The sequence below is a fragment of the Lissotriton vulgaris genome, chromosome 5 (assembly GCF_964263255.1).
Source record: "Lissotriton vulgaris chromosome 5, aLisVul1.2, whole genome shotgun sequence".
Lineage (NCBI taxonomy): Eukaryota > Metazoa > Chordata > Amphibia > Caudata > Salamandridae > Lissotriton > Lissotriton vulgaris.
This window is the reverse complement of record NC_141693.1, coordinates 687,380,265-687,524,443: the sequence shown is the minus strand read 5'-3', so window position 1 is coordinate 687,524,443 and position 144,179 is coordinate 687,380,265. Positions and strand designations below refer to the sequence as shown.

Here is a 144,179-nt window from a genome sequence, read left to right as displayed (position 1 = left end):
CACAGGGTAATTTGGTGACTGTTGTGTTTATCGCTGACAGGGATTGAGGCTTTAGCTTGAGAAGGGATCATGTCCTTCTCAATCAAAAACTCAATTTCTCACAGTTATATTTTTAAGATTGGATGTGATTGTCGGTCTTACATTCAGCATGGTGAATAATCCTATTATAGTCCTCAGTGTCAGGTGGCTCTAATACTCACATTGGGTACCACACTACACCGACACACAATGTCCCCAACCTCTGCATCATCCTGGACAGCAAATTCCCTATGAAACTCCAGATCAATGCAGTTTCCTCTGCCTGCTTCCACTCCCTCTGCATGCTCTGAAAGATCTTCAGATGGCTCCCCTTCAACACCAAGAAAGCGTTTTTTCAAACCCTAGTCACCAGCCAGCTGGACTACTGCATCACGTTCTACGCAGGACACCACCCAACTCCTGAAGAGACTCCAGATGATACAGAACTCAGCAGTCGGACTCATCCTTGAACTCGCCAAATGGACCCACATCGTACCCCCTCCTCCGGAACCTCCACTAGCTCCCCATACTGAAATGATGCCAGTTCAAGATGTTGGTACATGCCTACATGGCACTTCACAACCAAGGACCTGCATACGCCAAACACCGCCTGAACTTCCATCATCCTTTCAGACAGTTGCACTCTGCCTCGTTTGCCCTCGCTCACACTCCGTTTATCCGCAGAAGCAACAGTGGTGGATGCTCCTTCACCATCATTACTGTCAAGTGCTAGAGCAGCCTCTCCCTGCATCTCCGAACAGCATCCTCTATCTCTAAATTCAGAAAAGGACTCAAGATCCGTTCCTTCGACTGATCACCACGAGAACTCAGCACCTGGATACCCTCATGGATGATTAGTTGTACTCTACAAATCCCAGCTGATTAATTGATTGATTGGTATTAGTTACTAAAGTCAGGGTTGGGATCCATCTAATCATAGTCCTCAGTGTCAGGTGGATATAATATTCCTATAGGGTTTGATAATAGATATTTCAGTCAGGTTGGTTATCAATCTTATTATATTTGTTAGTTTCATGTGGTTATAATCTTAAGATTGGGTATGATTATAGGTACTACAGTCGACAAAATGATTGATCTTATTGTAGTCTCCCATGTCACATGGTTATAATACTTACCTTGGGTTTGGTTATAGGTCTTACAGTCATGGTGGTGATTGATTCTATTACATTTCTTAATGTCAGGTGGGTATAATCTTAAGATTGAGTGTGAATATAGGTCACATGTTATAAAACTCACATATAGGATATTAAGTCTTACAGTCAGGGTAGTGATTGATCCTATTATAGTTCTCATTGTCACGTGGTTATAATACTCACATTGGGTTTGATTATAGTTCTTATAGTCAGGGTGGTGATTTATCATATTAAATTTCTTAGTGTCGGGTGGTTATATTCTTAAAACAGGGTCTGATTATAGGTCTTACAGTCAGGGTCGTGATTGATCTTATTATAATCCTCAGTGTCACATACTTAAAGCACTCACATTGGGTTTGGTTATAGGTCTTACAGTCACAGGGGTGATTGATTCTATTACATTTCTTAATGTCAGGTGGGTATAATTTTAAAATTGAGTGTGATTATAGGTCACGTGGTTATAATCCTCACATTGGGTCTGGTTATAGGATTATAGGTCTTACAGTCATGCTGGTGATTGATATTATTATATTTCTTAAGAACAGGTGGGTATAATCTTAAAATTGAGTGTGATTATAGGTGCGTTGGTTATAATACTCACATTGGGTCTGTTTATTGGATTATATGCCTTACAGTCAGGGTGGTGACTGATGTTATTTAGTCCTCAATGTCATATTGTTATAATGCTCACATTGGGTCTGGTTATAGGTCTTATAGGCATAGTGGTGATTGATTCTATTATATTTCTTAATGTCAGGTGGGAATAATCTTAAAATTGAGTGTGAATATAGAACACATGGTTATAATACTAACACTGGGTTTGATTCAAGTTCTTACAGTCAGGGTGGTGATTGATCATATTAGGTGGATATATGCTTAAGACTGGGCCTGATGATGGGTCTTACAGTCAGGGTGGTGATTGATCGTATTATATTTCTTAGTGTCAGGTGGTTAGATTCTTAATATCGTGTCTGATAATAGGTCTCACAGTCAATGTGGGGAGTGATCTTATTACAGCCATCAGTATCAGGTGGTTATAATATTCAAATTGGGTTTGAGTATAGTTCTTGCAGTCAGTGTAGTGATTTATCTTATTGGAGTCCTTAGTGTGAGGGGGTATAAGGGTGCGTTAGGTTCTAGTTTTTATAGCCAGGTGTTTATTGGCCCTACAGCCAAGATGTGCTCACATCTCTTTATTAGCGGTAGTTATTGGTCTTTATATGGCAGCCTTACAGATAACAAATTGGGTTCTTTATTAATTGTATGTTTGGGTAGGTCTAAATCTTGTAATTGATGAGGTTAGGAGAAATAATCAAGGGTCAAATTAGGAAGATGACTCAGTGGCGTAGCTAGGCACTTTGCCACCCGTTGCGGTCCCTGCCTTTGCCGCCTACGGCCGCGCTGAAGCGGGGGGCTGCTGGCAATGCATCCTGGGTTTGCCGCCCTGTGGCAAACTAATGTAAGAGCGGGGTGAAACAACGCCGCCCCTCAAATTTGTGCCGCCCCCTCTTGCTACGCGGCTGAGGTGACTGGAGCCAGTTTTGCAGGGAATGCTGTCTTGTGCAGTCAACCATCCTGCCATTCATGCATGCCCCTTTTCAGGGATGGCTTGCTGTCCTAGAAAGGACTATTGTCACATGAGGGTTGTAGAGTTGCCGTCCCTTTTCTTACCCAATCACTCAAGCGCATAGAAGAGGAACAGATAGCAGTTAGATCACCTGATGACCTTGTGAATACTTAAGCAAGACTAACTCATGAGGCCTGGCACGAGTAACTATAACTGAACAGTGTCAGAATGATGTCCCACACTCCTTTATGTCAGACTATTGTTTACAAAAATATTGTTCCATTGGGTGTAGATTTTCTCGTATTAAGGAGTTTTTTTCAAACAATATGTAGAGTTACCAATTTGTAAAAAAAAAAAGTAATGTGGCTCAATGTTCTGCTCAGAAGTGCATAGCTGATATTATTAATATAAGGAGTGCTGAATACCAAGGCTGTGTAGCCTCGATTCCATCTCATCCACCATTATAAACTCTTGGCTTTTTTAACTTCACTCTTGCAGTTCTTTTTCAATCCTGCTTTCTCCCTTTGTCACTGTTTCCCATCTTTCTCTTCTTCCCTATTTTGTTTTTTTTTGTTCTAACTCTTGCTGAATATATGATCAGAAGTAATTAGTGCCAGTCCCCAAAAATAAGCACTGTTGGGCTCCAATTGCAACCACCGGCTCCAATGAAGCACTGTCTGTCAGACAATATTTTGGTTTTGACATTCTGGTACACACCCCAACTTTAAGCGTGCAGTGCCCCAGGGCTGAGACTTACGTCATTGGCACAAATTAACACAGAAACCAGATTTTCCAAGTAAATTCATTTTAATGGTGGTACACAGTTAGGGGTTCTAAATGGTCTTCACAGACAGAACCTCATTTTCCATGGTGTGCATTTGTGGTAATCATTCTTTTCAACACAAAAAGATGGTAGACAGAATGCTGAACATTGTCAAACATGCACCCTGGCTGATGAGGGGTGATACCCTGACCCGGGTCCAGGATGCTTGTTTACAGTCGAGACAGGACCTAGACAGACAGTTTGCGCTGGACTGTTCCCATGGGGAGCAGGGTCAAGACTGATTTGCATTTGGCTTGGCCTAACTAGACTGGCATGGAGAGCAAAAAACTACAGCTTCAACTCAGATCTGTGACTGTAGGTGAATGTTTAATTAATTCAGCATTCTGTCCATCATATTTTCTCATTTCAGCCAATGAGAGCATCCATTTTATCTTAATTCATGTTCACTGTCTGAATGCATCGCAGACATACAGAGAGTATTACATTCTCTGCATTATAGTTATAGATTTACATAGCGCTGAATCACCCATGAGGGTATCTCGGTGCTTAGGGTGTGGAACCCTTCCTGGCTCTCCCTGTGAGGAGTGGAGCCAGGCATCCCAGCGCTGGTGGGGCCGTTGTGGAGATTAAGCAAGCTATTGTGCAGAGTTGCAGCGTGGGGCCCATGATTAGAGAAGGCACCGAAGCGAGAATTATCGTGTCTGCAGACATTGAACCTAGACCCTGCCGCGTCGGGAATTGAACCCTGGTCCCGGGCCTGATCTCTGCTTCAGGGTCTGCCGCCTCTAACCAGTGAGCCACACTTCTCCACATAAATATCAATGATAAATATGTAGCACAGTCTACTGAATACCAGAGTGTCACCGGTTTTCCCGTCATTGGATTTTTAATGGAGTTCCCTGTAATTATGTTATTGCAATGTATGCAATTGTAGCATTTCATTGGGCCCATTGCAGGAATTCTTTTTCCGTTTTGGGATTGGTTAACATTTCTTTGATGTTCTGAATTCTTGTGTATGCAAATGAAGGCTTTTCAACAAGTAGATTTTTGAAGTCTAGTTCATGCAGTGGGAGTTCCCAATGTCTGTTGAAGATCTTTTTTATTGCAACTGATTTGGTTGAATATTTAGATACAAAGACCATGCAAAGTTTTAACTTTGGTCAACATCAAGTCGTATCTTGCGATTGAAGATGTTCTATCTTCAGCTTTGTCTAATATGTGCTGAGGATACCCCCTATGTTTGAAATAAAAAAAAATATTCTACAAGTGCTGTCGTAAAGACATCCTGTGTAGATGACATTCTTGTAATTCTTAACATTTGTGAGAAAGGTACATTTTGAAAAGATTAGGTGGATGAAAGCTATTGAACAGTAATACATTGTTCCGATCAGTTCTTTTCTTGTTAACCATAGTTTCCAAACTTGAATTTGTTTTTGTGACTTTTACATCCAAAAAAAGTATGCGCTTAGTACTGATGCCATTGGTGAATTGAATTCTTGCATTTTTTTTCCACTCAACTCATCGATTTTAGTCTTCTGAATGCTTTTAAATGGAAGAAAAATGAAATAGAGTGGTATTATTTACACACACAGATTAAATGTCATAGGTTCTCAGTCACCAATACGAATATATCGCCTTCATTTGCACGCTTGTTCATACATCCCCTAAGAGCACGCTCTCACTGAAACACATGGCAGCCCTTTCATAGTGACCGTAGTCTACGTAATTAGCTCAAACCCAACCAATGTAGCTGGGCGTGGGGGTGTCTGGTTCTAATTCACAAGTTGTTTAGCCTTCAGAATTTCACAATGATTTTCCCAGAGGAGAAGTATCTTGTGATTGAAGCAGTAAACATGTGTTACATCAATACAGACGTACAAATTTACCACCAAATCAGTGGGATTAATCACTGTATTTTACATCAGTGTAGCTGCAAGGGGCATCAGTGCATTTGCAAATGAAATAGAATATAGAGGACACCCCTGTCGGGTTCCCCTGTGCACCTGAAAAGGCGCCAAGAACTGTTGTGTCAAATACAATCAGGCAATTGGGTTGGTAAAAGCATTTGAACTGGTCTCACTAAGTAGTGTGGAACACCCATCCAATGTAGCATAGACTTTAAACTCTCCCCTCTGGATCTGCTCCTGTGTGCACCGGCTAAAATGGTGTGTCCTGTTTAATAAGAATGATTTAGAAAAGGGGGTGGTGATGAACAGAGTGTCTGAATTGAGCAGACCACTCTTACCCAGTCCAAAGATCAGGGCTTGATCCATCACCGTTATTTATCTCACTGCCCCATCCCAGCTCAGAATCTGGCTATATGCAAATCAGTCTGTCCCTGGCCCAGTGCATCATGGGAACAGGGCAGACTAAACTACCAAGCCAATTCTTCACCAGAAAGGAGACAAGCTACCGGGGACCGGTTTCTGGCATTTCAGCCTTCTTCGGCCCGGCTTGCTTGAATCCTGATGGAGCAGTGAGAAAGGGACTCATGTCTGAGTATACCCTGCCACACCTATAGTGGCCAAAAACGATTTAGAAAAGGGGGTGGTGATGAACAGAGTGTCTGAATTGAGCAGACCACTCTTACCCAGTCCAAAGATCAGGGCTTGATCCATCACCGTTATTTATCTCACTGCCCCATCCCAGCTCAGAACCTGGCTATATGCAAATCAGTCTGTCCCTGGCCCAGTGCATCATGGGAACAGGGCAGACTAAACTACCAAGCCAATTCTTCACCAGAAAGGAGACAAGCTACCGGGGACCGGTTTCTGGCATTTCAGCCTTCTTCGGCCCGGCTTGCTTGAATCCTGATGGAGCAGTGAGAAAGGGACTCATTTCTGAGTATACCCTGCCACACCTATAGTGGCCAAAAACGATTTAGAAAAGGGGGTGGTGATGAACAGAGTGTCTGAATTGAGCAGACCACTCTTACCCAGTCCAAAGATCAGGGCTTGATCCATCACCGGTATTTATCTCACTGCCCCATCCCAGCTCAGAACCTGGCTATATGAAAATCAGTCTGTCCCTGGCCCAGTGCATCATGGGAACAGGGCAGACTAAACTACCAAGCCAATTCTTCACCAGAAAGGAGACAAGCTACCGGGGACCGGTTTCTGGCATTTCAGCTTTCTTCGGCCCGGATTGCTTGAATCCTGATGGAGCAGTGAGAAAGGGACTCATGTCTGAGTATACCCTGCCACACCTATAGTGGCCAAGGACTGGGTCACTGGGACAGGAACAGACTAATTTGCATGCAGCCAGGTTCTGAAACTGGGATGGTGCAGTGAGCTAAAAAACGGTGTTGGATCTAGCCCTGATCTCCTGACTGGGTGAGAGCTTTCTGCTTAATTCAGAGACTCTGTCCCTCACCACCCCTTGTTGTAAATATTTTTGTCCACCCTAAGCGTGGAAGGGTATTCTCAGATGTGAGACCCTTGCTCATTGCACTATCAGGATTCAAGCAAACCGGGCCGAAGACGGCTGTAATGCCAGAAACCGGTCCCCGGGAGCTTGTTTCCTTCCCAGTGTAAGAATTGGCTTTTGTAGTTTGGTTTGCCCTGTTCCCATCATGCACTGGGACAGGAACAGACTAATTTGCATACAGCCAGGTTCTGAAACTGGGATGGTGCAGTGAGCTAAAAAACGGTGTTGGATCTAGCCCTGATCTCTTGACTGGGTGAGAGCTTTCTGCTTAATTCAGAGACTCTGTCCCTCACCACCCCTTGTTGTAAATATCTGTTTAATAAGAATAGCACCCTTTCTGGCATGTGAGTAGTAGGTTGTGGTATAGATCCAGGCTGCCCAATTAGGAAGTAAACTAGGATTCTGGCCGGGTTCCAGTGTGTTTCCTGTAAGAAAACTTTATCAATATCATGTCTCTGTAAAAAGGAAGCAATTTGTCTTAACTTTTTATGATTACTGAGACCATGCACGATCCAACTAAGAAGTGAGTAACTTTGCCCTCGCTGATTAATATTTGCTGGGTGAGTCATCAGGTAGGAAAATAGTATGTTGGGCTACCACTAGTAGGGCATCATGTATAGAACTCAAGCCCCCCCCGTCTGCCCTCGCTAATTTAATAGAGCAAATTTAAACATTGACACACTGATTCCCCAAGAATACCCTCCTCCCACCCACTTCCGCCTCAAAACATTGCTGACTAATTGCACCCCTTCTCAAATTAACCAACAAATAGAACCAATTGATCTGATAACACCTTGATACAGAAATCCAACAGATCAATGGGATAGGATTTCCCACACTGTAGTTTACCATTGGAGTGTGCCAAATTCTGATGTCTCCACCATGATGACCTCTGCATCATAAATGTCATAACATTATCATTCAATAGCTAGTTAAAGTAGTCTTGAGTTAGTCCCTTATCTGACCAGGGAGGCAGTTACACGTTGTGCAGTGCCCAGCACCATTCCATCATATGGGAGTAAATGGGACCCCTAAATCCTCATGAGGACTAGGACCACATGTTCATTTCAGAAGCTGCCAGAGAGCGATTGGTCACCCATTGACACCTGGCACTGGACATGTGGAGACTCTTAATGTGGGAAGGCGCCTGCTCTGGTTCAGTGAGGAGCTTGGTAGTTCCTTGGTGAGAAATGCACAGCCTCGCTGGGTATAACGTAGCGTACTGTAAGTGGAGGTCTAAGAGTTTCCTCTTGACTGGCAGAAACACACAACACTTATCTTCGCACGGTATCTATGTTCCCAACCCTTCTTGTTCGTGTCCTGTCTCTTCCACCCTCTCTTCCTCTATTTCTCCTACGTCTTCTGTTACTGACACTACTTCCGGTTCTCCTGCTGTCTCGGCTATCCTTCTAAATACTCGTTCTGCTGTTAAAAATCAATTAGCCCTCTTCAACCTCTTGGAAACTGATTCCCCGGACTTCCTTTTCCTCACCGAAACTTGGTTCTCCTCTGACTCACTCCCGGATCTTCTTGCTATCCTCCCTAGCTCCTACTATGCTCTTCGCGCTGACCGCCCGACGGTAAAACTGGCGGCGGTGTGGCGATGATAGTTCGCTCTTCTATGAAATTCCAGCTTCTTCCGCACCCCCGCATACCCAGTGTTGATTTTTTGGTAGCTCGCTCTCTCGATCTCCCGGTTCCTCTTACGGTGGTACTCATGTACCGCCCTCCTCAAAGTATGCCATCATTTGTATCTACCCTGCAGGACCTCCTGGCCACTCTGGCTGTAAACAATTCCTCGCTGCTTCTGCTCGGGGACTTTAACTTCTGGCCGGGTGATCCGAGGGAGGACTCTTCCTCCAAAGATTTCTCTGCCACACTTCGGTCCCTCAATTTTTCTCCTCACGTCTTGGCCCCTACTCACACCCACGGTCACATCCTGGACCAAATCTGGTCCTTACGTTGTAATCTCTCGGCCACCTCTATTCTTCCCTGTGTCTGGTCGGATCACTTCATGATCTCCTTCCCCATTCACTTGGCCCAAGCCGAGAAAGCCTCCTTGCCTAAAAACATCTTGGCTCGGAGCTGGAATAAGACTGATCTTAATGATCTCTCCTCCCTATTGTCGTCATCTGCTCCTACCCTGACTGACCTGTCTTTGGAAAGTCAGGCGGATGCTATCACCGCTTGGCTCTCTTCCGCTTGTGACCAGGCCGCTCCTCTAAAAAAGATTAAATCTGCTCGCCGCCATGACGCTCACATGTGGTTCTCCAGCGACCTCAAAACCCTGAAATTAGAACTCAGGCGTTCGGAGCGTCACTGGCGACGCAACTACTGCCCTACCCTCCGCCTCAAATACAAAGCCCTCCTCAATAACTACAAAAAAGCTATCTTAGAGGCCAAATCCAAATATTTCACTGAGCGAGTGGCCCTTTCGGCCAACAAATCTCGCGAGATCTTTTCTCTAGTGCACAGTCTTGCCACCTCTGATCGCGCCTCTCTCTCTCCTGCCCCCTCTCAATCTCTTTGCCACTCATTGAATGACTACTTTATTAATAAAATCATCACCATTAAGGCCAACATCCCTATTGTGCCTCGGCCTGACTCATCTGATCATTTTCACCCGCCTTCCTCTGCTCTGGATCACTTTGACCCAATCTCAGCTGAGCTCTTCCTTGACCTGCTTGTCAAGGTTAAGTCTGGCTCCCCTGCGGACTGTGCTCCTGCACGGATCCTCAGAACCCTTTACACCAGCTGTCCCGTTCCCCCCCTTACCTTTCTCAATTCTTCCTTGGCTCTGGGTTGTGTCCCCTCTTCCTTCAAATCTGCCATTGTTCTTCCTATCTTGAAGAAAGCTGGCCTGGACCCCTCCCTTCCATCTAATTTTAGGCCGATCTCCCTTCTCCCCTACCTAGGGAAGATCCTCGAAAGCTATGTGACTTCTTGCCTCTCTGCCTACATTGAGGACAACCATCTCCTGGCCTCCCACTAGGCGGGTTTTCGACCCGGCCACTCCACTGAGAGTGTGGTCCTCGCGGTCCTGGATGAACTCAAGGGGAAGGCCGACAGTAACCTCCCCCAGGCCCTGGTCCTTTTGGACTTGTCCGCTGCGTTTGACACGGTCGATCATGCCATCCTTCACGACCGTGTCAGAGCAGCGGGCATCCAGGGCACGGCCCTCTCCTGGATCGCGTCCTTTCTTCAGGGCAGATCACAGGCAGTTCACCCCTCTGATTTCTCTGCTCCTCCCCTTCCGGTCACTTCTGGGGTCCCACAGGGTTCTTCTCTTTCCCCCCTTCTTTTCAACCTCTACATCCGCCCTCTTGTTTCCTCCCTTCTCGAGCTGGGGGTCTCGGTGTACAATTACGCAGACGACCTCCAGCTCGTCTTCGATCTCTCATCCCCTGCTGACTCTCTCCCTAAATTCTGCTCCACTCTTGTCTTTATTTCTCAGTGGATGAGCTTCAATCATTTGAAGCTCAATCCCGATAAGACAGAGCTCGTCCTTACTGGTGGCTCGTCTAATCCTTGGTCCTCCGTTCACTGGCCCCTTTCTTTTGGCCCCCCTCCCTCCCCTGTTCCCTCTGTCCGGACTTTGGGCATCAAGATCAGCAATGACCTATCCATGCATGCCCAAATTAGCTCCGTTGTGTCCTCTTGTTTTTCTTCCCTTCGCCTTAGCCGTAAGATCTCCCGGTTCTTTTCAGTTGACGCCCTCAAAACCATCATCACGGCCTTGATTACATCCCGCCTGGATTATGGAAACGGCTTGTACGTAGGCATTCCTGCCTACGAGACTCGCCGTCTCCAAGCCATCCAAAACCAGGCGGCCCGCCTCATCCTTCGTCTTCCTAAATCTGCCCACATCTCCCCGGCCCTTAAGACCCTCCATTGGCTTCCGGTTCACCTTAGGTCCCAGTTCAAACTTGCCTGTTTGGCCTTTCGGGCGCACTCTCGCTCTGCCCCGCTTTTCATTAATTCTTTAATCTCTTCCCATGCCCCCAGCCGCTCTCTTCGCTCTTCTTCCCTTTCCCTTCTTCACGTCCCACGCTTTCGCAAATCCCGCACCGGGGGCACTCGTTTCTCCGTGCGGGCCCCTCAGATCTGGAACAATCTCCCTCTTTTTATTCGTTCTATCCCTATTTTTTCCCACTTTCGTAAAGCCCTCAAAACTTTTCTTTTCCTTCAGGCCTTCCCCGGTTAAATTCTCTGGGATCCTCTGTTTATACTGATTTGCCCCTAGCGCCAGGAAGCCGCTTGGCCGCAGTGCGCTTTATAAATATTTTTTTCATTTCATGTCATTTCATGCCTCCTGAACTGTCCAGGGAGAAATTGGGGTATAAGATTAGCCGGTCACCTTGATGTTGCAGATCACCATGGTCTCTTGCCAGCATGAGTGCAGTGTATCTATCACGGAAACAGTATCGGTATAATGGGATAAGCAGGTAGTCAAGGAGAAGGTCAGGCAGCTAATGATCTATTCGCTCACTTGACAATAAAACACCTTGGAGATAGCGTCCACTCCGAATAGAGTTGTAAGTATGGTCTCCACAAAGGCCTCCATCTTCTGTGTATTGGTTGATTCATCTATTCTCAGAATGCGCAGGTTATTGCATCTGGATATGGCCTCTAGGTCCTCATTTTGTTGCTTTAATCACTTTCAGGACTTTAGCTGTTTAGTGTAGCAGCTCTTTATGCATCTACATGTGAATTCTCCAGAGTAGAGATGCAAAGATCCTTTTTCATGAGAAAACCTTCCTGCTTCTCCAACTTTGCTGCAACGGTGTTGATCGTGAAATTACACTTGCCTATTTTTTTTATCAATTGCAATGAGTCTTGACTGCATATTTTGTGGTAATCGTTTGACCTCCAGGAAGTCTGATTCAGAGGTTATCTCCGAGGAGGGGTCTTCAGTCTCCACCTGCGAACTGCAGTTGGAGTTAGAGGTCTTCCCCATGGCTCGCAAAGCTTCAAAGGCAATGCTCCGTAGTAAAGTGTATGATACAAACACAGCAACTGTTCCTTACTCCTGGGCTCCCAACGACCATATGTCACTGCCATCATCCACACCCTCAGGTACCAAGGACCCGAACCGCTAAACATTCCTCAGAATCCCAGGACACTGCGCTGTAGCTGACTGTCCCACAAACGTAATCAGCAGATCATACCAAGAATATAGATGAGGTCTCCACTCTTCCAACACAGGATCACATCTAGGGCACCCATATAACTACAAGGCCCAGACAGGTGACACAAGTTGCTTCTTACAGCATCAAGTAACCTTTATCACCGGTGACCCTCTGGACACTTGTGGCTCCAAGCAGCCCCCTTCCATTCCAGTGTCGCTGATTTAGATCCTTGGCTGGGCAAGAGCCTTAGCACATATGCCAAAGCTGCTGCTGAGAGGCCACTTCAGCCTTTGCACTGTGCCAGCTGTTTTGTAAGGGCAGCCACAGTTTTGTTTTACCAACTCCTCAGAGTATGTTCAAGCCTCACCCAGGCCCTGCTCCAGCACCCAAAGGGATATAGGCAGTCACAGTACCTGAGGGCTGTGAGCCACGACATCCATAAGTCAGTGGCAATTAAACCACAGCTACCGTTTTGACAACACAGCCACTGGTTCAATGCACATCACCATCTGACTCCGCTGATGAGTGGCAGACACTTTATGGCCCCAGATTAGTAAACAGTAAGAACAGATCTGTTTGGAGGCTCCAGGAAGATTGTTTCTGACTAGGCAGCTTGACCTTATGCCATCAGAAATGAGCAGTGGAGCCCCAGATGGCCAGAGCACTAGGATGATGCAGCCAATTTGACTCCAGGCAGGCCACCCCCCACATACGCTGTTGTTAGTAGATACTTTTTAATACTCTGTGGTGTATTTCTGATGAGACTTTTACTGTTTGCAAACAGTGTGTTACAGAGTAAATTCTTTCTATAGAGTAAACACTGTTTACAATACACACTTTTCTACTCATATCCACTACATTTTTCACTGTAGTTTGGGTTACTGTGAACGGTTTGAAACAGGTAAAGGCTGCCTATAGTAGTGCATTAATTATGTAACAGAAATTGAGTATCTGGAGGAACTTTGTTTTCTCTGAACTATGGTACACAGATGAAACACCATGTGCAGTAGGGGTTTCCCATCTATCTGTGGTTAAATGTTAACATGAACTCAGCTACTGATGAAGTGTATGGCATAGCTCTAACACCACACTCTTTTATAGATTAATGCATACAAAAGCAGCTTGGATATTTCATCAATGATGCCATCCGTGATGTTAGTAATAATGTCATAGAACATACGATGAGGAATGTAGTATGTGAGGTTGTAAGTAGTGTATGGCAAGTGCGCAAGTTATAATTAGCTCTGCTAACTATAACTGATAAATTTCTGTCATTTGTTTTTCAAGGCATTATGATGGCACTGACATATTCAACTAACTGTAACATCACTTTAACCTTTGTTTTAATCAATGAATTTCAAAGGTTTTTTTCCAAACAATATCAGATCATTTTTATCAAACGATATTGTCACTTTAACCTTTATTTTTTCAGTAAAATCATCACCTACTGGCGGTCACCAGTAGATACTATTAGATAGGATGTCGTTTCCATAGGAAGACATTTTTTGTTTTGACAATACCCTTAGTAGCATTTGACAAATCCTCACAAAATGTTCAAAACTAGTATGACGCTCACTTCAGCTGCTGTCTTGAACATTTCGGGGTGATTCGTTAATTGAGGATGAGATCCAGGGAGCATCCCCCAAAACACGTTATCCTAGTGCCATTTTCTATAGGGATATAAGACACTACTACATCCCGAGCTGCTGAACGGAATTACACCAAGTTTGGCAGAAATGTAGCTGTTGCTCCAACACAACCTTCTTGTAAATTGATGTGAAAGTTTAGTTTCTGTATTTATTGGCTGCAAAGGCTCCGTGGTCCCTCTTTACCTTGTGCTGAGATCTGATTGGCTGCAAACACCTAGGAAGTGATTGCAGCCATCTCGGGAGACTATTTCAAACAAGTCCCACAATAAAAGAAAAGGGGGCAGGGTAGTAACACCCTGACTCCCTAGACCTCTTGGAGGGGTCCTACAGGTACCCAGAGAGAAACTAAATATATTCTGGGGGGATTTTTCCTGTGGAAGTCGCACCAGATACGTGGGTCCCACTAAATTTTTTTTAAAGTGAGGCACTGGCTCCAGCGCTTCTGTAATATTTATACTCAGTGTGCCATGTCCCAGGGGCATGTAAAAGAAAAGGAGTGCACAGGGCCCCCTCTTTGGGCTTATAAAAGTCCCTGGGCCTCAAACTTCCTGGGGCACGGACTGACCAACTAGAACAGTATTGCTGATTTCAGCTTTTGGGCATTACTTAGCCCTGTGAATTCCCTCGTGTATCCAGCATACTACATTGGAACACTCACTCTGGACCACATCGACTTCTGGTTATTATATATATCTTTGTATCGCTTGACTTAAGCCCTGATGAAGTTCTCAGTGAGAGAACAAAATACGTTAGCTGAACCTAATGTGTCATTAACTATTGGAAAATACTAATTGAAAACAAAGACTTTACTAACTACAAGGATATCTTGGACTTCTTTGCCTGGCGCACACCCACTTGTAGCTACATTTTCGGGATCTGTGACACAGTGGCGTCAAGTAACGGCCTGTTGCCAGGGTTTTAGTGCACAGGACCTTTGCACTTGAGGAAGTGCTGTGAGGTGCAGAACCCCTAGTCCACAGTTAAAGCTTTCTCTTGTATAGCATTTAAAACTCCCTTCTAAAACATACAAGTCATCCGCGAAGTAAGCTGTAGGTAGGCCATAGGGCTATTAGCTTAGAAGGTAAGACATGTGTTTTGAAGTTTCAGTGAGTCACATGTACAATGCCAGACCCATGTGCCCAGTTAAACATCCAGTGTCCCATTCACACTGCAACTCATAAAGCTAATTTCCAAAGCCTAAAGGCACTCACACTCACAGCCACAGAGAGAGGCACTTACACATCCACCCAGTCACATATAGAGCAGATATTTATCCATCACTAAGAGAGGCAGTTTTCACACACTAAGAGTCAACTAGTATAGCCAGTGATGAATCGAAACAGCTACTAACATACACATGTAGAGACTATAGAGTTTGTAAGAGAGCCAGTCATATAGCAATATAGTAACTTACATATGTAGTGAGACATGCAAAGAGAACTTGATACACTCCTTTGGATATGTATTTGAATCCTGGCTAAACCAAGTGAGCCATCCAGACAAGATGCCCTTTAAACATGTCTCAGGCCTGCTACTGCAAAGCCTGTGTGTGCAGTTTTACTACTAGGTTGAGTTGGCATTTAAAACTCCTTGTCAAGCTTTAAATGTCCATTCTACTTCACATAAGTCATCTGTAAGGAAGACTGTAGGTAGGCCATAGGGCAGAGTGCTATGCGCTTAGAAGGAAAAACATATGGCTGTAAGTTTCTTTGAGTCACATGTGCACTTCCAGACCCATATCTTCAGTTAAACATTCAGTCTCCCACCTATACTGCAACACATAAACCTATTTATGAAAGCATAGAGCTACTCCTACACCCAGTCAGACAGTGGCACCTAGACATTCACTCACACAGCACTTATATATGCAGCAGTTACAGATCCAGTTACACACAAAGTTACACACCCTAACACTAACAGAACCAGTAAGCTACCCATATAGCCACTTGCATACAGATTTAAACACCAATTGTGTCACTAAGAGAGCCACTCATGTACCAATAAAGTTACTTACACATACAGTCACACACCTAAAGAGAAACATAAACACTCACTCAGATATGTAGTCAGGTACTGATGATTATCATAGTCACCCATCAACACAAGTAGTCCTTTAAAAATGTGTTGAGCCTGCTACTTTAGAGCCTGTGGGCCCGATTCACAGAACTAACTTAAGACAAAATCCTAAACTTACTACCATTTTGGTATTCACAGAAGGCACTTACTCATTTTGGTATTCACAGAAGGCACTTTCTCATTTTGGTATTCACAGAGTTAGGAGTCCTAACTTTAGGACTCCTAAATGCCTTCTGTGAATACCGAAAGTCTGAAAGTTAGGATTCTTCTCAGTTTAAGAGTAGTAAAGTTAGTACTCCTAACTTTAGGACTCCCAAATGCCTTCTGTGAATACCTAAAGTCTTAAAGTTAGGATTTTTCTCAGTTTAAGAGTAGTAAAGTTAGGAATCCTAACTTTAGGACTAATAAACTGAGAAACATCCTAACTCTAAGACTTTCTGTATTCAGAGAAGGCATTTAGGAGTCCTAAAGATAGGACTCCTAACTTCTGTGAATACCGAAATGAGTAAGTGCTTTCTGTGAATACCAAAATGAATAAGTGCCTTCTGGGAATATCAAAATGGTGGTAAGTTTAGGATTTTGACTTAACTTAGTTTTGTGAATCGGGCCCTGTGTGTGTACTTTTACTGGCAGGTCAACTTCCAATTTAAAACCCCTTTTCAAGCCTTAATTGTCTTTTCTACTACATATAACTCACCCCTAAAGTACGCTGTGGGTAGTTCATAGGGCAGGGTGGTATGTGTTTACAAGACAAGACATATACTTTGTCAGGGAGTAGAAGTGTTAAATTTTATAGCTTTGGGACTGTATGAAAAACGAATATCATTAATTATGTAGGTATTTTGCTGCTTGAAGTATGGAACATGAAGTATATACTGTATTTGTTTTCAGAACTCTACTTGTGTTCAAAGAAGAAATTAAGGTTCTAAAAAGGGAACAGAGGAGAAATGCTCAAAACAAACAGTACTAGGTGCAAAAAAGGAGATAATGGACAGAATGTACTTGGAAAACCATTTGCTGGTCAGAGAACTAAGGACTTTCTTAAAACAGTCTTAAGAACAATGAAAAACATGGAAAATTATGTGACTAAAAAGAAGTTTTACGAAGAACTCAGAAACAGAAAGCAGTAACATGTTCAAAGTGGAAAAAGTTCTTAAAAAACAACTCATCTGAAAGGAAGGCAGAAATACTACAAAGACCTAAGAAGAAAAATGTTGAAAGGTAGGGTAATATAAAATTTGTAAAGTGGTATATAAGAGAATAACAGCGGCTTACATGCAAAAAGATCACATAGAAAGTGTAGTTGATAAAACATTTGTCTTGAAGCATAAACTAGTTATCTTATTAGTAGAGAGAATGAGAACACTGGATAAAACAATGGTCAGTATGAAGAGGAAAAGCTGGAAAAAAATTGTTAATAAAGCTACTTTTTGAAAAATCTTCAGAGGAGATTGGAATCGTACATTTCATACTGAGCCTCTTTAATGAAGAAAGCTACATTCAAAAGAACACATAAGTACAGAGAGTTGAAACAACTCCCATTGCAAAAGAGGAGATTGTTCATAGGAATGCTAAAGAAATGATCACTGAAGATGTACAGGGAAGGCATAGACAGGCTCCTGTATAGAAATGGGATTGTAGCAGTATTTGCAGTGTTTGGCAGGAATCATTTGATATATTGTGAGCGTTTCAATGTAAGGTTCCATGCAGAAGTCTGAAACTGAAAATTGGGATTTTGATGAGATCAAAGTCATGCAAAGTAGTGAAGTATACTAATTTACAGGGACATTCACTAGCATGTCAATCAAAGAAAGTGTGCCAAAGCACACTTTCATCACTAAAGAATGTTTGGCGTTCATCATTCTTAAATGTGGAAGTCGGTTAGGAGTCTTTACTATGATTAAGGTGCTGCCCTATGAATGGGAGAAATGAATACAGTTCTTGTGTATAGTACAGTAGCAGCCCTATAAAAGGTTTGCAAAGATGTTCAGTTTTGTTTCTTTGGTCCTGAACAGGAGTCAATTGAAAATGAGGAGTTGGTGTGCACAGGTGTAGAGGAACAAAACACAGGTATTACTCTTGAAAACGTTTCACAAGAGATTTCAAAGTTTAACACAGTTTCTACTGAGAAACCAAATTGTGTTTGTATTTGTTGTCGATGCACTCATGGCAAAAGCCAAACCTGCAATGTGCTTGTATTCTCAAAAACTGAACAGGAAAACAGAGATAAGTGGCAAGAATTTGGTGCATATTTACTTGTTGAGGAATGCTTCGATTTGTCACCACAGAAAATTATAGGTAAGGATTGCTATAATAAGTTAGAGGATAATAAAATGCTAACAAGAGCAATACATAGCAATTGATATCAATTCCAGAAGAACTTTGAGACTGAAATGTTTATGAATAAATTCTCATACAAAATATATACCCATTTCAGGCTATCGTCCGTCTGGACCGAAAACAGGGAAGTTTCCACCAACTGAGCTTGAGAAAGGCCTAAAAACGGAGTATTGAAACTGTTGGTGTAGACTGAGATGTTTGAGAACCACTTATTATTCTTGTAAATGGTGCCCCTACTAAGAGCTAAAAAATCTGGCAAGAGTTAATGGATGTTATGAAACAAAGAAAAAACAACATTATACCTGGTACAAAATAATATGAGCAGGTGGCTCAGGTGGCAGGTGGTTGCTGTCAATTACCGAGCTGTCCGGTGTTGCTGCCAAATCTCGAGCTGACCAATAGCTGTAAACCCCTCACCTCGCCAGGCACCTGGGACACACACCACACGCCGAGATACCTCCGCCGCCGCGCCTGGAGACACCAGCGGCAGCAGAGCGGACTCGGTACCCCAGGGGGCCCTGCTCTCGCGCACGCTGTGCGCGTCATCATCTTGCGCCAGGAGGCGCCTGAAAAGCCGGGTCCTCCCGACCTGTGTGTGTTGCTGTCAATTACCGAGCTGTCCGGTGTTGCTGCCAAATCTCGAGCTGACCAATAGCTGTAAACCCCTCACCTCGCCAGGCACCTGGGACACACGCCACACGCCGAGATACCGCCGCGCCTGGAGACACCAGCGGCAGCAGAGCGGACTCGGTACCCCAGGGGGCCCTGCTCTCGCGCACGCTGTGCGCGTCATCATCTTGCGCCAGGAGGCGCCTGAAAAGCCGGGTCCTCCCGACCTGTGTGTGTTGCTGTCAATTACCGAGCTGTCCGGTGTTGCTGCCAAATCTCAAGCTGACCAATAGCTGTAAACCCCTCACCTCGCCAGGCACCTGGGACACACGCCACACGCCGAGATACCGCCGCCGCCATGCCTGGAGACACCAGCGGCAGCAGAGTGGACTCGGTACCCCAGGGGGCCCTGCTCTCGCGCACGCTGTGCGCGTCATCATCTTGCGCCAGGAGGCGCCTGAAAAGCCGGGTCCTCCCGACCTGTGTGTGTTGCTGTCAATTACCGAGCTGTCCGGTGTTGCTGCCAAATCTCGAGCTGACCAATAGCTGTAAACCCCTCACCTCGCCAGGCACCTGGGACACACGCCACACGCCGAGATACCGCCGCCGCCGCGCCTGGAGACACCAGCGGCAGCAGAGCGGACTCGGTACCCCAGGGGGCCCTGCTCTCGCGCACGCTGTGCGCATCATCATCTTGCGCCAGGAGGCGCCTGAAAAGCCGGGTCCTCCCGACCTATGTGTGTTGCTGTCAATTACCGAGCTGTCCGGTGTTGCTGCCAAATCTCTAGCTGACCAATAGCTGTAAACCCCTCACCTCGCCAGGCACCTGGGACACACGCCACACGCCGAGATACCGCCGCCGCCACGCCTGGAGACACCAGCGGCAGCAGAGTGGACTCGGTACCCCAGGGGGCCCTGCTCTCGCGCCCGCTGTGCGCGTCATCATCTTGCGCCAAGAGGCGCCTGAAAAGCCGGGTCCTCCCGACCTGTGTGTGTTGCTGTCAATTACCGAGCTGTCCGGTGTTGCTGCCAAATCTCGAGCTGACCAATAGCTGTAAACCCCTCACCTCGCCAGGCACCTGGGACACACGCCGAGATACCGCCGCTGCTGTGCCTGGAGACACCAGCGGCAGCAGAGCGGACTCGGTACCCCAGGGGGCCCTGCTCTCGCGCACGCTGTGCACGTCATCATCTTGCGCCAGGAGGCGCCTGAAAAGCCAGGTCCTCCCGACCTGTGTGTGTTGCTGTCAATTACCGAGCTGTCCGGTGTTGCTGCCAAATCTCGAGCTGACCAATAGCTGTAAACCCCTCACCTCGCCAGGCACCTGGGACACACGCCACACGCCGAGATACCGCCGCCTCCGCGCCTGGAGACACCAGCGGCAGCAGAGCGGACTCGGTACCCCAGGGGGCCCTGCTCTCGCGCACGCTGTGCGCGTCATCATCTTGCGCCAGGAGGCGCCTGAAAAGCCGGGTCCTCCCGCAACGCGGGACGCCCGGAGCGAAGCCCGGGCAAAGGGCGGGCCCTCTGTGGCCCTCAGTGGCTGAGGTAGGCTGGGCTGGGCCCGGTTATTTACATTGACTTTGTTGTTATGTATATTCTTATACGCCTGACTGTCTCAGGAAGAACAATTTACTAAAATTGACGTGTTGCTTCCTCGTATTCTACTGCCGGTCAGTCATTGCTGCATCTCCAGGACTATATTTATTATTTTATGAATATCGTATTCCTTGTTGTAATCACTCTTCTGGAGGTCAACCACTTATACAACATAATTTCGTGGAATACGTCTACAGAAGATGTCTAAAAAATTACGTTCAGGAAGGGTAGTGGGAGGAAAACCTGGTGCAAAAATAGACATTACCCGCACAAGAAACAAATCTGTGAATAATCCCCCATTGAAGGGTCAATGCCATCTCTTTGAGTTATGGGATCTGCCTTCTCCTAAGAAATCTAATCTTGTTGCTAAGGAAGTTCCCTGTGCCACGGTCCAAGAGGTTCATACTCAAGGTATCACAGATCCTCCACCTCCTCCTTTGCAGCCCGTGCTACCACAATCAGTGGTAGCGGTGTCTTCTTCCCCTGGTCACCCTGAAGGGAAGGGGGAGAGTAATCTCGGAGTGCCGGTACTTGAAAGTGAACTTGCGAATCATCCATCTATGCCTCAAACCCTTCTGAACGATAGGTTGGGTGGGGACTTGTCATCACTATCCATTGATCTTGAACTCTGTGGCCGCTATGTAAATACAGCTAAATTGGAGACTCAGGACCCTATTAAGCCCTCGGGGGGTGCTACCCCATCTGGGTTAATGTTGTACAGTAGTACCCCTTTGTTAAACGGTCAGGACATGTCCGATCTGTCAAATGTTTCTAGGAGTCCGGATCTCAATTTATCTGGTATCTGCCGTCCAGTGGAAGCGTGTGAAAAACCGATCTCTGAATCCATGATTGCTCTGGAACAATTACTAGCCTCCATCTTATTTCTCCTGGGGAAATTTGTAGGCAGCTCGGATTGTATCTTGGATTCAGTCACCCAAATACTGAAGACATTGTTACAAAAGTCGCCAGATTTGAGGAGTGCCTCCCCCCCCCCCCATGGCCGAACCCAGCTTCCCAAAGGTGAAAATAAATGTGCCTATAGTGGATCCAGGCATGAAGGCTGCAACAGCAGTTTTGGAATCACACCCTGTAGTAATGCCCTTAACCGCCGTGCCTAATTGTATTAAGAACTCAGTTCTAGAGATCGAGGACGAAAACAAATCTTCTTCCGGCCCTAAAGTGGTTCAAGATCTATTTCCTATCTTCATGTCTGAAAACAAAAAAGAACCTTCTGACGATAAACATGAGGTAAAGGTAAAAAACGGTAAACATAGAAATAATAAAGGGAATAAAAGGAAACCAATTCGAAAATACAGGAAGAAAAGGCAGCGTCGAATAATCTTCCAAAATTCTCTGGTCGCACTGGAAAACGAAGAAATAGATTTGGGCCCCACCTCCACATCCCTAAAGGCGGAAATTGAACTGAACTCATCCACTTCTACATCTTTAAAGGTGGAAAGTGAACTGTGCCCACCAACGTCTTTGGAAGTTATGCCACAAATGGGGGGGCCTCCCCCAAGTCTTTCTCCACTGACTGTGACAGGAGCTCCAATCCTATATCCACTTGGGGCCCTTAACCCCCTGGCCCCTCCTTTCCCTGCTGCCCCAGAGTTTGGAGACCGCTCCCTTCCTGCATGTCATTCTACAACTTCAAAGGCTCCTGTGGATACTCTTGTGTTAGACTTTTTACCTTTATTCGATGCTGACCTACCCCTAAACAGAGCATGGCTTCTTAAGCGCTTTAGCGAGATTCAAAGTATCCACCATATTCAATCTAGGGACATTGAGTTAGTCTCCTTGTTTGGTGGAGTCAGGGTAGTGAGTATAAGGGTTAAATTCTATTCTCCTATCATTGTAAATCTGATATTACAACAAGCTGAGAATTTTCAACGTACAGGGATTGATATTCTCCCGATTTCTAACCTTGGTAACACAAATCCTTCCCTTGGGAAGGTATTTAGGGGTGATGAACAAAATGGGGTGGCCTCTCCCCTTAGAGACCTGAAGATTTGGGTCTCTAAGGGAAAGCGCTCGGTCTCGCAGGTGAAGCCACTCCCGCTAACACACAATTCCTCTTTTACAGAGGATAATAATCGGTGGAACTGGCTGCACAGTGCCTTATCGACAAAAACCAAAGACAATCCCAAATTGTTTCATCATCTTTAACATCCCACTAAAAATTATTTCTTGGAATGCGGCAGGGATTCACAGTAGCCCAGAGAAATTTGATTTCTTATTTTCTCTAGGAGCTAACGTTATATGTATTCAGGAAACTTGGTGTATTAATATGCTGGATGCTTCAAAGGATTTCTATGCCTTGGAAGTCCCTGCTGCTCCTTCCAAGAAAGGTCACGCTAGGGGGGGAATCGCTTGTTTACTATCAAATAAATTGCAATGGAGATTCTCCCATTATATCGACCCAAGTAAACTTTTCCACGCAATAACCATTGAAAATCTGTTTAATAACTGTAAAAAGTTACCTATTGTAATCCTCAATGTGTATATCCCTCCAGAAGAGTGTTTTAATTCTATATTGAAGAAGGTATTCCGATATATTGATCAAATCAAAAATGTTCCATCCCCGCCGGAAATTATCCTTGTAGGAAACCTGAACTGCAAAATCTCCAATGTTAGTCTGAAACTTTTTAGAAACAAATCTAAAGAAGAGGCGCATTTTGTTCCACAATCACTCTTCCCTGATAAGTTAGTGACTAATAAAAGAGGGAAGATTTTGCTACAAGAACTAGCGGCCGTTGACGGACTTATACTAAACGGGAGATTCCCGTCTGACGTGCCTGCTAAATTTACTCACAAATCTCCTTTTGGGTCTTCTATCTTGGACTATGCAATCGCAGACTATGGTTTGTTTCCTTATATTCAGGACCTTAAGATTATCCCTACCTCCCTGAGCGACCATAGTATACTGTTTATAACTATTTCTTTAAATCCCATGACCACTGTGCCTTGGTCTCTTAACGGCAGCGATGCTGCCTTCCACGCTTCCTCGGGAAGGTGTTTCTGGAATCCTTCCGCCATTAATGGGGTACAGGATTTCTTATCTGAAACCTTAATAGTATTAAATGAGTGGCGTGGGCATGAAATAGCTTATTTTGAAGAATTTATGCGAAACATTATTTTATTTGCAAAAAAAACTTCTCGCCCTAGAAAAGGGGCAGTGGTCCCTAGTATACTGCGTATCCTGAATAAGGAAATAAATAAACTAGTCCGTGATCAATATCTAGATAGAGTCATGGAACATGGAAAAGAAATTTCCAGGCTAAAAAGAAAGAGATGTAGACTCAAGCTAAAAATGAAAAAGGAAAGGGAGGACAATGTCTGGATCAATTTGAGGGAATCTGTTGTCCATGGTAGGATCAGAGAATTTTGGGCAATAATCGGGAAGGGGTGCGGTACTAGACTAAGTCCCGCTCCCATACCGATAGCGGAAGAGGTATGGATTTCTTATATTCGCGACCTTTATGCAGGGAACGGGATTACAGGTGTTGACATTGCCCTAGATGCTACACCCGAAGGTCTCATTAATTACCCCTCAGAAAAAGAAATTGAGATGGCTGTAAAAAACATGCGTGTCTCTGGGGCAATGGGCCCTGACGAACTCCCCATGACGGTCCTGAAACAAGATCCTTCAAGGTGGAGTAAAATCCTGTATCCACTGTTTAAAGCCTGCTTTTTGTCTAAAACGGTACCTCCCTCCAGGAGGGGAAGTATCTTGGTCCCTATTTTTAAGAAGGGAACTAGGGATAGCCCTAGCAATTACCGTCTGATTGCCCTCCTCGACTCCATCGGAAAGGTCTTTGCGAAATGTCTCTTAAATTCCCTCTCCGATTGGGTCGAGGAGAACAATATCTTGCCGTTTGAACAGACCGGCTTCCGCAGGGACCACAGTACGTTAGACAACCTCACCGCTCTTCATGTGGTTACCGATAAATATGTCCAGGTGAGAGGAGGGGTGGTGTATGCCGCTTTTATTGATTTCTCCACAGCGTTCGATAAAGTAGACCGCAGAACGCTGTGGAGAAAATTGGCAGCTCTTGGTGTTCCAACCTATCTGCTGGAGTTGGTTCAGTCTCTCCATACAGAGACCTGGTGTAGGGTCTTGTTAGGGGGCAAAAGGGGGCTATCTAATCAAATTCCATCTTTGAACGGCCTTAAACAAGGCTGTTTATTGGCTCCCCTTTTGTTCTCCTTATACACGGCAGACCTACCCGCCGCCTTGTCTGCCAGAGAGGGCATCGCCCCGGTGGTGGGGGGACCCCTATATCCTGCCTGATGTACGCCGACGATGTCCTTATTCTTGATTTGACCCCTAAAGGACTTGCAAATCGGCTATATGCTCTTCATGCCTTTGCTGCAGCCCACTGCATGAAGATCAATATAACCAAAAGTAAAGTAATGTGCATAGCCGGTAAGAAGAAGTGCCGATCTGTAGATTTTGGTTGGTTTATCGGGGGCCAAAAACTGGAGGTTGTAAACTCCTATACTTTCCTGGGAAAAATCATCACGGCTAACTTGAGTGAGAGGCTCCATATAGAGCATAGTTTCCGCAAAGCCCTCGCCCATGGCAAAGGTTTAAATTCCCTATACCAGGCAACGGGGAAAAGGCACTTCTTGAGCTTATTGGAGGTGTATAGATCCAAAATCCCCGCAACAATACTGTATGGTATTGAATTTATAGAGGTGAAAAATTGGGACTTTTGCCATAAGATTGAGGGGAAACTACTAAGATCTCTATCTTCCCTAAATACTGCGTGCTCTTTGGCCGCCTGCAGGCTCGAATTCGGTCTTAGGAGCAGCTGGGTACAGGGTTTATGTGCCCTAGTAAGATGGGTGGCCTGCCTGGCTAGAGCGGAAGTAGGGACAATGCGAGCTCTCCTCAGAAGTGAATTATTGGGCAATTTTAAAGAGTTTTCTCAACTTGTAAGGAATTTTAGAAAAGCTGTAACCTTTTTAAAATTAGATGAACACGTTTTGTTTTCGTATTCTCCCTTACAGTTAAAACTCGTTTTAAAAGAAGCCTCGTGGGATCTATGCTTTCAGTCTGATAAAAAGTTAATCTGCGAAAAAAGGAATGTAGACCTCCTCCTTAATTCTTATGTGATGAAGTTGCCTCAATCCTATGTCACATGGAACCTACCGCACGGCATTCGTAGATTTTGGTTTCTTTTACGTTACGACTTAGTACCTTTAAATCTACTGTTATCCAAATGGTATGGCTCCTCTGCTTTGTGCAATTTATGTAAATTGAGTAACCAGGATTGTATGCATGTTTTACTGATTTGCCCCGCGCTCCGTAAATTGCGCTCCAGATGGTTAAAATTTATTTGTCTCCGCCTGGGCATCGTCACTTTGAACGGATTTCTTTATGCACTTTTTTGCCCTCCTAATGAAATGTTCTGTTTCCATATTTTTAACTTTTTTAAAGGTTTTTTAGCTATTTATTAATATGTCTTGGAGATACTTTGACTTTCCGACTTCCTGTAGATTTGTTTTTGTATGTCAATCTTGCACCTAAATTTGTCTCTCAAATGTCATAATTTTGAAATGTATGTGTCTTGTTTTTTATCTTGTATATTTTATGTGGCCCTCTTCTGAGAGCCAAAACATAATAAATAAAATTGAATTGAATTGAGCAGGTGGCCACGATGATGACCGCAACGTACATATACCAGCAGCTGAATACCAGTCAGCCAGATTATATTCAGAGGATCCATGATTTCACCAGTGCATTACATACATTTTACATCTTCTGTTTGAGAGTGACATATCTGGACTTTCATATGCTGTAAACCACATACTAAAGACAGGATTTAACCTTTAAAATCACGGAAAGGATGAAAACTTAGACTAAAACTTGATTAAATTGATGACGTGGCAAATTGGCAGAAAGGTATATTGGTATTGTTGTCATGGAGAACTGAAATGTATGTTGAGAAACCTAGATGTATCTACTTTGTTTCTGACACTCACTTGTTCTGATTACATGTGGGATGACCTGCTTGAATTTTTGAGAGAAGCAAACTCAAAGATTAAGGACATTATTGTGAAGACAGCAGGAAATCTTTTCTCATTGGAGCTTGCTAATATTTTTAGATATTTTAACCACAGATTTTAAGCCATGCTGTCTTTCATCTGCAATTAAAGAAATACTCCTCTGGGCAAAGTAACTGATTTCTTTTGGCGTAAAGGGTACCAAACAAAGGGGCTTATTGGGATTGTGGTTTTTCCGCATCCTCTGGGCTGGCGGAAGCCACCGCCGGCCCGGAGGATGCGGAAAAACTGCTGCGGACCCACCAAAGACCCACCGCCACATTAGGATAGCTGGTGGGTCCTGGTTTCAGTCCGCTGCTTTTCCGCCGCGGTTGGCTTACAACCGCGGCGGAAAAGCTCTAATATGGAGGCGGTGTCTCTCAGACACCGCCTGCCATATTAGGATGGAGAAGAAAACATGCTTTTCCGCGGCGGCTTTTCCGCCGTGGAAAAGCATGTGGTACTTCACTGCAGGGGCCCGTTGCGGGCCCCTGGGTGAAGGGGGGGGTGGGGGGTACACATGGGGTGTACCTAAGGTACCCCCCATTATTTGTGTGCAGAAATCGGCAGGCACCGCACGGTGCCTGCCGCTTTCTGCACACAAATGCAATGTGTGCATTTTTAACATTGCGGCGGGTGCAGCTTGAAGCTGCAGCCACCGCAATGGTAAAAATAGAGGATGTGACCGCCAGGGTGGCGGTCACATCCTAATTGCACAGGAGGGACCTCCGCAGGCCATGTGGAGGTTCCCTCCTACTCTGGGGTCGCGGACGGACGCAAGTCCGTCCGCGATCCTAATGGGCCCCAAAATGTGCACCTCATATTAACATGCTGTTATGGATAAAAGATGCACCAAAATTTGCAACAGACAGCAATGAGTCTGCACTATTTTTCATAAAACAGTATGTGACATGCGCCATCCCGACAGGCAGTTTTAAAAAAAACCTGAGACCACAAATTCTGCTCTTTCAAACACATAGATGTGGGAAGTACTGCCGTACTGCCATTAAAATTACAGATGCAAAGGAGATTTTACACAAGATGTCAATTTGGATTCACACAACGTGTCATTTCTCAAAGGAGAATTACATTTTTTTTGTCTGCAGTCAGACATACATTGACACAGAATCACCGAAAAACACAAAGCACTTGAGAAGAAGAGAGGCCTCCAAGTATATTAATGACTATAACCCTGTTATTCTCAAAATGCAGAATGCAAATATGGATATACAATTTGTTGTAGAAAACTCTATTGGTGTTACTTGGTATGTCACTTCATACATTACAAAATCAGAGAAAACGGAGATGCAATGAGGGAGAAGATTTCTGCAAACAAAACTGCAACCACGCAATTATACAGCTTCAGCTTGAAAATGCTTTCCCATAGAGAGATCGGGTCCTATGAGTGCTGTGTCCATCTGAGCTCAACCAATTTGTTCTTGAAGTCAAGGGGAATCATTTGGATAAGTCTTGGCCTAGCAAGTATGCAAAAAATAGTGTTAAAGTATTTTTCAGAAATTCACCATCTAGTAGAGTTCGAACCGGAAAGTACAGGCATTGTGAAACCGAATATGCTGGACACATACTTTCCAAGAACGAATCCACATCAAGAAAACATGTGCCTTTATGAAGTACTTGAAAACTGCAAACACAAAAGCAATGTAACAGAAAACATAGAAGAAGGGGAATATGCAATGCTTGGATGTAATGATTGTTTGGTGGGACAAGCAAAAGGAAATCTAATTAAGCATAGAAAATGTAGTTGCCAAACCATAGACTGAAAAGAGTTTTTCCATTTGGCTCTTCTACATCTCTTCAAGCCTTGTCGTGCTGAATTGAAATTACAAATAAGTCTTCCAAAACTATTTGAAAATGTTAATTGATTAAATTGAGCAGGACCAAACGGTTCCTGCTGAGGTAGCTAAAGAGAGTTCATCAAGCAGCCAAAGTTCAGGACCACTAAGTCAAGATCCCCTTGTTAAACCAATTATTGAAAACAAAGCTGAAATAGCAATGAATGAGGTGGTAACTTTAATGGAACAAGCAAGACAGGAAATTGTTGATTTTGAGCAATTAGTTGAACAACTGAATGACGAACAGAAAACAATTTATTTGGAAGTAAAAGAGAAAAAAGGGCATGATTCCTCCATGAGAAGAAATAATCGAAATGCTTATCATTGAAGCCTAAACTATTTACATCAGTGGTCAAGCTGGCACTGGAAAAATCTTTTTAAAGTTCTCACCACTTACCTACAGAGGACTACAGAATAAAATGTACTGTGTGTAATAACAGCACCAACTGAGCTAGCTGCACAAAACAACATTAAAGGGATTACTTTCCATCAACAGTTTATGCTACCGGATGAACATGGCAATAAACTTGAATAACAGAAGTTATCTAGTGAAGCTTGTCATGAATTCCCAAGAGTACTGAAGAAAATTAAGCCTTTAATAATTGATGAGGTGAGCATGGTCTCAAACATAATGCTTGCTTGCCTTTGTTAACTTAAGAATGCAACAGATTTTAAAAACAGAGTACAATGTGCTGTTTGAAGAAAAGCATTCAATTATCTTCGAAGACCTACTGCAACTTAACCCCATCAAAGGACAGCCTGTTTTCAATATGCTTCTCCATGATTAAACTCTAAGGGCGAGATGTACGACCCTTTTTTGCGGACGCAAATGGAGGATACTCCCGTTTGTGACCCTGAAAAAGGGTAACAGCATGTACAAATGCTATTTTGCGAGTCACTGACTCGCAAAATAGCATTTGCGACTCTCACAATTAGTAAGGGGCACCCTTCCTATTTGCAAGTCAACACGCTATGTACTAATGTTTTGCATCCGCATTTGCAGCGCAAAACACTTGCAGGTTACCACCTACTTCAAGTCGATGGGAAACCACTTGCAATTGTGAGTATCTGGGAAAATACTTTTAAGAGCAGGTAGTTGTCCTAGAGACAACTGCCTGCCCTTAAAAAAATGAAACTGAAAAGTTTCATTTTTCTTTTTTTAATGCATCCAGTTTTCCTCTACGGAAAATGGGCTGCATCAGAAAAAGAAAAATGCTTTATTAAAAAAAGCAGTCCCAGACATGGTGGTCTGCTGAGCCCAGCAGGCCACCTTCCCTGGGAGGGCTGGCATTCCCAATAGGCTGAGAAATTGCAAGAGGCTCTTTAATAATATTGAGCCTCGCATTTTGCAACTATACGAAGGTGGAATCTGACTGCATGGTTACCCCCACTTTTTTCCTGGTGTTTTGCAGTTTTTCAACAAGTTTAACTTAGATCCTGCTCATCAGGACCCCAGTTTATCTGCTTTCTCCCTAAATTGATTGCATGTACTTTAGGTACACTCCAGATTGGATTATGGGGTACCCTTATAAGTCCCTAGTATATGGTATACTATGTACCTAGGGCATAGGAACACCAGAGGCCTCCCAGGGACTGCAGCATGTATTATGCCACCCCTGAGAGGCCACTCAAATTGACACCACAAGTCTGCTACTCCAACATGTGTAAGGTGGTGCATGCACCCCTTACTTAGATATAGGTTAAATATATATACATTATCACTGCACATATACACCTATCAGTCGCCCCAATGCAGGCCTCATCAATCCTGAAGGCAGGGTGCTGGGTTTTGTGTGAGAGGGTGCCCATGCATGAGCAGAGCCCCTCTGCATCCTTTGGAATCAATTTTCCGGGGTTGTTCTGTGATGCAGCCAACCATATACTCTTAAGAGCATTATAACCTCACGGTAAATGCTAACTTTAAAACGGCTGCAAGGAAACATGTTTTGTTTGGTGTCAAACACCTTGGAATCATACCTCCCCACCAGTAACTGGCGGGGGAGGTTTGATTACACCATCCTGGAGTGAGTAATATGACAACACGGGTGCACCCGGTACCAGGTTTCTCGACCCTGGCATCACAAGATGGATGCTACTAGACATAGACACGAGTCTGCCCTCCTGCTGCTGGACAAAAGTCCAGCAGGGGAAGGCTTGACAATAGGTTTCCTGTCACAGGGAGGTGTAATCACCTCCCAAACAGGCTTTAGTTTACTGGGGCTAAGTGGGTGCACTCTCAGAGTGATTTCATGTCTGCACTGGGGGCACATTTGGTGTCTCTGTGCATAGTCCAGCTCAAACCGGTTGCTGGAGCCATTTGCTCCTGCTCTGGTGTGAAACTGAACAAAGGAAATGGGAGTAGCCACCGTTCTGTCCTGACACTCCCATAGGTGGGTCCCCTGAGTTTGTCCCACCCCTTCCTCAGGTATAAAGTAGGAACCCCTGACAACAGGACTTTATATTTTACCTGGACTACACTATGATACAGAAATCAAGTACTTCGACGTTCTGCACAATGCTGGACAACTGAAGAATCTCCCTTGGAGTAAATGAGTTACTTCCTTGCTAAGCAGGCACCAGGATGCATCTGACCGTTTTGTATCTATGAAGCTCCAGAAGACTCTGAAGATCTCTGCAACACAGTAGGTGGGTTCCCATGGTCTCAGAGGTTGATCTGGACTCCCAGGTATTCTGAAGCCCGTATCTCTCGTGGGGATATTGCACCTCGAACCCCTGTGCACTGTGTACATTTGCAGCCGAATATGCTTTCCAACGACCCATGAGGCTGTGCTTTGGGATACTTGTAGTCCTGACCCAGAGCAGTGTTTTTACTGAAGATTTCTAGCCTACACTCTACAAGTGTTTCCTTGGGCTGGTATTTTTTGATTCCTCTTGAGGTCCCTTCACGATCCCTAGTCCGTTGGCCCGTGGGTCCCGGTGAAGGTAACTTTGACTTTCCGTGGGCTTTCCTGATTGCGCCAGAAATGCTCTGACTCTCCATTGCTTGGAGAGTTCCCAGGACCTTGCTGGTCCTCATCAAAACTGATTTCCTCTGACCGCGTGGGTTGCGGTTGCCAAGGTTTCTTGGTGTTCCATCTGGACACTGTCCCCCCAGCAATCGACAAACTTTGTGGGACAGCTCACCTCACATCCTCGACATCTCCTGGTCCCCATTGCTGCAGAGTCAAGCATTGCGTCAACTCACCTGAAGCACCCGACATTGGTGGGCATTCGTCTACCGAGCCCCTGGTTACCCTGAAGTGACCCAGACTCTGTCCCCTCAGCTTTCATGTTCTTCTCTTCTCCGATCTAGGCTTGGATCACACCGGACACTTTTCATCTTCATGGCAGCAGCACTTTTCAGCATCACAGCATTGAAAACGACGAAGATTCCCCACATCACTTGACACCTATGCACCCGGCTTCCCTGGGTTAGGGTAACACGGGTACTCCGGTACTCATAAGGGTGCTGACCTTAGAACCTTCTATGTTTGAAAGGGTTTGCTGAAAGTCCTCTCCGAAGTGTCCTTAATCTTTAAAATCACAACCACAACTTTCTCATAGAGTTGTACGTAGCTCGTGCCTGTGTTCTCACACTGCACACATCCTCCATGGGTCCCCCGTGTCACTACTTTGGGGTTTTTTTGGGGGTCCCAGAGATTCTACATGCTCTAGACACTGTATCTAATCAAGTCGGAGTTGTTATTCCACTTTCTTAAATAGTATATGGTTTGGTCTCCCCCTGAAGCATTCTGTGTATTTACTGTCACTCTAGTGATGTATTATTGTGTGCTTTGTTCTCTAATCTCATAAAGAGGTTAGTTGAGAGTGTTTATTAATAAATACATATATTTTATATATTCCTTGTGTGGTTCTCCTTTCATTTGGTCATTCAGGATGTTATTATCTGGTAAACCAAGTAGCTTTACATTCCTTTGAGTCTTAGCCTGAAGGCTGCTCTCCATAGCTACCTCTAGGATAGCTTTCAATAAAGGTTGTCTTTAACATAATCATCAATAAGGGTTGCTTGCACTGGTACAAGGTGCCCACTATAATTAGTGATCAGCATATACCAGGCCAACGTCTCAGAGGGACCCCATTAGGAATCACAAAACAGTGTAAATAACAATGTTGTAAATTTCATTTAGCGCCTTGCAATTTGTGACCCGCAATGAGTCGCAAATTGTGAGTTGCTAAATGAAAGGGTTGTACATCTGGCCGTAATTTCTTCCGGAAGAATAGGCAATGTCAAGATTTGGCTAAATTTCCAATACAAGTAACTACTTAAGAATATGCGCTCAGCATCTGAAGTGGAATAAGGAAATATTCTGAAGGATATTCGAATAGGAGTTCTGACAAAGGAGGAAAAACGTACCTTAGAACGCCGACTTATCAAGAAACTATTTTCCCCTAACAACACAGCAGCAAAGCTAAAGTTCAATTTCATTGAAGAGGGGAAATCCATAGCCTCTTTAATGCCTATTCAGGAGTGGTCCACTTTTAACAAATAGTTACTAAACCTGGAGAAAGAATTCATTGTGGAAATTACATCCGTCAACAAAATAGAACAGGACGGAGTGACAATACTGCTACGTGGAAAACTACAGGCAAAATAGGATTCAGTAGAGAAATCTGTATCCAGGACTGCAGTATTAGAAAAGTCCTTATGAGTGTGCACAATCTGTAGAGTAATTTTGCAACATAATTTAAAATGTTGAAGAAGGATTTGTAAATGGTGTGATAGGTAAAGTTATTGATTTCATTCACTTTCTAAATAGGGAAGAAGTTGACTATGTAGCTATAAAATGTGAGCAGATTGATGGTGTGAAGCAGATTGGCCGATGTGTTGTTGTGAAAGACTTATATGCACAGATCCCACTCTCGCTAGAGTGTGCTGTAACGATCCATAAATCACATTGTTTAAGTGTAGATGTATCTGTTAATATGACTGGAAGTACTGTGTTTAAATCAGGTATGTCATACGTAGCATTGTTTTAAGTTGTAACATTGTTCGGTTTGCTTTTGGTTGATTTTGATGATAAAAAATTCAGTGCTGATGCATGTTGTGTCAGAGAGTACAATCGGTTCAGAATTGTATCCATTCTTCATTACGAACTTATCCTATTTATGGGAAACAGACCATTTGTCCTAAGCGGAAGAACCTTTTTTATTTATTTTAACTTTTTTATTTTTTTATTATTTTCTCTAAAAATGTTTTTTTTGTTTATTCAAAGAAATATCTAAAACAGAGTGCTTGTGAGCAAAAAGCACAAAATCTGCTGTAATGGTAGAAAAAATCTAACATTTGTGTCTGTTGATGATCTGAGCTAGAACAGGGTTTGATTGTTCTCCTATGCTCAACCTTTTTTTGGTACTTCAAGCAAAATTGACGCACATATGCAAATTCAGGAATTGTTCTTAGAATATCCCTAATGTCTTGATCAAGTTATGAGGGGACATATTATCTAGGTTGGCGATAGGCAATTTTCACCGCTTTAGCGGCCGTTTTTGGCTGCTAAGCGGTGATAATATTATCGCCCTATTAGCAAGATGTCGCTAACAGCAGTTAGCGACAGCTTGTAGGCGATAGGGAGCGGTTTGGGGCCCGCTTTGCATGTCAGCGATATTTATTGCTAATGACATGCAAAGTGAACATACCCAACCTGTTAGCGACTGAAAGCAGTCACTAACATCGCTATCGCCTGTTAGCAACACAGGCGTAGCGATGGAAACATTCATGCTAAGCGCATATATCTCCAAAAACTAACGCCTTCTCAGACCAGTTCTTAGCCATTATATCCAATGGGAGGTGGATATAATGGCTAAGACCCTTTTAGCGATAATGCTTGAATATCGCTGTATTCTCAGCGATATTCACGGATTTTGCCACTATCGCCGGGAATGTTATCGCTTTTGAGATAAAGTTGCTAATAGCACGTTATCTCGGCGACAAAATCCCTTGATGCGCGGCGATAAAAAAATTGCTGCTAACCCTACTTAGCGATAAATATCGCTATTTGTTGATAATATGCCCCCAGGTGCCTGGTTGTGCTTAAGCACCAGCAGATGTTGCTTGCTGTCTCTGCTCTGGTTCTCTCTCTGCTTGTGCCAGATGATTGGAATTGGCCTTACAGCTTGGGCGTTCGACCTCAAATCTGGGGAACTGGGGGGCATATTATCAACAAATAGCGATATTTATCGGTAAGTAGGGTTAGCAGCAATTTTTTTATCGCCTCGCATCATGGGATTTTATCACTGAGATAACGTGCTATTAGCAACGTTTATTTCAAAAGCGATAAACGGCCGCTAAAGCGGCGAAAATTGCCTATCGCCCCCTTGATAATATGCCCCAGGGTTCGAGTCTCGGCAATAACGCTGAACATCTTGTGATTCTGGGCAAATCACGTAATCTCCCCTTGCCTAACAAAAAAATGAATGTATCCTCATGTAACGCAATTGGTGCTATGTAAAGTGCTCTGATAGCCGATACCGTCGGGTCAAAATTGCCCTATATAAAACTCTGAAAAATAAAAAAATGGTCTTGAGGTGCCGGGAGTGCTTCTTATCTTTTCTTCTCGCTGGTACTCATAAGAATTGCCATACAATACTTCCTTTCTAGGATTTAACTTGCTCCTTCTCCAGTGAAGAGTTATTATGTTCCTCTGGGTAGTCTTGAGGAGCATATTTCATCTTTGTCTAAAAAAACCCGAAGTAAAACTACAAAGTGAAACAAAATTATCAGGGGAGATAGATAGTGTGAAAAATCACAGCCATTCATAAAATATGGAAAAAGGGGTTTAAGCTCTCGATATTAATAATTGAAAGACGTTTCTACCTATTAAATCCATTTGTTCCTCTGGGCATAGAATTTGCGATGCCGTCACGATACCTTGAAACTGTCTATATTTGTGTTTAAGTGCTATCAAGAAAATACACTGGAACTGAGTTTTTGGCGGCACCAGATATATATGCCAGAAAGGGTCCCCATAGAATTGCGACTCCCCCCAAATTATTATTTTTTAAATAAAACTTTGAAACACACCAGGGGAGGTGCCTAGTGGGACAGGCTTGTCTCCAAAATTGAATTCACAATGGAAAGCATCACAGGCCACGGCCCCAGACAGTGTGGGTGTGAGAACCGGCAGCAGCTTCTCAGGAAATGACTCTTCTTTTCCACTTCTGCGAGGTATCCCGAGTCACCTGAAAGCCTGGAGCCTGACCAGAGCAGCCAATGGAATATGGGTGTTAGGAAGATATTCATCAAATTCATGATACTTACAATGAACTGTCCTGCACCAATGATCCTAGACTGCCACCTCTGTCAAGGGCCTCTGCACCATTCTTGAGGCAACTCCACTATATTTAAGTGCAGAACCTGGAATTCAATCTGAAAATGAACTCTGATCATCCACGACAACACAAACCTTTTCAATGTGACTGAACTGTGCAAGAGTCTCATATCAAAATGATCACAAAGGTAGACTTAATGTACACACATGTACCAGTTAACGTGTCTTTTCTATAAAAATCACATAAATTGAAGAATACAGACACTGTAAGACAAACTACCATATTACCAGACAGGTCAAAAGTATCATGTAGCACTAGGTTTATCATCATGTCACTGACTAAAGTGTTGCCATATGAATAATTTCACTTCACAGATAGACCCTGCCACTGACAGTTATAGTGCCAATGAAAGCTGTAGTGTAATGAAGACAAAGCTTTAGTGCATGCAAAATTACTCATACACCCAAACAGACACTAACAAACCCAGCAACAGACACAAAACCTCCAATATTTCCAATAACAGAGCCATACAGTCATTTACACGCTCAGTCAAAGACCCATACAGCAAATTACCAGTCTTACACCCATACAGGCAAATACATAGTGAGTGACACATGCAATAAATCACTCACACATGCACTCACAGACCTATACAGCCACTTACACACCCACTCTCAAATGTCTAAAGTTATACTCTGGAGAAAAAAAACACTTTCAAAATTCTCCCAAAAAACCAATGATTACGGGGACGATTTAGTTACAAATCAACCTTAACAAAGCCTTCGAAATTCACTGAAAAAACCTAAGGTTACAGGGAAGTTATAGTTATGAAATTTTATTATAGGTGCATAGACTGGGTTTCTAGATGGTCTTCCCAGGCATACCTTCTTTATCCATGCATTTATGGAGTTCTTTCATTTAAGCCAATGAGACCACCCAGCTTACCTTAATTCACATACACTCAGAATGTCTGAATGCCTCACAAATATACAGAGTATAAATTAGCTTTCTGCATTATAAATATCAATAATAAATAAGTTGCACTGTAGGTCAGTACATAAGACGCCTTTTAAGCTTTACAGGAGCCGCATCGCTGTAGTCCACTAGCAATGGCTGCATGCTGGGTATCTGACATCTTCTTCTCCAGTCTGTCCCTAGCGCCGGGAAACCCACTGTGGGTAGCTGTGCGCGGTAAAAGTTTAAATAAATAAATAAAATAAATAAATGGCTACTCATAGTCCTAGGGTTCCTCTGAGTATGACTGAAAAACTCTCCGCGTGGCCCACTTCTAGCATGCAGGAGTGTGTCAATGGGTGCCCCTCTCTGTTAGGTGGAAGGAACGAGTGTAGACTCCACATCATCTTCTCCACTAAGAAGTGTTAGGGCTGGATCACTGGAGCACCAGCTTGACAAGGAGGGTGTTCCTAGAAAGTTGCATTTTCTTTAGGAAACTGGGAACCTGAGAAATGTGGACAGGTTTGCTTAAAAGAAGGGCAGTTGGACTCACATTTTGTGTGCTGTAGGCCTTTGATCTTGTAAGTGTTTGTTCATGGCGGATGGCTAGAGATTAGGATGCAATCATCAGAGGGAGTCATAAGGGCAGTGTTATTTTGAACAGACAGTAAAACATTTCCACACTGAGAACCAGCTTTTCCTGCAGTCATAGAGATGCACACATGCACTCAGTGAGACTCCAGAGTGGTAGTTCATGGTAGAGTCTTCCTGGCTGTTTTCCTCAAGGGTAAAACCGATATGTTCTGCTGTCATGTTCCCTGTTATAATCAGTTCTCTCTTGGCGGTGATTATCCTGGTTATTGGCTTGAGCCCTGTGTTCCTGGTGGTGCTCCAGGGTGTGGTGGTGGGATGGGTCCCATTGACCCTGAATCTGAGGACCACTTTGTTGATAGTGAGTGTTGTATCTTGGAATGCTTGATGTCAATTCTGTCATGTTGTTTGCAGCGCTGGCAGCTGTTGGCGAATAGGAGCCTCCAAAGAACCCGGACAATCCTCCTGAGAAAACCTGAAAGAGAAGGAAGGAGGAATGTGTAAATAGCAGCACAAAACCATCAGAGATGTATTCAACACACTACGACTTGTGCACAAAGTAAAGACATTCACTGAAAGAGATTCCTCAACACCAAAGGTAGGCAACCCCAGAAGACTGTTCTCATTACTAGAAATCCTGAAACAGTTGCTACTGTGGGGAGAGCTTCACACCAAAGGGACGCTCTGGTGAACAACAACTTCCACAAGGGGCAGAAGTAGGTGAGTGAGATGCTCCTTTCAGGGATGTGTTCTCATCAGACATTATCTCCCCACCAGAGGGTGCGCTCAAGCTGTGCAGAGATGTTTACTTACAACATTCTTATATTATAGTAAGAACCCCCATACAGAAGAACATACTGGAGCTGTGGAGAGATGTTTCTAACAGGGGCATGGCTTATCAGAAAAAATGAATCTTTATGAAATGTTCATTTTACATGAATTATTGCCTACATTCTGGAGCTGTGAAAACACAATACTTTAAGGAGATATCACATACAGGCGCGATCATGCACCAGTTGTACAACACTGGGGTATGTTCTAGGTTGATTGCGGCCACTAGACATAAGGGCCCAGCACATGCCTTTTTAAAACAATTGTTATCAGCACTGGTACATGTTCAGGATGACAGAGTGCCCACAGATAGATAATGTTGTGCTTCCAGGGCATCAACAGTTCTGCATTGCTGAAGGCCTTTGGCATAATGTATCGCAGGAGACTGGGGAAGAGGAGACAATGATTGGTCTGTTAGTCCATCCAAAACACATTTGAAATTACCCCCAATAATCTAGGGTGTAAGCACTCAGTCAACAAGGCAGGATGATGTATGGTGCCAATATTCAGCTTGGTAATACTTGTGGCAGAGATATCACGAGGTTTGAGCGGCTTCCCATCTTGCCTATCTTTATGTAGTACATGTATACATTCAACATCTAAGGGAAAGCCAGACCTAATCCGAAATAAAGTTCCCCTCACATACGCCAAGTACCTTGAACGTTATAGCTGGACTTACCATTGGAACATGCTAGAACAAGCCTCTTGCCAAAAAAAGAACCTAAGTATTCCACCATAGTGAACTTTGTAACATTTCTACATAAAATGTATTACCCTACTATTCCACGTAATTAGTTTATATGGGATGGTGAATTGTGAGGCATAATGTGCAATAAAGAATTACCGACCAAAGATCTAATTGTGGAACGAGCACCTTCGCAGACCAAGCATCTCATTGCAAGATAAGGACATTTACGCACATGAATAGTTACCACCCAAAGAAGAAACCCCTGAACTTGTTAGTCTTACATAGAAACTTAAACATAAAAATTATTATCAATTACTATGCCAACACCAGGACAAGGAACTAAAGGTGGGGCGTGTACAGCAGACCCGTAGAGACACTTTGAACTACTGATATGCATGAATAGTGGAATACGTTCTCTGCCATTCAAACTAAGCTCAAATGTAAGTACGAGCAGCAACAAGCATAATGTTATCATGGCCGACCTGAAAATAACAGGTATAAGAAGGATCACAGATCAGAGACTTATGTGCAGTACTACAAAGAGGTCATAGGGGATGTAAATAGATGACATATTTCATATTAGAGTATTATTTTTAAAAAAAGATGTAGTTTCAGGTAAGTTCATCAGCAGTTTGTGGAATAACCAATGGTGTGGGAGTGGTGTCCAGTTCCTCTGTGTCCATCTGGGGGTCATCACCACATTTTCTTGATTCAGTGGATATAAATGTTGCGGTTTTTGATGGATAATACAAAGCCGAAGCCAGTGCGACCACTTTGTGCTGTTCTCGCCATATCTGGGATGAAGAGAGGCCTCATCGGCTGTGTCCGTGCAATTAGTTTCTCCGTGCCACCACACAGCTTTGTCCAGGTATTGTGGTGGCTGAGGATTGTCTAGGGAGTTAGTCATGTTCTCCTTTGTCCTAGTACTCAGCCCAGTTCCAGGCTACTTCTGGTTCTGTATAAGATGTGTATGATGACCATCTGATATTGAAAGCTTCTCTGGGAAATGATAGTGTATGTTTCAGACAACACTTTTGTAGCTTCTTTTTAACTTGCATAAACAAACAGCTCTTATTTGTACATCAATAGTATAATCAGGGAAAATCATTAACCTTGCCTTTTCAACTTTGATTAATCATTTTTATCTGGCAGCCATTAGGACAGCATCTCTGTCTTGATGATTTAAGATTCTGGCTAAAATTGACCTTGATGGTGATCCTGGAGGTCGGTGTCTCACGGCGTCTCTGTGAGCATGTTCCACTACGAACTGAGGAAATAGTAATGCAGAAGCTATTTCAATTTTTAGCAGAGCTTAATATAAAGAGTAGCACCAATGTCTACAAGGCCTTCAGGCAGGCCTATAAATGTGGATAATATTTTGCTGGGAGCAGCACTCCACATCTTCAAGTCCGTCTTCTGTCTTCTGTAAGCCACACACACTTAGCAAGATCGTGCACCTGCTGAGCTAAATCCTCGGTGCAAAGTGTAATTCTGTGAGGGCAGAAGCATTGTTAGGAAATTTGCTGCAAGTTTACATGTATTTTCATGTAGTAAACAAAAATCAAAGCTGTGCGGGTCTCTGCTATTGTCAAAAAATTCAGGTCCAGATTATCACGTGATTTTTCAGAGCCCTGAAAGGTGCCCGAAACAGCCAAAGCATCTGACATGTCTGTGCTTGCACCCGAGGCAGTCTGTTGTGTATCGCTATTCGAAACTGGTTTACGTGAACTATGTAATCTGCCCATTCACAACTAGAAGTGTTAGTATTATCAATGAGGATCTATATATAAAAGGTTAAACAAATGCATGTTATGAAAGTTGCAGGTAAGTATTGTGTAGAGGCCAATAAAGAGACTGTGATTTTTTGGCTGTGGTTAAGTGAACCGAAAGTAGGTCTGACATGGCCAGAGCTGCATAGTGATGACAAACAGGGATGGTGGTAGCGGACTTGGGGGAATGTGTAGCCCTTCCATGCACCAGATGATAGATAAGATGTTCAATTAGTGACAAGATGCAGAATTACCGAGTAGAAGGCGGCGCCCTACGTTCTCACTTAGGGATGCACAAAGAAAGGTAATCACTGATTAGGATGCAAAGTGTGTAATCCATCCAAAATGTTCCTTTATGATCACATAAATAAGTCTCAGGTTGCTGAGTATATGAGAGCGCATGCAGCACCAGACAGCGCGTATAACACGCAGAAGTCTGAGCGCTCAGGGTCCTGGATGGCCGTGCACTGGTAATGACTGGGACGGAACTCTGCACTCACCACTCAGGATTCTAAACTGCAGGACCAGGACCACAAAAAAAGTCCTGAACTCTGAGGTCCTACCCTCTCATCTTCAGCTTTCTAATCACTGGCTCAGAGGGCCTTGCCAGGTGCTAACCATAGCTCCAGAAAGGCGGCATCCAGGTAGTCCCACTAGTATGTCCGAATCGCATGGAGTCCGGGCACCAAAAATTAGCTACTATTGTCTCTGTTATCCACTCGTTCCCACTCTCACAAATCACCAGTGGCATTTGTTGGAAATGCATTCCTGTTGAATGCATTGCCGGTTTTCCTTCGCGCAGAACCAGAAATCGATCGTTTCCTTTTCTAAAGTACTTTGGAGATCCTTCCAACCTTTTCTTCAACTACTACTGAAACTCAACTAAGGATAACTATAAACACTAAATAACTATATATATACATTTTTCTCCTTTTACTGTATTGCATTATTTTGCTCACTATTTATTCGTATTTTACACTTATTTATGAATTACAATGCATTTGTTTTTCTTAAGTGCTCATACATAGTTTGATAACAGTTATAAGAGCATTCATAGTGTATAAATATTTAAGGTAACATGTCTGGTATTGTACCCCCTCCCTCATTTTTGTCAGCACCTGGAGAGCCACCCATGGCTTGGGAGATTTGGGAACCTGTCTTTTTGGCTTATGTTGACGTATTAGAAGAAGGGGAGTGTGAACCAGAAAGGAAATTGTCCTTGTTAAAACATTGTTTAGGCGGCATTGCTCTGAAGGAATTTAAAACTTTACCTGTTTTAGTGAACCCTGGAGAAATAGATGTTTATGAATATGCTTCACAACAGTTATGTTTGAGATATGGGAAAAAGAAGAACGTGGTCATGGAGAGGTTTATATTTTATTCTCGGAAACAACGTTCTGATGAACCTGTTGAGGATTTTGTTTCAGCCTTAAGATCATTGGCTGTGACATGTGATTTCGAACATATCTCTTATGAGCAAGTTTTAAGGGACCAGATTTTAATGAGAACTAATAACAAAAAAGTGCAAGAGCGTCTTTGGACAACCTCTGATATGTCTCTCAACAATGCCATAGACATTGCTAAGTCCATAGAACATTCAGAAAAGTTTGTTAAAGAAATCAGAGGTAATGACAAGAGTGATGTTTTCAGTGTATCTAAAGACAGGGATAAGTTTAAGAAGAGTTTTTCGCAGAGAAATGAGTTGTCCGCTAGGACAGATAACAAATATAGGAATCAGAAATATGACAAAAGAACCACTAAACTATTGTGTTTTAGGTGTGGAAGTGATGGTCATTTAGCAGATAATAAGAATTGTCCAGCACTAGGGAAAACTTGTTCAAAGTGCTATAAAAAAGGCCATTTTACCAAGTATTGTAAATCCACACCAGGGAAGACGAATTGTGTACATGAATGCTGTGAAGAGTCTCAATCTGATGATGAAGGAACGTTTCAAGTTAACACCGTTATCAATGTTTGTGAGGATGGTGATTGCAAAAAATTTCCATCTTGTTTTATAACCATTGATAATGTGAGTTTAGAAATTTTTGTAGACTCATGTGCTTGGTACACTTTAATTTCCCTAAACGTCTTTAAAGATAAATTTCCGAATAAGAATCTAATTGATTCTGATGTTTCCCCTGGTGGTTATACGGGTCACAGAATTGATTTAATTGGATATTTTATAGCAGATATACAATTTTCTGGGAACCACATTTCAGGGAAGATCTATGTGTCAAGATCTGGTTTGTCACTTTTGAGTTGGCCACACCAATACCAATTGGGAATGAAAATTGTTCCAAGGGCTGATCCTCCCGTGTATGTTGTGCAACCTGTGAGTGTATCTAGTGTCTCTGCGGACAGTTCCTTACTTGTTGAGGAGTTACGCCAATCTTTTCCTACAGTGTTCAGTGGTACCTTGGGTCGGTACAAGGGCTTTGAACATGTCATCAAATTGAATGAGAATTCTATCCCTGTAAGACACAGAGTAAGAAATGTTCCTTTATCCTATAGAGTCAAACTTAAGGATATGTTAAAGGATTTGTGCGAGAAGAAGATCATTGAACCTATTGAGTCGTCACCTTGGGTTTCTCCAATCGTTATCTCGATTAAATCCAATGGTGAACTTAGGCTATGCATTGATCTTCGCAGTGTCAATAACGCCATTTGGGTTGATTCGCATCCTTTACCAAACCTCCATGAGATGGTGTCAACATTGGCTGGTGCACAAGTTTTTTCATGTGTTGACCTAGCCAGTGCTTACCACCAAGTTGTACTTGCTGAAGAGTCCAAAAATATTACTGCCTTTATCACACCTGAAGGGTTATACAGATTTTGTCGTATGCCCTTTGGATTGGCTAGTGCTGCCTCTGTGTTCCAGAGATTAATGAGAGATACCCTAGAAGGTTTGAATGGTGCCATAGCATTCCAAGACGACATTTTAGTGCATGGGAAGGATGACTATGAGCATGACAATAATCTAAGGTGTGTGATTGCTGCTTTAGCACAGAAGGGTCTTACACTTCGTCTTGATAAGTGCAAATTTAGGCAAAAGGAGGTAGAATATCTTGGACACACCATTAGTGGAATGGGAATCAAACCGAAGAAGAATCATGTTAAGAGCATTGTGGATGCTCCCGTGCCTACGTCAAAAGAGCAACTTGTGGCTTTTTTAGGCCTTATTGAATTTTACGCCAAGTTCATCCCAAACTTTTCAGTGAAAGTTGATCCGTTCAGATGTCTTTTAAAAAAAAACGCAAAGTTTGTGTGGACTGATGTAATGACACAAGCCTTTGAATCTTTAAAATTGTTTATTGTGAATGCTCCTTGTTTAAAACCTTTTATCATTGGCGTGAAATGCATCATCATGGTAGACGCCAGCTCCTCTGGTTTAGGTGGAGTCCTTTTGCAGAAAGACTGTGAGAAAGAATGGGTTGTGGCCTATGCATCTAGGGCTTTACGTGATGCTGAAAAGAATTACTCCGTTATAGAAAGGGAGTTACTGGCATGTGTTTGGGGTGCTGAACATTTCAGACCTTTTTTGTGGGGGACTAAATTTTTGATAAAAACCGATCACAAGCCTTTGGTGTACCTCATGGCTCCGGGTGGAGGAAGAACTATGTCAGCACGCCTTGCTAGATTAGCTTCTAGGTTGCAATCCTTTCAATATTCAATCGAATATGTTCAAGGTAAGGCGAATGTTCATGCGGATTGCATGTCCAGATTAATTTCTGAATCTGATGTCTCAGAAGTTGTGCATGAAGAAGAGTGTGAGGTTGCTTTCAATTTTAAAGATGTCAATTCTGTGTCCAGCGAACGTTTTTCTTTACAAGAGGATGTTTGGATGGAAGAGATGGACAAAGATTTGGAGTTAAGCTGTGTAAAGAAGTACCTCATACAGGGTTTTCCTGAACAGAGGAAGTTATCTGGTAACATGGTGGGTTTTTTTAAGGTCCAGGAGGAACTTGCTGTCGAGAATGGTTTGATTCTTCGTGGCGACAAGATTGTTCCACCCTTTCAACTTAGGAATTCTCTACTTGAAATTGCGCATGAAGGACATCTGGGGATTTCTTTTACCAGGAGGCGTCTGAAGGAGTCTTTTTGGTGGCCAGGTATTGACTCGTGTGTTGAACATTTTGTGCGGAAGTGTACCCAATGTTCTAACAGTGATAAATCTGCAGTTGCTTTACGCCCTGAGCCATGTCCCATTGATTTACCCTTAGGGCCCTGGCGGAAATTGGGGTTAGACATCATTGGGCCTTTCAGCTGTTTACCAAAGCAAGAGGCTTTCGGCATTGTACTCATAGACTATTTTTCTAAATGGCCTGAGGTCAAAATGGTTAGGGAAGTTACTTCGAATCAAGTCATAGAATTCTTAGATGAGACTTTTTGTAGGGAAGGGATTCCCCAGGAAATTGTGACTGACAATGGCCCACAGTTTGTGAGTAAGGAGATAGAGCTTTTCTTTGCTAAATGTGGTATTGTCCATAGGAAGATTGCAGTTTTCCATCCTGAGGCGAATGGTCAGGTTGAACGCTTCAACCGTGTGGTCAAAGAAGCCATACAGCTTTCTATCAAAGGTAATCTAAACTGGAGGAATGCTTTGCAATCCATGTTATTGGCTTATAGAACTTCTCCCAATTCTGTGACTTTGGTCACACCTTTTGAGCTTTTGAGAGGGCGGAAGCCCAGCACCAAGCTAGTCCCTTGGTGGCTAAAAAAAATTTTAGCTGGTTTCGAAAATTGTTCTAAAGTTGATTTTGAAGCTGTCCTACACAGGGTTCAGTCATATAAGGAAAAGATGAAACGCGATATGGCCAAAAGAATTGGTTCCACGTCTAGTCGTTCTATCAAGGTGGGCGACCTTGTTCGCATTAAAAAGAAAGAGGGTGTGAGTAAAGGTTTTCCTGTTTGGTCAAATCCCAAGAAGGTTGTTGAAGTCTTTAGAAATGCAGTCAGACTTGATGGTGGTTCTGTCTGGAACTTGAGCAGGGTTTCTTTGTTCAATGGTCCTTTTCAATTGATGGAAGATTCGGACAGCAATGTTTTTTATGATGTTGGAAGAATGAGTGATAATGGCGAGTGCTCTCACATGACTGATAATGGGGAATGTCCTCAAGCTGTGTGTGATTCTGACAACACCAGAGCCGTTCGCTCACATCGCTTACCTGCCAGGTTTAATGATTTTGTGATGAATTGATCTTGTTTTTTTTTTTTTTTTTTTTTTTTTTTTTTTATCTTTTAAGGGGGGAAGGTGTGTTGGAAATGCATTCCTGTTGACTCGAGCTGTCACGAGCGTTCAGGCATGTCTGGATGCTCGTGACAAGCTCGTGTTCTCTACTTCTTGTTATGCTTTGAAACACCTAGAATGTGATGGTTGTAACACATCTGTTGGGCTGGCATTCCTTGCCTGATCTTTAAGACGTGAGCATCAAATAAACTCCGTCTCTAACTACAACTTTGTTTGCGTCCTTCCTTGACTTTCCTACAGCATTGGCACATGATGCTGGGTAGAAACGGCACTAGTGTTGCCTCCAAACCAACATTTATTATCCCTGAAGGCCCCCCAACTGGTCCTATTCGATCTGACTCCACCAGTCCCAGATTTTGTTGGAGAGCCAACAATCATGTGCTCCGACTAATGCACAATAATTATAGTGGGATGTTGTCTAGTCCTGTGGATAGCTTTTTTTTTTAAACAAAGAATAATAGTAATGCTTCTTTTTAAGACATGCTCTTTCACAGGATGATTATAGGAAATCATAGGTCTGTTCAATAAAGTGTTTGATTGGATTAGGGAAACAGGGAGCCACTGTCCTGTTATTAGGCTCACACTGTTGGTATTGAGAGATTCATCGTGGCCCAGGACTCCCTGAGCTCTGAACGGGCAAATAGAGTTGTTCTTTCAAATCCAGCTTTGGCCTCTGGATTATTAAATATAAGATTTATATTTTATTCATCTGTCTCCTCAACAATTTAAATCCCTTACGCTTCTTAGTTAGGCTGAGAACAGCCTGCCAACACTGAAGTTTTTCCAACTGTTACTGGGAATCCAAGATTTGTTGAGCGAGGGCCTGGGGCCCATTTCTGAATGACCCATTTAAATTTACAATAGACATCATTGCCCAATATTGTACTTACTGCAATCTCCCAGGATTTCCCTCCCATACATGTAAGTTAATCAATCAATTAATCAGGCAATCAATAGGTTGATTTGTATAGTGCAGCTTATCACCCGAGAGGGTATCCAGGCGCTTGCAGTGTCCGAGGGACTCAGTCGAATTGCCAGGTCTTGAGTTCCTTTTGAATTTCTGATAGGGATAGGGAAGTCCGGAGCAGCAGGGAGTGGACATTCCATGTCTCCACTGCAAGGCAGGAGACGGCACTCCCTTTGTTCATGCTTCTGTTGATGCGGGGCGTTTGTACGAGTGAGAGGGATGCATAGTGTAGATGTCTGACTGGTTGTTGGATGTTCAGGTGGTGGTTGACTTAGGCAGGTCCTTGGTTGCCCATCTGTAACACCTGGAGGTGAGTGATGGTTAAATGGATCCAGCTGCCCCACTGATATCCTTAGGGCAGACAAGATGATGCCCACTCATCCACTATCTTCTAAGCTCATAAATTGAAACTAGTTTATCAACTTTATATCTAATGTGACAATTTGAAAATACAGCAACAAATGTGAGGATCCATTCTGACATCCCTGCCTCTTAGATATTTGAGACAATGTTGAAACTAAAATGGATTATTCCTTCATAGAAACACTACATTGGCTAAAATGATAGATCTGGCGATGGCCACGATGAAAGAAGGCCCAGAGGAAATTTCATTTATGCCGGTGTAATCTTGTGTAGTTTCTAGAATTTCATTTTATGATTGTTAAGTGAAATGATTGAGATTACACCATTACACCACACTGCGTAATTGAGAATTTGTTCGGGTAAAAATCCTATTGTGTGAGAACAGGAGCAATTTACACCAACAAAAAGATAGTGTCTGTTGTTCATGTCACAGATAATCTTCATTATTTCTTTTAGCATGAACTGCATTCTCTGCCCAAAATAGACACAAGGTATTTTATGTAATAACGTGTAATTTTGCATAGTTTTTAAGTATTTCACAGAATTTCTACAATGGACATTACACAAATTTCACCAAGCCTGGTTGAACGAAACCATAACCCTCTGATCATCCCAAATAGTGCGTTGATTGATGCCACTTGATTCCACTTCTCAGACTGAGTAGGTAATTCAACAGCGAGGTAGATGGGGAATCATGTTGGATGAAGATCTAATGAGTTTTAATCTGCGTGGAAATATTAATATAATCAATCAATCAATCAATCAGGGGCTGGTAAAGCGCGCTACTCACTCGTGACGGTCTCAAGGCGAGGGGGGGGGCAGCTCCGCAATCAGTCAAAGAGCCAGGTCTTGTAGTCCTTTCTGAATGTGTGCAGGGTCGGGAAGCATCTGATGTTCACAGGGAGCTCGATCCAAGTCTTGACTGTGATGCGGGAGAAAGCTCTCCTGCCGGTTCTGTGTCTGCGGATGCCGGAGAACTCTGCCAGGACGATGTCGGTGGAGCAGAGGTTTCTATTGAGTACGTGGAAGGATATTCTCTCGTTGAGCAATTTGGGTCTGATGTTGTGTCGGGATTTGCAGGTGTGAGTGAGGAGTTTGAAGGTGATCCTCTTCTTGAAGGGGAGGCATTGGAGGCCTCGTAGGGGTTGGGTCATGCGCTCCTGCTGTGGTGTCCCGAGGACCAGTCTGGCTGCGGAGTTCTGGATGGTCAGGAGTCTACGCAGGAAGGTTTTGTTGATTCCGGCATAGAGGGCGTTGCCGTAGTCTATTCTGCTGGTGATGAGTGTGTGGGTGACGGTCCTTCTGCAATCAGAAGGGATCCATTTGAATGTCTTACGGAGGATGCGAAGGCAGTTGAAGCTGGTGGAGGAGACAGCGTTCATCTGGCGGTTCATGGAGAGGGAGGCACCAAGGATGATGCCGAGGTTGTGAGCGCGGTCTGTGGCAGTTGGTGAGATCCCGAGGGTGGAGGGCCACCAGGCAGAGGTGCAGGGACCTCGGATGAGGCCCTCGGTCTTTTCTGAGTTTAGCTTCAGGCAGCTGTCCTTCATCCAGACTACCATGTTCTTCATTCCTTCCTGGAAACAGAGTCTGGTGTCTTCTGGAGTCTTTGTGAGCGAGAGGATGAGCTGGATGTCGTCGGCATAGGATACAATGCTGAGCCCATGCTGTCTGACAATGGCAACGAGGGGGACCATGTAGATGTGGAAGAGCGTGGGGCTGATTGAAGATCTCTGGGGTACTCCACAGTTGATTTCTGTGGGTTTGGAGAGAAAAGGAGGGAGTCGGATCCTCTGGGTTCTGCCGGAGAGGAAGGATTGGATCCAGCCGAGGGCAGCTCCTTGTATTCCTGCGTTGTATAGTCTGGCTCCTAGAGTGCTATGTAAAATGGTGTCGAAGGTTGCAGAGAGGTCTAGAAGAATGAGGCTGCGGTCCCCTTCTCAAAGGCTCTGTAAATGGTTCAAAAGAGAGGATCATTCTTTTTTGAGAGGCTATTTGGGTCTCTTGTAGATCATATTTCATGCCATAATGATGAGAGGAGAAAGGGCATTGTTCATTCTTTGAGAAGATGTTGGGGTCTTTTGCAGATGATATTTCATAGCCTATTAGGGAAAGGGAGAGGACTGTTTTATCTGTGAAAGAGAGACTATTGGTGTCTCTATAGGATGATCTGTTATACCCTATTGAGAAATCGTAGAAAAGGGAGCTAAGTTCCATTACAGCCATGTCCTATATTCAAAGAGGGCGACAGAGATGTTAAAGATATAGTGCGGAGAGGTATCATCACTACTGTCTCAGGGAGCTATATTGACATCCATTGAAAGATAGCATTTGGATTAACATCCTTTCCCCTGCACACAAGCAGCTCAGTGGCATTCCATATTAAAGACTAGCAGCATTTATACCGTCCCAAAAGAGACCTACGGTCAGATCCATCCACAACAATCTAGAAAGAAGGCAACTTTGCCATCCTGAGAGAAACACGCTACCTGGTGAATTACCTATAGCTCTGAATCTGCTCTCTTTGAAAAAGGGTAAAATCTCACCACTATAAACATGCAGGATGCAATGTACTTCTAGTTCTTCAAAACCATTGTCTAGGCAGGCAATTTTAAATACACTGCTATGAATGTGAGCTGTGGGCACTTTTTATTAACAATAAATGTATTTACAATAACTAACTCCTTCCTAGAGGGCACAGTGGGGGTGTGGAGAGATGATCTCTTATAATTTATATTGTGTTAACAAAAAAACTACTACCAAGAGCATTGTGTAATAAACAAATAATATTTCTTAATAAGTAGTTGGCACTTGAGAAGTGATAAGAGTATAAATCTGCTGGACAAAGATTGCTAAGCTTGACCTTTCTACAGACTTTGATAGCTAATGTTATGGACGAGTATTACCCCCCAGAGCATCCAGTTAGCTCTTAGTACTACAATAGTCTCTAAAGCGTCCGGTGGAGATTGAATGATTCAGTACCCTGCAGCACACTCAGAGGGTGGAGTATTACAATAGTCTCTAAAAATGTGCATTGATGGTTGAGTACTGCAGCAGGATCCAAAGCAGCCTTTCTGGGTGATGGGTTTAAAATGTCCCTAAAACGGTCAGTGTGAATGCAGTATTACAGTATTCCATGAAGTGATTAATGATTGTGGAGTATTGCAGTAATGCCTAATGCGACTAGCATCCCTTGCTGCTTGTCAGTTTCCTCCTCCCCCATTAGCCTACTTACACTGGACTGCTGCACGGATGAGCCTGCCCGGTGCAGGTTAGCCCTGGTAGCAAACCTTGTCAGCCAGTATTTTTTAGCTTGGTTTACTTTTTAGGTAGGTGTCCAGCCCATTTCCAGCACATTTAGGTAGGTTCAGCCCTCCTGTGCCCACTTGGCGCAGTTTTTTTCTTCTTCCCGCCTCCTGCCATCTGCTTCCTTCTGCCTGCCACCCCAGCATCCCTCCCAGGACCTACTAAATGGATGCACCAGCACAGCAATACTGCCAACGCACCAAAGGCTCCCAAAAGGCCAGCCTGAATGCACACATCTGGACCACACTCTCCGCCAGGAACCCTGGCCCCCCGGGCACCCAAAAGTACTCTGTTGCAGATCTTTGATCCATGGATCTTGGACAGCAGAAGCAACTGCTGTCTCGAAACTCCTCACTCCACTGCAGGACCATTCACCTACCAAAGCTGTCTCTACAACTGCAACATAGGACCTCCCGCGCCATGCCCACTCTGCCAAACACGGCAATCCGAGAACCGCTCTGATGCCTCCTGATCAATGCCAGATCACTCGGCAAACTCGCCACCGAAGTCTGGGACACCATCACCACCCTTGCCCCTGGCTAGACCTTCATCACAGAGACCTGGCTCAACCCCTCTGATGCTCTGAAAAATCAACAAATGGCTCTCCATAAGCAAAATAAAAACAGTCACACAAACCCTGCTCACCAGCCAGCTGGACTACGGCAAGGCACTGTAAGCAGGAACCACCACCAAACTCATGAAAATACTCCAGACGATACAGATCTCAGCAGCCAGACTGATCCTCAACCTACCTAAACAGACCCACATCACCCAACACCTGAGGAACGTCCACTGGCTTCCTGTCAAGAAAAGATGGTAATTAAATGTACTAACAGATGCCTACAAAGACCACCATGGCTAAGTACCAGCATACATGAACCATGTCTGAACGAACCCCAAGATAAACATTAAATTCTCATATTATTGCAGAAACCTATACACCCATAGGTCGAGATAATTTGGGGGCCAGTTATTGGTTTCTGATTGATGACTCTAATCGATGGTACCTAAATGATCACTCCCAAATGCTACCAATCAGTACTTCCACTCTGTAGTTACCACTCAAAGACTATCATTAACAGATTCCGGATTCAGGATCCCATTTAGTGAAGTGCCTGCAATTACTCCCAGTGACATCTGGTTAGTGGCCAGTAATTGATCAAAACTATCCCACACCTAAAGATCCCAGCCAATGCTTCATCCTAAACGTCACTCAGTTAATAACTCCCAGTCAGTATCCTGTGTTGACCAACTCCCATCCCATGTCTCATTTTCTAGGAACTGTAATTCAGAGGCTTCCATTTTGATATTCCAATTTAGTGAGTTATATTCTGTGTCAGTCTCAGTGACTTTCATTCACTGACTCCCATTCAATGGCTAAAGTTCAATGATTTCAATTAAGCAATTTCCATTCTTTGCTTTCTATTTTATCTGTAACTCTCAATCATTGACTCTTCTTTAGTGGTTCCTGCTGAGTGATTCCCCTTCAGTGGTTTACAGTCAGTGACTAATATTAACTGGCTTTCGTTCAGTGATTCTTATTCAGTGACTTTCACACAGGAGGAGCTGCCCCATGTATTGAGTACCTCCTGCTTCCACCACCCTGCCATGGATCACTGCTGAGGACACAGCAGCCATGTTTGTTCTTACCAAGAAACAGAGGCCGAGCAGCGTGGCCGTGAGCGCGAGAGCCCCCAGGCTGACGAGGATGATCTGCCAGACATTCAGGTCTTCGACACCTACAAAGCTTCCTCCGCTGAGTGTGGTTGTACCTGTGGGAGATTTAAGACAAAGTGTTAGGGATGTTAGGTGTAACACTCAGTTATTGGCAGTCCATACACAACATCTATAAAACATTTCAACAGTGCTCTAGATGTTGATGAGGCTGATTGCAGACCACCTCTAAGGGCACCCTCAAGGAGGGCCCCCGGGTGCCAAGAAGCCCTTAGGTAGGCTTTAGGTGTCCAGGACTGAAGTCTGTGCTATACTGAGTCTGGCCAGTAGAGATCAGAGTACCTAAAGACAGTCACTGCTATTAAGACTTTGTGAAGACTACAGGAGCCAGGGTGGTAACACCGCTCACAGGTAAACTATAATTTTTAGCATTTGGTCTGTTATATAACTCTGCAGTCTTCATTGTTTTTAGCAATGTGGTATTGGCAACCCAGGATCTGTTGTAGCACCTCATGAGCAGGGCAGACTCAATGTCGCCAAACTCACCTGTCTGATCCCTGATTGCACAAAGGAAAAAAAGCTAGAGGCAAATTTATAAGATTCTCATGCAGCTCTGCAAAGCAAGGAACCTTGCTCTGGTGTGCTGCTCCAGAGGCAGGAATGCGCCACATTTAAAGAATGACTGAAAAGACCTTTATCCAGCTATAGAAATGAAACTGAGGATAGTTTGGTAAAGCCCTGCTAGGTTCCCTGTTGCTTAAGCTCTGCTGTTATGATGACCACCTAGCCAATGGTTAATGTGAAGCTTTGAAAAATGGAGGAATAAAAAATGACTTACCACCTAAACTTGTAGCTGTTGTGGCAAATGTTGTTTCTGATGTAGTTGCAGCTGTTGTGGCAACTGTTGTTTTTGCTGTAGAGGCAGCTTGTGTGGTTACTGTTGTTGCTGCTGTAGAGGCAGCTGTCGTTGCAACAGTTGTTGCTGCAGTAGAGGCAGCTATTGTGGCAACTGTTGTTGCTGCTGTAGAGGCAGCTGTTGTGGCAACTGTTGTTGCTGCTGTATTTACAGCTGTTGTTGCAACTGTTGTAGCTGCTGTAGTTGCAGCTGTTGTGGCGGCTGTTGTTTTTGCTGTTCTAGCAGCAGTTGTTGCTGCTTTTGTATCAGCCGTTGTTGCTGCTGTCGTGGCAGCTGTAGTGTCACCTGTTGTTGAGGCTGTTGTTGTATCTGTTGTTGATGCTGTTGTGGCTATTGTTGTTATTGCTGTTGTGGCAGATGTTGTGGTGGCTGTTGTTGCTGCTGTAGTGGCAGCTGTAGTATCACCTGTTGTTGGGGCTGTTGTTGTATCTGTTGTTGCTGCTGTTGTGGCTGCAGTTGTGGCTATTGTTGTTATTGCTGTTGTGGCTGTAGTGGTAGCTACTGTTGTTGGTTCTGTAGTGGCAGCTGTAGTGATGGCTGTTGTTGCTGCAGTTGTACCAGCTAATGTAGCTGCTGTAGTGACAGCAGTTGTTGCTGTTGTATCAGCCGTTGTTGCTGCTGTTGCAGCAGCCGTTGTTGCTGCTGTAGTGTCAGCTGTAGTGATGGCTGTTGTTGCTGCGGTTGTTACTGCTGTTGTGGCAGCTGTTGTTGGTGTTGCTAATGCACAAAAATAAGATAATTTTTGGAGGTTATTTCCATCAAGTATTAAAGTTAATTCCGTTTTTAAAGGAAAAACCACCAGCATGCATAAACACAGCCCGAGTGGCAACAGGCTGGACGTGAGCTGAAATGGGCAAAGCACCAAGCAGAACGAGGGGACATGATGATGTAAGATGGACAGCATACAAGTAAAATTATAATAGACAGCTAGCTGCAAGGTCTGAGGGGACAGCAGCCAGCCGAGAGAGCATAGGAAACAGGTAGGAGTTGCTCAGCAGCAGTAAGTAAAGATGACAGAGAGAGCACAACCTGCCTGCTGAAGCAGTGACATCTAAAGGGAACCCTAACGTCTTTAAATAACCCAGTTACCAGAAGGGAGCATAGTTGCTTAAAGGGACTGGAGCCAGCTGAAGGAAGCACAACCAGCAGAATGTCACTGAGGTAAAAGCAGTGAGCAGAGATGTCCAGATGGAACAGAGCCTGCTGCAAGGCACATAATCAGCAGGCAGAGCATCTAGCATCTGGGAGCATAGCCAGTATGATAGAGCAGACACAAATTTAGGCTCATGAATAGCAAGTTTGATGAAAGCCACGAACATGTTGTACAGCCAGGAAAAGAGAACACAACCACAGCAGAATATAGCATGAGAGGGTGTACAGCAGAAGGGAGTACAGCCAAGAAGCAAGAACAGAACCACAGCCATCTGACTAGAGCACAACAAATAGAGCACAATAGGTTAGGCAGCAGAAGGGAGCGCAGCCAAGGAGATTGAACTGAACCACATCCTTCTGACTGGGGCACAGAAGGCTAGAGAACAAGCAGCCAGAGGGGGTGGGCAGCAGAAGAGAGCATAGCCAACCAAGGTGACCACAGGTACCAGACTGGACCACTACCATCTGGCAGGAGCAAATCTAAGAGAAGGGAGCACCACCAGAAATATGACCCTTGCAGCAGGAGAGAGCATAGGTGTCAAGCTAGACAAGAGCCAACTAAAGGGAGCATTTCTCAGCAGCTAGCATTACACAGTCTATCAAGCAGAGGCAGCAGTAAGATGTCTGTACACTAAACTGACTTTCATAGAGAGATTCCTTTGCTCTGACTCAAGTGTCTATTTTAGGTCTAGTTTACTGAAGATAGGCTGCTCTGTCCAAGTATAAAGCTACGGGTAACACAGCCCCCCTACAATCACCACTAAGGGCTGGTGAGTCCAGTCCTGGACATTAGATATAGAGAGAGGGTGTCAGAAAGGTCTAGCTGCTGGTGTTTACATGGCTCCTTGTCACCAGGCAGTGCCCTGGTCATTAGTCGAAAAGGAGATGCTGAGATATATATGTCACTAGGGTCAAGCTGTTCCGGTGCTGGCCCTTAGACTGAGAGGGAGTCAATAGCTCCTGGCCACTGGTTGCAGGACATTTTATTATTCCTGATCCTTAACAGTAGGGTTATATAGCCGGAGGATTCTAGGATTTGCATAATCTTTACCTGGTTGCTAGAAATGGAGGGATTACAGGGCTCCAGGCTAGAGACAGGTGGGGCCCTTCATGTTCTTTAAAGAGATAGCGCAGTGCAGAGGTTGTGCCACTGGTGTCAGGTACATCCTTTACTGGTCAAAGAGAGAGGGGGGTACAGAGCTTGTGCCCCTAGGGACTGGTGTGTCCTTTACTGGTCAAAGAGAGAATGTGGTGCAGAGCTTGTGCCCCTAGGGACAGATGCGTCCTTTACTGGTCAAAGAGAGAGGGTGGTGCAGAGCCTGTGCCCCTAGGGACAGATGCGTCCTTTACTGGTCAAAGAAAGAGGGTGGTGCAGAGGTTGTGCCACTAGGGACAGGTGTGTCCTTTACTGGTCAAAGAGAGAGGGTGGTGCAGAGGTTGTGCCACTAGGGACAGGTGCGTCCTTTACTGGTGCAGAGGTCGTGCCACTAGGGACAGGTGCATCCTTTACTGGCCAAAGAGAGAGGGTGGTGTAGAGTTCGTGCCACAAGGGAAAATTGGTCCTTTCCTGGTCATTAAATACAGAGGGCAGTCCAGAGCTCAGGTTAGGAACAGGTGGTTCTTTTCCTGGTCTTTAAAGAAAGATGGCCATGCAAAGCACGTACCACTAGACACAGGCGAGTCAGTTCCTGGTCATTAAAGAGAGAGGGTGGTCTAGTGTTCTTCAACCTTGTTTTTCTTTCCCCCCAATATATTTATGCAGAAGTCGATCAACGCATGCCCCATCATGACACCGTGACAAGAATGCTTTGCTCTTCCGCCGGTCAATCTCCTGTCTGGAAGTCTGGTTTTATTGTCAGTTGCGTCGTATTGGCTTCCAGACAACCTGGTGACCATTTACTGCAAACTGACCTGTCCACGAGATGGCTTCCTCCAATTATTTTGGCCTACTCTCTTATAGGTAATTCGAAATCTGAGTAGTCTGCAAGACCTTTAATGGAAATCTTTTTATGTTTTAAGGCTTTTCCTTTTGAGAGAATTGAGTTAAAGTAATTTTACTATTCCCAACAGGTGTGCCTCACCACTGGCACATCTGCCTTATAATAATAAATTACGACCCAGATCCTGTCTGTAATCATTGCAACCCTTATCCAACATTTCTCTACAGGGTCATAAATGATTTTTACCCTATATCACCATTCTTGTATCTCATTTAGCCCTGATACATGTAAAAACAATAGACGATTGCTCATCTCCCAAAGCAGTGCCAATTTAGGGGCTTCTCTCACAGACAATAACTGGACCTTCCTTCTCTTGTCTTCCCATCACCTCTATCTTTAGAAATTCATTGACTCCCATATTCTTGAAAATAAAACAACATTCTAACTATACTCCCAAAGTAATATTGGCTATAGGTCTAACTAGACAACTTTCTGTGATATATCCCTAACCTCAAAACTCAACCCTCCTCCAAATCATGCCAAACCTAGTTGGGGACCTCCAATCCCTTTATCCAAGCACCACTCACGGTTTTCCACGCTCTGCCACTTACCCCAATGAATTTGATTCAAACCTGTTTTTGTATAATACTTTGTACAATATCCTGTTTTGTATAATAATTTGTGTAATACCCGCTATTACAGTCGTCCATAAACACTCCGCTATTGTTCCTGCCCACTCAAATCTGAGTTTACACGTCATTTACCCACTGCCCTCATTTTAGCGGTAGATCCCCTCTAATACTATGAGAGGGATTACTATAGAGAAACTCCTTCTGAGTTCAGTACTCTGGGGAAACTCAGTTCTAGTAGAAAACTTTACTCAAGAATCTACTGCATTTTTCCTTTAGAAATTCCTTGCTCTCCATTTCTAATTATGATCAGTAAGTTTTTTTCACTTTAAAATTATTTTTTTCAGCTCCAAAAATAGCTTATCTCATGCTTTATGCACTATCTCACAAATGAGACAATTATATAAGCTGATTAGCACAATTCCAGTGACACTAGTGTGACCACTGTTTATCTAATATATATGTGTTGATTATTGTTGTAACCCTGAGGAAGCCCCAAGTCTGTGTGCATTAGAAGGGCGAAACACATGTTGGCTGTGTAGTGCACCTTTTGCCTCACCTCCAGTGGAAGTCAAGAGGAGCATTTGTTCAGACTAAGTACCATTCTACTTTTCTACTGATGAGCGTTTATGTTACTTAAGCAGGGACAATGTATACATTCATGATAGCTTAAGGAGCATAACTTACATAATATACTATATATAACTGGACTAGCTGTTTACTTTGCCTGTTGCTTTGCACCAATGAGAGGACTAATATATAGAAGACATTATGCTAGTTTTTAATTAGTGTCAGCAGCATTCCTTCATTCCTTTGATCAAGTCATTTCTGGGCTTGAGGGCACAACCCAGGCACAAGTGGGTGCAGCAAAGACCACAGAATACTAAACATAACGAATGGGCTTCTACTAGGCAGACTTGGAGTAGAGACATCTTCTCTTTTCCATTAAAGGGGGAGGGGCTGCAGGTCACCAGACTTAGGCTAACTCCATCTTGGTGTTAAAGGTAAGGGGCACAGACCTGCATTCAATGTTGTGTCTTTCTTTAGATGGTGCAACCTCGGATGGATGATTCTTAAACACAATAAATATTTACTGGCATTTGGATTAGGATAAAGTGTGTTTGGAGGGTGCTGATTGGTCTAGTGGAGAACATAAATATGACAGCAAGGGGGTGGGTGATGGAGAAGCAGGAAGGTAAAAGGGTCCAAAAGCTGAGCCCTGAGAAATGTGATGCCTGATTTGTTTCAAGGCGATAGAAATGGAGGGAAGGTGTTCAATAAACCAGCGCCTAGGAGTGTTTGTAAAGACTTCAAGAAATGTGTCTAAACGAAGTAGAAATGTAAAGAAATAAAAGGCATAAGAGGCTTAACTTACTGGCAGCTGCAGTTGTGGTATCTGGTGAGGTTTGTCCAACTGTGGAGACAAAAGTTATTATTAAAACATTCAGGGGAGCTGGAAAAATTTTCCTGGTGGGGGTTGCCATCAGTGTTACATCACTGAAGTACTAGGGATAATGGCAAACCCCAGCATATCGGAAAGAACAATGATAGATAAATGAGCCACGCCTACTCAGCAGCAAAGTGGTAATGGTGTGGTATGTAGATGGCAGTGCATTGTGGGGGCGGGCTCTGGGGGGACACTGACTGAAAATATATTATTACACATTCACCTGTTGTTGGGGCTGTTGTTGTATCTGTTGTTGCTGCTGTTGTGGCTGCAGTTGTGGCTATTGTTGTTATTGCTGTTGTGACTGCAGTGGTAGCTACTGTTGTTGGTTCTGTAGTGGTAGCTGTAGTCATGGCTGTTGTTGCTGCAGTTGTACCAGCCACTGTAGCTGCTGTAATGGCAGCAGTTTTTGCTGTTGTATCAGCCATTGTTGCTGCTGTTGTAGCAGCCTTTGTTGCTGCTGTAGTTCCAGCTGTAGTTTCACCTGTTGTTGGGGTTGTTGTTGTATCTGTTGCTGCTCCTGTTGAGGCTGCAGTTGTGGCTATAGTTGTTATTGCTGTTGTGGCTGCAGTGGTAGCTACTGTTGTTGGTTCTGTAGTGGCAGCTGTAGTGATGGCTGTTGTTGCTGCAGTTGTACCAGCTGTTGTAGCTACTGTAGTGACAGCAGTTGTTGCTGTTGTATCAGCTGTTGTTGCTGATGTTGTACCAGTGGTTGTTGCTGCTGTAGTGTCAGCTGTAGTGGTGGCTGTTGTTGCTGCGGTTGTTACTGTTGTTGTGGCAGCTGGTGTTGGTGTTGCTAATGCACAAAAATAAGACAATTTTTGGAGGTTATTCCCATCAAGTATTAAAGTTAAATCCGTTTTTAAAGGAAAAACCACCAGCATGCATAAACACAGCCCGGGTGGCCACAGGCTGGATGTGAGCTGAAATGGGCAAAGCACCAAGCAGAACGAGGGGACATGATGATGTAAGATGGACAGCATACAAGTAACATTATAAGAGGCAGCTAGCTGCATGGTCTGACGGGACAGCAGCCAGCGGAGAGAGCATAGGCAGCAGGTAGGAGCTGATCAGCAGCAGTAAGTAAAGATGACAGAGGGAGCACAACCTGCCTGCTGAAGGAGTGACATCTAAAGGGAACCCTAACGTCTTTAAATAACCCAGTTACCAGAAGGGAGCATAGTTGCTTAAAGGGACTGGAGCCAGCTGAAGGAAGCACAACCCGAAGAATGTCACTGAGGTAACAGCAGTGAGCAGAGATGTCCAGATGGAACAGAGCCTGTTGCAAGGCACAGAATCAGCAGGCAGAGCATCTAGCATCTGGGAGCATAGTCAGTATGATGGAGCAGACACAAATTTATGCTCATGAATAGCAAGTTTGATCAAAGCCACTAACATGTTGTACAGCCGGGAAAAGAGAGCACAACCACAGCAGAATATAGCATGAGAGGGTGTACAGCAGCAAGGAGCACAGCCAAGAAACAAGAACAGAACCACAGCCATCTGACTAGAGCACAACAAATAGAGCACAATAGTTTAGGCAGCAGAAGGGAGCGCAGCCAAGGAGATAGAACTGAACCACAGCCTTCTGACCGGGGCACAGAAGGCTAGATAACAAGCAGCCAGAGGGGGTGGGCAGCAGAAGAGAGCATAGCCAACCAAGGTGACCACAGGTACCAGACTGGATCACTACCATCTGGCAGGAGCAAATCTAAGAGAAGAGAGCACAACCAGCAATATGACCCTTGCAGCAGGAGAGAGCATAGGTGTCAAGCTAGACGAGAGCCAACTAAAGGGAGCATTTCTCAGCATCTACCATTATACAGTATAACAAGCAGAGACAACAGTAAGATGTCTGTACACTAAACTGACTTGCATAGAGAGATACCTTTGCACTGACTTAAGTGTCTATTTTAGGTCTAATTTGCTGAAGATAGGCTGCTCTGTCCAAGCATAAAGCTACGGGTGACACAGCCCCCCCTACAATCAACACTAAGGGCTGGTGAGTCCAGTCCTGGGCATTAGTTATAGAGAGAGGGTGTCAGAAAGGTCTAGCTTCTGGTGTTTACATGGCTCCTTGTCACCAGGCAGTGCCCTGGTCATTAGTCGATAAGGAGATGCTGAGATATATGTCACTAGGGTCAAGCTGGTCCAGTGCTGGCCGTTAGACTGAGAGGGAGTCAATAGCTTCTGGCCACTGGTTGCAGGAGATTGTATTATTCCTTATCCTTAAAAGTAGGGTTATATAGCCCCAGGTTTGTAGGATTTGCATGGTCTTTACCTGGTTGCTAGAAATGGAGGGATTACAGGGCTCCAGGCTAGAGACAGGTGGGACCCTTCCTGTCCTTCAAAGAGATAGCGCAGTGCAGAGGTTGTGCCGCTGGTGTCAGGTACATCCTTTACTGGTCAAAGAGAGAGGGGGATACAGAGCTCGTGCCCCCAGGGACTGGTGTGTCCTTTACTGGTCAAAGAGAGAGGGTGGTGCAGAGCTTGTGCCCCTAGGGACAGATGCGTTCTTTACTGGTCAAAGAGAGAGGGTGGTGCAGAGGTCGTGCCTCTAGGGACAGGTGTGTCCTTTACGGGTCAAAGAGAGAGGGTGGTGCAGAGGTCATGCCAATAAGGACAGGTGCGTCCTTTACTGGTCAAAGAGAGAGGGTGGTGCAGAAGTCGTGCCACTAGGGATAGGTGTGTCCTTTTATCGTCAAAGAGAGAGGGTGGTGGAGAGCTCATGTCACAAGGAACAGGCGGGTCTGTTTCTTGTCATTAAAGGGAGAGGGTGGTGCAGAGTTCGTGCCACAAGGGAAAGTCGGTACTTTCCTGGTCATTAAATACAGAGGGCAGTCCAGAGATCAGGTTAGGAACAGGTGGGTCTTTTCCTGGTCTTTAAAGAAAGATGGACATGCAAAGCACGTACCACTAGACACAGGCGAGTCAGTTCCTGGTCATTAAAGCAAAGAGGGTGGTCTAGTGTTCTTCAACCCTGTTTTTCTTTCTCCCCCCAATATATTTATGCAGGAGTCGATTAGCGCATGCCCCATCATGTCATCGGGACAAGAATGCTTTGCGCTTCCGCCGGTCAATCTCCTGTCTGGAAGTCTGGTTTTATTGTCACTTTCGTCGTATTGACTTCCAGACCACCTGGTGACCATTTACTGCAAACTGACCTGTCCACGAGATGGCTTCCTCTGATTATTTTGGCCTACTCTCTTATAGGTAATTCAAAATCTGAGTAGTCTGCAAGGCCTTTAATGGAATTCTTTTTATGTTTTAAGGCTTTTCTTTTTGAGAGAATTGAGGTAAAGTAATTTTACTATTCTCAACAGGTGTGCCTCACCACTGGCACATCTGCCTCATAATAATAAATTAGGACCCAGATCCTGTCTGTAATCATTGCAAACCTTATCCAACATTTCACTACAGGGTCACAAATGATTTTTACCCTATATCCCCATTCTTGTATCACATTTAGCCCTGATACAGGTAAAAACAATAGAAAATTGCTTATCTCCCAAAGCAGTGCCAATTTAGGGGTTAAGAAATGGCTGGAGGACAGAATAAGAACTTGAAAAGTATTGTATTGTTATATTGTTATATTTATTGATAGATCTTCATTTTTTTTTTTTTATCCCCACGACAAATAATGGTTTTTTTGGATGCTTTATTCGAGTGATCATGTAATTGTATCAGATGTTATCATACCTTGCTTGTGGTTAATTATGTACTTTTTCATTGCACCATGAACTCCAATAAAAAATTTTTTAAAAAAAGATCCTGTCTGTAATCATTGCAACCCTTATCGAACATTTCTCTACAGGGTCACAAATAATTTTTACCCTATATCACCATTCTTGTATTTCATTTAGCCCTGATACAGCTAAAAACAATAGACGATTGCTTATCTCCCAAAGCAGTGCCAATTTAGGGGCTTCTCTCACAGACAATTCTTGGACCTTCCGTCTCTTGTCTTACCATCACCTCTATCTTTAGAAGTTTCATTGTCTCCCATATTCTTGAAAATAAAACAACATTCTAACTATACCCCCTAAGTAATATTTGATATAGGTCTAACTAGACAACTTTCTGTGATATATCCCTAACCCCAAAACGCAACCCTCCTCCAAATCTTGCCAAACCAAGTTAGGGACCTCCAACCCCTTTATCCAAGCACCACTCACGGTTTTCCACGCTCTGCCACTTACCCCAATGAATGTGATTCAAACCTGTTTTTGTATAATACTTTGTACAATATCCTGTTTTGTATAATAATTTGTGTAATACCCGCAATTACAGGCGTCCATAAACACTCCACTATTGTTACAGCCCACTCAAATCTGAGTTTATACTTCATTTACACACTGCCCTCATTTTAGCAGTAGATCCCCTCCAGTACTATGAGAGGGATTACTATAGAGAAACTCCTTCTGGGTTCAGTACTCTGGGGGAACTCAGTTCTAGTAGAAAACTTTACTCAAGAATCTACTGCATTTTTCCTTTAGAAATTCCTTGCTCTCCATTTCTAATTATCATCAGTACGTTTTTTTTACTTTAAAATAAAAAATATTTAGCTCCAAACATAGCTTATCTCCTGCTTTATGCACTATCTCATAAATGAGACAATTATATAAGTTGATTAGTACAATTCCAGTGGCACTAATGTGACCACTGTTTATCTTATATATGTGTTGATTATTGCTGTAACCCTGAGGAAGCCCCAAGTCTGTGTGCATTAGAAGGGCGAAACATGTGTTGGCTGTGTAGTGCACCTTTTGCCTCTCCTCCAGTGGAAGTCAAGGGGGAGCATGTGTTCCGACTAAGTGCAATTCTACTTTTCTACCGATGAGCGTTTATGTTACTTAAGCAGGGACAATGTACACATTCATGATAGCTTAAGGAGCATAACTTACATAATATACAATATATAACTGGACTAGCTGTTTACTTTGCCTCTTGCTTTGCACCAATGAGAGGAACAACATATAGAAGACATTATGCTAGTTTTTAATTAGTGTCAGCAGCATCCCTTCATTCCTTTTGATCTAGTCATTTCTGGGATTCAGGGCACAACCCAGGCACAAGTGGGTGCAGCAAAGACCACAAAATACTAAACATAAAGAATGGGCTACTACTAGGCAGACTTGGAGTAGAGACATCTTCTCTTTTCCATTAAAGGGGGGAGGGGCTGCAGGTCACCAGACTTAGGCTAACTCCATCTTGGTGTTAAAGGTCAGAGGCACAGACTTGCATTCAATGGTGTGTCTTTCTTTAGATGGTGCAACTTTGGATGGATGATTCTTAAACATAATAAAAATTTAGTGGCATTTGGATTAGGATAAAGTGTGTTTGGAGGGTGCTGATTGGTCTAGTGGAGTACATAAATATGACAGCAAGGGGGTGGGTGATGGAGAAGCAGGAAGGTAAAAGGGTCTAAAAGCTGAGCCCTGAGAAAGGAGATGCCTTATTTTGTTTCAAGGCGCTAGAGATGGAGGGAAGGTGTTCAATGAACCAGCACCTAGGTGTCTTTGTACAGACTTCATGAAATATGTCTAAAAGAAGTAGAAATGTAAAGAAATGAAAGGCATAAGAGGTTTAACTTACTGGCAGCTGCAGTTGTGGTATCTGGTGAGGTTTGTCCAACTGTGGAAGCAAAAAGTTATGATTAGAACATTCAGGGGAGGTGGAACAATTGTTAATGTTAATGTTAATGGGTGACTTATATAGCGCACGGCTACTCCAAGGAGTGTCCCGGCGCTTTCTGACCCATTACTGGAAAAAGGAGAAGGACAACAAAAACATAGCAGAATTACTGATTAAAGAGCCAGGTTTTCAAGGCCTTTCTGAAGGCAAACAGATTGGGAGTGTGGCGGAGATCAGCGGGAAGGGAGTTCCATAATTTGGGGGCGAGAAATTTAAAGGAACGTCCACCTATTCTGACTTTCTTAATGGGAGGTGGGGGGGTTGCCATCAGTGTTACATCACTGAAGTACTAGGGATAATGGCAAACCCCAGCATATCAGAAAGAACAATGTTAGATAAATGAGCCACGCCTACTCAGCAGCAAAGTGGTAATGGCGTGGTATGTTGCTGGCAGTGCATTGTGGGGGCGGGCTGTGGGGGGACACTGACTGAAAATATATTATTAATGCATTCACCTGTTGTTGGGGCTGTTGTTGTATCTATTGTTGCTGCTGTTGTGGCTGCAATTCTGGCTATTGTTGTTATTGCTGGTGTGGCTGCAGTGGTAGCTACTGTTGTTGGTTCTGTAGTGGCAGCTGTAGTGATGGCTGTTGTTACTGCAGTTGTTGCAGCCATTGTAGCTGTTGTAATGGCAGCAGTTTTTGCTGTTGTAGCAGCCATTGTTGCTGCTGTTGTAGCAGCCGTTGTTTCTGCTGTAGTGGCAGCTGTAGTTTCACCTGTTGTTGGGGCTGTTGTTGTATCTGTTGTTGCTGCTGTTGAGGCTGCAGTTGTGGCTATTGTTGTTATTGCTGTTGTGGCTGCAGTGGTAGGTACTGTTGTTGGTTCTGTAGTGGCAGCTGTAGTGATGGCTGTTGTTGCTGCAGTTGTACCAGCTGTTGTAGCTGCTGTAGTGACAGCAGTTGTTGCTGTTGTATCAGCCATTGTTGCTGCTGTTGTACCAGCGATTGTTACTGCTGTAGTGTCAGCTGTAGTGGTGGCTGTTGTTGCTGCGGTTGTTACTGCTGTTGTGGCAGCTGGTGTTGGTGTTGCTAATGCACAATAATAAGACAATTTTTGGAGGTTATTTCCATCAAGTATTACAGTTAATTCCGTTTTTAAAGGAAAAACCACCAGCATACAAAAACACAGCCAGAGTGGCAACAGGCTGGATGTGAGCTATAATGGGCAAAGCACCAAGCAGAACGAGGGGACATGATGACGTAAGATGGACAGCATACAAATAAAATTATAAGAGACAGATAGCTGCATGGTCTGAGGGGACAGCAGCCAGCCGAGAGAGCATAGGCAGCAGGTAGGAGCTGCTCAGCAGCAGTAAGTAAAGATGACAGAGGGAGCACAACCTGCCTGCTGAAGCAGTGACATCTAAAGGGAACCCTAACGTCTTTAAATAATCCAGTTACCAGAAGGAAGCATAGTTGCTTAAAGGGACTGGAGCCAGCTGAAGGAAGCGCAACCAGCGGAATCTCACTGAGGTAACAGCAGTGAGCAGAGATGTCCAGATGGAACAGAGCCTGCTGCAAGGCACAGAATCAGCAGGCAGAGCATCTAGCATCTGGGAGCATAGCCAGTATGATGGAGCAGACACACATTTAGGCTCATGAATAGCAAGTTTGATCAAAGCCTCTAACATGTTGTACAGCCAGGAAAAGAGATCACAACCACAGCAGAATATAGCATGAGAAGGTGTACAGCAGCAGGGAGAACAGCCAAGAAACAAGAACAGAACCACAGCCATCTGACTGTTTTCAACGCTCTGCCACTTACCCCAATGAATTTGATTCATACCTGTTTTTGTATAATACTTTGTACAATATCCTGTTTTGTATAATAATTCGTGCAATACTCGCAATTACAGTCGTCCATAAACACTCCGCTATTGTTACTGCCCACTCAAATCTGAGTTTATACTTCATTTACGCACTGCCCTCATTTTAGCCGCATTTTAGCAGTAGATCCCCTCCAGTCCTATGAGAGGGATTAATATAGAGAAACTCCTTCTGAGTTCAGTACTCTGGGGGAACTCAGTTCTAGTAGAAAACTTTACTCAAGAATCTACTGCATTATTCCTTTAGAAATTCCTTGATCTCCATTTCTAATTATGATCAGTAAGTTTTTTTCACTTTAAAATTATGTTTTTCAGCTCCAAAAATAGCTTATCTCATGCTTTATGCACTATCTCATAAATGAGACAATTATATAAGTTGATTAGCACAATTCCAGTGACATTATTGTGACCACTGTTTACCTTATATATGTGTTGATTATTGCTGTAACCCTGAGGAAGCCCCAAGTCTGTGTGCATTAGAAGGGCGAAACACGTGTTGGCTGTGTAGTGCACCTTTTGCCTCACCTCCAGTGGAAGACAAGAGGAACATTTGTTCAGACTAAGTACCATTCTACATTTCTACCGATGAGCGTTTATGTTACTTAAGCAGGGACAAGGTATACATTCATGATAGCTTAAGGTGCACAACTTACATAATATACAATATATAACTGGACTAGCTGTTTACTTTGCCTGTTGCTTTGCACCAATGAGAGGAACAATATATAAAAGACAGTATGCTAGTTTTTAATTAGTGTCAGCAGCATCCCTTCATTCCTTTGATCTAGTCATTTCTGGGCTTGAGGGCACAACCGAGGCACAAGTGGGTGCAGCAAAGACCACAGAATACTAAACATAAAGAATGGGCTACTACTAGGCAGACTTGGAGTAGAGACATCTTCTCCTTTCCATTACAGGAGGGAGGGGCTGCAGGTCACCAGACTTAGGCTAACTTCATCTTGGTGTTAAAGGTCAGGGGCACAGACCTGCATTCAATGGTGTGTCTTTCTTTAGATGGTGCAACCTCGGATGGATGATTCTTAAACATAATAAATATTTAGTGGCATTTGGATTAGGATAAAGTGTGTTTCGAGGGTGCTGATTGGTAGAGTGGAGTACATAAATATGACAGCAAGGGGGTGGGTGATGGAGAAGCAGGAAGGTAAAAGGGTCTAACAGCTGAGCCCTGAGAAACAAGATGCCTGATTTGTTTCAAGGCGCTAGAAATGGAGGGAAGGTGTTCAATGAACCAGCGCCGAGGTGTGTTTGTAAAGACTTCAAGAAATGTGTCTAAAAGAAGTAGAAATGTAAAGAAATGAAAGGCATAAGAGGCTTAACTTACTGGCAGCTGCAGTTGTGGTATCTGATGAGGTTTGTCCAACTGTGGAGACAAAAAGTTATGATTAGAACATTCAGGGGAGCTGGAACAATTTTCCTGGTGGGGGTTGCCATCAGTGTTACATCACTGAAGTACTAGGGATAATGGCAAACCCCAGCATATCAGAAAGAACAATGATAGATAAATCAGCCACGCCTACTCAGCAGCAAAGTGGTAATGGTGTGGTATGTAGATGGCAGTGCATTGTGAGGGCGGGCTGTGGGGGGACACTGACTGGAAATATATTATTAACGCATTCACCTGTTGTTGGGGCTGTTGTTGTATCTGTTGTTGCTGCTGTTCTGGCTGCAGTTGTGGCTATTGTTGTTATTGCTGTTGTGGCTGCAGTGGTAGCTACTGTTGTTGGTTCTGTAGTGGCAGGTATAGTGATGGCTGTTGTTGCTGCAGTTGTACCAGCTGTTGTAGCTGCTGTAGTGACAGCAGTTGTTGCTGTTGTATCCGCCGTTGTTGCTGCTGTTGTAGCAGCCGTTGTTGCTGCTGTTGTACCAGCCGTTGTTGCTGCTGTAATGGCAGCTGTAGTTTTACCTGTTGTTGGGGCTGTTGTTGTATCTGTTGTTGCTGCTGTTGTGGCTGCAGTTGTGGCTATTGTTGTTATTGCTGTTGTGGCTGCAGTGGTAGCTACTGTTGTTGGTTCTGTAGTGGCAGCTGTAGTGATGGCTGTTGTTGCTGCAGTTGTACCAGCTGTTGTAGCTGCTGTAGTGACAGCAGTTGTTGCTGTTGTATCAGCCGTTGTTGCTGCTGTTGTACCAGCGGTTGTTGCTGCTGTAGTGTCAGCTGTAGTGCTGGCTGTTGTTGCTGCGGTTTTTACTGCTGTTGTGGCAGCTGGTGTTGGTGTTGCTAATGCACAAAAATAAGACATTTTTGGAGGTTATTTCCATCAAGTATTAAAGTTAATTCCGTTTTTAAAGGAAAAACCACCAGCATGCATAAACACAGCCCGAGTGGCAACAGGCTGGATGTGAGCTGGAATGGGCAAAGCACCAAGCAGAACGAGGGGACATGATGATGTAAGATGGACAGCATACAAGTAAAATTACAAGAGACAGCTAGCTGCATGGTCTGAGGGGACAGCAGCCAGCCGAGAGAGCATAGGCAGCATGTAGGAGCTGCTCAGCAGCAGTAAGTAAAGATTAACAGAGGGAGCACAACCTGCCTGCTGATGCAGTGACATCTAAAGGGAACCCTAACGTCTTTAAATAACCCAGTTACCAGAAGGGAGCATAGTTGCTTAAAGGGACTGGAGCCAGCTGAAGGAAGCACAACCAGCAGAATGTCACTGAGGTAACAGCAGTGAGCAAAGATGTCCAGATGGAACAGAGCCTGCTGCAAGGCACAGAATCAGCAGGCAGAGCATCTAGCATCTGGGAGCATAGCCAGTATGATGGAGCAGACACAAACTTAGGCCCATGAATAGCAAGTTTGATGAAAGCCACTAACATGTTGTACAGCCAGGAAAAGAGAGCACAACCACAGCAGAATATAGCAGAAGAGGGTGTACAGCAGCAGGGAGCACAGCCAAGAAACAAGCACAGAACCACAGCCATCTGACTAGAGCACAACAAATAGAGCACAATAGGTTAGGCAGCAGAAGGGAGCGCAGCCAAGGAGATAGAACTGAACCACAGCCTTCTGTCTGGGGCACAGAAGGATTGAGAACAAGCAGCCAGAGGGGGTGGGCAACAGAAGAGAGCATAGCCAACCAAGGTGACCACAGGTACCAGACTGAACCACTACCATCTGGCAGCAGCAAATCTAAGAGAAGGGAGCACCACCAGCAATATGACCCTTGCAGCAGGAGAGAGCATAGGTGTCAAGCTAGACAAGAGACAACTAATGGGAGCATTTCGCAGCAACTAGCATTACAGAGTATATCAAGCAGAGACAGCTGTAAGATGTCTGTACACTAAACTGACTTGCATAGAGAGATACCTTTGCACTGACTCAAGTGTCTATTTTAGGTCTAATTTGCTGAAGATAGGCTGCTCTGTCCAAGTATAAAGCTACGGGTGACACAGCCCCCCTACAATCACCACTAAGGTCTGGTGAGTCCAGTCCTGGACATTAGATATAGAGAGAGGGTGTCAGAAAGGTCTAGCTTCTGGTGTTTACATGGCTCCTTGTCACCAGGCAGTGCCCTGGTCATTAGTAGATAAGGAGATGCTGAGATATATATGTCTCTAGGGTCAAGCTGGTCCAGTGCTGGCCCTTAGACTGAGAGGGAGTCAATAGCTCCTGGCCACTGGTTGCAGGAGATTGTATTATTCCTGATCCCTAAAACTAGGGTTATATAGCCCCAGGTTTCTGGGATTCACATGGTCTTTACCTCGTTGCTAGAAATGGAGGGATTACAGGGCTCCAGGCTAGAGACTTGTGGGCCACTTCTTGTCTTTTAAAGAGATAGCTCAGTGCAGAGGTTGTGCCGCTGGTGTCAGGTACATCCTTTACTGGTCAAAGAGAGAGGGGGGGTACAGAGCTCGTGCCCCTAGGGACTGGTGTGTCCTTTACTGGTCAAAGAGAGAGGGTGGTGCAGAGCTTGAGCCCCTAGGGACAGATGCGTCCTTTACTGGTCAAAGAGAGAGGGTGGTGCAGAGGTTGTGCCACTAGGGACAGGTGTGTCCTTTACTGGTCAAAGAGAGAGGGTGGTGCAGAGGTCGTGCCCCTAAGGACAGGTGCGTCCTGTACTGGTCAAAGAGAGAAGGTGGTGCAGAGGTCGTGCCACTAGGGACAGGTGTGTCCTTTTATGGTCAAAGAGAGAGGGTGGTGGAGAGCTTATGTCACTAGGAACAGGCGGGTCTGTTTCTTGTCATTAAAGGGAGAGGGTGGTGTAGAGTTTGTGCCACAAGGGAAAGTGGGTCCTTTCCTGGTCATTAAATACAGAGGGCAGTCCAGAGCTCAGGTTAGGAACAGGTGGGTCTTTTCCTGGTCTTTAAAGAAAGATGGCCGTGCAAAGCACGTACCACTAGACACAGGCGTGCCAGTTCCTGGTCATTAAAGAGAGAGGGTAGTCTAGTGTTCTTCAATCCTGTTTTTCTTTCTCCCCCCAATATATTTATGCAGAAGTCGATTAACGCATGCCCCATCATGTCACCGTGATAAGAATGCTTTGCTCTTCCGCCGGTCAATCTCCTGTCTGGAAGTCTGGTTTTATTGTCAGTTTCGTTGTTTTGGCTTCCAGACCACCTGGTGACCATTTACTGCAAACTGACCTCTCCACGAGATGGCTTCCTCTGATTATTTTGGCCTACTCTCTTATAGGTAATTCAAAATCTGAGTAGTCTGCAAGACCGTTAATGGAATTCTTTTAATGTTTTAAGGCTTTTCTTTTTGAGAGAATTGAGGTAAAGTAATTTTACTATTCCCAACAGGTGTGCCTCACCACAGGCACATCTGCCTTCTAATAATAAATTAGGACCCAGATCCTGTCTGTAATCATTGCAACCCTTATCCAACATTTCTCTACAGGGTCACAAATGATTTTTACCCTATATCACCATTCTTGTATCTCATTTAGCCCTGATACAGGTAAAAACAATAGACGATTGTTTATCTCCCAAAGCAGTGCCAATTTAGGGGCTTCTCTCACAGACAATACTTGGACCTTCCTTCTCTTGTCTTCCCATCACCTCTATCTTTAGAAGTTTCATTGTCTCCCATATTCTTTAAAAGAAAACAACATTCTAACTATTCCCCCAAAGTAATATTTTTCTATAGGTCTAACTAGACAAATTGTGTGATATATACCTTACCCCAAAACTCAACCCTCCTCCAATTCTTGCCAAACCTAGTTGGGGACCTCCAACCCCTTTATCAAAACACCACTCACGGTTTTCCACGCTCTGCCACTTACCCCACTGAATTTGATTCAAACCTGTTTTGTATAATACTTTGTACAATATCCTGTTTTGTATAATAATTTTTGTAATACCCGCAATTACAGTCATCCATAAACACTCCGCTATTGTTACTGCCCACTCAAATCTGAGTTTATACTTCATTTACGCACTGCCCTCATTTTAGCAGTATATCCCCTCCAGTACTATGAGAGGGATTACTATAGAGAAAATCCTTCTGGGTTCAGTACTTTGGGGGAACTCAGTTCTAGTAGAAAACTTTACTCAAGAATCTACTGCAATTCCTTGCTCTCCATTTCAAATTATGATCAGGAAGTTTTTTTTACTTTAAAATAATTTTTTCAGCTCCAAAAATAGCTTATCTCATGCTTTATGCTTTATGCACTATCTCATCAATGAGACAATTATTTAAGTTGATTAGCACAATTCCAGTGACACTAGTGTGACCACTGTTTATCTTATATATATATATATATATTTTAAACAAGCTTTATTTCGATATATTGCACATATCTTAAAAAGCATTACAATACAATAAAAGATAAAAAACTCAGTACAATGATAAAACATTTCAATTCATTATTTACAGAAAGACGATATGAGCATAGTAGGGTGATTATTGGGGCACTGTTAGTAGCCTCAGGGATCGGGTCCGCCATACCCAGGCCAAATAATTTAGCAAGGCAACAAGCAAACAGGGGGCGGGGGTCAGATCTTAAGATTCGTAGAGCCTCAAGGTGGGATCTAGTGCCGAGGCTCCTACACAAAGGCTTTAGCCAGATGCGACGCGGGGCAATGTAGGCTGGGCACTCGAAAAGTAGGTGGGGGACAGACTCTGGCCTATTGATACAGAAGGGACAAAATGATGATGATTGCGAGAATGCCCTCTAGCTAGCAATCAATTTTCCCACTGGCAGTAACCCCAACCTAAATTTAATATATAGCGCCCTATCCCAAGATTTGGTAATCAAGTCCATATATGGTTCACAATAAGGGACATCCTTAATCATCAGAAATTCAACAGAAGTTCTACAAAGTTTTGAGTTGCAATTTCTGGTGTCCATCACCCGTGACCAATAAAGCGTCTTTAATGTCTGCTTAGGCGGGGCAGATGTATTAGCCCATGCATCCTCGAGGCCTAGTTCAGTAAGAAGACACTTGACTTCCTTTAGCCAACGGATTTTAGACCAACCAGATGGTAAAAGCAGTTCCCTTAGGCCTTCAGCATAGCTAGACAATTCTGGTACCCTCCAGATTCGTGACCAGAGGAGGAGGGGGCGCAACCTCGCCTGATCCCCTACTGGATGAGTGCCAGTGTCTAGCAAAATTGGGAGGGCTTGGGAGGGCAGGTGTGCTATACGGCAGGCCCATGAGGTCTTTATGGAATTTGTTTTCCGATCTGGTCAAAAGGTCTATGTTCTGAACACCCCATAATTCGGATCCATAAAGGGCTGCACTCACCCCCCTTGCCCTGTAGATGTCCAATACAGGACCAATGGGTTTAAGTGACGAGGCGCGTTGTTCTTGCAAAAGTGCCCCTACCACCTTCTTATGAGCCAACGATGCCTTTTGTAGGTGGGGTTGCCAGCTCATTGAATCGCAAAGACGGATGCCCAAATAGTCGAACTCCTTTACCCTCTCGAGTTGAACAGAGTCCAGAGATGGTGGAATGACAGTTTTCTTCTGGGGGTTCAAGACCAGGAACTTGGTTTTACCCACGTTAATTGCAAGACCCCTAACATCACAGAAGTCCTTGAAGCTAGTGAGTAGGCTTTGCAGACCTGCTGGCGTTTTTGAGATCAGGAGGGTATCGTCTGCGAATAGGAGAGTAGGAATTTTTCTACCAGCCAGGGAGGGTGCGTCAGCTGGATGTTTAAGAAGATGCTCCACCACTCCATTAACGTATAGGGAAAATAGAGTGGGGGCAAGCACGCAACCCTGGCGGACTCCCCTATTCAAAGGAATATGAGGTGTTTTTTGGCCCTGGTCTCCCCACCTGATCTGGGCAAAATTGTCCTCATGTAATTTTATGAGCATGTTATGTAGATACTGGGGGATGCCCATTGTGTCCAGAACGCGCCACAGTTGTTCACGTGGGACTAGGTCAAACGCAGTTCGTAAGTCTATGAAGGCAAGGTACAAACTGCCCTTACCCAAAACAACCACTTTCCAGAAGATCATTAATAACCGGAATGTTTGTTCGATGGTACCAGTGCCTGATCTGAACCCAGCCTGGTAGTCCGAGAGAATCTTTACCTCCTCAATCCACTGCTGAATCCTCCCTAGGACTACTTTGCTCGCTATCTTCTGTGTGGAATCAAGCAAACTAATTGGGCGATAGTTTGCAGGGTTTCCCCGGGTCCCTTTTTTTGAACATTGGGACGACCTCCGCTCCCTTCCATGAGTCCGGGAGGCGCCCGCCCATCAGAGCAGCATTCAGAAGTGCGGCAATAAGACAGCTCCACTCTACTATGTTAACCCTAACTAGGTCACCTGGAATTCCGTCGGGCCCCGCAGCCTTGTTCGGGACCATGCAATTGATTGCCCCCTCTACTTCTTTAGTGTGAAAGAGATCAGCCTCGTTGTAATCAGAGCTATTGAAGTGAGAATGAACGCTGGGCAGTTGAACCATTGGGCTGACTGTGGAACCCCCGGTTAGGGAGTAGAGCTGGAAAAAGTGAGCAAACCACACCTCTCCAGTTATGTTGCAAGTCAATAGGGAGTCTTCGGGTTTGTTCTTCAATCTCACCAGGTCCCAAAAACCCTTCGAGTCTTTCCTGGAGCTCGCCGCCTTTAAATCGATCCAAAATTAGGTTTCGTGCTCGAGCCTGGCCGTGGTTAATGCCTTCCGGTAACTTTCCCTAGCGAGTTTTATAAGGTTGGTGTCCTTGGATTTCACTGCTCTAATGAGATCGCATTTTGCAGAGCGACAGGCAGGGGAAAACCAACTTGCTCCACCTTTAGGAGCACTTCTTTTTTTTAGTCTCCCACCTGCTGGATCGATAGTAAACAGTTCTCCTAAGGCTTTAGTTGTTGCTGCAAAGAGAAGCGGGACATCCAGATTAATAGGGCTCGGGGAGTCAAGCCTCGCCTTTACATTAGCCATTATGGAATTTGCTAAAGTCATCTTCCCTTCGTCCATAGTAACTTTTCTCCATTGAAGCCGCCTTCCACAGTTTGAAGGGCACACGTCATGCGTTGATTTCCATGAGTGTGGGGGGGATTTGGCGTCAAACCCCTCCAAGGGGAGGACAAAGTCAAAGCCAATTGATTGTGATCACTGTCAGTGGTTGGTAAGACCTCCATGTCAAGCAAGTGAGCCCAAACCCTGTGGTTTAGGAGGATATAATCGATCCGAGAAGTATGGCCAACCCTATTATAAGTGTGTGCCCCATTAGGATCAGACTTAGTTCTGCCATTAGTTGCCCTTAAACCAAATTCCATACAAAGGGCATTAAGATCCATAGCCCCCTGTGTCCATTTTTTTATAGGGTTGAGTGTTAGCAGAGGAATACCTCTCCTCGTGTCTTCCTCCCAGGTGTCTAAGATGTCCTCACTGGCAAGAGGTTAGAAGGAACAATTAAAATCCCCAGCGAGTAGCACAAGAGAGTTGGCATTACAGGTTCCAAGTTCTTCCTCTATGCCTGTCAGTTGCAACGTTGAGACACCACCCCTTGCCCCCCTTATGTAGATGTTAATTATTCCAACTTTTTCCCCCCTGGGCCTTTAACTGATATTCTCTGTAGGTCAGGGGATTTTGTAGGTAAGTGCCTAATGGATAGGCCCAGAGAAATACTGGCCCAAATTTAGAGGCCACATGATGGACGCCCTTTATTGCCAGATGGTAGTATTGCAGGAACAAAGTAAGTAGTGTAACCCACCTTGTGTCGGGGTTCTAAACACCAAGTTTCCTGCAACATACAAATCCCGAAGGATTCAACGAGGGTGTTCCAATCGGGGATATTAAGGTTACGAACAAGACCTGCTACATTCCAACTCAGGATCCTGAGCGCAGTGCTCGTTGCGGTGCTCCCAGTACCCCTCGCTCCCGATGTTGGAACGTATACAAGGGGATTAGGATCAAGGCCTGGGCTCCTTACCACGGGTGATAGCGATACATCCACTATATCATTTCCTGCTTTGGGATGTAGCCCCACCCCCCTTATAGTTTTGCCTACCGGGGGAACGGGTTCAAGAACTAGCTTAATTCTATGGGTGGAAGCAAATGTAGGTGGCCGTAGTGATAAGGTGGGCTGGGGCGAAATGGCTAGAGCCTGGGCATCCTTGTGGACGGCATTACTCGGCAACCCCAGATCAACTTCGACACCCAGAGTTAATGGATCAAATGGATGACTTGTGGAAGGGTGGAAGTCTGAAGTGCTAAGCAGTGACCTAACGGGCTTCTTTATTAAATCCCTAGTAGGGCTACACCCGTTTAGGCTGCTCTCAAGGATGGGGGGAGCTATGGTTACTGGAAGCAATTTGTCCTTGCCTTCGTAAGGTGGATTAAGAGGCAGGGAAAGTCAATCTACCTCTTCTAAACAGCCGAATCTATTAGCGGTTGGTGCTCCATACCACCGTCTATTTGGACCTTGCCAACCCCCTCTCGCCCCTCCTCGGGCCGGATAGCGAGGCTGTGACCAATCCCCCCCATAGTTTAAGCTAGGACGAGGGGGGTAAAAGAATGTTAAAGTTCTTACTACGATTGGTGATTTCCCCCCCCCAGTGTTCCATGAACAAATGTGTTGTGCAGTCTGTGGATCCTCAAATGAAATTACAATACAGTCACCTAGAATAGTTTTGCGTGAGGGTCTTATCCAGGGAACTCTACGCACCATTAATACTTTGCTTCTCAGGTAACTTGGGATCTGCCTATTAGTGTTCAGCCAGTGTGTAACCTTATCTTTTAGAGACCAATAGTTTTCTTGGTTATGACTCCCCAGTTCAGGAATACCCGCTAATACTGCCACATAGGGCCTTGCATCCGGAGGAAGATTTATGTATCCCCCACGGAAGTTTTCAGCATTTTGTGGGCCCGGCAAGGTTGTTTGGTTATACTTAGTAACGTTCGCCCTTGGAGCAACATCCTCTTTGTGTGGTTTGGTTGGCTGTTGCGAGGGGTGCATAGGTGGCTTAGCAGGGGGGTTAGGGGTTTTAAGGTCGTAACCCTTTGTGCGTGGTTTAGGTATTGGTCTACTAGGGGGCAGTACAGGTGAAGTGGTAATGATTGCGTCCTCTTCAGGTGTTGCAGACCTTTTTTTATGTTGGAGACTAAGGCTTGCTACGGTTAAAATGCTTTTTTCCACCTCTAAAAGGTGATTTTCAATACGGGAGAGTCTTAAATCCAGCGGGGTTAAGAGCTTTTTTAGAGTTATCCAGACTATTTTTAGAAACTCCTCATTACTTCCCTCAATATCGCATGGTTGCGCCCCTTTATTTACCTATGTGGTAACTGTATCATTGGGGTCCAGGTTTGGGCGGTTCTCAACAACCCTCAGGAGGTCCAGGTCTTGAGCTACCGTTCTTTCTACTTCTCCTAGCTTAGGTAATTTATCTAGCAACTTTGGCCTTCTTCCGTGAATAAGCAGACCTTACAGTGCGTTTCCTTTTGTGTACTGTACCCTTCGTGTGGGAGCCCTGGGGGTTATCATACTCCTCAGTGATATGTGGTGAGATCGGAGTAGGGGCAGTATCGGTGTGAATGGCCAAATCCGAGTCACTAACAAGCAAGGGGAAGTTTTGGCTATTTTGCGGTTGGGAAAGACCTAGAGGCGCAGTCGTCCCAGAAGGTAAGGGTGGGGTGGGGTGAATCTCGGCCTGCGTTGTAATAAGACGTGGGATTAGTGGGTGCTCAGGACTTTTTACTGTTGCTATGTGGCCTAAAGCGGATTTCTTCGACATGGCAATGTTTTGGGACAATCTTCTAGCTGCTTCTAGATCCAGGGAAACATGTTTTTGCATTTTGGAAATTTTGTGATCTATAGCGGTGTTCGTTCTAGTAATAAAATCATCTAGCATTCCATTTACCATCTTCCCACCCTTGGCGGCTTTACTAGGGCTAGCCCGTGTGCACATGGTTCTAATGTGGCTTGCTAAACAAATATAAAGTGAAAATAGGAAAGTGTACTAGCAGTGAGCCAGAAAAACGAAAGGGGTGGGGGTCCAGTCCAGTCTCTCCGGTCCTCGAACGACCTAAAACGGCCCCCCCTTTGCCCGGGCTTCGCTCCGCGCTTCGTCCCGCGCGCGTCCCGCGCGCGTCCCACGTGCGCGGGTATGGGTCAGGGTATGAACGTGTACGTTGGGGGCGTGGCTACCGGGGAGAGCGGGCCAGGTGTGTTCAATTGGCCTTGCAGGGACTCCTGGTCAATGGAGTCCCTGCCCTTCGTGTTCGCAGCCCCGTTGAGCCAGCAGCCCGCTTTCGCTTCCTCATTGAAGCGGGACCCGCGGAGCGGGTCCGGCTAACAGTGGGCTGAGGTAGGAAGTTGTAAGGTGCAGAGATGCCGGGTCGTTGCGGGTCAAATACCTCTGTGGCAGCACGCAGTGCAGAGAGCAAGCAGATCCCACCAGTAATGCTCAGGAACGGTGCTAATAAAGGTCTGGTTCATTGGGGACGTAGCTACCGGGAAGAGCGGGCCAGGTGTGTTCAATTGGCCTTGCAGGGACTCCTGGTCAATGGAGTCCCTGCCTTTCGTGCTCGCAGCCCCGTTGAGCCAGCAGCCCACTTTCGCTTCCTCATTGAAGCGGGACCCGCGGAGCGGGTCCGGCTAACAGTGGGCTGAGGTAGGAAGTTGTAAGGTGCAGAGATGCCGGGTCGTTGCGGGTCAAATACCTCTGTGGCAGCACGCAGTGCAGAGAGCAAGCAGATCCCCTTATATATGTGTTGATTATTGCTGTAACCCTGAGGTAGCCCCAAGTCTATGTGCATTAGAAGGGCGAAACACGTGTTGGCTGTGTAATGCACATTTTGCCTCACCTCCAGTGGAAGTCAAGAGGAGCATTTGTTCAGACTAAGTACCATTCTACTTTTCTACCCATGAGCGTTTATGTTATTTAAGCAGGGACTATGTATACATTCATGGTAGCTTAAGGAGCATAACTTACATAATATACAATGTATAACTGGACTAGCTGTTTACTTTGCCTGTTGCTTTGCACCAATGAGAGGAACAATATATAGAAGACATTGTGCTAGTTTTTAATTAGTGTCAGCAGTATCCCTACATTCCTTTGATCTAGTCATTTCTGGGCTTGAGGGCACAACCCAGGCACAAGTGGGTGCAGCAAAGACCACAGAATACTAAACATAAAGAATGGGCTACTACTAGGCAGACTTGGAGTAGAGACATCTTCTCTTTTCCATTAAGGGGGGAGGGGCTGCAGGTCACCAGACTTAGGCTAACTTCATCTTGGTGTTAAAGGTCAGGGGCACAGACCTGCATTCAATGGTGTGTCTTTCTTTAGATGGTGCAACCTCGGATGGATGATTCTTAAACATAGTAAATATTTAGTGGCATTTGGATTAGGGTAAAGTGTGTTTGGAGGGTGCTGATTGGTCTAGTGGAGTACATAAATATGACAGCAAGGGGGTGGGTGATGGAGAAGCAGGAAGGTAAAAGGGTCTAAAAGCTGAGCCCTGAGAAACGAGATGCCTGATTTGTTTCAAGGCGCTAGAAATGGAGGGAAGGTGTTCAATGAACCAGTGCCTAGGTGTGTTTGTAAAGACTTCAAGAAATGTGTCTAAAAGAAGCAGAAATCTAAAGAAATGTAAATGTAAATGTAAATGTAAGGTGTTTTATAGCGCGCTCAGTTACTACCGGAGTATCCTGGTGCGAATGACCGCTGGGGAACCCGTCCTGGCTTTCCCTGTGAGATGGTCCCATGCTGGGTATCTCCAAGGTGAAGCCAGGCATCCCCGGCGTCTGTGGGGGGCCGTTGTAGAGATGAGGCAAGCTTAATGCCCAGAGTTACCGAGTGTGATCACTGCCCAAAGTGGGCACCGAGGCGAGAATTATCAGTCCGCTGACCCTGGTCCTCGACCCTGCCGCGTCGGGAATCGAACCCTGGTCCCGGGCCGTTCTCAGCCTCCGGGTCTGCCGCCTCTAACCAGTGAGCCACACCTCTGAAATGAAAGGCATAAGAGGCATAACTTACTGGCAGCTGCAGTTGTGGTATCTGGTGAGGTTTGTCCAACTGTGGAGACAAAAAGTTATGATTAGAACATTCAGGGGAGCTGGAACAATTTTCCTGGTGGGGGTTGCCATCAGTGTTACATCACTGAAGTTCTAGGGATAATGGCAAACCCCAGCTTATCAGAAAGAACAATGATAGATAAATGAGCCACACCTACTCAGCAGCAAAGTGGTAATGGTGTGGTATGTAGCTGGCAGTGCATTGTGGGGGCGGGCTGTTGGGGGACACTGACTGAAAATATATTATTAACGCATTCACCTGTTGTTGGGGCTGTTGTTGTATCTGTTGTTGCTGCTGTTGTGGCTGCAGTCGTGGCTATTGTTGTTATTGCTGTTGTGGCTGCAGTGGTAGCTACTGTTCTTGGTTCTGTAGTGGCAGCTGTAGTGATGGCTGTTGTTGCTGCAATTGTACCAGCTGTTGTAGCTCCTTTAGTGACAGCAGTTGTTGCTGTTGTATCAGCCGTTGTTGCTGCTGTAGTGTCAGCTGTAGTGGTGGCTGTTGTTGCTGCGGTTGTTACTGCTGTTGTGGCAACTGGTGTTGGTGTTGCTAATGCACAAAAATAAGACAATTTTTGGAGTTACTTCCATCAAGTATTAAAGTTAATTCCGTTTTTAAAGGAAAAACCACCAGCATGCATAAACACAGCCTGAGTGGCAACAGGCTGGATGTGAGCTGAAATGGGCAAAGCACCAAGCAGAACGAGGGGACATGATGATGTAGGATGGACAGCATACAAATAAAATTATAAGAGACAGCTAGCTGCATGGTCTGAGGGGACAGCTGGCAGCTGGGAGAGCATAGGCAGCAGGTAGGAGCTGCTCAGCAGCAGTAAGTAAAGATGACAGAAGGAGCACAACCTGCCTGCTGAAGCAGTGACATCTAAAGGGAACCCTAACGTCTTTAAATAACCAAGTTACCAGAAGGGAGCATAGTTGCTTAAAGGGACTGGAGCCAGCTGAAGGCAGCACAACCAGCAGAATGTCACTGAGGTAACAGCAGTGAGCAGGGATGTCCAGATGGAACAGAGCCTGCTGCAAGGCACATAATCAGCAGGCAGAGCATCTAGCATCTGGGAGCATAGCCAGTATGATGGAGCAGAAACACATTTAGGCTCAAGAATAGCATGTTTGATCAAAGCCACTAACATGTTGTACAGCCAGGAAAAGAGAGCACAACCACAGCAGAATATAGCATGAGAGGGCGTACAGCAGCAGGGAGCACAGCCAAGAAACAAGAACAGAACCACAGCCATCTGAATAGAGCACAACAAATAGAGCACAATAGGTTAGGCAGCAGGAGGGAGCGCAGCCAAGGAGATAGAACTGAACCACAGCCTTCTGATTGGGGCACAGAAGGCTAGAGAACAAGCAGCCAGAGGGGGTGGGCAGCAGAAGAGAGCATAGCCAACCAAGGTGACCACAGGTACCAGACTGGACCCCTACCATCTGGCAGGAGCAAATCTAAGAGAAGGGAGCACCACCACGAATATGACCCTTGCAGCAGGAGAGAGCATATGTGTCAAGCTAGACAAGAGCCAACTAAAGGGAGCATTTCTCAGCAGCTAGCATTAAACAGTATATCAAGCAGAGACAGCAGTAAGATGTCTGTATACTAAACTGACTTGCAAAGAGAGGTTCCTTTGCACTGACTCAAGTGTCTATTTTAGGTCTAATTTGCTGAAGATAGGCTGCTCTGTCCAAGAGGGCAGTCCAGAGCTCAGGTTAGGAACAGGTGGGTCTTTTCCTGGTCTTTAAAAAAGATGGCCATGCAAAGCACGTACCACTAGACACAGGCGAGTCAGTTCCTGGTCATTAAAGAGAGAGGGTGGTCTAGTGTTCTTCAACCCTGTTTTTCTTCCTGCCCCCAATATATTTATGCAGAAGTCGATTAACGCATTCCCCATCATGTCACTGTGACAAGAATGCTTTGCTCTTCCGCCGGTCAATCTCCTGTCTGGAAGTCTGGTTTTATTGTCGTTTCGTTGTATTGGCTTCCAGACCACCTCGTGACCATTTACTGCAAACTGACCTGTCCACGAGATGGCTTCCTCTGATTATTTTGGCCTACTCTCTTATAGGTAATTCAAAATCTGAGTAGTCTGCAGGACCTTTAATGGAATTCTCTTTATGTTTTAAGGCTTTTCTTTTTGAGAGAATTGAGGTAAAGTAATCTTACTATTCCCAACAGGTGTGTCTCACCACTGGCACATCTGCCTTATAATAATAAATTAGGACCCAGATCCTGTCTGTAGTCATTGCAACCCTTATCCAGCATTTCTCTACGGGGTCACAAATGATTTTTACCCTATATCACCATTCTGGTATCTTATTTAGCCCTGAAACAGGTAAAAACAATAGACGATTGCTTATCTCCCAAAGCAGTGCCAATTTAGGGGCTTCTCTCACAGACAATACTTGGACCTTCCTTCTCTTGTCTTCCCATCACCTCTATCTTTAGACGTTTCATTGTCTCCCATATTCTTGAAAATAAAACAACATTCTAACTATACCCCCAAAGTAATATTGGCTATAGGTGTAACTAGACAACTTTCTGTGATATATCCCTAACCCCAAAACTCAACACTCCTCCAAATCTTGCCAAACCTAGTTGGGGACCTCCAACCCCTTTATCCAAGCACCACTCACGATTTTCCACGCTCTGCCACTTACCCACTGAATTTGATTCAAACCTGTTTTGATTAATACTTTGTACAATATCCTGTTTTGTATAATAATTTGTGTAATACCCGCAATTACAGTCGTCCATAAACACTCCGCTATTGTTACTGCCCACTCAAATCTGAGTTTATACTTCATTTACACACTGCCCTCATTTTAGCAGTATATCCCCTCCAGTACTAGGAGAGGGATTACTATAGAGAAACTACTTCTGGGTTCAGTACTCTAGGGGAACTCAGTTCTAGTAGAAAACTTTACTCAAGAATCTACTGCATTTTTCCTTTAGAAATTCCTTGCTCTCCATTTCTAATTATGATCAGTAAGTTTTTTTCACTTTAAAATAATTTTTTTCAGCTCCAAAAATAACTTATCTCATGCTTTATGCACTATCTCATAAATGAGACAATTATATAAGTTGATTAGCACAATTCAAGTGAGACTAGTGTGACCACTGTTTATCTTATATATGTGTTGATTATTGCTGTAACCCTGAGGAAGCCCCAAGTCTGTGTGCATTAGAAGGGCGAAACACGTGTTGGCTGTGTAGTGCACCTTTTGCCTCACCTCCAGTGGAAGTCAAGAGGAGCATTTGTTCAGACTAAGTACCATTCTACTCTTCTACCGATGAGCGTTTATGTTATTTAAGCAGGGACAATGTATACATTCATGATAGCTTAAGGAGCATAACTTACATAATATACAATGTATAACTGGACTAGCTGTTTACTTTGCCTGTTGCTTTGCACCAATGAGAGGAACAATATATAGAAGACATTGTGCTAGTTTTTAATTAGTGTCAGCAGAATCCCTTCATTCCTTTGATCTAGTCATTTCTAGGCTTGAGGGCACAACCCAGGCACAAGTGGGTGCAGTAAAGACCACAGAATACTAAACACAAAGAATGGGCTACTACTAGGCAGACTTGGAGTAGAGACATCTTCTCTTTTCCATTAAAGAGGTGAGGGGCTGCAGGCCACCAGACTTAGGCTAACTTCATCTTGGTGTTAAAGATCAGGGGCACAGACCTGCATTCAATTGTGTGTCTTTCTTTAGATGGTGCAACCTCGGATGGATTATTCTTAAACATAATAAATATTTAGTGGCATTTGGATTAGGATAAAGTGTGTTTGGAGGGTACTGATTGGTTTAGTGGAGTACATAAATATGACAGCAAGGGGGTGGGTGATGGAGAAGCAGGAAGGTAAAATGGTCTAAAAGCTGAGCCCTGAGAAAGGAGATGCCTGGTTTGTATCAAGGCGCTAAAATGGATGGAAGGTGTTCAATGAACCAGCACCTAGGTGTGTTTGTAAAGACTTCAAGAAATGTGTCTAAAAGAAGTAGAAATATAAAGAAATGAAAGGCATAAGAGGCTTAACTTACTGGCAGCTGCAGTTGTGGTATCTGGTGAGGTTTGTCCAACTGTGGAGACAAAAAGTTATGATTAGAACATTCAGGGGAGCTGGAACAATTTTCCTAGTGGGGGTTGCCATCAGTGTTACATCACTGAAGTACCAGGGATAATGGCAAACCCCAGCATATTAGAAAGAACAATGATAGATAAATGAGCCACACCTACTCAGCGGCAAAGTGGTAATGGTGTGGTATGTAGCTGGCAGTGCATTGTGGGGGCGGGCTGTGGGGGGACACTGACTGAAAATATATTATTAACGCATTCACCTGTTGTTGGAGCTCTTGTTGTATCTGTTGTTGCTGCTGTTGTGGCTGCAGTTGTGGCTATTGTTGTTATTGCTGTTGTGGCTGCAGTGGTAGCTACTGTTGTTGGTTCTGTAGTGGTAGCTGTAGTGATGGCTGTTGTTGCTGCAGTTGTACCAGCTGTTGTAGCTGCTATAGTGACAGCAGTTGTTGCTGTTGTATCAGCCGTTGTTGCTGCTGTTGTAGCAGCTGTTGTTGCTGCTGCTGTATCAGTAGTTGTTCCTGCTGTTGTAGCAGCCGTTGTTGCTGCTGTAGTGGCAGCTCTAGTTTCACCTGTTGTTGGGGCTGTTGTGGCTGCAGTTGTGGCTAATGTTGTTATTGCTGTTGTGGCTGCAGTGGTAGCTACTGTTGTTGGTTCTGTAGTGTCAGCTGTAGTGATGGCTGTTGTTGCTGCAGTTGTACCAGCTGTTGTAGCTGCTGTAGTGACAGCAGTTGTTGCTGTTGTATCAGCCGTTGTTGCTGCTGTTGTAATAGTGGTTGTTGCTGCTGTTGTATCAGCCGTTGTTGCTGCTGTTGTAGCAGCTGTTGTTGCTGCTGTTGTATCAGCCATTGTTCCTGCTGTTGTAGCAGCCGTTGTTGCTGCTGTAGTGGCAGCTGTAGTTTCACCTGTTGTTGGGGCTGTTGTTGTATCTGTTGTTGCTGCTGTTGTGGCTGCAGTTGTGGCTAATGTTGTTATTGCTGTTGTGGCTGCAGTGGTAGCTACTGTTGTTGGTTCCGTAGTGGCAGCTATAGTGATGGCTGTTGTTGCTGCAGTTGTACCAGCTGTTGTAGCTGCTGTAGTGACAGCAGTTGTTGCTGTTGTATCAGCCGTTGTTGCTGCTGTTGTACTAGCGGTTGTTGCTGCTGTAGTGTCAGCTGTAGTGGTGGCTGTTGTTGCTGCGGTTGTTACTGCTGTTGTGGCACCTGGTGTTGGTGTTGCTAATGCACAAAAATAAGACAATTTTTGGAGGTTATTTCCATTAAGTATTAAAGTTAATTCCGTTTTTAAAGGAAAAACCACCAGCATGCATAAACACAGCCTGAGTGGCAACAGGCTGGATGTGAGCTGAAATGCACAAAGCACAAAGCAGAACGAGGGGACATGATGATGTAAGATGGACAGCATACAAATAAAATTATAAGAGACAGATAGCTGCATGGTCTGAGGGGACAATAGCCAGCCGATAGAGCATAGCTAGCAGGTAGGAACTGCTCAGCAGCAGTAAGTAAAGATGACAGAGGAAGCACAACCTTCCTGCTGAAGCAGTGACATCTAAAGGGAACCCTAACGTATTTAAATAACCCAGTCATCAGAAGGGAGCATAGTTGCTTAAAGGGACTGGAGCCAGCTGAAGGAAGCACGACCAGCAGAATGTCACTGAGGTAACAGCAGTGAGCAGATATGTCCAGATGGAACAGAGCCTGCTGCAAGGCACAGAATCAGCAGGCAGAGCATCTAGCATCTCGGAGCATAGCCAGTATGATGGAGCAGATACACATTTAGGCTCATGAATAGCAAGTTTGATCAAAGCCACTAACATGTTGTACAGCCAGGAAAAGAGAGCACAACCACAGCAGAATATAGCATGAGAGGGTGTACAGCAGCAGGGAGCACAGCCAAGAAACAAGAACAGAACCACGGACATCTGACTAGAGCACAACAAATAGAGCACAATAGGTTAGGCAGCAGAATGGAGCTCAGCCAAGGAGATAGAACTGATCCACAGCCTTCTGACTGGGGCACAGAAGGCTAGAGAACAAGTAGCCAGAGGGGGTGGGCACTAGAAGAGAGCATAGCCAACCAAGGTGACCACAGGTACCAGACTGGACCACTACCATCTGGCAGGAGCAAATCTAAGAGAAGGGAGCACCACCGGCAATATGACCTTGCAGCAGGAGAGAGCATAGGTGTCAAGCTAGACAAGAGCCAACTAAAGGGAACATTTCTCAGCAGCTAGCATTACACAGTATATCAAGCAAAGACAGCAGTGAGATGTCTGTACACTAAACTGACTTGCATAGAGAGATTCATTTGCACTGACTCAAGTGTCTATTTTAGGTCTAATTTGCTGAAGATAGGCTGCTCTGTCCAAGTATAAAGCTACAGGTGACACAGCCCCACCTACAATCACCACTAAGGTCTGGTGAGTCCAGTCCTGGACATTAGATATAGAGAGAGGGTGTCAGAAAGGTCTAACTTCTGGTGTTTACTTGGCTCCTTGTCACCAGGCAGTGCCCTGGTCATTAGTCGATAAGGAGATGCTGAGATCTATATGTCACTAGGGTCTAGCTGGTCCAGTGCTGGCCCTTAGACTGAGAGGGAGTCAATAGCTCCTGGCCACTGGTGGCAGGAGAATTTATTATTCCTGATCCTTAAAACTAGGGTTATATAGCCCCAGGTTTGTAGGATTTGCATGGTCTTTACCTGGTTGCTAGAAATGGAGGGATTACAGGGTTCCAGGCTAGAGACAGGTGGGGCACTTCCTGTCCTTTAAAGAGATAGCTCAGTGCAGAGGTTGTGCCGCTGGTGTCAGGTACATCCTTTACTGGTCAAAGAGGGAGGGGGGTACAGAGCTCGTGCCCCTAGGGACTGGTGTGTCCTATACTGGTCAAAGAGAGAGGGTGGTGCAGAGCTTGTGCCCCTAGGGACAGATGCGTCCTTTACTGGTCAAAGAGAGAGGGTGGTGCAGAGGTCGTGCCACTAGGGACAGGTGTGTCCTTTACTGGTCAAAGAGAGAGGATGGTGCAGAGGTCATACCACTAGGGACAGGAGCGTCCTTTACTGGTCAAAGAGAGAGGGTGGTGCAGAGGTCGGGCCACTAGGGACAGGTGTGTCCTTTTATTGTCAAAGAGAGAGGGTGGTGGAGAGCTCATGTCACTAGGAACAGGCGGGTCTGTTTCTTGTCTTTAAAGGGAGAGGGTGGTGTAGAGTTCGTGCCACAAGAAAAAGTCGGTCCTTTCCTGGTCATTAAACACAAAGGGTAATCCAGAACTCAGGTTAGGAACAGGTGGGTCTTTTCCTGGTCTTTAAAGAAAGATGGCCATGCAAAGCACGTACCACTAGACACAGGCGAGTCAGCTCCTGGTCATTACAGAGAGAGGGTGGTCTAATGTTCTTCAACCCTGTTTTCTTTCTCCCCCCAATATATTTATTCAGGAGTCGATTAAAGCATGCCCCATCATGTCAATGTGACAAGAATGCTTTGCTCTTCCGCCGGTCAATCTCCTAGCTGGAAGTCTGGTTTTATTGTCAGTTTCGTCGTATTGGCTTCCAGACCACCTGGTGACCATTTACTGCAAACTGACCTGTCCACGAGATGGCTTCCTCTGATTATTTTGGCCTACTCTCTTATAGGTAATTCAAAATCTGAGTAGTCTGCAAGACCTTTAATGGAAATCTTTTTATGTTTTAAGGCTTTTCTTTTTGAGAGAATTGAGGTAAAGTAATTTTACTATTCCCAACAGGTGTGCCTCACCACTGGCACATCTGCCTTATAATAATAAATTACGACCCAGATCCTGTCTGTAATCATTGCAAACCTTATCCAACATTTCTCTACAGGGTCACAAATGATTTTTACCCTATATCACTATTCTTGTATCTCATTTAGCCCTGATACAGGTAAAAACAATAGACGATTGCTTATCTCCCAAAGCAGTGCCAATTTATTGGCTTCTCTAACAGACAATACTTCCTTCTCTTGTCTTCCCATCAACTCTATCTTTAGAAGTTTCATTGTCTCCCATGTTCTTGAAAATAAAACAACATTCTAACAATACCCCAAAAGTAATATTGGCTAGAGGTCTAACTAGACAACTTTCTGTGATATATCCCTAACCCCAAAAATCAACCCTCCTCCAAATCTTACCAAACCTAGTTGGGGACCTCCAACCCCTTTATCCAAGCTCCACTCACAGTTGTCCACGCTCTGCCACGTACCCCAATGAATTTGATTCAAACCTGTTTTTGTATAATACTTTGTACAATATCCTGTTTTTTATAAAAATTTGTGTAATTATCGCAATTACAGCTGTCCACAAACACTCCACTATTGTTACTGCCCACTCAAATCTGAGTTTATATTTCATTTACGCACAGCCCTCATTTTAGCAGTATATCCCCTGCAGTACTATGAGAGGGATCAGTATAGGGAAACTCCTTCTGGGTTCAGTGCTCTGGGGAAACTCAGTTCTAGTAGAAAACTTTACTCAAGAATCTACTGCATTTTTCCTTTAGAAATTCCTTGCTCTCCATTTCTAATTATGATCAGTACGTTTTTTTCACTTAAAAATTATTTTTTTCAGCTCCAAAAATAACTTATCTCATGCTTTATGCACTATCTCATAAATGAGACAATTATATAAGTTGATTAGCACAATTCAAGTGAGACTAGTGTGACCACTGTTTATCTTATATATGTGTTGATTATTGCTGTAACCCTGAGGAAGCCCCAAGTCTGTGTGCATTAGAAGGGCGAAACACGTGTTGGCTGTGTAGTGCACCTTTTGCCTCACCTCCAGTGGAAGTCAAGAGGAGCATTTTTTCAGACTAAGTACCATTCTACTTTTCTACCGATGAGCGTTTATGTTATTTAAGCAGGGACAATGTATACATTCATGATAGCTTAAGGAGCATAACTTACATAATATACAATGTATAACTGGACTAGCTGTTTACTTTGCCTGTTGCTTTGCACCAATGAGAGGAACAATATATAGAAGACATTATGCTAGTTTTTAATTAGTGTCAGCAGAATACCTTCATTCCTTTGATCTAGTCATTTCTGGGCTTGCGGGCACAACCAAGGCACAAGTGGGTGCAGTAAAGACCACAGAATACTAAACACAAAGAATGGGCTACTACTAGGCAGACTTGGAGTAGAGACATCTTCTCTTTTCCATTAAAGAGGGGAGGGGCTGCAGGTCACCAGACTTAGGCTAACTTCATCTTGGTGTTAAAGGTCAGGGGCACAGACCTGCATTCAATTGTGTGTCTTTCTTTAGATGATGCAACCTCTGATGGATTATTCTTAAACATAATAAATATTTAGTGGCATTTGGATTAGGATAAAGTGTGCTTGGAGGGTACTGATTGGTCTAGTGGAGTACATAAATATGACAGCAAGGGGGTGGGTGATGGAGAAGCAGGAAGGTAAAATGGTCTAAAAGCTGAGCCCTGAGAAAGGAGATGCCTGATTTGTTTCAAGGCGCTAAAATGGATGGAAGGTGTTCAATGAACCAGCACCTCGGTGTGTTTGTAAAGACTTCAAGAAATGTGTCTAAAAGAAGTAGAAAGGTAAAGAAATGAAAGGCATAAGAGGCTTAACTTACTGGCAGCTGCAGTTGTGGTATCTGGTGAGGTTTGTCCAACTGTGGAGACAAAAAGTTATGATTAGAACATTCAGGGGAGCGGGAACAATTTTCCTGGTGGGTGTTGCCATCAGTGTTACATCACTGAAGTACTAGGGATAATGGCAAACCCCAGCATATCAGAAAGAACAATGATAGATAAATGAGCCACACCTACTCAGCGGCAAAGTGGTAATGGTGTGGTATGTAGCTGGCAGTGCATTGTGGGGGCGGGCTGTGGGGGGACACTGACTGAAAATATATTATTAACGCATTCACCTGTTGTTGGAGCTGTTGTTGTATCTGTTGTTGCTGCTGTTGTGGCTGCAGTTGTGGCTATTGTTGTTATTGCTGTTGTGGCTGCAGTGGTAGCTACTGTTGTTAGTTCTGTAGTGGCAGCTGTAGTGATGGCTGTTGTTGCTGCAGTTGTACCAGCTGTTGTAGCTGCTATAGTGACAGCAGTTGTTGCTGTTGTATCAGCCATTGTTGCTGCTGTTGTAGCAGCTGTTGTCGCTGCTGCTGTATCAGCCGTTATTCCTGCTGTTGTAGCAGCCGTTGTTGCTGCTGTAGTGGCAGCTGTAGTTTCACCTGTTGTTGGGCCTGTTGTTGTATCTGTTGTTGCTGCTGTTGTGGCAGCAGTTGTGGCTAATGTTGTTATTGCTGTTGTGGCTGCAGTGGTAGCTACTGTTGTTGGTTCTGTAGTGGCAGCTGTAGTGATGGCTGTTGTTGCTGCAGTTGTACCAGCTGTTGTAGCTGCTGTAGTGACAGCAGTTGTTGCTGTTGTATCAGCCGTTGTTGCTGCTGTTGTAATAGTGGTTGTTGCTGCTGTTGTATCAGCCGTTGTTGCTGCTGTTGTAGCAGCTGTTGTTGCTGCTGTTGTATCAGCCGTTGTTCCTGCTGTTGTAGCAGCCGTTGTTGCTGCTGTAGTGGCAGCTGTAGTTTCACCTGTTGTTGGGGCTGTTGTTGTATCTGTTGTTGCTGCTGTTGTGGCTGCAGTTGTGTCTAATGTTGTTATTGCTGTTGTGGCTGCAGTGGTAGCTACTGTTGTTGGTTCCGTAGTGGCAGCTGTAGTGATGGCTGTTGTTGTTGCAGTTGTACCAGCTGTTGTAGCTGCTGTAGTGACAGCAGTTGTTGCTGTTGTATCAGCCGTTGTTGCTGCTGTTGTACTAGCGGTTGTTGCTGCTGTAGTGTCAGCTGTAATGGTGGCTGTTGTTGCTGCAGTTGTTACTGCTGTTGTGGCAGCTGGTGTTGGTGTTGCTAATGCACAAAAATAAGACAATTTTTGGAGGTTATATCCATTAAGTATTAAAGTTAATTCCGTTTTTAAAGGAAAAACCACCAGCATGCATAAATACAGCCTAAGTGGCAACAGGCTGGATGTGAGCTGAAATGCGCAAAGCACCAAGCAGAACGAGGGGACATGATGATGTAAGATGGACAGCATACAAATAAAATTATAAGAGACAGATAGCTGCATGGACGGAGGGGACAGTAGCCAGCCGATAGAGCATAGGCAGCAGGTAGGAGCTGCTCAGCAGCAGTAAGTAAAGATGACAGAGGAAGCACAACCTTCCTGCTGAAGCAGTGACATCTAAAGGGAACCCTAACGTCTTTAAATAACCCAGTAATCAGAAGGGAGCATAGTTGCTTAAAGGGACTGGAGCCAGCTGAAGGTAGCACGACCAGCAGAATGTCACTGAGGTAACAGCAGTGAGCAGATATGTCCAGATGGAACAGAGCCTGCTGCAAGGCACAGAATCAGCAGGCAGAGCATCTAGCATCTCGGAGCATAGCCAGTATGATGGAGCAGACACACATTTAGGCTCATGAATAGCAAGTTTGACCAAAGCCACTAACATGTTGTACAGCCAGGAAAAGAGAGCACAACCACAGCAGAATATAGCATAAGAGGGTGTACAGCAGCAGGGAGCACAGCCACGAAACAAGAACAGAACCACAGCCATCTGACTAGAGCACAACAAATAGAGCACAATACGTTAGGCAGCAGAAGGGAGCTCAGTCAAGGAGATAGAACTGAACCACAGCCTTCTGACTGGGGCACAGAAGGCTAGAGAACAAGTAGCCAGAGGGGGTGGGCACTAGAAGAGAGCATAACCAACCAAGGTGACTACAGGTCCCAGACTGGACCACTACCATCTGGCAGGAGCAAATCTAAGAGAAGGGAGCACCACCGGCAATATGACCCTTGCAGCAGGAGAGAGCATAGGTGTCAAGCTAGACAAGAGCCAACTAAAGGGAGCATTTCTCAGCCGCTAGCATTACACAGTATATCAAGCAGAGACAGCAGTAAGATGTCTGTACACTAAACTGACTTGCATAGAGAGATTCATTTGCACTGACTCAAGTGTCTATTTTAGGTCGAATTTGCTGAAGATAGGCTGCTCTGTCCAAGTATAAAGCTACAGGTGACACAGACCCACCTACAATCACCACTAAGGTCTGGTGAGTCCAGTCCTGGACATTAGATATAGAGAGAGGGTGTCAGAAAGGTCTAGCTTCTGGTGTTTACTTGGCTCCTTGTCACCAGGCAGTGCCCTGGTCATTAGTCGATAAGGAGATGCTGAGATCTATATGTCACTAGGGTCTTGCTGGTCCAGTGCTGGCCCTTAGACTGAGAGGGAGTCAATAGCTCCTGGCCACTGGTTGCAGGAGATTTTTTTATTCCTGATCCTTAAAACTAGGGTTATATAGCCCCAGGTTTGTAGGATTTGCATGGTCTTTACCTGGTTGCTAGAAATGGAGGGATTACAGGGTTCCAGGCTAGAGACAGGTGGGGCACTTCCTGTCCTTTAAAGAGATAGCTCAGTGCAGAGGTTGTGCCGCTGGTGTCAGGTACATCCTTTACTGGTCAAAGAGGGAGGGGGGAACAGAGCTCGTGCCCCTAGGGACTGGTGTGTCCTTTACTGGTCAAAGAGAGAGGGTGGTGCAGAGCTTGTGCCCCTAGGGACAGATGCGTCCTTTACTGGTCAAAGAGAGAGGGTGGTGCAGAGGTCGTGTCACTAGGGACAGGTGTGTCTTTTACTGGTCAAAGAGAGAGGATGGTGCAGAGGTCGTGCCACTAGGGACAGGAGCGTCCTTTACTGGTCAAAGAGAGCGGGTGGTGCAGAGGTCGGGCCACTAGGGACCGGTGTGTCCTTTTATTGTCAAAGAGAGAGGGTGGTGGAGAGCTCATGTCACTAGAAACAGGCGGGTCTGTTTCTTGTCTTTAAAGGGAGAGGGTGGTGGAGTCGGTCCTTTCCTGGTCATTAAATACAAAGGGCAATCCAGAACTCAGGTTAGGAACAGGTGGGTCTTTTCCTGGTCTTTAAAGAAAGATGGCCATGCAAAGCACGTACCACTAGACACAGGCGAGTCAGCTCCTGGTCATTACAGAGAGAGGGTGGTCTAGTGTTCTTCAACCCTGTTTTCTTTCTCCCCCCAATATATTTATTCATGAGTCGATTAAAGCATGCCCCATCATGTCACCGTGACAAGAATGCTTTGCTCTTCCGCATGTCAATCTCCTGTCTGGAAGTCTGGTTTTATTGTCAGTTTTGTCGTATTGGCTTCCAGACCACCTGGTGACCATTTACTACAAACTGACCTGTCCACGAGATGGCTTCCTCTGATTATTTTGGCCTACTCTCTTATAGGTAATTCAAAATCTGAGTAGTCTGCAAGACCTTTAATGGAATTCTTTTTATGTTTTAAGGCTTTTCTTTTTGAGAGAATTAAGGCAAATTAATTTTAGTATTCCCAACAGGTGTGCCTCACCACTGGCACATCTGCCTTATAATAATAAATTAGGACCCAGATCCTGTCTGTAATCATTGCAAACCTTATCCAACATTTCTCTACAGGGTCACAAAGGATTTTTACCCTATATCACCATTCTTGTATCTCATTTAGCCCTGATACAGGTAAAAACAATAGACGATTGCTTATCTCCCAAAGCAGTGCCAATTTAGAGGCTTCTCTCACAAACAATACTTGGACCTTCCTTCTCTTGTATTCCTATCACCTCTATCTTTAGAAGTTTCATTGTCGCCCATATTCTTGAAAATAAAACAACATTCTAACTATACCCCCAAAGTAATATTGGCTATAGGTCTAACTAGACAACTTTCTGTGATATATCCCTAACCCCAAAACTCAACCCTCCTCCAAATCTTGCCAAACCTAGTTGGAGACCTCGAACCCCTTTATCAAAGCACCACTCACAGTTTTCCACGCTCTGCCACTTACCCCACTGACTTTGATTCAAACCTGTTTTTGTATAATACTTTGTACAATATCCTGTTTTGTATATTAATTTGTGTAATACCCGCAATTACAGTCGTCCATAAGCACTCCGCTATTGTTACTGCCCACTCAAATCTGAGTTTATACTTCATTTACGCACTGCCCTCATTTTAGCAGTAGATCCCCTCCAGTACTATGAGAAGGATTACTATAGAGAAACTCCTTCTGGGTTCAGTACTCTGGGGGAACGCAGGGGCATATTATCAAGGGGGTTTATCTCCCCTTTTTTGGCTTTAAAATCCAAGAAAGCGGAGATAAAATTATCTCCCTATTACCCAGCTGTTGCTAACACCAGTTAGCGACAGCTAGTAGGAGATAGCGACCATCTTGGGTCCCACTTTGCATGTCAGTGATATTTATCACTAATGATATGCAAAGACGGCGTGCCAAGATGTTTGCGACTGAAAACAGTCGCTAACATCGCTATCTCCTATTACCAACTTCTGGAGATATTCGCGTTAAGCGCGAATATCTCCAAAAGCTAACACCTGCCCTGAGCAGTTCTTAGCCATGTTATCCAATGGGAGGTGGATAACATGGTTAAAAGCATTAGCTCGGTAATGCATGAATATCGCTGACTTTTCAGCGATATTCATGCATTGCGGCGATTTTTATCGTATTTGCGATACACCTTGGTAATACCAAGGTTTATTTGCGCTAAAAATCGCCGCAGCGCAGCAGTAAATTTTTGCTCTAACCTAGCAATAGCGATAATTATCGCTATTGCTTGGTAATATGACCCTCAGTTCTAGTAGAAAACTTTACTCAAGAATCTACTGCATTTTTCCTTTAGAAATTCCTTGCTCTCCATTTCTAATTATGATCAGTAAGTTTTTTTCACTTTAAAATTATTTTTTTCAGCTCCAAAAATAGCTTATCTCATGCTTTATGCACTATCCCATAAATGAGACAATTATATAAGTTGATTAGCACATTCCTTTGATCTAGTCATTTCTGGGCTTGCGGGCACAACCAAGGCACAAGTGGGTGCAGTAAAGACCACAGAATACTAAACACAAAGAATGGGCTACTACTAGGCAGACTTGGAGTAGAGACATCTTCTCTTTTCCATTAAAGAGGGGAGGGGCTGCAGGTCACCAGACTTAGGCTAACTTCATCTTGGTGTTAAAGGTCAGGGGCACAGACCTGCATTCAAAAGCCACTAACATGTTGTACAGCCAGGAAAAGAGAGCACAACCACAGCAGAATATAGCATAAGAGGGTGTACAGCAGCAGGGAGCACAGCCACGAAACAAGAACAGAACCACAGCCATCTGACTAGAGCACAACAAATAGAGCACAATACGTTAGGCAGCAGAAGGGAGCTCAGTCAAGGAGATAGAACTGAACCACAGCCTTCTGACTGGGGCACAGAAGGCTAGAGAACAAGTAGCCAGAGGGGGTGGGCACTAGAAGAGAGCATAACCAACCAAGGTGACTACAGGTCCCAGACTGGACCACTACCATCTGGCAGGAGCAAATCTAAGAGAAGGGAGCACCACCGGCAATATGACCCTTGCAGCAGGAGAGAGCATAGGTGTCAAGCTAGACAAGAGCCAACTAAAGGGAGCATTTCTCAGCCGCTAGCATTACACAGTATATCAAGCAGAGACAGCAGTAAGATGTCTGTACACTAAACTGACTTGCATAGAGAGATTCATTTGCACTGACTCAAGTGTCTATTTTAGGTCGAATTTGCTGAAGATAGGCTGCTCTGTCCAAGTATAAAGCTACAGGTGACACAGACCCACCTACAATCACCACTAAGGTCTGGTGAGTCCAGTCCTGGACATTAGATATAGAGAGAGGGTGTCAGAAAGGTCTAGCTTCTGGTGTTTACTTGGCTCCTTGTCACCAGGCAGTGCCCTGGTCATTAGTCGATAAGGAGATGCTGAGATCTATATGTCACTAGGGTCTTGCTGGTCCAGTGCTGGCCCTTAGACTGAGAGGGAGTCAATAGCTCCTGGCCACTGGTTGCAGGAGATTTTTTTATTCCTGATCCTTAAAACTAGGGTTATATAGCCCCAGGTTTGTAGGATTTGCATGGTCTTTACCTGGTTGCTAGAAATGGAGGGATTACAGGGTTCCAGGCTAGAGACAGGTGGGGCACTTCCTGTCCTTTAAAGAGATAGCTCAGTGCAGAGGTTGTGCCGCTGGTGTCAGGTACATCCTTTACTGGTCAAAGAGGGAGGGGGGAACAGAGCTCGTGCCCCTAGGGACTGGTGTGTCCTTTACTGGTCAAAGAGAGAGGGTGGTGCAGAGCTTGTACCCCTAGGGACAGATGCGTCCTTTACTGGTCAAAGAGAGAGGGTGGTGCAGAGGTCGTGTCACTAGGGACAGGTGTGTCTTTTACTGGTCAAAGAGAGAGGATGGTGCAGAGGTCGTGCCACTAGGGACAGGAGCGTCCTTTACTGGTCAAAGAGAGCGGGTGGTGCAGAGGTCGGGCCACTAGGGACCGGTGTGTCCTTTTATTGTCAAAGAGAGAGGGTGGTGGAGAGCTCATGTCACTAGAAACAGGCGGGTCTGTTTCTTGTCTTTAAAGGGAGAGGGTGGTGGAGTCGGTCCTTTCCTGGTCATTAAATACAAAGGGCAATCCAGAACTCAGGTTAGGAACAGGTGGGTCTTTTCCTGGTCTTTAAAGAAAGATGGCCATGCAAAGCACGTACCACTAGACACAGGCGAGTCAGCTCCTGGTCATTACAGAGAGAGGGAGGTCTAGTGTTCTTCAACCCTGTTTTCTTTCTCCCCCCAATATATTTATTCATGAGTCGATTAAAGCATGCCCCATCATGTCACCGTGACAAGAATGCTTTGCTCTTCCGCATGTCAATCTCCTGTCTGGAAGTCTGGTTTTATTGTCAGTTTTGTCGTATTGGCTTCCAGACCACCTGGTGACCATTTACTACAAACTGACCTGTCCACGAGATGGCTTCCTCTGATTATTTTGGCCTACTCTCTTATAGGTAATTCAAAATCTGAGTAGTCTGCAAGACCTTTAATGGAATTCTTTTTATGTTTTAAGGCTTTTCTTTTTGAGAGAATTAAGGTAAATTAATTTTAGTATTCCCAACAGGTGTGCCTCACCACTGGCACATCTGCCTTATAATAATAAATTAGGACCCAGATCCTGTCTGTAATCATTGCAAACCTTATCCAACATTTCTCTAAGGGTCACAAATGATTTTTACCCTATATCACCATTCTTGTATCTCATTTAGCCCTGATACAGGTAAAAACAATAGACAATTGCTTATCTCCCAAAGCAGTGCCAATTTAGAGGCTTCTCTCACAAACAATACTTGGACCTTCCTTCTCTTGTATTCCTATCACCTCTATCTTTAGAAGTTTCATTGTCGCCCATATTCTTGAAAATAAAACAACATTCTAACTATACCCCCAAAGTAATATTGGCTATAGGTCTAACTAGACAACTTTCTGTGATATATCCCTAACCCCAAAACTCAACCCTCCTCCAAATCTTGCCAAACCTAGTTGGAGACCTCGAACCCCTTTATCAAAGCACCACTCACAGTTTTCCACGCTCTGCCACTTACCCCACTGACTTTGATTCAAACCTGTTTTTGTATAATACTTTGTACAATATCCTGTTTTGTATATTAATTTGTGTAATACCCGCAATTACAGTCGTCCATAAGCACTCCGCTATTGTTACTGCCCACTCAAATCTGAGTTTATACTTCATTTACGCACTGCCCTCATTTTAGCAGTAGATCCCCTCCAGTACTATGAGAAGGATTACTATAGAGAAACTCCTTCTGGGTTCAGTACTCTGGGGGAACGCAGGGGCATATTATCAAGGGGGTTTATCTCCCCTTTTTTGGCTTTAAAATCCAAGAAAGCGGAGATAAAATTATCTCCCTATTACCCAGCTGTTGCTAACACCAGTTAGCGACAGCTAGTAGGAGATAGCGACCATCTTGGGTCCCACTTTGCATGTCAGTGATATTTATCACTAATGATATGCAAAGACGGCGTGCCAAGATGTTTGCGACTGAAAACAGTCGCTAACATCGCTATCTCCTATTACCAACTTTTGGAGATATTCGCGTTAAGCGCGAATATCTCCAAAAGCTAACACCTGCCCTGAGCAGTTCTTAGCCATGTTATCCAATGGGAGGTGGATAACATGGCTAAGAGCATTAGCACGGTAATGCATGAATATCGCTGACTTTTCAGCGATATTCATGCATTGCGGCGATTTTTATCGCATTTGCGATAAACCTTGGTAATACCAAGGTTTATTTGCGCTAAAAATCGCTGCAGCGCAGCGGAAAATTTTTGCTCTAACCAAGCAAAAGCGATAATTATCGCTATTGCTTGGTAATATGACCCTCAGTTCTAGTAGAAAACTTTACTCAAGAATCTACTGCATTTTTCCTTTAGAAATTCCTTGCTCTACATTTCTAATTATGATCAGTAAGTTCTTTTCACTTTCAAATTATTTTTTTCAGCTCCAAAAATAGCTTATCTCATGCTTTATGCACTATCCCATAAATGAGACAATTATATAAGTTGATTAGCACAATTCCAGTGACACTAGTGTGGCCACTGTTTATCTTACATATGTGTTGAATATTGCTGTAACCCTGAGGAAGACTCAAGTCTGTGTGCATTAGAAGAGCGAAACACGTGTTGGCTGTGTAGTGCACCTTTTGCCTCACCTCCAGTGGAAGTCAAAAGGTGCATTTGTTGAGACTAAGTACCATTCTACTTTTCTACCGATGAGCGTTTATGTTATTTAAGCAGGGACAATGTATACATTCATGACAGCTCAAGGAGCATAACTTACATAATATACAATGTATAACTGGTCTAGCTGTTTACTTTGCCTGTTGCTTTGCACCAATGAGAGGTACAATATATAGAAGACATTATGCTAGTTTTTAATTAGTGTCAGCAGAATCGCTTCATTCCTTTGATCTAGTCATTTCTGGGCTTGAGGGCACATCCCAGGCACAAGTGGATGCAGCAAAGACCACAGAATACTAAACATAAAGAATGGGCTACTACTAGGCAGACTTGGAGTAGAGACATCTTCTCTTTTCCATTAAAGGGGGGAGGGGCTGCAGGTCACCAGACTTAGGCTAACTTCATCTTGGTGTTAAAGGTCAGGGGCACAGACCTGCATTCAATGGTGTGTCTTTCTTTAGATGGTGCAACCTCGGATGGATGATTCTTAAACATAGTAAATATGTAGTGGCATTTGGATTAGGATAAAGTGTGTTTGGAGGGTGCTGATTGGTCTAGTGGAGTACATAAATATAACAGCAAGGGGGTGGGTGATGGAGAAGCAGGAAGGTAAAAGGGTCTAAAAGCTGAGCCCTGAGAAAGGAGATGCCTGATTTGTTTCAAAGCGCTAGAAATGGAGGGAAGGTGTTCAATGAACCAGCGCCTAGGTGTGTTTGTAAAGACTTCAAGAAATGTGTCTAAAAGTAGTAGAAATGTAAAGAAATGAAATGCATAAGAGGCTTAACTTACTGGCAGCTGCAGTTGTGGTATCTGGTGAGGTTTGTCCAACTGTGGAGACAAAAAGTTATGATTAGAACATTCAGGGGAGCTGGAACAATTTTCCTGGTGGGGGTTGCCATCAGTGTTACATCACTGAAGTACTAGGGATAATGGCAAACCCCTCATATCAGAAAAACCAATGATGGATAAATGAGCCACGCCTACTCAGCAGCAAAGTGGTAATGGTGTGGTATGTAGCTGGCAGTGCATTGTGGGGGCGGGCTGTGGGGGGACACTGACTGGAAATATATTATTAACGCATTCACCTGTTGTTGGAGCTGTTGTTGTATCTGTTGTTGCTGCTGTTGTTGCTGCAGTTGTGGCTATTGTTGTTATTGCTGTAGTGGCTGCAGTGGTAGCTACTGTTGTTGGTTCTGTAGTGGCAGCTGTGGTGATGGCTGTTGTTGCTGCAGTTGTACCAGCTGTTGTTACTGCTGTTGTATCAGCCGTTGTTTCTGCTGTTGTAGCAGCCGTTGTTGCTGCTGTAGTGGCAGCTGTAGTTTCACCTGTTGTTGGGGCTGTTGATGTATCTGTTGTTGCTGCTGTTGTGGCTGCAGTAGTGGCTAATGTTGTTATTGCTGTTGAGGCTGCAGTGGTAGCTACTGTTGTTGGTTCTGTAGTGGCAGCTGTGGTGATGGCTGTTGTTGCTGCAGTTGTACCAGCTGTTGTAGCTGCTGTAGTGACAGCAGTTGTTGCTGTTGTATCAGCCGTTGTTGCTGCTGTTGTACTAGCGGTTGTTGCTGCTGTAGTGGGAGCTGTAGTGGTGGCTGTTGTTGCTGCGGTTGTTACTGCTGTTGTGGCAGCTGATGTTGGTGTTGCTAATGCACAAAAATAAGACAATTTTGGGAGGTTATTTCCATCAAGTATTAAAGTTAATTCCGTTTTTAAAGGAAAAACCACCAGCATGCATAAACACAGCCTGAGTGGCAACAGGCTGGATGCGAGCTGAAATGCGCAAAGCACCTAGCAGAACGAGGGGACATGATGATGTAAGATGGACAGCATACAAATAAAATTATAAGAGACAGATAGCTGCATGGTCTGAGGGGACAGCAGCCAGCCGAGAGAGCATAGGCAGCAGTTAGGAGCTGCTCAGCAGCAGTAAGTAAAGATGACAGAGGGAGCACAACCTTTCTGTTGAAGCAGTGACATCTAAAGGGAAACCTAAAGTCTTTAAATAACTCAGTTACCAGAAGGGAGCATAGGTGCTTAAAGGGACTGGAGCCAGCTGGAGGAAGCACAACCAGCAGAATGTCACTGAGGTAACAGCAGTGAGCAGAGATGTCCAGATGGAACAGAGCCTGCTGCAAGGCATAGAATCAGCAGGCAGAGCATCAAGCGTCTGGGAGCATAGCCAGTATGATGGAGCAGACACACATTTAGGAACATGAATAGCAAGTTTGTTCAAAGCCACTAACATGTTGTACAGCCAGGAAAAGAGAGCACAACCACAGCAGAATATAGCATGAGAGGGTGTACAGCAGCAGTGAGCACAGCCAAGAAACAAGACCAGAAACACAGCCATCTGACTAGAGCACAACAAATAGAGCGTAATAGGTTAGGCAGCAGAAGGGAGCGCAGCCAAGGAGATAGAACAGAACCACAGCCTTCTGATTGGGGCACAGAAGGCTAGAGAACAAGCAGCCAGAGGGGGTGGGTAGCAGAAGAGAGCATAGCCAACCAAGGTGACCACAGGTACCCGACTAGACCACTACCATCTGGCAGGAGCAAATCTAAGAGAAGGGAGCACCACCAGCAATATGACCCTTGCGGCAGGAGAGAGCATAGGTGTCAAGCTAGACAAGAACCAACCAAAGGGAGCATTTCTCAGCAGCTAGCATTACACAGTATATAAAGCAGAGACAGCAGTAAGATGTCTGTACACTAAACTAACTTGCATAGAGAGATTCCTTTGCACTGACTCAAGTGTCTATTTTAGGTCCAATTTGCTGAAGATAGGCTGCTCTGTCCAAGTATAAAGCTACGGGTGACACAGCCCCCCACTACAATCAACACTAAGGGCTGTTGAGTCCAGTCCTGGACATTAGATATAGAGAGAGGGTGTCAGAAAGGTCTAGCTTCTGGTGTTTACATAGCTCCTTGTCACCAGGCAGAGCCCTGGCCTTTAGTTGATAAGGAGATGCTGAGATATATATGTCACCAGGGCCAAGCTGGTCCAGTGCTGGCCCTTAGACTGAGAGGGAGTCAATAGCTCCTGGCCACTGGTTGCAGAAGATTGTATTATTCCTGATCCCTAAAAGTAGGGTAATATAGCCCCAGGTTTCTAGGATTTGCATGGTCTTTACCTGGTTGCTAGAAATGGAGGGATTACAGGGTTCCAGGCTAGAGACAGGTGGGGCACTTCCTGTCCTTTAAAGAGATAGCGCAGTGCAGAGGTTTTGCCGCTGGTGTCAGGTAAATCCTTTACTGCTCAAAGAGAGAGGGGGTACAGAGCTCGTGCCCCTTGGGACTGGTGTGTCCTTTACTGGTCAAAGAGAGAGGTGGTGCAGAGCTTGTGCCCCTAGGGACAGATGCGTCCTTTACTGGTCAAAGAGAGAGGGTGGTGCAGAGGTTGTGCCTCTTGGGACAGGTGTGTCCTTTACTGGTCAAAGAGAGAGGGGGGTACAGAGCTCGTGCCCTTAGGGACTGGTGTGTCCTTTACTGGTCAAAGAGAGAGGGTGGTGCAGAGCTTGTGCCCCTAGGGACAGATGCGTCCTTTACTGGTCAAAGAGAGAGGGTGGTGCAGAGGTCGTGCCATTAGGGACAGGTGTGTCCTTTACTGGTCAAAGAGAGAGGGTGGTGCAGAGGTCGTGCCACTAGGGACAGGTGCGTCCTTTACTGGCCAAAGAGAGAGGGTGGTGTAGAGTTCGTGCCACAAGGGAAAGTCGGTCCTTTCCTGGTCATTAAATACAGAGGGCAGTCCAGAGCTCAGGTTAGGAACAGGTGGGTCTTTTCCTGGTCTTTAAAGAAATATGGCCATGCAAAGCACGTACCACTAGACACAGGCGAGTCAGTTCCTGGTCATTAAAGAGAGTTGGTGGTCTAGTGTTCTTCAACCCTGTTTTTCTTTCCCCCCAATATATTTATGCAGAAGTCGATCAACCCATGCCCCATCATGTCACCTTGACAAGAATGCTTTGCTCTTCCGCCGGTCAATCTCCTGCCTGGAAGTCTAATTTTATTGTCAGTTTCGTCGTATTGGCTTCCAGACCAACTGGTGACCATTTAATGCAAACTGACCTGTCCACGAGATGGCTTCCTCTGATTATTTTGGCCTGTTCTCTCATCGGTAATTCAAAATCTGAGTATTCTGCAAGTCCTTTAATGGAATTCTTTTTATATTTTAAGGCTTTTCTTTTTGAGAGAATTGAGGTAAAGTAATTTTACTATTCCCAACAGGTGTGCCTCACCACAGGCACATCTGCCTTATAATAATAAATTAGGACCCAGATACTGTCTGTAATCATTGCAACCCTTATCCAACATTTCTCTACAGGGCCACAAATGATTTTTACCCTATATCACCATTCTTGTATCTCATTTAGCCCTGATACAGGTAAAAACTATAGACGATTGCTTATCTCCCAAAGCAGTGCCAATTTAGGGGCTTCTCTCACAGACAATACTTGGACTTTCCTTCTCTTGTCTTCCCATCACCTTTATCTTTAGAAGTTTCACTGTCTCCCATATTCTTGAAAATAAAACAACATTCTAACTATACCCCCAAAATAATATTGGCTATAGGTCTAACTAGACAACTTTATGTGATATATCCCTAACCCCAAAACTCAACCCTCCTCCAAATCTTGCCAAACCTAGTTGGGGACCTCCAAACCCTTTATCCAAGCACAACTCATGGTTTTCCACGCTCTGCCACTTACCCCACTGAATTTTATTCAAACCTGTTTTTGTATAATACTTTGTACAATATCCTGTTTTGTATAATAATTTGTGTAATACCCGCAATTACAATCGTCCATAAAAACTCCGCTATTGTTACTGCCCACTCAAATCTGAGTTTATACTTCATTTACGCACTGCCCTCATTTTAGCAGTATATCCCCTCCAGTACTATGAGAGGGATTACTATAGAGATACTCCTTCTGAGTTCAGTACTCTGGGGAAGCTCAGTTCTAGTAGAAAACTTTTCTCAAGAATCTACTGCATTTTTCCTTTAGAAATTCCTTGCTCTTCGTTTCTAATTATGATCAGTACGTTTTTTTACTTTAAAATTATTTTTTTCAGCTCCAAAAATAGCTCATCACATGCTTTATGCACTATCTCATAAATGAGACAATTATATAAGTTGATTAGCACAATTCAAGTCACACTAGTGTGACCACTGTTTATCTTATATATGTGTTGATTATTGCTGTAACCCTGTGGAAGCCCCAAGTCTGTGTGCATTAGAAGGGCGAAACACGTGTTGGCTGTGTAGTGCACCTTTTGCCTCACCTCCAGTGGAAGTCAAGAGGAGCATTTGTTCAGACTTAGTATCATTCTACTTTTCTACCGATGAGCGTTTATGTTATTTAAGCAGGGACAATGTATACTTTCATGATAGCTTAAGGAGCATAACTTACATAATATACAATGTATAACTGGACTAGCTGTTTACTTTCCCTGTTGCTTTGCACCAATGAGAGGAACAATCTTGCCCCTAGGGCAGCCCCCCGGTCCACGGCGATACGGCAATCTGCGCCGTGGTTTATGGAGGCGCTTCGTCTGGCTTGCAGCCAATGTAAGGTGGCCGAGAGGACCTGGCGCCTTCTGTATGACGGGGAGGCTAAACTCGCCTATAGGGCGGCGGTGAAGGCTTACCACCGGGACATTCTGGGAGCTAAGAAGGAATATCTGGCTAGGAGGATCGAGGCATCTGCGAACTCCTGTAAGGAGATCTTCACCATTGTGAAGGAGTTCACGACCCCCAGCTCCCATTGGCCCCCTCTAGTTTCTCCGGATGCGTGGGCATGTGATCTTGCTAGTTTCTTTACCAACAAGATCAAGGCGATTCAGGCCTCCTTCGTGGAGGGGCCGGAGGATGGCAGCGGCGCCCCATGGGCCGGTTGCGGATCACCGCACACGCCTGTGGCGGTATTGTCTGATTTTCCAGCCGTTTCCAGCGATGCGTCCAGGTTGCTGCTGGCCAATCTTAAATCTGGCTCGCCGCTTGACCCCTGCCCTGCCAAATTCCTGGCCGGGGTGGCGGCTGTGGTGAACCCGCTGGTCAACCCTATCCTCAATGCCTCCCTGAGGGAGGGGAGGGTCCCTAGCTCTTGGAAAAGAGCGATGGTGATCCCCCTCCTGAAAAAACCGTGTCTTGATGCCGAGGCTCTGGCCAATTATAGGCCAATTTCACTTCTCCCGGCTCTAGCTAAGATCACTGAAAAACACGTCCACTGCGTCTTGTCGAGCTTTTTGGAAGCTAACAATCTGCTCCACCCATCCCAATCCGGATTCCGTCCTAATCTCAGTACGGAAACGGCTTTGTTGGAGGTCACTGAGATCATCAGGGAGACCTTGGATGTCCGCGGTAGGGCCATGTTGGTCATGTTAGACCTGTCGGCGGCTTTCGACACCGTCCCCCATAAGGCGCTTTTAGCCAGGCTTCATGACATCGGCCTCAGGGGAACGGTGTTCAAATGGTTCACATCTTTCCTTGAAAGCCGCCGCCAGACGGTTTGGGTTTCCCAGAGTTCTGCCGAGATGCCGCCACTGGGAGTCGGGGTTCCACAGGGCTCTGTGTTGAGCCCCACGCTGTTTAACATCTTTATGTCCCCTTTGGCAGCCGCGGTGGAGGCATATGGGGCCCAGATCGTCTCCTACGCCAACGATACGCAACTCCTCTTCACATGCGGTAAAGACCAGGAGTTTGTTGGAGAGAGAATTCGGGACTGTCTGGTAATGGTCTTCGACTGGTTCCAGCGGAACAGTCTGAAGGCCAATTCAAGTAAGTCTGAGGTTTTATTCTTCGGTTGCGTCACCGATCCGGAGTGGCGGCACTGGTGGCCGTCCGATATGTGTCCTCCCGCACAGTCTTCATTGGTGGCAAAAAATCTGGGAGTCAAGCTGGACAACCAGCTGTCGCTGAGAACACATATTCTCGGTCTAGCTGGCACCTGTTATGGAATTTTGAAAATGCTTCGCGAATTCCTGCCCCTACTGTCTGTGGAGCACAGGCGGATTACTGTGCAGGCTCTTATTGGATCAAGGCTAGACTACGCCGATGCCCTCTTTCTCGGCCTCCCTGACTATCTGGTCCAGCGCCTGCAGGTGGTGCAGAACTCCGCCGCCTGGGCAATCTTCGGCTTGCGAAGACGAGCTCGAGCTTCTGGGCTGCTACAGACGCTCCATTGGCTGCCTATCCGGAAGCGGATTCTGTTCAAATCCCTGACACTGATGCACAAAGCTTTGTTTGGATCAGGAGCCGGATATCTGCGGCGTAGACTGGCCTTCTATCATCCAGCCCGCTCCTTGCGGTCGGAATCCCTTTTTACAGCGGTGGTTCCGCGGGTGAGGAAGGCCCATGCGGGGGGGGCGCTCTTTCAGCTGTAAAGCTCCCCAGCTGTGGAACTCGCTTCCGCTTTTGCTCCGCAGCACTGCCAATTTGCTCCAGTTGAGGAAGAGCCTGAAGACCTGGCTTTTTAATCTTTAGGCTTTTTTACTGTTTTCTTTTTTGTTTTTCATTCTGTTCTTGCTCTGTTGTGTTATTTTTACTCTGAGTTGCAGGTGGAAAGCGCCGGGACACTCTTTTCGAGTAGCCGTGCGCTATATAAAAGCACTATAACATAACATAACATAACATAACAATATATAGAAGACATTATGCTAGTTTTTAATTAGCGTCAGCAGCATCCCTTCATTCCTTTGATCTAGTCATTTCTGGGCTTGAGGGCACAACCCAGGCGCAAGTGGGTGCAGCAAAGACCACAGAATACTAGACATAAAGAATGGGCTACTACTAGGCAGACTTGGAGTAGAGACATCTTCTCTTTTCCATTAAAGGGGGGAGAGGCTGCAGGTCACCAGACTTAGGCTAACTTCATCTTGGTGTTAAAGGTCATGGGCACAGACCGGCATTCAATGGTGTGTCTTTCTTTAGATGGTGCAACCTCGGATGGATGATTCTTAAACATAATAAGTATTTAGTGGCATTTAGATTAGGATAAAGTGTGTTTGGAGGGTGCTGATTGGTCTAGTGGAGTACATAAATATAACAGCAAGGGGGTGGGTGATGGAGAAGCAGGAAGGTAAAAGGGTCTAAAAGCTGAGCCCTGAGAAAGGAGATGCCTGATTTGTTTCAAGGCGCTAGAAATGGAGGGCAGTTGTTCAATGAACCAGCGCCTAGGTGTGTTTGTAAAGACTTCAAGAAATGTGTCTAAAAGAAGTAGAAATGTAAAGAAATGAAAGGCATAAGAGGCTTAACTTACTGGCAGCTGCAGTTGTGGTATCTGGTGAGGTTTGTCCAACCGTGGAGACAAAAAGTTATGATTAGAACATTCAGGGGAGCTGGAACAATTTTCCTGGTGGGGGTTGCCATCAGTGTTACATCACTGAAGTACTAGGGATAATGGCAAACCCCAGCATATCAGAAAGAACAATGATGGATAAATGAGCCACGCCTACTCAGCAGCAAAGTGGTAATGGTGTGGTATGTAGCTGGCAGTGCATTGTGGGGGTGGGCTGTGGGGGGACACTGACTGGAAATATATTATTAAACCATTCACCTGTTGTTGGGGCTGTTGTTGTATCTGTTGTTGCTGCTGTTGTGGCTGCAGTTGTGGCTATTGTTATTGCTGTTGTGGCTGCAGTGGTAGCTACTGTTGTTGGTTCTGTAGTGGCAGCTGTAGTGATGGCTGTTGTTGCTGCAGTTGTACCAGCTGTTGTAGCTGCTGTAGTGACAGCAGTTGTTGCTGTTGTATCAGCCGTTGTTGCTGCTGTTGTACTAGCGGTTGTTGCTGCTGTAGTGTCAGCTGTAGTGGTAGCTGTTGTTGCTGCGGTTGTTACTGCTGTTGTGGCAGCTGGTGTTGGTGTTGCTAATGCACAATAATAAGACAATATTTGGAGGTTATTTCCATCAAGTATTGAAGTTAATTCCGTTTTTAAACGCAAAACCACCAGCATGCATAAACACAGCCAGAGTGGCAACAGGCTGGATGTGAGATGAAATGGGCAAAGCACCAAGCAGAATGAGGGGACATGATGATGTAAGATGGACAGCATACAAGTAAAATTATAAGAGACAGCTAGCTGCATGATCTGAGGGAACAGCAGCCAGCCAAGAGAGCATAGGCAGCAGGTAGGAGCTGCTCAGCAGCAGTAAGTAAAGATGACAGAGGGAGCACAACATGCCTGCTGAAGCAGTGACATCTAAAGGGAACCCTAACGTCTTTAAATAACCCAGTTACCAGAAAGGAGCATAGTTGCTTAAAGGGACTGGAGCCAGCTGAAGGAAGCACGACCAGCAGAATGTCACTGAGGTAACAGCAGTGAGCAGAGATGTGCAGATGGAACAGAGCTTGCTGCAAGGCACAGATTCAGCAGGCAGAGCGTCTAGCATCTGGGAGCATAGCCAGTATGATGGAGCAGAAACACATTTAGGCTCATGAATAGCAAGTTTGATCAAAGCCACTAACATGTTGTACAGCCAGGAAAAGAGAGCACAACCACAGCAGTATATAGCATGAGAGGGTGTACAGCGGCAGGGAGCACAGCCAAGAAACAAGAACAGAGACACAGCCATCTGACTAGAGCACAACAAATAGAGCACAATAGGTTAGGCAGCAGAAGGTAGCGCAGCCAAGGAGATAGAACTGGACCACAGCCTTCTGATTGGGGCACAGAAGGCTAGAGAACAAGCAGCCAGAGGGGGTGGGCAGCAGAAGAGAGCATAGCCAACCAAGGTGACCACAGGTACCAGACTGGACCACTACCATCTGGCAGGAGCAAATCTAAGAGAAGGGAGCACCACCAGCAATATGACCCTTGCAGCAGGAGAGAGCATAGGTGTCAAGCTAGACAAGAGCTAACCAAAGGGAGCATTTCTCAGCAGCTAGCATTACACAGTATATCAAGCAGAGACAGCAGTAAGATGTTTGTACAATAAACTGACTTGCATAGAGAGATTCCTTTGCACTGACTCAAGTGTCTTTTTTAGGTCCAATGTGCTGAAGATAGGCTGCTCTGTCCAAGTATAAAGCTACGGGTGACACAGCCCCCCACTACAATCAACACTAAGGGCTGGTGAGTCCAGTCCTGGACATTAGATATAGAGAGAGGGTGTCAGAAAAGTCTAGCTTCTGGTGTTTACATGGCTCCTTGTCACCAGGTCCGGGTCATTAGTCGATAAGGAGATGCTGAGATATATATGTCGCTAGGGTCAAGCTGGTCCAGTGCTGGCCCTTAGACTGAGAGGGAGTCAATAGCTCCTGGCCACTGGTTGCAGGAGATTGTTTTATTCCTGATCCCTTAAAGTAGGGTTATATAGCCCCAGGTTTCTAGGATATGCATGGTCTTTACCTGGTTCCTAGAAATGGAGGGATTACAGGGTTCCAGGCTAGAGACAGGTGGGGCACTTCCTATCCTTTAAAGAGATAGCGCAGTGCAGAGGTTGTGCTACTGGTGTCAGGTAAATCCTTTACTGCTCAAAGAGAGAGGGGGTACAGAGCTCGTGCCCCTTGGGACTGGTGTGTCCTTTACTGGTCAAAGAGAGAGGTGGTGCAGAGCTTGTGCCCCTAGGGACAGATGCGTCCTTTACTGGTCAAAGAGAGAGGGTGGTGCAGAGGTCGTGCCTCTTGGGACAGGTGTGTCCTTTACTGGTCAAAGAGAGAGGGTGGTGCAGAGGTTGTGCCACTAGGGACAGGTGCGTCCTTTACTGGTCAAAGAGAGAGGGCACAGGCAAGTCAGTTCCTAGTCATTAAAGAGAGAGGGTGGTCTTGTGTGCTTCAACCTTGTTTTTCTTTCTTCCCCAATATATTTATGCAGAAGTCGATCAACGCATGCCCCATCATGTCACCGTGACAAGAATGCTTTGCTCTTCCGCCAGTCAATCCCCTGTCTGGAAGTCTGGTTTTATTGTCAGTTTCGTCGTATTGGCTTCCAGACCACCTGGTGACCATTTACTGCAAACTGACCTGTCCACGAGATGGCTTCCTCCGATTATTTTGGCCTACTCTCTTATAGGTAATTCAAAATCTGAGTAGTCTGCAAGACCTTTAATGGAAATCTTTTTATGTTTTAAGGCTTTTCTTTTTGAGAGAATTGAGGTAAAGTAATTTTACTATTCCCAACAGGTGTGCCTCACCACTGGCACATCTGCCTTATAATAATAAATGACGACCCAGATCCTGTCTGTAATCATTGCAAACCTTATCCAACATTTCTCTACAGGGTCACAAATGATTTTTACCCTATACCACCATTCTTGTATCTCATTTAGCCCTGATACAGGTAAAAACAATAGACGATTGCTTATCTCCCAAAGCAGTGGCAATTTAGGGGCTTCTCTCACAGACAAAACTTGGACCTTCCTTCTCTTGTCTTCCCATCAACTCTATCTTTAGATGTTTCATAGTCTCCCATGTTCTTGAAAATAAAACAACATTCTAACAATACCCCAAAAGTAATATTGGCTAGAGGTCTAACTAGACAACTTTCTGTGATATATCCCTAACCCCAAAACTCAACCCTCCTCCAAATCTTTCCAAACCTAGTTGGGGACCTCCAACCCCTTTATCCAGGCTCCACTCACAGTTGTCCACGCTCTGCCACTCACCCCAATGAATTTGATTCAAACCTGTTTTTGTATAATACTTTGTACAATATCCTGTTTTTTATAATAATTTGCGTAATTAGCACAATTATAGCCGTCCACAAACACTCCACTATTGTTACTGCCCACTCAAATCTGAGTTTATACTTCATTTACACACAGCCCTCATTTTAGTAGTATATCCCCTTCAGTTCTATGAGAGGGATTAGTATAGAGAAACTCCTTCTGGGTTCAGTGCTCTGGGGGAACTCAGTTCTAGTAGAAAACTTTACTCAAGAATCGACTGCATTTTTCCTTTAGAAATTCCTTGCTCTCCATTTCTAATTATGATCAGTAAGTTTTTTTCACTTTAAAATTATTTTTTTCAGCTCCAAAAATAACTTATCTCATGCTTTATGCACTGTCTCATAAATGAGACAATTATATAAGTTTATTAGCACAATTCAAGTAAGACTAGTATGACCACTGTTTATCTTATATATGTGTTGATTATTGCTGTAACCCTGAGGAAGCCCTAAGTCCATGTGCATTAGAAGGGCGAAACACGTGTTGGCTGTGTAGTGCACCTTTTGCCTCACCTCCAGTGGAAGTCAAGAGGAGCATTTGTTCAGACTAAGTATCATTCTACTTTTCTACCGATGAGCGTTTATGTTATTTAAGCAGGGACAATGTATACATTCATGATAGCTTAAGGAGCATAACTTATATAATATACAATGTATAACTGGTCTAGCTGTTTACTTTGACTGTTGCTTTGCACCAATGAGAGGAACAATATATAGAAGACATTATGCTAGTTTTTAATTAGTGTCAGCAGAATCCCTTCATTCCTTTGATCTAGTCATTTCTGGGCTTGAGGGCACAACCCAGGCAAATACCACAGAATACTAAACACAAAGAATGGGCTACTACTAGGCAGACTTGGAGTAGAGACATCTTCTCTTTTCCATTAAAGGGGGGAGGGGCTGCAGGTCACCAGACTTAGGCTAACTTCATCTTGGTGTTAAAGGTCAGGGGCACAGACCTGCGTTCAATGGTGTGTCTTTCTTTAGATGGTGCAACCTCGGATGGATGATTCTTAAACATAATAAATATTTAGTGGCATTTGGATTAGGATAAAGTGTGTTTGGAGGGTGCTGATTGGTCTAGTGGAGTACATAAATATGACAGCAAGGGGGTGGTGATAGAGAAGCAGGAAGGTAAAAGGGTCTAAAAGCTGAGCCCTGAGAAAGGAGATGCCTGATTTGTTTGAAGGCGCTAGAAATGGAGGGAAGGTGTTCAATGAACCAGCGCCTAGGTGTGTTTTTTTTTTTTTTTTTTAATGTTTTATTGCGAGTTGATCAGGTTACAAGCAAATACTATTCACAGCACAAAAGAAGATAAAAAACCAACATAATAATTAAACAAAAGCAGTAAAAAATCCTTCATATATACAGCAGAAATTGTATATTCAATACACAACAGTGTTAACGCATAAAATTGGTTAACTAGACTCCTAATCCGGTTCCTCCCTCCATCCATCGCTCTACCGGTTCCCAAATTTTAGTTCCCATTATCCTCCTTTTACAGCCTTTTGTAGTATATATTGCTCGCTCCATAATGTATCTTGCCAACAGGCGTCCTTGCCAGGAAGAAAAAGAGGGTGGGTCTGGGCTAATCCAATCTTGCGTCACACAGGAGCGAAAGATCCCAACAGAAATAAATAACAGTTTTTTATGATCATCTATCATAGATATATCCGAGATTCCTATCATAACAAGTTCGGACGTGAGTATTACAGGGATTCCAAGTATCAAAGAAAGAAAATGTTGTATTTCTGATAAAATTCTACTAAAATTTGGGCATGAAAAAAACATATGTACAGAGTCAGCTGCTTGTAAGCCACGTCTATTACAAGCAGTACCAACTGAGGAGCCCCATTTAGAGATTTTGGCTGGTGAATAATAAAGATCATATAACACCATGTAATGTTGAGTTCTACTCCTACCCGAAAGCAAAATAGAATTAGCCAAGTGGATAGATTCTTCCATCTTGATTGAGTTTGATCCCAGTTTCTCAACCCATAAATTTTGCCTAAACAATATATCATCTGGGTGTTTAGATAACAACTGATTGTAAAAATAACCAATTTTCCTTCTTTGATACAAAGAGTCAATCAAGAAAATTTGTTGTAACGACGTTCGTTCTTGTTCTGATAGTGTATTAAAATAACTATGCCACTGTAAGTATTTAAAATAATCAGCATTGGTGAGTTTGTATTTTATTTGAAGTTCGATAAATGATATAAGTTTATTATTCTGTAAGAGATCACTAAACTGGGTAATACCAAGGTTACGCCATCTTCTCATAGTACTGTCTATACCCACAAATGGGAAAATATGAGAGGAGGTCAAAGGAGTATATCTCGTAATTCTAGGGATGTCGAAAATTCGTTTAATGAATTTCCAAGCCCTGAAAGCAGCTTTAACAATTTTTAATTTGTTTTTTTTTGTAGTAGCTGGGCTCGACAAATTTTAGTAAGCAGCCCTTAGCCTCTGTCCCTAGAACCAGTTCATAAATAGATGGAGAATGAGATTCTAAGATCGGAGCCTTTTCACTAACTATTAAGGGGGCGATGAACTGCAATACTGATGATAAGTAGTAATAAAAGAAATATGGTGTACCCCAGCCCCCCCTATCTTTTGAGATTATCATTTTTTTATAGGCTCTTCGAGGTCGCTTATACCCCCCTAAGAAATCTTCCTGTCATTTTCTCCAACTGTTTGAAAATAGGCATAGAAAATTCTAAAGGAATACAAAGAAATAGATATAAAAATTTAGGGAGAATCATCATCTTCAAAACATTATTTCTGCTGTATAAAGAAAAGTGTAAGTGATTAATGCGCTCTAGTAGAGTATTAGATTCCTTTATCATGGGTAAGATATTTATTTCTGGAATTTGTGAGACTGGTGATGTGATCTTAATACCCAGATATGTTGCAACGGGAACTATATTACTAAATAATGGGGGATTTTGGCCAGTAAATAAAATTTGCGTCTTGGCCATATTTAATTTATAACCCGAAAAGGCGCCGAATTGATTAGCCAAGTCTTCTATTTTTGGGATTGCTTTAACTATATCTGTAGTAAGGACAACCACATCGTCAGCATATGCTAGTGCCCTATAGTGTATGTCTGCTACTACTACAGGTGTGATATCATATTCATGATTCAATTTGTTTAGAAAAACGTCAATATAGATTGCAAATAGCAGAGGGGAAGCAGGGCACCCCTGTCTGGTACCACGGCATATAGAAAAAGTGGTTGACTTATTTATTCCAATTTTGATAGATGAAATAGGAGTATTATACAGAGCTTTCAGTGCTCTTATCATACTTGGTCCGAACCCCTTAAATGCTAGTAAATCCCATAGATAGGGCCAGGCCACTCGATCAAACGCCTTTTCGGCATCTAAAAGAATTACCCCCACTGATGTGTTTGTGCCTTCTGCCCAATTAAGCAGGGAGATTACTCTACGAACAGGATCAGTGGTATCCCTTTTGGGTATAAACCCATGTTGCCAACGTGATACTATGGTTGGAATTATCACAGATACCCGATTTGCTAAGATTTTTGAAAAGACTTTGCTATCGGCGTTTATAAGTGATATCGGCCTATAGGAGGCCGGGTCTAAGGGAGGTTTGTCCTTTTTTATAAATGCCATGATGGTCGATTCGGCCCAAGATGGAGGGGTTTCTCCTTTCTGTGCTATCAAGAATGTTGTTAGCAAGTCTTGTTTTATCGCATTTCTAAACAACCAATAGAATTCTAATGGAATTCCGTCTGGTCCCATGGCTTTACCACTGGCAAGAGAAAGAAGCGCAGAGTTTATCTCTTCCCAAGTAATATCCTGTTCTAAAAACTGGATCTGCTCAAAAGAAAGTTTGGACACATTGTCGTTTTGAATGAAATTTAGAAAAAGTTCTCTAGTATAGTCTAAAGAATCTTGAGCATATAACTTGAGGTAAAATTGTCGAAAAACCTCTAAAATTTCGTCAGGTTTAGTGTGTATTAGACCAAGCTCATCTTTGATTTCGCCAATAAAAGTTGATGCCACCTTTTGTCTCGTGCTTTTTGCCAAAATTTTGCCAGATTGTTCTCCCATCTCAAATATCTGTGCTCTCATAACTGCAGATTCTTCTGCCAATTTAGCTGCAAACACTTCATAAAGTTTTGCTTTATGAATAGCTAATGAAGATTTGATGGGTTTGATATTCTGATTATTCTTTATAGCATTTGTCAGTTTCTGTTCCCAATCACTAACTATTTTGTGTAGACGGTCCATTTTATCACGAATACTTTTTTGTTTATTAATTGAGTATGAAAGAGTCTCTCCTCTCACACCCGCTTTAAATGTGTCCCATACAATTTTAGGAGGGGCACTGCCCCTGTTAAATTCAAAAAATTCCATAATCCACTTGCCCATATGTTCTATATATTTTGAATCCGCCAACAGTTTTCGATCAAACGACCACTGCCTTACGTTGATGCTGGAATAGGTTTTTAGCTCTATCATGATTGGGTTATGATCCAATATCACTCGGGGGAATATCTCAAATGTAGCATTATCAATGAGGGAGGCTTCAATAAAAAAAATAATCTAACCTCACCATCTTCTGATGAGGAGCAGAAAAAAAAGTATAGACCGGTGATAGAGGATTCTTAGCAAATGCAACATCAAACAGACCATATTCTACTACTAAACCTTTTAAGGCTTTGTAGGTCTTTTTCTTTAAGCCCGTATAACCGGCACTGCCGTAGAGATCCAGGCCCCTATATAAATGGATATTAAAATCACCACAGAATATCAAGGGGGATGGCCATTGAGCTAACTCTAAACTTAAGAAATTCAAAATTTCGGGATCGTCTATATTAGGAGCATATATTGAGCAGATGGTATAGATTTTATTATGAATATTAATTTCTAGGATAACCCATCTGCCACATGGATCAGCCTTACTGCGCTTAAGAGAGCCCAAGCCTCTTCTCATAAGTATAGCTACTCCTTTTGTAGTAGTTCCTTGATGTGTACAGGCCAATAGATGCATGCCTAGATCACTAAAGCAGTGCCGATCGTTCCAGGTCAAGTGCGATTCTTGTATGCATAGCAGATCTATTCGCATAGCCTGTATCATCTGTGCACAAATCCCCCTCTTCCTTTTGTTATTTAACCCACACAGATTCCATGAGCAAATCCTTAATTTACCCAGCATTTCCTTTCGATAAGATACTCCCCAACATAGATACCCAGACCATAAAAACAAAAAGAGCAGGAAAAAATAATACACATGTTTCTTTCTTGGCACTTCCAAAAACACATATCAGCAAATTGAGATTTATAGTTAATTTTCATCTTCAAAACAATTACCACATCAAGCATTGTAGTCTCTACTTTCATTTTAAGAAATTTGCTCTTCACCTGATCAGACTCGCACCCTTCCCCTCCCATTCCCCCCCCCTCTTGGCCCCACCCCGCCCCCACCCAAGGAAGGGCAGAGGGACTAAAAAGTCCCTCATCTTGATGAAAATGTGAGATGCAACTTTGTGGAGCTCACCACTAATCTCCAGCAAAACATCAAAGTATATAAGACCTCCATCATCTAAAAAAAGTGATCTAATATACAAGATAAACTTTAAAAAAAAAGGGGAAAAAAAAATAGACGTGGATGATCTTACCAAATGAATAATATCACTATCTATGGCAATCATTACTGTTAGATATTCCATGAGGGAGAGCTAAATTAAGTCATATTAAATCACATTGATGCCAATAATTCTTTAGCTGCCCCCTCTGAAGTTAAGAAATGTGTTTTCTCCTTGTGTTCAATGAACCAGCGCCTAGGTGTGTTTGTAAAGACTTCAAAAAATGTGTCTAAAAGAAGTAGAAATGTAAAGAAATGAAAGGCATAAGAGGCTTAACTTACTGGCAGCTGCAGTTGTGGTATCTGGTGAGGTTCGTCCAACTGTGGAGACAGAAAGTTATGATTAGAACATTCAGGGGAGCTGGAACAATTTTCCTGGTGGGGGTTGCCATCAGTGTTACATCACTGAAGTACTAGGGATAATGGCAAACCCCAGCATATCAGAAAGAACAATGATAGATAAATAAGCCACGCCTACTCAGCAGCAAAGTGGTAATGGTGTGGTATGTAGCTGGCAGTGCATTGTGGGGGCGGGCTGTGGGGGGACACTGACTGAAAATATATTATTAACGCATTCACCTGTTGTTGGGGCTGTTGTTGTATCTGTTGTTGCTGCTGTTGTGGCTGCAATTGTGGCTATTGTTGTTATTGCTGTTATGGCTGCAGTGGTAGCTACTGTTGTTGGTTCTGTAGTGGCAGCTGTAGTGATGGCTGTTGTTGCTGCAGTTGTACCAGCTGTTGTTGCTGCTGCAGTGACAGCAGTTGTTGCTGTTGTATCAGCCGTTGTTGCTGTTGTTGTAGCAGCTGTTGTTGCTGCTGTTGTATCCGCCGTTGTTTCTGCTGTTGTAGCAGCCGTTGTTGCTGCTGTAGTGGCAGCTGTAGTTTCACCTGTTGTTGGGGCTGTTGTTGTATCTGTTGTTGCTGCTGTTGTGGCTGCAGTTGTGGCTAATGTTGTTATTGCTGTTGTGGCTGCAGTGGTAGCTACTATTGTTGGTTCTGTAGTGGCAGCTGTAGTGATGGCTGTTGTTGCTGCAGTTGTACCAGCTGTTGTAGCTGCTGTAGTGACAGCAGTTGTTGCTGTTGTATAAGCCGTTGTTGCTGCTGTTGTACTAGCGGTTGTTGCTGCTGTAGTGTCAGCTGTAGTGGTGGCTGTTGTTGCTGCGGTTGTTACTGCTGTTGTGGCAGCTGGTGTTGGTGTTGCTAATGCACAAAAATAAGACAATTTTTGGAGGTTATTTCCATCAAGTATTAAAGTTAATTCCGTTTTTAAAGGAAAAACCACCAGCGTGCATAAACACAGCCTGAGTGGCAACAGGCTGGATGTGAACTGAAATGCGCAAAGCACCAAGCAGAACAAGGGGACATGATGATGTAAGATGGACAGCATACAAATAAAATTATAAGAGACAGATAGCTGCATGGTCTGAGGGGACAGCAGCCAGCCGAGAGAGAATTGGCAGCAGGTAGGAGCTGCTCAGCAGCAGTAAGTAAAGATGACAGAGGAAGCACAACCTTCCTGCTGAAGCAGTGACATCTAAAGGGAACCCTAACGTCTTTAAATAATCCAGTCACCAGAAGGGAGCACAGTTGCTTAAAGGGACTGGAGCCAGCTGAAGAACGCACGACCAGCAGAATGTCACTGAGGTAACAGCAGTGAGCAGATATGTCCATATGGAACAGAGCCTGCTGCAAGGCACAGAATCAGCAGGCAGAGCATCTAGCATCGGGGAGCATAGCCAGTATGATGGAGCAGACACACATTTAGGCTCATGAATAGCAAGTTTGATCAAAGCCACTAACATGTTGTACAGCCAGGAAAAGAGAGCACAACCACAGCAGAATATAGCATGAGAGGGTGTACAGCAGCAGGGAGCACAGCCAAGAAACCAGAACAGAAACCACAGACATCTGACTAGAGCACAACAAATAGAGCACAATAGGTTAGGCAGCAGAAGGGTGCTCAGCCAAGGAGATAGAACTGAACCACAGCCTTCTGACTGGGGCACAGAAGGCTAGAGAACAAGGAGTCAGAGGGGGTGGGCAGCAGAAGAGAGCATAGCCAACCAAGGTGACCACAGGTACCAGACTGGACCACTACCATCTGGCAGGAGCAAATCTAAGAGAAGGGAGCACCACCGGCAATATGATCTTGCAGCAGGAGAGAGCATAGGTGTCAAGCTAGACAAGAGCCAACTAAGGGAGCATTTCTCGGCAGCTAGCATTACACAGTATATCAAGCAGAGACAGCAGTATGATGTCTGTACACTAAACTGACTTGCATAGAGAGATTCATTTGCACTGACTCAAGTGTCTATTTTAGGTCTATTTTGCTGAAGATAGGCTGCTCTGTCCAAGTATAAAGCTGCAGGTGACACAGCCCCCCCTCCTACAATCACCACTAAGGTCTGGTGAGTCCAGTCCTGGACATTAGATATAGAGAGAGGGTGTCAGAATGGTCTAACTTCTGGTGTTTAGTTGGCTCCTTGTCACCAGGCAGTGCCCTGGTCATTAGTCGATAAGGAGATGCTGAGATCTATATGTCACTAGGGTCTAGCTGTACCAGTGCCGGCCATAGACTGAGAGGGAGTCAATAGCTCCTGGCCACTGGTTGCAGGAGATTTTATTATTCCTGATCCTTAAAAGTAGGGTTATATAGCCCCAGGTTTGTGGGTTTGCATGGTCTTTACCTGGTTGCTAGAAATGGAGAGATTACAGGGTTCCAGGCTAGAGACAGATGGGGCACTTCCTGTCCTTTAAAGAGATAGATCAGTGCAGAGGTTGTGCCGCTGGTGTCAGGTACATCCTTTACTGGTCAAAGAGAGAGGGGGGTACAGAGCTCGTGCCCCTAGGGACTGGTGTGTCCTTTACTGGTCAAAGAGAGAGGGTGGTGCAGAGCTTGTGCCCCTAGGGACAGATGCGTCCTTTACTGGTCAAAGAGAGAGGGTGGTGCTGAGGTCGTGCCACTAGGGACAGGAGTGTCCTTTTATGGTCAAAGAGAGAGGGTGGTGGAGAGCTCATGTCACTAGGAACAGGCGGGTCTGTTTCTTGTCATTAAAGGGAGAGGGTGGTGTAGAGTTCGTGCCACAAGGGAAAGTCGGTCCTTTCCTGGTCATTAAATACAAAGGGCAATCCAGAACTCAGGTTAGGAACAGGTGGGTCTTTTCCTGGTCTTTAAAGAAAGATGGCCATGCAAAGCACGTACCACTAGACACAGGCGAGTCAGCTCCTGGTCATTAAAGAGATAGGATGGTCTAGTGTTCTTCAACCCTGTTTTTCTTTCTCCCCCCAATATATTTATTCAGGAGTCGATTAAAGCATGCCCCATCATGTCACCGTGACAAGAATGCTTTGCTCTTCCGCCGGTCAATCTCCTATCTGGAAGTCTGGTTTTATTGTCAGTTTCATCGTATTGGCTTCCAGACCACCTGGTGACCATTTACTGCAAACTGACCTGTCCACGAGATGGCTTCCTCTGATTATTTTGGCCTACTCTCTTATAGGTAATTCAAAATCTGAGTAGTCTTCAAGACCTTTATTGGAATTCGTTTTATGTTTTAAGGCGTTTCTTTTTGAGAGAATTGAGGTAAAGTAATTTTAGCATTCCCAACAGGTGTGCCTCACCACTGGCACATCTGCCTTATAATAATAAATTAGGACCCAGATCCTGTCTGTAATCATTGAAAACTTTATCCAACATTTCTCTACAGGGTCACAAATGATTTTTACCCTATATCACCATTCTTGTATCTCATTTAGCCCTGATACAGGTAAAAACAATAGACAATTGCTTATCTCCCAAAGCAGTGCCAATTTAGAGGCTTCTCTCACAGACAATATTTGGACCTTCCTTCTCTTGTCTTCCCATCACCTCTATCTTTAGAAGTTTCACTGTCTCCCATATTCTTGAAAATAAAACAACATTCTAACTATACCCCCAAAGTAATATTGGCTATAGGTCTAACTAGACAACTTTCTGTGATGTATCCCTAACCCCAAAACTCAACCCTCCTCCAAATCTTGCCAAACCTCGTTGGGGTCCTCCAACCCCTTTATCAAAGCACCACTCACGGTTTTCCACGCTCTGCCACTTACCCCACTGACTTTGATTCAAACCTGTTTTTGTATAATACTTTGTACAATATCCTGTTTTGTATAATAATTTGTGTAATACCCGCAATTACAGTCGTCCATAAACACTCCGCTATTGTTACTGCCCACTCAAATCTGAGTTTATACTTCATTTACGCACTGCCCTCATTTTAGCAGTAGATCCCCTCCAGTACTATGAGAGGGATTACTATAGAGAAACTCCTTCTGGGTTCAGTACTCTGGGGGAACTCAGGGGCATATTATCAAGGGGGTTTATCTCCTCTTTTTTGACTTAAAAATCCAAGAAAGCGGAGATAAAATTATCTCCCTATTACCTAGCTGTTGCTAACACCAGTTAGCGACAGCTAGTAGGAGATGGCGACCATCTTGGGCCCCACTTTGCATGTCAGTGATATTTATCACTAATGATATGCAAAGTGGGCGTGCCAAGATGTTAGCGACTGAAAACAGTCGCTAACATCGCGATCTCCTATTACCAACTTTTGGAGATATTCGCGTTAAGCGCGAATATCTCCAAAAGCTAACACCTGCCCATAGCAGTTCTTAGCCATGTTATCCAATGGGAGGTGGATAACATTGCTAAGAGCATTAGTTCGGTAATGCATGAATATCGCTGACTTTTCAGCGATATTCATGCATTGCGGCGATTTTTATCGCATTTGCGATAAACCTTGGTAATACCAAGGTTTATTTGTGGTAAAAATCGCCGCAGCGCAGCGGTAAATATTTGTCTCTAACAAGCAATAGCGATAATTATCGCTATTGCTTGGTAATAAGCCCCTGAGTTCTAGTAGGAAACTTTACTCAAGAATCTACTGCATTTTTCCTTTAGAAATTCCTTGCTCTCCATTTCTAATTATGATCAGCAAGTGTTTTTCACTTTAAAATATTTTTTTTCAGCTCCAAAAATAGCTTATCTCATGCTTTATGCACTATCCTATAAATGAGACAATTATATAGGTTGATTAGCACAATTCCAGTGACACTAGTGTGACCACTGTTTATCTTATATATGTGTTGAATATTGCTGTAACCCTGGGGAAGCCCCAAGCCTGTGTGCATTAGAAGGGCGAAACACGTGTTGGCTGTGTAGTGCACCTTTTGCCTCACCTCCAGTGGAAGTCAAGAGGAGCATTTGTTCAGACTAAGTGCCATTCTACTTTTCTACCGATGAGCGTTTATGTTATTTAAGCAGGGACAATGTATACATTCATGATTGCTTAAGGAGCATAACTTACATAATATACAATGTATAACTGGTCTAGCTGTTTACTTTGCCTGTTGCTTTGCAACAATGAGAGGTACAATATATAGAAGACATTATGCTAGTTTTCAATTAGTGTCAGCAGCATCCCTTCATTCCTTTGATCTAGTCATTTCTGGGTTTGAGGGTACAACCCAGGCACAAGTGGATGCAGCAAAGACCACAGAATACTAAACATAAAGAATGGGCTACTACTAGGCAGACTTGGAGTAGAGACATCTTCTCTTTTCCATTAAAGGGGGGAGGGGCTGCAGGTCACCAGACTTAGGCTAACTTCATCTTGGTGTTAAAGGTCAGGGGTACAGACCTGCATTCAATGGTGTGTCTTGCTTTAGATGGTGCAACCTCGGATGGATGATTCTTAAACATAATAAATATTTAGTGGCATTTGGATTAGGATAAAGTGTGTTTGGAGGGTGCTGATTGGTCTAGTGGAGTACATAAATATGACAGCAAGGGGGTGGGTGATGGAGAAGCAGGAAGGTAAAAGGGTCTAAAAGCTGAGCCCTGAGAAAGGAGATGCCTGATTTTTTTCAAAGCGCTAGAAATGGAGGGAAGGCGTTCAATGAACCAGCGCCTAGGTGTGTTTGTAATGACTTCAAGAAATGTGTCTAAAAGTAGTAGAAATGTAAAGAAATGAAAGGCATAAAAGGCTTAACTTACTGACAGCTGCAGTTGTGGTATCTGGTGAGGTTTGTCCAACTGTGGAGACAAAAAGTTATGATTAGAACATTCAGGGGAGCTGGAACAATTTTCCTGGTGGGGGTTGACATCAGTGTTACATCACTGAAGTACTAGGGATAATGGCAAACCCCAGCATATCAGAAAGAACAATGATGGATAAATGAGCCACACCTACTCAGCAGCAAAGTGGTAATGGTGTGGTATGTAGATGGCAGTGCATTGTGGGGGCGGGCTGTGGGGGGACACTGACTGGAAATATATTATTAATGCATTCACCTGTTGTTGGGGCTGTTGTTGTATCTGTTGTTGCTGCTGTTGTTGCTGCAGTTGTGGCTATTGTTGTTATTGCTGTTGTGGCTGCAGTGGTAGCTACTGTTGTTGGTTCTGTAGTGGCAGCTGTGGTGATGTCTGTTGTTGCTGCAGTTGTACCAGCTGTTGTTGCTGCTGTTGTATCAGCCGTTGTTGCTGCTGTTGTAGCAGCCGTTGTTGCTGCTGTAGTGGCAGCTGTAGTTTCACCTGTTGTTGGGGCTGTTGATGTATCTGTTGTTGCTGCTGTTGTGGCTGCAATTGTGCCTAATGTTGTTATTGCTGTTGTGGCTGCAGTGGTAGCTACTGTTGTTGGTTCTGTAGTGGCAGCTGTGGTGATGGCTGTTGTTGCTGCAGTTGTACCAGCTGTTGTAGCTGCTGTAGTGACAGCAGTTGTTGCTGTTGTATCAGCCGTTGTTGCTGCTGTTGTACTAGCGGTTGTTGATGCTGTAGTGCCAGCTGTAGTGGTGGCTGTTGTTGCTGCGGTTGTTACTGCTGTTGTGGCAGCTGATGTTGGAGTTGCTAATGCACAAAAATAAGACAATTTTGGGAGGTTATTTCCATCAAGTATTACAGATAATTCCGTTTTTAAAGGAAAAACCACCAGCATGCATAAACACAGCCAGAGTGGCAACAGGCTGGATGTGAGCTGAAATGCGCAAAGCACCAAGCAGAAGGAGGGGACATGATGATGTAAAATGGACAACATACAAATAAAATTATAAGAGACAGATAGCTGCAAGGTCTGAGGGGACAGCAGTCAGACGAGAGAGCATAGGCAGCAGGTAGGAGCTGCTCAGCAGCAGTAAGTAAAGATGACAGAGGGAGCACAACCTTTCTGCTGAAGCAGTGACATCTAAAAGGAACCCTAACGTCTTTAAATAACCCAGTTACCAGGGCGCTAGAGGGCGCACTAGCTAATGGCCGCACTCTAGTGAGGCTCTGGCTGCCTGGCCAGAAGGATCCTTGATTTATCCTTTTGATCTGCGGGTGGACGCCCAGGACTTGCAGCACAGGTACACCTACCCGAGCTACAGCTCCGGTCCGACTTTGGAAGAAATCCGACATCGGGTGCCGGAGTTACGCGGCTGAGAGTCCTGACCGGTGAACGCTGCTGGATCGCACTGCTGAGGCGTCCGGACACCGGACCACGCGAGGCCGCGGCTCTCCACGAGGCGGCTGGGCCTCGGAGCTGAGGGGCCTGTATCACTGACGGAGAATTCTGCTGGAGGCCTTGGTGCTGCGCCGGAGGTGAGTCACTCCCCCTGCGAAGCCACTGCGGTGCGCTGGGGTGCTGCTCACTGCCCCGGCGGACCGCTGCAGGACCGGGTGACCCTCGCGGCGCCTGCCTGGATCTGCCGAAGGGGGCGGACATCTTCCCGACATCGCGCCTCAAAGCCCCGCAGCTGCCCCTGTTCTCCTGCTGCGTCCTGGGAGTGGGAACCTACAAGGCAACAGCATACCCCTGGAGGGCATAGATATTGTCCAGCCTGCGGACCCTGCTTCCTGCACTTGGGGCTCAGGCCTCCCACTACGCCCTGCGGCCTACCGCCACCCCCCGCTACCTCACCCTGGGCTCCGGACCACGGGGCTTAACGCAGCGCCTCATCGCATCGCCCGCAGCTACATCACCGGTGCGGCGGCTCTGGGGGTGAGAGAGTGGTTGCCTGGGATACTCCTGCCCTCGAGGAGCTGATACCGCCATTCACGCGATTGCCGCTCGTGGGGCCATCAGGACACGCCGACTGGGTTCGGAGCAGTGGGCACAGATGTTGGCATCAGTCGCAGGACCCGGTCGGTGCTCACAGTTAAGGCACGATGGGCAAAAATGACAATAAGCAACCCAAGCTCTCTTTCGAGCCGGCGACTGCCAAAAAACCGTTACGCAGCATGGCGGGGACCAGTGGAGCCTCGGGCCCGTCGGGCACTGAGCCCCCCTCTGCCCCCTTGGCCCCGGAGCTGAAACTGATGATGGAGGAGATGCGGCAGGGCTTCGCCACGATAGTCGACAAGGTTGACCGCTTATCATCCAGAATGGATGGGGTTGCACAGAAACTGGAGGTCCATGAGGAGCGCTTGGGGGAGGCGGAGAGGCGCATCTCTACCTCAGAGGACACGGCCGCTGCCCACGATACGCGCCTAACTAGAATGGACAATATCCTGAGAGTTATAGCGGCGAAGAACGAGGAGTTGGAGGCGAGGAGCAGACGCAACAACATTCGCGTCACGGGGGTTCCGGAATCCACCAACACTGGGCGCATGGAGGACTACGTGGAGCGAATCCTCATCACGGCAGTGGGTAAGGAGGCCTTCTCCAGCCAATTTATTGTAGAGCGGGTGCATCGCTCCTTGGGTCCGGTCCCCAAGCCGGAGGCGCAGCCGCGGCCCATCATCGCCCGGTTGCTTAACTACCGGGACCGCGATACGGCACTTCGCGCAGCCCACACGCATCGGAATCTAACTTGTGACGGCGTACAGTTCTCCCTATATCCGGACTTTACGCCCATGGTGCAGGACCAGCGAAGGAAATTCTTGGAAGTGAAGAAGAAGCTGAGGGACATGCAAGTGGACTACGCGCTTCTGTACCCGGCGCGGCTCAGGGTGACCCACCAGGGCAAACAACACTTCTTCGTGAACCCGCAGCAGGCCGAGGACTATGTTCGGAAACTACGCACTGCCAGGAGGGGCAGACAAAATGAAGGGGAGGATGAGGCAGACGTGAACCCTGCCGAGCATGAGGAGTCCTAACTGTGTCCTTGTGTACATTCGACCACTGACTCCGACGGATGGTACGGCGGCTGGACCTAGAGCTGTGATGCCTGCTGCCGTCGGGGCAGCCCGGCCCTGCCGGTAGTAACATAGATGATGGGTTTGCTGTATTGTTGATTACTGGTGAGCGACAACTGCTTTTGTACATTTTTCTTGCCCCTCTGCTGGAGGTGATCCAGGACCGGGCAATCCGACAGCGGAGCAGAGACAGGGATGAACAGCGGTTGCTCCTGGGATGGACCTCATGAACCCTTTTTGGTGATTTTTCCGGTATGGGGGGAGGTGTTGGAAGGAGCTGACTTGAAATATGGGCTATAGCCTGCAGGGATAACACATGCCAGGCACCACCCCACCTTCTCTGTCTTCCCCGTATGGCGCACGTGGGTCGAGAGGGGAGTGTTGGGGTGATTGGGTGCATCCCTCTAGTGTCCTTAGGAGGGGATTCCCCAAAAGGTTTTTCTATTGTTCTTGAGTGTTGGGGTCGGGGTGGAGGGGGGGGGGATGTGGTACTGGCAAGATTGGGTTGCTTCAGTGGGTGGGGGGGGGAGCTGGAGATCAGGGGGGGATTGTTGTGCATGGAGGGAGGGGTGGGACTTGGTTGTTGGGATGCGAGTTGTTGAAAGCAGAACTGGTGTTGCGGAAGACTTTAATGACAAGTGTGCAGGTACTGGAGTTCGTGTGTATGAAAGTGTGACTGTTTGTAGGCAGAGAATGTTCTGGACAGCGGAAAGATTTGCATCAGGTGCGTCTAGATTGAGGGCTGCAGCATTGACCAAACGCTTCTTTCAGGGATACGGTGACCAACACAGGTGATGATACGTCGAATACTGTCTCAATAATGTCCTGGAATGTCCGTGGCCTTAATAACCCCCGCAAATGCAGGAATGTGATTGCTTATTTAGATCGGCACCATGTGCAGATAGCTATGCTCCAGGAAACCCACCTTAATCCGAATGGTATTCCTAAGTTTGCGAGTAGATGGGCGAGTGTGAGAGAGTTTTCCTCCTATTCCACGTACTCTAGGGGGACTGTTATTTTAATCAACAAACAGCTACCGTTTCAAAAGCTGGGAGTGCGAGCGGATAGGGAGGGGAGGTACGTCATCCTTTGGGGAGATTGGGCACTGATGTAATAATACTTGTTAATAGTTATGCGCCTAATGTTGACACTCCTGGTTTCTTTTTGTCGCTGTGGGGCCATGTACTGGAAATTGAAGCCACTCACATTCTTTGGGGGGGGACTTCAACCTATCGTTATGTCCCATAGCGGATAGATCGGACGGTAGTGTACAATACAACACTAACGCCAGAGATACACTTCAGGGCATACTAACAGAGGCTGGGCTAGTGGATAGCTGGAGGCACACACACCCATCGGTTAGGGAAGGCACACACTTTACGGCACATGCACGCTCATGGGCAAGGATCGATTACTGCTTTGTCTCGCGAGGCCTCGCTGGGGGAGTTGTCCGGGTGAAACATCTGCCTCGTACCTACTCGGACCATTGTCCTGTCTTGACAGTCTTGGGGATGCCGGGGTATGCTAGGGTGCGACCGCCCTGGCGGCTCTTTCCCTCAGCCTTGCTGGACCCTGTCTTTAGACAAGAACTGGGAGAGGAGATTGAAGCCTTCTTTCCGAGGAACAAGGGATCGGTCGACAAGGTCGAAACGACCTGGGAAGCCTTTAAGGTGACAGTGAGGGGGATCACGATCTCTAAAAGTTGCGGTATACTGAAGGACATTGTGCGCACATTAACTAAAATTGAAACAGAGCTTAAGGCGCTGGAGGCAGAGATGATCAGTAACCCCTGCCCTGACCTAGCGGGGAAATTCAGGGCTCTTCTGTCGACCTATGAGGAGGAAACGGCCAGGGAAACGAAATTCTGGGGCAAATACTGGACGGCTAGGCGCTACTGTGAGGGAGACCGTCCGGGAAAGGTGCTGGCTGCTCTCACGAGGCACCAGCGCTTCGCCACTCATATCCTGGAAATCTCTGATGGGGAGGGTAGGACTTACCAGGATTCCCAAGGAATTCAAAACACCTTTCTACAGCACTACCAGCGTTTATACTCCACACAGCAGGTGGGTGAGGTGGAGTTCGGTAATTTCCTGGATGACATCGCACTCTGCTGGCTTAGTGATAGCGATAGGGCGTTCTTGGGATGCCCGTTCGAACTGGACGAGATCAGAGAGGCGATCATGTCCCTTAGCAATGGCAAAGCGGCGGGGCTGGACGGCCTACCGGCCGAATTTTATAAATGCTACATCGACATTATGGCGCCGGTACTGAAGGAGGTCTTCGAGGACTCGCTCGAGGTAGGGATACTGCCGGGCTCCATGAGAGAGGTAGCGATCACGTCACTTTTGAAACCGGGGAAGGATCCGAAGGACACTGATGCCTATCGCCCTCTGTCACTGCTAAACTGCGACGCGAAGATCCTTGCGAAAGTGCTGGCGACTAGGCTGTCCCTACTTATGAATACCCTGGTGCTGCCGGACCAATCTGGCTTTGTCCCGGGGAGGGCTACATCCCATAACTTACGCACACTGTTCTCCCTGATACCCACCATCTCGCCCGACTTGCCGATCGCTGCCGTGTTTCTGGACGCCACCAAGGCGTTCGATTCGGTGGAGTGGGGTTACGTGATAGCTATTCTGAGCAGAATGGGGTTCCCCCGGATCTTCATAGCCTGGGTGCAACTACTCTACACCTCACCGGTCGCCAGGGTCGTCGTCAATGGGGTACTTTCGACACAGATGCCGATCACGAGAGGGACTAGGCAGGGTTGCCCCCTGTCACCCCTGCTTTTCGCCTTAGCGATAGAGCCATTGGCTTGCAGAGTCCGACAATTGCACAAGGCCAGTGCCTTTAACTGTCTTCAGCAGCAGATAAGTATTTCCCTCTACGCAGATCACGTTACTTTGTACGTGCGTCACCCACAAGATCACCTTAATTCGCTACTGAGGGAATTTGTGGTGTTCGGTGGCATATCCGGGGTACATATAAACTGGAAGAAGTCGCAATTCTTCCCCCTCACGGCATCGGTAACCCGGTTCCCGCTGGATTACCCCCTGGAATGGTGCAGCTCAGACTTGAGGTACCTGGGCATAGAGGTGTCGCTCGATAAAGACGACACTATCCGGGCAAATTACGGACATCGGGTGCCGGAGTTACGCGGCTGGATAACATGGCTAAGAGCATTAGTTCGGTAATGCATGAATATCGCTGACTTTTCAGCGATATTCATGCATTGCGGGGATTTTTATCGCATTTGCGATAAACCTTGGTAATACCAAGGTTTTATTTGTGGTAAAAATCGCCGCAGCGCAGCGGTAAATATTTGTCTCTAACCAAGCAATAGCGATAATTATCGCTATTGCTTGGTAATAAGCCCCTGAGTTCTAGTAGAAAACTTTACTCAAGAATCTACTGCATTTTTCCTTTAGAAATTCCTTGCTCTCCATTTCTAATTATGATCAGCAAGTTTTTTTCACTTTAAAATAATATTTTTCAGCTCCAAAAATAGCTTATCTCATGCTTTATGCACTATCCTATAAATGAGACAATTATATAAGTTGATTAGCACAATTCCAGTGACACTAGTGTGACCACTGTTTATCTTATATATGTGTTGAATATTGCTGTAACCCTGGGGAAGCCCCAAGTCTGTGTGCATTAGAAGGGCGAAACACGTGTTGGCTGTGTAGTGCACCTTTTGCCTCACCTCCAGTGGAAGTCAAGAGGAGCATTTGTTCAGACTAAGTACCATTCTACTTTTCTACCGATGAGCGTTTATGTTATTTAAGCAGGGACAATGTATACATTCATGATAGCTTAAGGAGCATAACTTACATAATATACAATGTATAACTGGTCTAGCTGTTTACTTTGCCTGTTGCTTTGCAACAATGAGAGGTACAATATATAGAAGACATTATGCTAGTTTTTAATTAGTGTCAGCAGCATCCCTTCATTCCTTTGATCTAGTCATTTCTGGGTTTGAGGGTACAACCCAGGCACAAGTGGATGCAGCAAAGACCACAGAATACTAAACATAAAGAATGGGCTACTACTAGGCAGACTTGGAGTAGAGACATCTTCTCTTTTCCATTAAAGGGGGGAGGGGCTGCAGGTCACCAGACTTAGGCTAACTTCATCTTGGTGTTAAAGGTCAGGGGTACAGACATGTATTCAATGGTGTGTCTTTCTTTAGATGGTGCAACCTCGGATGGATGATTCTTAAACATAATAAATATTTAGTGGCATTTGGATTAGGATAAAGTGTGTTTGGAGGGTGCTGATTGGTCTAGTGGAGTACATAAATATGACAGCAAGGGGGTGGGTGATGGAGAAGCAGGAAGGTAAAAGGGTCTAAAAGCTGAGCCCTGAGAAAGGAGATGCCTGATTTGTTTCAAGGCGCTAGAAATGGAGGGAAGGTGTTCAATGAACCAGCGCCTAGGTGTGTTTGTAAAGACTTCAAGAAATGTGTCTAAAAGTAGTAGAAATGTAAAGAAATAAAAGGCATAAGAGGCTTAACTTACTGGCAGCTGCAGTTGTGGTATCTAGTGAGGTTTGTCCAACTGTGGAGACAAAAAGGTATGATTAGAACATTCAGGGGAGCTGGAACAATTTTCCTGGTGGGGGTTGCCATCAGTGTTACATCACTGAAGTACTAGGGATAATGGCAAACCCCTCATATCAGAAAGAACAATGATGGATAAATGAGCCACACCTACTCAGCAGCAAAGTGGTAATGGTGTGGTATGTAGATGGCAGTGCATTGTGGGGGCGGGCTGTGGGGGGACACTGACTGGAAATATATTATTAATGCATTCACCTGTTGTTGGGGCTGTTGTTGTATCTGTTGTTGCTGCTGTTGTTGCTGCAGTTGTGGCTATTGTTGTTATTGCTGTTGTGGCTGCAGTGGTAGCTACTGTTGTTGGTTCTGTAGTGGCAGCTGTGGTGATGGCTGTTGTTGCTGCAGTTGTACCAGCTGTTGTTGCTGCTGTTGTATCAGCCGTTGTTGCTGCTGTTGTAGCAGCCGTTGTTGCTGCTGTAGTGGCAGCTGTAGTTTCACCTGTTGTTGGGGCTGTTGATGTATCTGTTGTTGCTGCTGTTGTGGCTGCAATTGTGCCTAATGTTGTTATTGCTGTTGTGGCTGCAGTGGTAGCTACTGTTATTGGTTCTGTAGTGGCAGCTGTGGTGATGGCTGTTGTTGCTGCAGTTGTACCAGCTGTTGTAGCTGCTGTAGTGACAGCAGTTGTTGCTGTTGTATCAGCCGTTGTTGCTGCTGTTGTACTAGCGGTTGTTGATGCTGTAGTGTCAGCTGTAGTGGTGGCTGTTGTTGCTGCGGTTGTTACTGCTGTTGTGGCAGCTGATGTTGGTGTTGCTAATGCACAAAAATAAGACAATTTTGGGAGGTTATTTCCATCAAGTATTAAAGTTAATTCCGTTTTTAAAGGAAAAACCACCAGCATGCATAAACACAGCCTGAGTGGCAACAGGCTGGATATGAGCTGAAATGCGCAAAGCACCAAGCAGAAGGAGGGGACATGATGATGTAAGATGGACAACATACAAATAAAATTATAAGAGACAGATAGCTGCATGGTCTGAGGGGACAGCAGTCAGACGAGAGAGCATAGGCAGCAGGTAGGAGCTGCTCAGCAGCAGTAAGTAAAGATGACAGAGGGAGCACAACCTTTCTGCTGAAGCAGTGACATCTAAAAGGAACCCTAACGTCTTTAAATAACCCAGTTACCGGAAGGGAGCATAGTTGCTTAAAGGGACTGGAGCCAGCTGAAGGAAGCACGACCAGCAGAATGTCACTGAGGTACCAGCAGTGAGCAGAGATGTCCAGATGGAACAGAGCCTGCTGCAAGGCACAGAATCAGCAGGCAGAGCATCTAGCATCTGGGAGCATAGCCAGTATGATGGAGCAAACACACATTTAGGCTCATGAATAGCAAGTTTGATCAAAGCCACTAACATGTTGTACAGCCAGGAAAAGAGAGCACAACCACAGCAGAATATAGCATGAGAGGGTGTACAGCAGCAGGGAGCACATCCAAGAAACAAGAACAGAACCAAAGCCATCTGACTAGAGCACAACAAATAGAGCACAATAGGTTAGGCAGCAGAAGGGAGCTCAGCCAAGGAGATAGAACTGAACCACAGCCTTCTGACTGGGGCACAGAAGGCTAGAGAACAAGCAGCCAGAGGGGGTGGGCAGCAGAAGAGAGCATAGCCAACCAAGGTGACCACAGGTACCAGACTGGACCACTACCATCTGGCAGGAGCAAATCTAAGAGAAGGGAGCACCACCGGCAATATGACCTTGCAGCAGGAGAGAGCATAGGTGTCAAGCTAGACAAGAGCCAACTAAAGGGAGCATTTCTCAGCAGCTAGCATTACACAGTATATCAAGCAGAGACAGCAGTAAGATGTCTGTACACTAAACTGACTTGCATAGAGAGATTCATTTGCACTGACTCAAGTGTCTATTTTAGGTCTATTTTGCTGAAGATAGGCTGCTCTGTCCAAGTATAAAGCTACAGGTGACACAGCCCCCCCCCTACAATCACCACTAAGGTCTGGTGAGTCCAGTCCTGGACATTGGATATAGAGAGAGGGTGTCAGAAAGGTCTAACTTCTGGTGTTTACTTGGCTCCTTGTCACCAGGCAGTGCCCTGGTCATTAGTCGATAAGGAGATGCTGAGATCTATATGTCACTAGGGTCTAGCTGGTCCAGTGCCGGCCCTTAGACTGAGAGGGAGTCAATAGCTCCTGGCCACTGGTTGCAGGAGATTGTATTATTCCTGATCCTTAAAAGTAGGGTTATATAGCCCCAGGTTTGTAGGATTTGCATGGTCTTTACCTGGTTGCTAGAAATGGAGGGATTACAGGGTTCCAGGCTAGAGACAGGCGGGGCACTTCCTGTCCTTTAAAGAGATAGATCAGTGCAGAGGTTGTGCTGCTGGTGTCAGGTACATCCTTTACTGGTCAAAGAGAGAGGGGGGTACAGAGCTCGCGCCCCTATGGACTGGTGTGTCCTTTACTGGTCAAAGAGAGAGGGTGGTGTAGAGCTTGTGCCCCTAGGGACAGATGCGTCCTTTACTGGTCAAAGAGAAAGGGTGATGCAGAGGTCGTGCCACTAGGGACAGGTGTGTCCTTTACTGTTCAAAGAGAGAGGATGGTGCAGAGGTCGTGCCACTAGGGACAGGAGCGTCCTTTACTGGTCAAAGAGAGAGGGTGGTGCAGAGGTCGTGCCACTAGGGACAGGTGTGTCCTTTTATGGTCAAAGAGAGAGGGTAGTGGAGAGCTCATGTCACTAGGAACAGGCGGGTCTGTTTCTTGTCATTAAAGGGAGAGGGTGGTGTAGAGTTTGTGCCACAAGGGAAAGTTGATCCTTTCCTGGTCATTAAATACAAAGGGCAATCCAGAACTCAGGTTAGGAACAGGTGGGTCTTTTCCTGGTCTTTAAAGAAAGATGGCCATGCAAAGCACGTACCACTAGACACAGGCGAGTCAGCTCCTGGTCATTAAAGAGAGAGGGTTGTCTAGTGTTCTTCAACCCTGTTTTTATTTCTCCCCCCAGTATATTTATTCAGGAGTCGATTAAAGCATGCCCCATCATGTCACCGTGACAAGAATGCTTTGCCTTTCCGCCGGTCAATCTCCTGTCTGGAAGTCTGGTTTTATTGTCAGTTTCGTGGTATTGGCTTCCAGACCACCTGGTGACCATTTACTGCAAACTGACCTGTCCACGAGATGGCTTCCTCTGATTATTTTGGCCTACTCTCTTATAGGTAATTCAAAATCTGAGTAGTCTTCAAGACCTTTATTGGAATTTGTTTTATGTTTTAAGGCTTTTCTTTTTGAGAGAATTGAGGTAAAGTAATTTTAGTATTCCCAACAGGTGTGCCTCACCACTGGCACATCTGCCTTATAATAATAAATTAGGACCCAGATCCTGTCTGTAATCATTGAAAACCTTATCCAACATTTCTCTACAGGGTCACAAATGATTTTTACCCTATATCACCATTCTTGTATCTCATTTAGCCCTGATACAGGTAAAAGCAATAGACAATTGCTTATCTCCCAAAGCAGTGCCAATTTAGAGGCTTCTCTCACAGACAATACTTGGACCTTCCTTCTCTTGTCTTCCCATCACCTCTATCTTTAGAAGTTTCACTGTCTCCCATATTCTTGAAAATAAAACAACATTCTAACTATACCCCCAAAGTAATATTGGCTATAGGTCTAACTAGACAACTTTCTGTGATATATCCCTAACCCCAAAACTCAACCCTCCTCCAAATCTTGCCAAACCTCGTTGGGGACCTCCAACCCCTTTATCAAAGCACCACTCACGGTTTTCCACGCTCTGCCACTTACCCCACTGACTTTGATTCAAACCTGTTTTTGTATAATACTTTGTACAATATCCTGTTTTGTATAATAATTTGTGTAATACCCGCAATTACAGTCGTCCATAAACACTCCGCTATTGTTACTGCCCACTCAAATCTGAGTTTATACTTCATTTACGCACTGCCCTCATTTTAGCAGTAGATCCCCTCCAGTACTATGAGAGGGATTACTATAGAGAAACTCCTTCTGGGTTCAGTACTCTGGGGGAACTCAGGGGCATATTATCAAGGGGGTTTATCTCCGCTTTTTTGACTTTAAAATCCAAGAAAGCGGAGATAAAATTATCTCCCTATTACCTAGCTGTTGCTAACACCAGTTAGCGACAGCTAGTAGGAGATGGCGACCATCTTGGGCCCCACTTTGCATGTCAGTGATATTTATCACTAATGATATGCAAAGTGGGCGTGCCAAGATGTTAGCGACTGAAAACAGTCGCTAACATCGCTATCTCCTATTACCAACTTTTGGAGATATTCGTGTTAAGCGCGAATATCTCCAAAAGCTAACACCTGCCCATAGCAGTTCTTAGCCATGTTATCCAATGGGAGGTGGATAACATGGCTAAGAGCATTAGTTCGGTAATGCATGAATATCGCTGACTTTTCAGCGATATTCATGCATTGCGGCGATTTTTATCGCATTTGCGATAAACCTTGGTAATACCAAGGTTTATTTGTGGTAAAAATCGCCGCAGCACAGCGGTAAATATTTGTCTCTAACCAAGCAATAGCGATAATTATCGCTATTGCTTGGTAATAAGCCCCTGAGTTCTAGTAGAAAACTTTACTCAAGAATCTACTGCATTTTTCCTTTAGAAATTCCTTGCTCTCCATTTCTAATTATGATCAGCAAGTTTTTTTCACTTTAAAATAATATTTTTCAGCTCCAAAAATAGCTTATCTCATGTTTTATGCACTATCCTATAAATGAGACAATTATATAAGTTGATTAGCACAATTGCAGTGACACTAGTGTGACCACTGTTTATCTTATATATGTGTTGAATATTGCTGTAACCCTGGGGAAGCCCCAAGTCTGTGTGCATTAGAAGGGCGAAACACGTGTTGGCTGTGTAGTGCACCTTTTGCCTCACCTCCAGTGGAAGTCAAGAGGAGCATTTGTTCAGACTAAGTACCATTCTCTTTTTCTACCAATGAGCATTTATGTTATTAAAGCAGGGACAATGTATACATTCATGATAGCTTAAGGAGCATAACTTACATAATATACAATCTATAACTGGTCTAGCTGTTTACTTTGCCTGTTGCTTTGCAACAATGAGAGGTACAATATATAGAAGACATTATGCTAGTTTTTAATTAGTGTCAGCAGCATCCCTTCTTTCCTTTGATCTAGTCATTTCTGGGTTTGAGGGTACAACCCAGGCACAAGTGGATGCAGCAAAGACCACAGAATACTAAACATAAAGAATGGGCTACTACTAGGCAGACTTGGAGTAGAGACATCTTCTCTTTTCCATTAAAGGGGGGGAGGGGCTGCAGGTCACCAGACTTAGGCTAACTTCATCTTGGTTTTAAAGGTCAGGGGTACAGACCTGCATTCAATGGTGTGTCTTTCTTTAGATGGTGCAACCTCGGATGGATGATTCTTAAACATAATAAATATTTAGTGGCATTTGGATTAGGATAAAGTGTGTTTGGAGGGTGCTGATTGGTCTAGTGGAGTACATAAATATGACAGCAAGGGGGTGGGTGATGGAGAAGCAGGAAGGTAAAGGGGTCTAAAAGCTGAGCCCTGAGAAAGGAGATGCCTGATTTTTTTCAAGGCGCTAGAAATGGAGGGAAGGTGTTCAATGAACCAGCGCCTAGGTGTGTTTGTAAAGACTTCAAGAAATGTGTCTAAAAGTAGTAGAAATGTAAAGAAATGAAAGGCATAAGAGGCTTAACTTACTGGCAGCTGCAGTTGTGGTATCTGGTGAGGTTTGTCCAACTGTGGAGACAAAAAGTTATGATTAGAACATTCAGGGGAGCTGGAACAATTTTCCTGGTGGGGGTTGCCATCAGTGTTACATCACTGAAGTACTAGGGATAATGGCAAACCCCTCATATCAGAAAGAACAATGATGGATAAATGAGCCACACCTACTCATCAGCAAAGTGGTAATGGTGTGGTATGTAGATGGCAGTGCATTGTGGGGGCGGGCTGTGGGGGGACACTGACTGGAAATATATTATTAATGCATTCACCTGTTGTTGGGGCTGTTGTTGTATCTGTTGTTGCTGCTGTTGTTGCTGCAGTTGTGGCTATTGTTGTTATTGCTGTTGTGGCTGCAGTGGTAGCTACTGTTGTTGGTTCTGTAGTGGCAGCTGTGGTGATGGCTGTTGTTGCTGCAGTTGTACCAGCTGTTGTTGCTGCTGTTGTATCAGCCGTTGTTGCTGCTGTTGTAGCAGCCGTTGTTGCTGCTGTAGTGGCAGCTGTAGTTTCACCTGTTGTTGGGGCTGTTGATGTATCTGTTGTTGCTGCTGTTGTGGCTGCAATTGTGCCTAATGTTGTTATTGCTGTTGTGGCTGCAGTGGTAGCTACTGTTGTTGGTTCTGTAGTGGCAGCTGTGGTGATGGCTGTTGTTGCTGCAGTTGTACCAGCTGTTGTAGCTGCTGTAGTGACAGCAGTTGTTGCTGTTGTATCAGCCGTTGTTGCTGCTGTTGTACTAGCGGTTGTTGATGCTGTAGTGTCAGCTGTAGTGGTGGCTGTTGTTGCTGCGGTTGTTACTGCTGTTGTGGCAGCTGATGTTGGTGTTGCTAATGCACAAAAATAAGACAATTTTGGGAGGTTATTTCCACCAAGTATTAAAGTTAATTCAGTTTTTAAAGGAAAAACCGCCAGCATGCATAAACACAGCCTGAGTGGCAACAGGCTGGATGTGAGCTGAAATGCGCAAAGCACCAAGTAGAACGAGGGGACATGATGATGTAAGATGGACAACATACAAATAAAATTATAAGAGACAGATAGCTGCATGGTCTGAGGGGACAGCAGTCAGACGAGAGAGCATAGGTAGCAGGTAGGAGCTGCTCAGCAGCAGTAAGTAAAGATGACAGAGGGAGCACAACCTTTCTGCTGAAGCAGTGACATCTAAAAGGAACCCTAACGTCTTTAAATAACCCAGTTACCAGAAGGGAGCATAGTTGCTTAAAGGGACTGGAGCCAGCTGAAGGAAGCACGACCAGCAGAATGTCACTGAGGTACCAGCAGTGAGCAGAGATGTCCAGATGGAACAGAGCCTGCTGCAAGGCACAGAATCAGCAGGCAGAGCATCTAGCATCTGGGAGCATAGCCAGTATGATGGAGCAAACACACATTTAGGCTCATGAATAGCAAGTTTGATCAAAGCCACTAACATGTTGTACAGCCAGGAAAAGAGAGCACAACCACAGCAGAATATAGCATGAGAGGGTGTACAGCAGCAGGGAGCACAGCCAAGAAACAAGAACAGAACCACAGCCATCTGACTAGAGCACAACAAATAGAGCACAATAGGTTAGGCAGCAGAAGGGAGCTCATCCAAGGAGATAGAACTGAACCACAGCCTTCTGACTGGGGCACAGAAGGCTAGAGAACAAGCATCCAGAGGGGGTGGGCAGCAGAAGAGAGCATAGCCAACCAAGGTGACCACAGGTACCAGACTGGACCACTACCATCTGGCAGGAGCACATCTAAGAGAAGGGACCACCACTGGCAATATGACCTTGCAGCAGGAGAGAGCCTAGGTGTCAAGCTAGACAAGAGCCAACTAAAGGGAGCATTTCTCAGGAGCTAGCATTACACAGTATATCAAGCAGAGACAGCAGTAAGATGTCTGTACACTAAACTGACTTGCATAGAGAGATTCATTTGCACTGACTCAAGTGTCTATTTTAGGTCTATTTTGCTGAAGATAGGCTGCTCTGTCCAAGTATAAAGCTACAGGTGACACAGCCCCCCCCCCCCCTACAATCACCACTAAGGTCTGATGAGTCCAGTCCTGGACATTAGATATAGAGAGAGGGTGTCAGAAAGGTCTAACTTCTGGTGTTTACTTGGCTCCTTGTCACCAGGCAGTGCCCTGGTCATCAGTCGATAAGGAGATGCTGAGATCTATATGTCACTAGGGTCTAGCTGGTCCAGTGCCGGCCCTTAGACTGAGAGGGAGTCAATAGCTCCTGGCCAATGGTTGCAGGAGATTTTATTATTCCTGATCCTTAAAAGTAGGGTTATATACCCCCAGGTTTGTAGAATTTTCATGGTCTTTACCTGGTTGCTAGAAATGGAGGGATTACAGGGTTCCAGGCTAGAGACAGGTGGGGCACTTCCTGTCCTTCAAAGAGATAGATCAGTGCAGAGGTTGTGCTGCTGGTGTCAGGTACATCCTTTACTGGTCAAAGAGAGAGGGGGGTACAGAGCTCGTGCCCCTATGGACTGGTGTGTCCTTTACAGGTCAAAGAGAGAGGGTGGTGCAGAGCTTGTGCCCCTAGGGACAGATGCGTCCTTTACTGGTCAAAGAGAGAGGGTGGTGCAGAGGTCGTGCCACTAGGGACAGGTGTGTCCTTTACTGGTCAAAGAGAGAGGATGGTGCAAAGGTCGTGCCACTAGGGACAGGAGCGTCCTTTACTAGTCAAAGAGAGAGGGTGGTGCAGAGGTCGTGCCACTAGGGACAGGAGTGTCCTTTTATGGTCAAAGAGAGAGGGTGGTGGAGAGCTCATGTCACTAGCAACAGGCGGGTCTGTTTCGTGTCATTAAAGGGAGAGTTCGTGCCACAAGGGAAAGTCGGTCCTTTCCTGGTCATTAAATACAAAGGCCAATCCAGAACTCAGGTTAGGAACAGGTGGGTCTTTTCCTGGTCTTTAAAGAAAGATGGCCATGCAAAGCACGTACCACTAGACACCGGCGAGTCAGCTCCTGGTCATTAAAGAGAGAGGGTGGTCTAGTGTTCTTCAACCCTGTTTTTCTTTCTCCCCCCAATATATTTATTCAGGAGTCGATTAAGCATGCCCCATCATGTCACCGTGACAAGAATGCTTTGCTCTTCCGCCGGTCAATCTCCTGTCTGGAAGTCTGGTTTTATTGTCAGTTTCGTCGTATTGGCTTCCAGACCACCTGGTGACCATTTACTGCAAACTGACCTGTCCACAAGATGGCTTCCTCTGATTATTTTGGCCTACTCTCTTATAGGTAATTCAAAATCTGAGTAGTCTTCAAGACCTTTAATGGAATTCGTTTTATGTTTTAAGGCTTTTCTTTTTGAGAGAATTGAGGTAAAGTAATTTTAGTATTCCCAACAGGTGTGCCTCACCACTGGCACATCTGCCTTATAATAATAAATTACGACCCAGATCCTGTCTGTAATCATTTCAACCCTTATCCAACATTTCTCTACAGGGTCACAAATGATTTTTACCCTATATCCCCATTCTTGTATCTCATTTAGCCCTGATACAGGTAAAAACAATAGACGATTGCTTATCTCCCAAAGCAGTGCCAATTTAGGGGCTTCTCTCACAGACAAAACTTGGACCTTCCTTCTCTTGTCTTCCCATCACCTCTATCTTTAGAAGTTTCATTGTCTCCCATATTCTTGAAAATAAAACAACATTCTAACTATACCCCCAAAGTAATATTGGCTATAGGTCTAACTAGACAACTTTCTGTGATATATCCCTAACCCCAAAACTCAACCCTCCTCCACATCTTGCCAAACCTAGTTGGGGACCTCCAACCCCTTTATCAAAGCACCACTCACGGTTTTCCACGCTCTGCCACTTACCCTACTGACTTTGATTCAAAACTGTTTTTGTATAATACTTTGTACAATATCCTGTTTTGTATAATAATTTGTGTAATACCCGCAATTACAGTCGTCCATAAACACTCCGCTATTGTTACTGCCCACTCGAATCTGAGTTTATACTTCATTTACGCACTGCCCTCATTTTAGCAGTAGATCCCCTCCAGTACTATGAGAGGGATTACTATAGAGAAACTCCTTCTGGGTTCAGTACTCTGGGGGAACTCAGGGGCGCATTATCAAGGGGGTTTATCTCCGCTTTTTTGACTTTAAAATCCAAGAAAGCGGAGATAAAATGATCTCCCTATTACCTAGCTGTTGCTAACACCAGTTAGCGACAGCTAGTAGGAGATGGCGACCATCTTGGGCCCCACTTTGCATGTCAGTGATATTTATCACTAATGATATGCAAAGTGGGCGTGCCAAGATGTTAGCGACTGAAAACAGTCGCTAACATCGCTGTCTCCTATTACCAACTTTTGGAGATATTCGCGTTAAGCGCGAATATCTCCAAAAGCTAACACCTGCCCATAGCAGTTCTTAGCCATGTTATCCAATGGGAGGTGGATAACATGGCTAAGACCATTGGTTCGGTAATGCATGAATATCGCTGACTTTTCAGCGATATTCATGCATTGCGGCGATTTTTATCGCATTTGCGATAAACCTTGGTAATACCAAGGTTTATTTGTGGCAAAAATCGCCTCAGCGCAGCGGTACATTTTTGTCTCTAACCAAGCAATAGCGATAATTATCGCTATTGCTTGGTAATAAGCCCCTGAGTTCTAGTAGAAAACTTTACTCAAGAATCTACTGCATTTTTCCTTTAGAAATTCCTTGCTCTCCATTTCTAATTATGATCAGCAAGTTTTTTTCACTTTAAAATAATTTTTTTCAGCTCCAAAAATAGCTTATCTCATGCTTTATGCACTATCCTATAAATGAGACAATTATATAAGTTGATTAGCACAATTCCAGTGACACTAGTGTGACCACTGTTTATCTTATATATGTGTTGAATATTGCTGTAACCCTGGGGAAGCCCCAAGTCTGTGTGCATTAGAAGGGCGAAACACGTGTTGGCTGTGTAGTGCACCTTTTGCCTCACCTTCAGTGGAAGTCAAGAGGAGCATTTGTTCAGACTAAGTACCATTCTACTTTTCTACCGATGAGCGTTTATGTTATTTAAGCAGGGACAATGTATACATTCATGATAGCTTAAGGAGCATAACTTACATAATATACAATGTATAACTGGTCTAGCTGTTTACTTTGCCTGTTGCTTTGCAACAATGAGAGGTACAATATATAGAAGACATTATGCTAGTTTTTAATTAGTGTCAGCAGCATCCCTTCATTCCTTTGATCTAGTCATTTCTGGGTTTGAGGGTACAACCCAGGCACAAGTGGATGCATCAAAGACCACAGAATACTAAACATAAAGAATGGGCTACTACTAGGCAGACTTGGAGTAGAGACATCTTCTCTTTTCCATTAAAGGGGGGAGGGGCTGCAGGTCACCAGACGTAGGCTAACTTCATCTTGGTGTTAAAGGTCAGGGGTACAGACATGTATTCAATTGTGTGTCTTTCTTTAGATGGTGCAACCACGGATGGATGATTCTTAAACATAATAAATATTTAGTGGCATTTGGATTAGGATAAAGTGTGTTTGGAGGGTGCTGATTGGTCTAGTGGAGTACATAAATATGACAGCAAGGGGGTGGGTGATGGAGAAGCAGGAAGGTAAAAGGGTCTAAAAGCTGAGCCCTGAGAAAGGAGATGCCTGATTTGTTTCAAGGCGCTAGAAATGGAGGGAAGGTGTTCAATGAACCAGCGCCTAGGTGTGTTTGTAAAGACTTCAAGAAATGTGTCTAAAAGTAGTAGAAATGTAAAGAAATGAAAGTCATAAGAGGCTTAACTTACTGGCAGCTGCAGTTGTGGTATCTGGTGAGGTTTGTCCAACTGTGGAGACAAAAAGTTATGATTAGAACATTCAGGGGAGCTGGAACAATTTTCCTGGTGGGGGTTGCCATCAGTGTTACATCACTGAAGTACTAGGGATAATGACAAACCCCAGCATATCAGAAAGAACAATGATAGATAAATGAGCCACGCCTACTCAGCAGCAAAGTGGTAATGGTGTGGTATGTAGCTGGCAGTGCATTGTGGGGGCAGGCTGTGGGGGGACACTGACTGAAAATATATTATTAATGCATTCACCTGTTGTTGGGGCTGTTGTTGTATCTGTTGTTGCTGCTGTTGTTGCTGCAGTTGTGGCTATTGTTGTTATTGCTGTTGTGGCTGCAGTGGTAGCTACTGTTGTTGGTTCTGTAGTGGCAGCTGTGGTGATGGCTGTTGTTGCTGCAGTTGTACCAGCTGTTGTTGCTGCTGTTGTATCAGCCGTTGTTGCTGCTGTTGTAGCAGCCGTTGTTGCTGCTGTAGTGGCAGCTGTAGTTTCACCTGTTGTTGGGGCTGTTGATGTATCTGTTGTTACTGCTGTTGTGGCTGCAATTGTGCCTAATGTTGTTATTGCTGTTGTGGCTGCAGTGGTAGCTACTGTTGTTGGTTCTGTAGTGGCAGCTGTGGTGATGGCTGTTGTTGCTGCAGTTGTACCAGCTGTTGTAGCTGCTGTAGTGACAGCAGTTGTTGCTGTTGTATCAGCCGTTGTTGCTGCTGTTGTACTAGCGGTTGTTGCTGCTGTAGTGTCAGCTGTAGTGGTGGCTGTTGTTGCTGCGGTTATTACTGCTGTTGTGGCAGCTGATGTTGGTGTTGCTAATGCACAAAAATAAGACAATTTTGGGAGGTTATTTCCATCAAGTATTAAAGTTAATTCCGTTTTTAAAGGAAAAACCACCAGCATGCATAAACACAGCCTGAGTGGCAACAGGCTGGATGTGAGCTGAAATGCGCAAAGCACCAAGCAGAACGAGGGGACATGATGATGTAAGATGGACAGCATACAAATAAAATTATAAGAGACAGATAGCTGCATGGTCTGAGGGGACAGCAGTCAGCTGAGAGAGCATAGGCAGCAGGTAGGAGCTGCTCAGCAGCAGTAAGTAAAGATGATAGAGGGAGCACAACCTTTCTGCTGAAGCAGTGACATCTAAAAGGAACCCTAACATCTTTAAATAACCCAGTTACCAGAAGAGAGCATAGTTGCTTAAAGGGACTGGAGCCAGCTGAAGGAAGCACGACCAGCAGAATGTCACTGAGGTACCAGCAGTGAGCAGAGATGTCCAAATGGAACAGAGCCTGCTGCAAGGCACAGAATCAGCAGGCAGAGCATCTGGCATCTGGGAGCATAGCCAGTATGATGGAGCAAACACACATTTAGGCTCATGAATAGCAAGTTTGATCAAAGCCACTTACATGTTGTACAGCCAGGAAAAGAGAGCACAACCACAGCAGAATATAGCATGAGAGGGTGTAAAGCAGCAGGGAGCACAGCCAAGAAACAAGAACAGAACCACAGCCATCTGACTAGAGCACAACAAATAGAGCACAATAGGTTAGGCAGCAGAAGGGAGCGCAGCCAAGGAGATAGAACAGAACCACAGCCTTCTGATTGGGGCACAGAAGGCTAGAGAATAAGCAGCCGGAGGGGGTGGGCAGCAGAAGAGAGCATAGCTAACCAAGGTGACCACAGGTACCAGACTAGACCACTACCATCTGGCAGGAGCAAATCTAAGAGAAGGGAGCACCACCAGCAATATGACCCTTGCAGCAGGAGAGAGCATAGGTGTCAAGTTAGACAAGAGCCAACCAAAGGGAGCATTTCTCAGCAGCTAGCATTACACAGTATATAAAGCAGAGACAGCAGTAAGATGTCTGTACACTAAACTGACTTGCATAGAGAGATTCCTTTGCACTGACTCAAGTGTCTATTTTAGGTCCAATTTGCTGAAGATAGGCTGCTCTGTCCAAGTATAAAGCTACGGGTGACACAGCACCCCCCCTACAATCACCACTAAGGGCTGGTGAGTCCAGTCCTGGACATTAGATATAGAGAGAGGGTGTCAGAAAGGTCTAGCTTCTGGTGTTTACATGGCTCCTTGTCACCAGGCAGAGCCCTGGCCATTAGTCGATAAGGAGATGCTGAGATATAGACGATTGCTTATCTCCCAAAGCAGTGCTAATTTAGAGGCTTCTCTCACAGACAATACTTGGGCCTTCCTTCTCTTGTCTCCCCTTCACCTCTATTTTTAGAAGTTTCATTGTCTCCCATATTCTTGAAAATAAAACAACATTCTAACTATACCCCCAAAGTAATATTGGCTATAGGTCTAACTAGACAACTTTCTGTGATATATCCCTAACCCCAAAACTCAACCCTCCTCCAAATCTTGCCAAACCAAGTTGGGGACCTCCAACCCCTTTATCAAAGCACCACTCACGGTTTTCCACGCTCTACCACTTACCCCACTGACTTTGATTCAAACCTGTTGTTGTATAATACTTTGTACAATATCCTGTTTTGTATAATAATTTGTGTAAAACCCGCAATTACAGTCGTCCATAAACACTCCGCTATTGTTACTGCCCACTCAAATCTGAGTTTATACTTCATTTACGCACTGCCCTCATTTTAGCAGTAGATCTCCTCCAGTACTATGAAAGGGATTACTATAGAGAAACTCCTTCTGGGTTCAGTACTCTGGGGGAACTCAGGGGCATATTATCAAAGGGGTTTATCTCCGCTTTTTTGGCTTTAAAATCCAAGAAAGCAGAGATAAAATTATCTCCCTATTACCTAGCTGTTGCTAACACCAGTTAGCGACAGCTAGTAGGAGATAGCGACCATCTTGGGCCCCACTTTGCATGTCAGTGATATTTATCACTAATGATATGCAAAGTGGGCGTGCCAAGATGTTAGCGACTGAAAACAGTCGCTAACATCGCTATCTCCTATTACCAACTTTTGGAGATATTCGCGTTAAGCGCAAATATCTCCAAAAGCTAACACGTGCTCTGAGCTGTTCTTAGCCATGTTATCCAATGGGAGGTGGATAACATGGCTAAGAGCATTAGCTCGGTAATGCATGAATATCGCGGACTTTTCAGCGATAATTATGCATTGCGGCGATTTTTATCGCATTTGAGATAAACCTTGGTAATACCAAAGTTTATTTGCGGTAAAAATCGCCGCAGCGGTACATTTTTGTCTCTAACCAAGCAATGGTGATAATTATCGCTATTGCTTGGTAATATGCCCCTCAGTTCTAGTAGAAAACTTTACTCAAGAATCTACTGCATTTTTCCTTTAGAAATTCCTTGCTCTCCATTTCTAATTATGATCAGGATGTTTTTTTCACTTTAAAATTATTTTTTTCAGCTCCACAAATAGCTTATCTCATGCTTTATGCACTATCCTATAAATGAGACAATTATATAAGTTGATTAGCACAATTCCAGTGACACTAGTGTGACCACTGCTTATCGTATATATGTGTTGAATACTGCTGTAACCCTGACGAAGCCCCAAGTCTGTGTGCATTAGAAGGGCGAAACACGTGTTGGCTGTGTAGTGCACCTTTTGCCTCACCTCCAGTGGAAGTCAAGAGGAGCATTTGTTCAGACTAAGTACCATTCTACTTTTCTACCGATGAGCGTTTATGTTATTTAAGCAGGGACAATGTATACATTCATGATAGCTTAAGGAGCATAACTTACATAATATACAATGTATAACTGGTCAAGCTGTTTACTTTGCCTGTTGCTTTGCACCAATGAGGAGAAGTGTGGCTCAGGGGTTAGAGGCGGCAGACCCGGAAGCTGAGATCGGCCCTGGACCAGGGTTCAATTCCCCGCCTCGGCGGGTCTTGGGCTCAAAAATTCCACGGACTC

At 44.8% G+C, this 144,179-nt stretch overlaps 1 protein-coding gene across 1 annotated transcript; it reads right to left on the bottom strand.

Annotated features, from left to right (window-relative positions):
* Positions 1–36,445: 36,445 nt before the first annotated feature.
* On the bottom strand, positions 36,446–113,853 carry LOC147711399 (uncharacterized). Its single transcript, XM_086919478.1, has 4 exons — positions 113,139–113,853; positions 52,773–53,423; positions 51,911–52,032; positions 36,446–37,563 (listed from the first exon to the last, which is right to left on the bottom strand). Exons 1-4 carry the CDS (start codon positions 113,851–113,853, stop codon positions 37,279–37,281), a joined length of 1,773 nt encoding a protein of 590 aa, XP_086775604.1. The 3' UTR covers positions 36,446–37,278.
* Between the last annotated feature and the right edge of the window lie 30,326 nt (positions 113,854–144,179).

Coding starts and splice junctions, on each gene's coding strand:
- LOC147711399 (XM_086919478.1), bottom strand. CDS start 113,853: ATGATAGAGCTAAAAACCTATTCCAGCATCAACGTAAGGCAGTGGTCG. Junction 53,424..113,138: donor GCTTCTTTCTCTTGCCAGTG/GTAAAGCCATGG, acceptor CTGTCACTACAG/CAGCTACATTAGCTGGTACA. Junction 52,033..52,772: donor AACAGCTACAAGTTTAGGTG/GTAAGTCATTTT, acceptor AATCTCCCACAG/GTACAACCACACTCAGCGGA.